This window comes from Balaenoptera ricei, chromosome 3, assembly GCF_028023285.1.
Source record: "Balaenoptera ricei isolate mBalRic1 chromosome 3, mBalRic1.hap2, whole genome shotgun sequence".
Taxonomy (NCBI): Eukaryota; Metazoa; Chordata; class Mammalia; order Artiodactyla; family Balaenopteridae; genus Balaenoptera; species Balaenoptera ricei.
Genome location: NC_082641.1, coordinates 105,361,119 through 105,505,297, shown reverse-complemented (window position 1 = coordinate 105,505,297; position 144,179 = coordinate 105,361,119). Strand labels below are relative to the sequence as shown.

Here is a 144,179-nt window from a genome sequence, read left to right as displayed (position 1 = left end):
GGCTTTGCCCATGTCCTTTTTTGGGGAGGAGATGACACATTGCCTTCTCTTTTCGGGGGATAACATGTGGGGCCAGTGTCTTAGGGATACATCTTGTCTTATTTCAAATTGCAACTTGGAGAATCAGATGTTAGTTTTATACTACTTCCCTCAGAATTAACAGCTTTCATTTAAAAAATATAACAAACTGTGTTAAGAGTAACCAATACAATTCATTCTTTCTTGCCTTGAAGTAATGATCTGCCCCAACTTAAAAAAAATTATGCATAATCATTGCAATATTTCCTGGTGTTTTAAATCCAGACTCTGGCTACCCCAAAACAGAGTGATCAAATGATTTTAACCTCTTGAAATGGAAAAGAACCTCTAAGGAAAAAGTACCAGGAACTTTCTACAGCTTCTGGGCTGTAGACCCTGTGGAAATGACCCAGTGAATTTTTATTCCCGCAGTTCGCCCTGAGCAAGGAGTCAAAGAGAAGACGTCTTCTCACCTCTGCCTACCTCTGCCGTCTGCCTTTGTTGCCAAGTAAGTGGCAACCCATTCCAGTATCTCCTGTGAATACAGGTAAGCTGAGCCAGCATTCCCCATTTGTATTGTTTGACCTCTACACATTTACCGAGGACTTTCTCGTGACCACACTGCCTCCTTTCCTCCTTGAGGGATTTCATTTTATTCTTTCTCACAAAAGCTCAGAGCCACGCTGGCTGCGGCCGCTATGGCCTTCCCAGCAGCACTCTCCGCCGGGCCTCCCAGGGCTTTCCCACCACAGAGGGTCCCCACCCCCATCAAGATGTCACAGCCTACGTGCCATGCCACTCAGGCTAAGTGACTGGAGTCACGACATCCCCTCGGTCCTGGGTCTTTATAAAGAACCTAGTTAGTGTGTTGTCCTCTTTCTCCCCCAGCAGGATTCATCTCTGTAAAGTACATCCTCTGAAGAAGGGAAAAGCCCAACTGTTCCCTCTAAGTTGCCTAAATGACTTGAAGGGCTTGGATTTTTAGTAACTTCCAGAAACAAAAAGGGCTTTTCAACTGGACAGACCATTTCCTCCAGCGAAATCTCCCTGGCTGGCCTTTGTTTACTATTAAGCAGCATAGGGCCGCCGCTCTGTGGCTCATAGTCAAAGAATCACTACAGGAAATTTGCTTCAGGGTTATTATTGGACTTACAAGGTCTACTTCTGGTTTGTTACTTCTTTTTCTTCTGTGTTCCTTAACAACAATAAGGAAGGTTACAGAAAAGTTTATATGATCATCCTCACCCCAATGTGAAATTAACTTCTCCCTCTTTTTGCACCCCCGTGGTTATGATGCACCTGTAATTTTTATTTATTTATTTGTTTGTTTGTTTATTTTTTTGGCTGCATTGGGTCTTCGTTGCTGCACGTGGGCTTTCTCTAGTTGTGGCGAGCTGGGGCTAACTCTTCATTGTGGAGCACGGTCTCTAGGCACATGGTCTTCAGTAGCTGTGGCACGTGGGCTCAGTAGTTGTGGCTCGAGGGCTTAGTTGCTCTGCAGCATGTGGGATCTTCCCGGACCAGGGCTCGAACCCGTGTCCCCTGCATTGGCAGGAGGATTCTCAACCACTGTGCCACCAGGGAAGTCCCTACATTCCATTTTAACCAAGGGCAATAAATTGTGGAGAAGTGACAAGATGAAGGAAAAGGGTTTGGGCTTCTAGGGGTAGTAAATTGTGGGACGCTAAGTATACGGGGGAAACATGGAAGACAAGGGTTATCTAGTAAGTTTAGTTTATACAGACTCATCTGGGTACTGTCTCTACCTCTGGTGATAAAGGTTGTTCTTTCCTTCGGGGTATGAGAGAGGAGGACACCTTCACAAGTCAGGTTAAGCTTTTAGGCAGATGTGGGGGGATGGACAGAGAGCTTTTCCTGTGTCTGCTTTTTCTCAACTGCCTTCAGCTCAAAAGAATCCTTCTGCCAAAGTGGCATATTTTGGGGTGGCATATTGTGATCCCTTTCATGTTTTTGGTAGAATTTGGATGTAGTAGAGATGGCTCATTTCCTAATCCAACATCCATCCTCTCCCTCTTGTGGTGGCACGATTGCCTAGAATAAAGACAGACAGCATCTTCTAGTCTCTTGCAACAAGGTGTGGCCATGTGTGAAAATAGCTTGGGTTCCTGAGGACTTTTAGGTGCAGCTCTGGACTGCCAACCCCTAGGCTCTTCTGAAACAGAGAGATAACCTTCTGTCTTGTTTATGCTGTTGTAATTTTGGCGTTTTATTACTTGCAGCCACACCTAATTGTAACAGGTATGTTGGTTTAACATTTGCATTTCTGAGGGAAAGATTGGGATTAGAAACCTAAATCTAGCTGGGATGATCATAGAAAACCATGCCAGTTAGAGGTGTTCTGAATCTTATAACAGCCTCAGCTGAGGTTATTTTCTTTGGTAATTTATTTCATATTTATCCATTCACCAATATGGATCATGTCCCCTCTTTCCTTCTTAGCCTTTGGATTAGAAATATTAATAACAAATTAGTACATTAAATGTTGACATATCGATGTGTCCTGTTAGGCTGAAAATAGCTGTGCACCTACAACTGGCAACAAAGCAAGAAGTCTGATATACCCATCTTGGTGTTTTTCACTCTTAGGCATAAGGAAAGAGCAAACAATTACTTTTTTTTTTTTTTTTTTTTTTTTTAAGATTTTCCCCTTTTATGTTTATGTCATTGGAAGCAATTTCTGTTTCCTGGTGTCCTTTATAGGATTTGAATTTCTTTACTGCCTAGTCTAATTTAGCTCATATGAATAAGAACTTCTTGACAATGGTATGTTTCCTTATTTTATAAACTAGTTGTTTCCTATATAGACTGGTTGTCTAAACTGTGTTTCACTTACCTTAACCATAAAGGAACAAGGAAATTCTGTTTTTTTTTCAAGGAGGGGTGGCTATGGTGACGTACAGACGGTGCGGAGGGGGCAGTCTGTGAGCTATACCTCTAGATGAACAGGTTTGTGAGCCGTGGCTCCGTGAGAAAATGCTTTCCCTTCAGTATTAAGTGAGTAATATGTTTCCCCCCGCCCCCTGCAGGAATTCCCATTAAGCTCAGACAATCATGAAGTTGGGAACTTTCTCAATCTAATTGGAGTCATGGAACATTAAGATAAAAACTTTTACCTCTGGGGCTTCCCTGGTGACGCAGTGGTTGAGAGTCTGCCTGCCAATGCAGGGGACACGGGTTCGAGCCCTGGTCTGGGAGGATCCCATGTGCCGCGGAGCGGCCGGGCCCGTGAGCCACAATTGCTGAGCCTGCGCGTCTGGAGCCTGTGCTCCACAGCGGGAGAGGCCGCGGCGGTGAGAGGCCCGCGCACTGTGATGAAGAGTGGCCCCCACTTGCCGCAACTGGAGAAAGCCCTCGCACAGAAACGAAGACCCAACACAGCCATAAATAAAAAATAAATAAATAAAAAATAAAAATAAAGGAATTCCTTTAAAAAAAAAAAAAAAAAAAACTTTTACCTCTGCATGCCCCTACCCCAAAAGCAGATTGGGTCATCAGGTTGGCTGTTTGGGGAATTGTTACTGTTAGTCTCTCTTTTGTCTGTCCAGTTCGTAGGCCCCAGCTACAGAAGCTGAGACGGTGGAGGGGCAGGCTGTCCTCCCCTCCAGCAGGAAGGGGGTTGGCACATGTGACAGACTTTCCAGGAGGAGGGAGGCGAGGCCCGTGTGGCTGGTCTGCAGTGAGGCAGGGGGTGTGGACTGGGACCCGTGGTGCACACTTTCAGGGACTAGGAAGAGAGCTGGAATTCTGTCCCATGGGACATTAATTATATATGTAGTTTTAAAAGCAAAACTGGAATCATTCTGTACCCATAATCATTTGTGACTTATTCTTTGAAATTAGCTATACCTGTGTTTTGGGTCCATAGTCTTTCTGATGCACGAGTGTCCTTACCTAGGTAGCCCTAGCCTGTTGCCTGCTCCCTTACTGCCTTTGTAAGAGAGAGAACTAGTCTAGCTTTTCCTACCAACATAAAACAAATTAGGAAAAAGAAAAGCTGCCACTTTCCTGTGTATGCATCCATGAAAGTAGTTCCCCTAGAACTGAGTAAAAACCCACAAATGGGCATTTTCCTGACAGGAAAAGATTCTTTTTTGTTACTGGCCGGTCTCCTGCCTTCTTTGAAGCCCAGACAGAGGATAAAATTGAATTTGTACACAGTATATTTTTTTTAATTTTTATTTTTGGCTACGTTGGGTCTTCGTTGCTGCGCGCTGGCTTTCTCTAGTTGTGGCGAGCGGGGGCTACTCTTCAGTAGTTGTGGCTCACAGGCTCAGTAGTTGTGGCGCATGGGCTTAGTTGCTCTGCGCGTGTGGGATCTTCCCGGACCAGGGCTTGAACCCATGCTCCTGAATTGGAAGGCGGATTCTTTCTTTTTTTTTTTAAATTTATTTATTATTTATATTTGGTTGCATTGGGTCTTTGTTGCTGTGCGTGGGCTTTCTCTAGTTGCGGTGAGTGGGGGTCACTCTTCGTTGCAGTGCACGGGCTTCTCATTGCGGTGGCTTCTCTTGTTGCGGAGCATGGGCTCTAGGCGCGTGGGCTTCAGTAGTTGTGGCACACGGGCTCAGCAGTTGTAGCTCACGGATTCTAGAGTGCAGGCTTAGTAGTTGTGGCACACGGGCTTAGTTGTTCCTCGGCATGTGGAATCTTCCTGGACCAGGGCTCAAACCCGTGTCCCCTGCATTGGCAGGCGGATTCTTAACCACTGCGCCACAAGGGAAGCCCGGCAGGCGGATTCTTAACCACTGCACCACCAGGGAAGTCCTGTACACAGTATTAATACCATTAGTTAAATTATAACACCTTAAAATAACATTATCTACCCATCTACTCTTATTTTCTTCAGAATCTCACATAACTCGATATTTAGTCAGAGTGATACTCTGATTTCTCTGAGAAATTAATATGCCCCTCTGCCCTTCAGCTGGTATATCAGTGGGGCATTTGGGGAGATAGTCTGTTTGCTTTGCATCACTAGGCTCTTTTTTGTCATTGTCACTATTGTCAGTTGATAATCAACAAAAGGGACACAGGGATTATGGCATGTGCCAGCCTGGGACATGAGTTGCTTTCAGAGTTTCAGCTGATACTCAGATACTGAGAATCTCAATATCCAGTCCTGATTAGTCAAACTTCATAGACTCAAGTGAAAAAGACAATGTTTTGAGAGGCAAGTACAGCAAAAATGATTGGTGTATTTTGGGTGGTACTTGATGGCAGGTTTACCCAAGACAAAGCAAACAAACAAAATAAGCCAGGGATGTTTTTTAATAGGTGGGTGATTTCCCAGGGTTTACACAGGTGTCAGAGAAAAGAAATCCTTTTCAGGTTTGTCTGTGCGTTGGAAAGCTTTGCTTGGTTGATAGTGAGAAAAAGACACCTCCACATTCTCACACACACAGTCTGAGGGGGAAAACCACTCACAATCCCCACCCAGCTGGAATTCCCCGCTTGATCCACTTTTTGGTGAAACCTAAGATCTGAGATGGGACAGCTGTTTCCAGCTGTAGTCTCATGAGCCCAGTACATTCTGTGATTGGTGTGGATTTATTTGTTGGGGCAGGCGGGGGGTGGCCACATACACTGCAAATTCAGAACAGGTTGAGATTTAGAGGATTTGGGAGCAGTATTCTTGGCAGGTATTTTCCTGAATTTTCATAAGGAAAAAAACATCAAATTATTACAAAGAGGTTTTGCTTTTAGTGCATTTTCTTTATATAAAACCTAAGTTTCCTGGTTGTCTGTCCCATGTGGAAGGAGTAAGACACTTGAAATATATTTTATTAAAGCAATCTGAGGTCCGAAAGAGGACAAGAAACCTGCCATTTGTAAGATTCAGAATCTCGGGAAGCGGTAATTCCCAAATGGGCGCTCTCGGGTGCAGAATCTGAATGGATGGATGGAAGCCGGAGTGTGGATTTTCTCCACTGAATGGCTTCCAAAGAAGCAGGAGACTCTACTTAGTTGGGATAACTTAGAAGCAATGCCCAATAACAGGAAACTCACCATTAGAAAAATCCAGAGAGTTTTCACTTGAACACCCTAATGGATTTTTGAAGAGTTTAATGGATTTACTCCCAGGAGACTCTAAAGAAATGGGAAGTTTGGGCCCCTGGAACTCCTGTGTGTGAGGCTGAAATGAGGAGCAGCTTTGGTTCCTTACGTCTTTGGTTCTAGGGCACTGGGTGCTGGCTGTGCAATCCCGGCCGCAGAGGGAATTAGATGAGGGTCCCTGTGCTGCTGCAGGAGCCGAGGGTGCCCGCACTGACCTCCAGAGCTGGGGCCAGACAGCAAGTGGCAGGTGGACTCAGTTCAGCCCGAGATGAGATGGAAGGCCCCGGGCAGCCCTTGTGCAGCTTTTGTTGCCAGGGCTTTCAATTCTGTAGTCCCTTCTCTGAAAAGGAAACCTTTTCTAGAAATGTTTACTTTTAGGAAGTAAACTTAGGGTGTCAAGACATGTTTCCAAGCCTTCAAAGAAAAGCCTCATCCAGTGATACAGGACTATTTACCTGGTTTCTCATTCAGAGGTTGGTCTCATTCGGTCCTAGATAATGAAAACATATTTCAGATATTCTAAGATTTGAGGAAACTAATGAAATAGTAGAGTTTACTGATGTTTTTGTGCTCTTAAAAAGGAATAGTGACCAGACAGAGAACAGACTTGTGGTTGCCAAGGGGGAGAGAGGGTGGGATGGAAAAAAAAAAGAGAGTGATAACTTCACTTATCCCATATTATGGGCCCAGGAGTCATTATGGATGTGTAATTTTTTAGATTGCTCTATCTAGGCTTGGGAAATAATCTCCTAATTTGGTCGTTTGTAAACATATTAACTGTGCTTTGCTGGACATCTGTTGAAACTATTATAACTTCTTTTCCTTGAATGCTGTTTTCCCAGTGAAGCATGTGCAGTTGTCTGTTAAAGACAATGTTGTGAACTTTGGACAGTTTCTGAAGGTGCAGAAAATGTGAGTTTAGACAGGAGACAGCCTAGCATAGTGGTCAGCAGCATGGCTTCTGGAACCAGAGCATCAAATCCCTGGCTCTTCTAACTAACTAGCCCTGACCTTTGAGAAGTTACTTAATTTCTCTGTGACTCAGTTTCACTACCTATCAAATGGGGTGGGGGACGTGGTGGCCACTAGGAAGTGCTTTGCAAACCTCCAGCTGCAGAAAGCATAAGTGACCAAGGGCCCCAGCCACTGTGCTCTGACATCCGTCACCGAGGTTCCCTGAGGCCAGGTGCCCACGGCTGCTCCTAGCCTACTGAGCGTGGCAGGGATATGGGGCAGACCCAATCCTGGGCCACGTGGAGCTCCTTTGTTTGCCACTTTGAACTAAGGACTCCTTGACGGCTTTGCCTAACCCACCCTTTGTGATGGTTCCAGCCAACATTCTCTGTGTTTCCTCCCTGGGCTCAGACTTGCATTGTGGTCTGAGGTCTCTCCGGGCCTGGTCTGGCTCCCAGCCTTCCTCCCAAAGTGAAGGGGGCACTGGCTGGCCTCCAAGCTGTGTGCCAAGTTCAGGGCACCTCCCTGCTCTGGTGTTGGCACCCGCAGGGCTGGTAGAAGCCTGGGTGATCCACTCAGAGAGGGGGACCCTCTCAGTGGGGCGCCTGTGCTCTCTTTTCTGCTGAGTGGACGCTGCCTGGCTCTCCGGCCCTCACTGTTTGCTCTCCAGCAACAGCCGTTTCTCATTTCCTTTGCTCTTTTTGTCTAATCATCTTCTGTTTCCCCACTGCTTTATGGCCTTTATACAGAGAGCCAGGCCTGGTCATCAGAAAACCAGAATGCTCTTTCTCTTCTGATAAACCTCCAAAAGTTGTGTTGCTAGTTATTCTTCAGGCTGTTTTTCTCTCTCTCTCTCTCTCTCTCTTTTTTTTTTTTGTATTTTGATCTATATATATTTTTAAAATTGTTTATTGAAATATAGTTGATTTACAGTGTTGTGTTAGTGTCAGGTGTACAGCAGAGTGATTCAGGTATACATATATATATATATTCTTTTTTGACATTCTCTCGCATTATCAGGTATTACTGGATATTGTGCATAGTTCCCTCTGCTGTACAGTAGGTCCTTGTTGGCTATCTATTTTATATATAGTAGTGTGTGTATTTTAATCCCCAAATCCTAATTTATCCCTCCTCCCTTTCCCCTCCCCCCACCCTGGGCTGTTTCTCTTTTTAATTGTTTGGTTTATTTTTGCCTCTTTATCACCACTGCTTGCTTTCTTTGAACTATCAGGGTCTGCGATAGTCTTGTTGCTTGAGAATTCTGGAGGGTTGAAATCTGGATAACTGAGGTGATGTGAGTGAATTATGTAAGAGTAGAAACTGATGGAGCAAATGAACAATTTCATTGTTATCTGGGAGATGCAGAGAATATTTATTTATTTATTTATTTATTTATTTATTTATTTATTTATTTATTTATTTATTTATTTATTTATTTATTTATTTATTTATTTATTTATTTATTTATTTATTTTTGGCTGTGTTGGGTCTTCGTTTCTGTGCGAGGGCTTCCTCCAGTCGCGGCGAGCGGGGGCCACTCTTCACCGCGGTGCGCGGGCCTCTCACCACCGCGGCCTGTCTTGTTGCGGAGCACAGGCTCCAGACGCGCAGGCTCAGTAATTGTGGCTCACGAGCCTAGTTGCTCCGCGGCATGTGGGATCTTCCCAGACCAGGGCTCGAACCCGTGTCCCCTGCATTGGCAGGCAGATTCTCAACCACTGCACCACCAGGGAAGCCCCAGTGCAGAGAATTTTTAAGCTCAAAACAAAATGTCCTGGATGCTTGGAATAGAATCTGGATATTTAAATCTTATGTGTTAGGACCAGATTCATATGAGATTTTTGATACCAGTAATACATGAATTGATTTACATTTCCCTAAAATCCAGAAAATAATAATTTCAAAATACTATGTGGACATCAATTAGTTCTTATGAAAGATAACTTTGTAATGAATTTGCTCCCCCCTTAAAATAGCAGCCTTCTATGTGCATTAAACTTCATAATACTGATGCAAATTACTAGTGGCAACACTATAATCACAAATACTGGTTATACAATTGAACTTAAACTTCAGGTCTCAGTAAAAGCATAGGATCATTGCACTAAATGGATTTTGAAAGGTTATTGGGCCCAACACTTTGCAAAGGCAAGTTGTCCCAACAAGATCAAAATCAAACTTATTTCAAAGTTTCTGGAAGATGTTTGAATAACTTGATGCAAAATGTAAATTCTTATTTAACAAAAAATGCAAACTGAGTTATTTAAAGAGTGGTCGTATTAATCTTGTCCATATAATGGTTGGTTTGTGACATATTTGATGCTTAATGAGATATGATATAACATAAAGTCTACAGTAATTTTAATTTTGAGAGTCTTTTGGAATTAGTTTTTTTTTTCCTAGTGGTTATGAGATTTTTCAAAGCTTTACAGTCTGGGGCTTCTCTGGTGGCGCAGTGGTTAAGAATCCGCCTGCCAATGCAGGACACGGGTTCGATCCCTGGAGCGGTAAGATCCCACATGCCACGGAGCAACTAAGCCCGTGCACCACAACTACTGAGCATGCGCTCTAGAGCCCGTGAGCCACAACTACTGAAGCCCGCGAGCCGAGAGCCCGTGCTCTGCAACGAGAAGCCACTGCACTGAGAAGCCCGTGCACCGCAACGAAGAGTAGCCCCCGCTCGCCGCAACTAGAGAAAAGCCGACGCTCAGCAACGAAGACCCAACGCAGCCAAAAATATAAATAAATAAATAAATTTATTTAAAAAAAGGCTTTACAGTCTGGATTTAGGATAAACTCATGAGGCATGGCATATGGTAGAGGCATAGGCTGGGATTTTGAATCAGAACACCTGGATTCAAGTGTGTTTCCCGGCCATTTAGTCCCTTGGGAAAGTCATCTAGCGTCTCAGAATTTAGATTCCTCATCTGTAAAATTTTAATACTAATATGGGAATGAATTTTTTTGGCCAGATTTTTCTGTGGTTTGAAGGCATATTATATAAAAAAGAGCTTTGTAACAAGTTCCTGTTACTATTTGCGTGAGGAAGACAATGTTCATATAATTTGTCACTCATAAGGAGAAACCTCGGGTTTGGTTTCAATTACATTCCATTATGAGCTGCTCAATTCCAACAGAAGTGATCCTTTTTTGGGGGAGGGTAGGGCACATCAGTCATTCTGCTCTTACAAGTGATCCTTAATCAAGAAAAAAAAATCATAAAGGGGGACTTATGCATATTATATTCCTGGTAGGTGAGGCTCAGCCTCTCTTCCCATGATGCCATCAACAGCAGCAATGCCAAGCACTCGGTGACCCTGTTACTGAATTATTGTGCTCGTTATCTCACTGAATGCTGCCGACAAGCCTGCAGAATTGTGAGTCATTATCTCGATTGCAGGCAATGTGACTAATGCCAAAGAGATAGGGAACTTTGCCAAGCCTCATTATTAGTAAGTCACAGAAGAAAAATTTGAATGTAGAGATGTGAGTTCCAGAATCTATGCTCTTAACACTTGATAACTGCCTTTGAGCTCACAAGTCACTGGGTTTAGGAATATTGTCGTCACGGGTATATCTCTTTTCCAAGAACTCCTGGGAATATCAAGAATATCAATGCCCTTTGGCTGGGCCAGTTCTGATCTAAAAATGCAAAATTCTTCTTGCTGTTGTTCTACTGGATGAATGGCATGAATTTCCGTGGACTTTACTTGACATTGTAGAGGAGGAAAAACTTTTCCTCTACCCTCTTAGGTTTAGTCTATGAGACCTGCGAATTAAATTGATAAACAGCAGCTTCACAGGAGAAAAGCTATACAGATTTTACTGATGTAAATAATTTTACATGTATGAGGAACTTCACAGAAAAAAAGTGAAAACCCCGAAGAAGCAGTTAGACTTGGAGTCTTATGACCTAGCTTAGTAGGAGAAAGGGAGGGAGAGAAAAGGCATTCAGGGGAAAACAAATGAAGTTTTGGAAAGATAAATGGACCCTTAGGAGACTAGATGGAGATATGCTAGTCTTGCAACAATGTCTGTTTGGGTGTGATTAGATTAGAGTTCTTCTCAGGGAGGAGATTTATGACAATTGAGTTCTTTTGGGAGGCTCTGCTTTTTGGTAGATAAGGGATTTCAGGGACTCAAAAGCCTTCAGTGCAAAATAATTTTTATGCCCAAATGGGATGGCATATTGTGATCCCTTTTAGTATGTTTGACTGAGAATGAAGTTCTTAAGTTACCTAATAAAGTGATATTCAGAGTTATTATCATTTGGTGCAATCTATGAAGATAATCTTATTCACTTTGTAGCTGGTAAGCAAATTCCTTGTAGGGGGGACTTCATCTTTGTGGAGGCAATGCATGAAGCACCCTTGGGGACAGAAGGTTGGCCTCCAGGCTGGAGAGGCTGGCTGGCTGGAGGGACCTGCTGCCTGTGGTGTGTGCTTGGGAAGGTCACATGGTGTGAGCAAGGGCCTCGGCAAAGGGCAGACTCTGAGAGATCAGGGGAGAGGAGGAAAACCTGTGCAATAGCACAAGTCTGGACAGTGCATGATGAATGCTTTCCCTGGGACCCCTCAAATTACCACGTTCATATCAGTACATTTATATGCCCAGAAACTTATACTGGATCTTTTGAGGAAACCAATGAAGACAGTGGTATCCAGGTCACCGGCACCAACAATCAGAGAATTGGCAACACAGGTACCAAGAGGAAGTAAAAAATGGGGGCACTAAACCTGTCAAACAGAAAAATACATCCTTTTGAGCAAAAACTAAATATTAAAAAAAAAAAATAAACCACTCATATGATGGTTCATTTTATGTGTCCGCTTGACTGGACTAAGGGATGCCCTGATGCTTGCTAAAATGTTATTTCTGGGTGTGTCTGTGAGGTGGTCTTGGGAAGAGATTAGCATTTGAATCAGTAGACTGAGTGAAGTAGATCACCCTCACCAGTGTGGGTGGGTGGGCAGCCAATCCTTGGGGCACAATATAATAACAAGGCAGAGGAAAGGCAAATTTGCTCTTTGTTTTTGAGCTGTGACATCCATCCTCTCCTGCCCTTGGACATTGGAGCTCTTGGTTCTCAGGCCTTTGGACTTAGACTGAATTATATCACTGGCTTTTCTGGTTCTCCTGCTTGCAGACAGTATATGATGGGATTTCTTTTTTTTTTTTTTAAAGCTAATTTATTTATTTATTTATTTCATTTATGGCTGTGTTGGGTCTTCGTTTCTGTGCGGGGGCTTTCTCTAGTTGCGGCAGGCGGGGCCCACTCTTCATCGCGGTGCGCGGGCCTCTCACTGTCGTGGCCTCTCCTGTTGCGGAGCACAAGCTCCAGACGTGCAGGCTCAGCAATTGTGGCTCACGGGCCTAGTTGCTCCGCGGCATGTGGGATCTTCCCAGACCAGGGCTCGAACCCGTGTCCCCTGCATCGGCAGGCAGATTCTCAATCACTGCGCCACCAGGGAAGCCCCCATGATGGATTTCTTAATCTCCATGAGCACAAAGTAAATCTCTTATATCTGTATATATCCTATTGGTTCTGTTTCTCCGGAAAACTCTGACTGATAAAATGCAGCAGGCCATATAATATACCTTAACAGATTCCGAAAGGAACAGTATCATCCAGACTACGTTATCTGACCATAATTGTCAATAACTTAGAAATCAGTAACAGAAGAATAGCTTAAACATCTCATATGTTGGAAACCAAATATTATTAAAGAAATCTTAGCTTTAAAAAGAACTCATAAATTTAAAAAGAAGCCCAAATTAAGAAATATTTGGAACTGAGTGACATGAGAGGTGAGGCAGTTACAAATAGGAACCCTCATGGGCTGAAGTCAGGTTGACCTAAACTTCTGAGGTGCAGGAAGGCCAGAACTGTCATAGGTGTCTGGACACTAGAATCAGCCTGCTGTTAGAAAATTCTGAGGCCTTGTGTTCAGTATTTTACCACCAGTAATGCTGCAAAATCTCTACCGAGCAAGTGTACATCTACATGCTTGCAATACCCATACTTTTCTTAAAGGATATGTTGTTCTTGAATTGTCACTTGGGTGACCATAAGTCCTGGATCTCCTGGGAGGGTTTCGGTTTACAACTGCTGTCTTAGTGAAGTTAATAATAGCACCACCTTTTACTCATGGTAGGGATGGTACATTATGCCATCACCCTCATGATCAGTCATCACATAAGTTGGCCATGATTGGGAGGTGTTGATATTTTTGTATTAAATAATGTATTTATAAAATTACTATTAAGATTTTTTTTGGTAATTATTTTGTTTTTGTGTAATTGCTCCACTGCTATCATTTTGATTGATTTGCTCCTCTCCTTTAATTCTTTGTTATCAAGCTTTTTTTTCCCATGGGAAAGTTGGAATGATGAGGTGAGCAAGCTATCCCCCAAATGAAGTATTTTCAAAAAAGTTTGAGTCATATTTCTCTGAGGTTCACTCTGTATTGTGAAGCCAACTTCCTTTTTCAGGGCATTCTCATTTCTGAACAAGAAGAGAAGAAAGACATCTCAGGATTCTTAACATTTAAATTTCACCAGAAATTTATTTTCGTTGATGCAGTTGCAGTCTATTTAAATTTCACCACACGTGCAGAACAGAGAGGAATGCAAAGTAGAACAAACTGACCTGATTCATCATTTAGGGTATGAAAGCCTCCTTGTTCGGGGAGCCGGCGATGGAGTGGTTTGAAGGACCTCTGCCTCTGATTTGGGAACACAAATATTTCCTTATCTCCAGAGATGCTCTTAGTTTATGATCTGCTTTAGACAGGCACTACTGAGTTTACATCAGTGAAATTTCTGGTTTGAAATGTGCTCTGGCATCCTTCAATGAACATTTTAATCATGCTCTGTATTGATGATAGTTTAGACCTACTCCTGCCATTAATAAATTGTGAATAGGCATAACAGTGTGTTGTGCAACTGTAAAGACAAGTCCTGGGTCACGTTCTCAGGGCTCAAAGAAATCTGGGGTGGCCTAAACGTATTCAGGGCCTGACCTGAGCTGAATGCAGTGTTAGCTGCTTCTTTCTATTTCTCATACCACATGCACTTGGACTTTGCTTGCAGTGAATGTTCCTTTACATTTGTAAAGGAACTCATTGTTCACAACCAGCACCCATTTGGATTTAACCATTTTACTCTGTTGTAAGTGAGAGGCGCTAGATTCCCAAACCCATCACCAGAGATTTTAATTCAGGAGATCTGAAGGGGGTCTCAGGATCCACCTCCCTGGGATTCTGAGGTTGGCGTTCCTTGAACCACACAGTTTTGGTGGGAGGGCCAATGCCTTTAATCCCATTGTGAGTTAATCCCTGGAGAAGTGCAGAGTTGCTAACTAGAACAGCCCAATAATCAAGGAATTCCTCCTCAGACTGGGCCTGTGGGCACAGAATCTGATTGAGAAAGAGAGGCAGATAATAAGCACTTTTGTTGCGGCAGTCCTGTGCTTTTTCCAGGCCCAGAGTAAGTTAGGAGAACAGTGTACCTGTGACAGCTTGAAGGTAGATAAAACTTATACCTAGGAAAATGAGCTGCTAAAGCTTCAGGTGTTTTGAACTTGGGCAGTGTTAGTGTCCTAGCTGTTTAAATTAGGGTCTTACCAGGGAATTACTGTGTCTAGGTATACTGTCTGGTGCTGAGTTCATTATTGGTGCCAAGTTCCAATAAATAAATAAAACTATCAAACATGACATAAAGTGTTTATGGGATCCTAAATGCTTAATGAAAATCAAATTCATGGAAGGAAAAGCTAAGCTCCATGCTTGTTCATTTCCTCAAACCAGGGTCTAGATAGCACAGGTGTGTATGAATAAAAACATCCACATGATGAGCTGCCCGATTTGAAAGGAAACTGAATGGTCTAAAGCAAGTCCCCTTGGTCAGTCCTAGTTGCTTGGCATCTAGAAAATTATTTAACCTCACTGTCTCAGGTAGTGTTTGTGAAGTTGGAAGCAGAGGATGGGAGTGACTTATTTTGTTCTTTATAAACACCATGGGTTGATTTATTAACATTTATTCAAATGTCAGGAAGTTTTCATATGTAAAAAGCCTGATGGTACTGGAACAAAAGACTATAAAAATATTGATTTAGAAATAGATACGCCTCCTCTTTTTCCAGGAAGACCATGTTCCTATTTCTATACATTCACCTCAGTAGCAGGTGTGGTCATGTGGGAATATTTACTTGGAGCAGAACCAAGCAGAAAGCTGGCGGCCTTTCACACAAATCTATTCAGGCCGTTAAGGTTACTCATCTCAGAAAACGCAGCCCTGTAAGTGTTATCATCTTATTACAGTTTTACGCCATTTTATAGCTTCAGGGGCTTTACAGGTGTCCTTATTTCATATTCATCACCGCTTCCTCAGATGACATTTAGCAAACTTTTTTACAATTGAAGTATAATTGACCTATACCACTGTGTTAGTTCCAGGTGCACAACACAGTGATTCGATATTTCTATATGTTACAAAATGAAATGATCTATGTGATAAGTCTAGTTATTACCTGTCACCACACAAAGTTATTACAATATGACTGTATATCCTATGCTGTTCATTACATCTCTATGACTCATTTATTTTGTAACTGGAAGTTTATACCTCACCTATTTCATTTTTTCTCTGTCTCCCTCCCCTCTGGAAAGCAACCGTTTGTTCTTGTATCCATCTCTGTTTCTGTTTTGTTATGCTTATTCATTTGTTTTGTTTTTTAGATTCCACATATAAGTGAAATCATATGGTATTTGGCTTTCTCTGCCTGACTTATTTCACTTAGCATAATACCCTCTAGGTCCATTCATGTTGTCACAACTGGCAAGATTTCATTCTTTTTTATGACTAATATTTCATTGTGTGTGTGTGTGTGTGTGTATACCACGTCTTCTTTATCCATTCATCTATCTTTGGGCACTCAGGTTGCTTCTATATCTTGGCTATTGTAAATAAATCTGCAATGGGGTGCATATTTCTTTTAGAGTGTTTTTGTTTTCTCTGGAGAAATACCCGGAGTGGAATTGCTGGACTGTATGGTAGTTCTAATTTTAATTTTTTGTGGAACCTCCATATTGTTTTCCATAGTGCTGTACCAATTTACATTACCACTAACAGAACACCACATCCTTACCAACACTTGTCATTTCTTGTCTTTTTGACAATAGCCATTCTGACAGATGTGAAGTGATATCTCATTGTGGTTTTGATTTGCATTCCCCTGATGATTAGTGATGTTGAGCATCTTTTCATGTGCCTGTTGGCCATCTGCATATCTTCTTAGGGAAAATGTCTATTCAGGTCTTCTGCCCATTTTTAAATTGTTTTTATGATGTTGAGTTGTATGAATTCTTTGTATATTTTGGATATTAACCCATTGTCAGATATATTGTTTGCAAATAACTTCTCCCATTCAGTAGGCTGCCTTTTTGTTTTGTTGATAGTTTCCTTCACTGTGCACAAGCTTTTTAGTTTGATGTAATCCCATTTGTTTATTTTTGTTTTTGTTTTCCTTGCCTGAGGAGCCATATCCAAAAAAATATTGCTAGGACTGATATCAATGAGTAAACTGCCTATGTTTTCTTCTAGGAGTTTTATAGTTTCACGTCTTATATTTAAGCTCTTAATCCATTTTGAGTTTATTTTTGTGTATGGTGTGAGAAAGTAGTCCAGTTTGATTCTTCCATGTGGCTGTTCAGTTTTCCCAACACAATTTATTGAAGACACACTCTTTTCCCATTGTATATTCTTGCCTCCTTTGTTGTAGATTCATTGACTGTATAAGTGTGGGTTCATTTCTGGGCTCTCTTTTGTTCCATTGATCTATGTGTCTGTTTTTTGGGCCAGTACCATACTGTTTCGATGACTATAGCTTTGTAGTATACTTTGAAATCAGGGCACACGATACCTCTAGATTTGTTCTTCTTTCTTAAGATTGTTTTGGGTATTTGGTGTCTTTTGTGTTTCCATTTTAGAATTTTTAGAATTATTTGTTCTTATTCTGTAAAAAATGCCATTGGTACTTTGATAGGGATTGTATTGAATCTGTAGATTGCTTTGGGGATTATGGTCATTTTATCAATATTAATTCTTCCAATCCATGGACACAGTCGAACTTTTCATCTGTGTTATCTTCAATTTCTTTCATCAGTGTCTTATAGTTTTCCAAGTATAGGTCTTTTACTACTTTGGTTAGATTTATTCCTAGATATTTTATTCTTTTTGATGCAATTGTAAATGGAATTGTTTTCCTAATATCTCTTTCTGTTAGTTTGTTGTTAGTATATGAAAACACAACAGATTTATGTATATTAATTTTGGATCCTTCCACTTCACTGGATTCGTATATTAGTTCTAATAGTTTTTTTGTGGTGTTTTTAGGATTTTCTATACATAGTGTCATGTCATCTGCAAACAGTGACAGTTTTATGTCTTCCTTTCCCATTTGGATTCCTTTTATTTATTTTTCTTGTCTGATTTCTGTGGCTAGGACTTTCAATATTATGTTGAGTGAAAGTGGCAAGAGTGGGCATTCTTGTCTTGCTCCTGATCTTAGAGGAAATGCTTTCAGCTTTTCACTATTGAATATGATGTTAGCTGTGAGCTTATCCCATATGGCCTTTACTATGTTGAGGTATGTTCCCTCTATAACCACTTTGTGGAGAATTTTTATTATAAATGGATGTTGACTCTGTAATGGCCTGTATGGGAAAATAATCTTAAAAAAAAAAAAAAGAGTGGATATATGTATATGTATAACCTATTCACTTTGCTGTACACATGAAACTAACACAACATTGTAAATCAACTATACTCAAATAAAAATTTTTGAAAAATGGATGTTGAGTTTTTTCAAAAGCTTTTCCTGGACTTTCCTGGTGGCGTAGTGATTAAGAATCTGCCTGCCAATGCAGGGGACATGGGCTTAAGCCCTGGTCCGGGAAGATCCCACATGCCACGGAGCAACAAAGCCCGTGTGCCACAACTACTGAGCCTGTGCTCTAGAGCCCGCAAGCCACAACTATTGAGCCCGTGTGCTGCAACTACTGAAGCCCGCATGCCTAGAGCTTGTGCTCTGCAACAAGAGAAGCCACCGCAATGAGAAACCCACACACCGCAATGAAGAGTAGCCCCTGCTCGCCACTTCTAGAGAAAACCTGAGTGTAGCAACAAAGACCCAACACAGCCAAAAATAAATAAATAAAATGTTAAAAAAAAAAAAAAAAGCTTTTCCTGCATCTATTGGGTTGGTCATATGAATTTTATTCTTCAATTTGTAAATGTGGTGTATCCCATTGATTGATTTGTAGATATTGATCCATCCTTGCATCGTTGGAATGAATCCCACTTGATCATGTTGTATGATTCTTTTAATGTATTGTTGAATTTAGTTTTTAATATTTTGCTTAAGATTTTTGCATTTATGTTCATCAGTGATATTGGCCTGTAATTTTCTTTTTTTGTGGTGTCTTTGTCTGGTTTTGGTATCAGGGTGATGCTGGCCTCGTACAATGAGTTCAGAAGCATTTCTTCTTCTTCATTTGTTTGGGATAGTTTGAGAAGGATAGGTGTTAACTCTTCTTTAAATGTTTGGTAGAATTCAACTGTGAAGCTGTCTGATTCTGGACTTTGTTCCTTGGGAGTTTTAGTACTGATTTAATTTTGTTACTGATAATCAGTCTGTTCATATTTTCTATTTCTTCCTGATTTAGTCATGGGAGGTTGTAGATTTCTAGGAATTTATCCATTTCTTGTAGATTGTCCATTTTAATGGTGTATAATTGTTCATAGTGATGTCTTATAATCTTTTGTATTTCTGTGGTGTTGGTTGTTACTTCTCTTTCATTTCTGATTTTATTACTTGGGCCCTCTCTCCCTCTCTTTTTTAATGAGTCTGGATAAAGGTTTATCAATTTTGTTTATTTTTTCAAAGAATCAACCCTGCATTTCATTAATCTTTTCTATTGTTCTTTAGTCTCTATTTCATTTATTTCTGCTCTGATCTTTATGATTTCTTTTCTTCTACTAACTTTGGGTTTTGTTTATCCTCCTTTTTCTAGTTCTTTTAGGTGTAAGTTTAGATTTTTTATTTGAGATTTTTCTTGTTTCCTGAGGTGGGCTTGTATCACAATAAACCTCCCTCTTAGAATTGCTTTTGCTGCATCCCATATATTTTTGGATTGTGTGTTGCCATTTTCATTTGTTTCCAGATATTTTTTTGATTTCCTCTTTGTTTTCTTCAGTGACACATTGGTTGTTAGGTAGCATATTGTTTAGCTTCCATGTGTTTGTGTTTTTTGCAGTTTTTTCCCTTGTAGTTCATTTCTAGTCTCTTACTGTTGTTGTTGGAAACTATATTTGATATGATTTTCGTATTTTTAAATTTATTGAGACTTGTTTTGTTGCTTAGCATGCAACCTATGCTGGAGAATGTTACATGTGCACTTGAAAAGAATGTATTCTGCTGCTTTTGGATGGAATGTTCTCTATATATCTATTAAGTCTTTTGGTCTAATGTGTCATTTAAGATCAGTGTTTCCTTATTGATTTTCTTTCTGGATGATTTGTCCATTGATGTAGGTGGGGTATTAAAGTCCCCTAAGATTATTGTGTTACTGTCACTTTCTCCCTTTATGTTGGTTAATATTTGCTTTATATATTTAGGTGCTCTTATGTTGTTGCCTATATATGTACAATTATTATATCTTCTTGTTGGATTGATCCTTTTGTCATTATATAATGTCCTTCTTTGTCTCTTGTTACAGTCTTTGTTTTAAAGTCTATTTTGTCTGATATAAGTATTGCTACTCAGCTTTCTTTTTGTTTTCATTTGCATGGAATCCTTTTTTCCATCCCCTCACTTTCAGTCTGTGTGTGTCTTTAGATCTGAAGTGAGCCTCCTGTAGGTAGCATATATATGGGTCTTGTTTTTGTAGTCATTCAGCCACTCTATGTCTTTTGATTGGAGAATTTAGTCCATTTACATTTAAAGTAATTATTGGTAGGTATGTATTTATTGCCATTTCGTTAATTGTTTTCTGGTTGTTTTTGTAGTTGTTTTTCCTTTCTTCTTCTTTTGTTCTCTTCCCTAGTAATTTGATGACTATCTTTAGTGTTATGTTTGGATTCCTTTCTCTCTTTTTTGTGTGTTTCTATTACAGATTTTTGGTTTTGGTTACCATGAGGCTTATGTATAGCAACATATACATATATACGTGATTATTTTAAGTTGATGATCTCTTTTTTGTTGTTTATAGCAGCTTTATTCATAATTACAAAAAAATTGGAAACAACTAAGACATCCTTCAATAAATGAATAGATAAACAAATTGTGGTACATCTATACAATGAAATACTATTCAGCAATAAAATGTAATGAGTTTTCAAGCCATGAAAAGACTTGGGGGAATCTTAAATACATATTGTTAAGTGAAAGAAACCAGTCTGAAAAAGCTACAATACTATATGATTCCAACCATATGACATTCTGGAAAAAGCAAAACCGGAGACAGTAAAAAGATCATTGGTAGCCAAGGGCTGGGGAGGGAGGGAGGGAGGAAAGGACAAATAGATGAAGCACAGGGATTTTTCAGGGCAGTGAAATTATTTTTTATGATATTATAATGGTGAATATGCAACATTATGCATTTTTCAAAGCTAATAGACTGTACAACAAAAAGAATGAACTCTAATGTAAACTATGGACTTTAGTTAAAAATAATGTATCAATACTGGCTTATCAATTGTAAAAAGAAAAAATTAAAGGTGGATTGTGAAGCATTTTTTTTCTTTTTTTAAATTTAATTTATTTTTTATACAGCAGGTTCTTATTATCTATTTTATACATATTAGTGTATATATGTCAATCCCAATCTCCCAATTCTTCCCACCCACCCTCTGACTGTCCCCCCTTGGTGTCCATACATTTGTTCTCTACATCTCTGTCTCTATTTCTGCCTTGCAAACCAGTTCATCTGTACTATTTTTCTAGATTCCACATATATACGATATTTGTTTTTCTGACTTACTTCACTCTGTATGACAGTCTCTAGGTCCATCCATGTCTCTACAAATGACCCAATTTCATTCCTTTTCATGGCTAATATTCCATTGTATATATGTGCCACATCTTCTTTATCCATTCGTCTATTGATGGGTATTTAGGTTGCTTCCATGACTTGGCTATTGTAAATAGTGCTGCAATGAACACTGGGGTGCATGTGTCTTTTTGAATTATGGTTTTCTCTGGGTATATGCCCAGTAGTGGGATTGCTGGATCATATAGTAAGTCTATTTTTAGTTTTTAAAGGAACCTCCATACTGTTCTCTATAGTGGCTGTATCAATTTACATTCCCACCAACAGTGCAAGAGGGTTCCCTTTTCTCCACACCCTCTCCAGCATTTGTTGTTTGTAGATTTTCTGATGATGGCCATTCTGACTGGTGTGAGGTGATACCTCATTGTAGTTTTGATTTGCATTTCTCTGATAATTAGTGATATGATTAGTGATATTCATGTGCGTCTTGGCCATCTGTATGTCTTCTTTGGAGAAATGTCTATTTAGGTCTTCTGCCCATTTTTTGATTGGGTTGTTTGTTTTTCTTAATATTGAGCTGCATGAGCTGTTTATATATTTTGGAGATTAATCCTTTGTCTGTTGATACATTTGCAAATATTTTCTCCCATTCTGAGGGTTGTCTTTTCGTCTTGTTTATAGTTTCTTTTGCTGTGCAACAGCTATTAAGTTTCGTTAGGTCCCATTTGTTTATTTTTGTTTTTATTTCCATTACTCTAGGAGGTGGGTCAAAAAAGATCTTGTTGTGATTTATGTCAAAGAGTGTTCTTCCTGTGTTTTCCTCTAAGAGTTTTATAGTGTCTGGTTTTACATTTAGGTCTTTATCCATTTTGAGTTTATTTTTGTGTATGGTGTTAGGGAGTGTTCTAATTTCATTCTTTTACATTTAGCTCTCCAGTTTTCCCAGCACCACTTATTGAAGAGACTGTCTTTTCTCCATTGTATATCCTTGCCTCCTTTGTCATAGATTAGTTGATCATAGGTGCGTGGGTTTATCTCTGGGCTTTCTATCCTGTTTCATTGTTCTATATTTCTGTTGTTGTGCCAGTACCATATTGTCTTGATTACTGTAGCTTTGTAGTGCATTCTTAAGTCTGGGAGTCTGATTCTTCCAGCTCCGTTTTTGTCCCTCAAGATTGCTTTGGCTATTTGGGGTCTTTTTTGTCTCCATACAAATTTTAAGATTTTTTGTTCTAGTTCTGTAAAAAATGCCATTGGTAATTTGATAGGGATTGCATTGAATCTGTAGATTGCTTTGGGTAGTATAGTCATTTTGACAATATTGATTCTTCCAATCCAAGAACGTGGTATATCTCTCCATCTGTTTGTGTCATCTTTGATTTCTTTCATCAGTGTCTTATAGTTTTCTGAGTACAGGTCTTTTACCTCCTTAGATAGGTTTATTTCTAGGTTTTTATTTTGCAATGGTGAATGGGATTGTTTCCCTAATTTCTCTTTCTGATCTTTTGTTGTTAGTGTATAGGAATGTGAGAGATTTCTGTGCATTAATTTTGTATCCTGCAACTTTATACCAAATTCATTGATTAGCTCTAGTAGTTTTCTGGTGGCATCTTTAGGATTTTCTATGTACAGTATCATGTCATCTGCAAACAGTGACAGTTTTACTTCTTCTTTTCCAATTTGTATTCCTTTTATTTCTTTTTCTTCTCTGATTGCTGTGGCTAGGACTTCCAAAACTATGTTGAATAATAGTGGTGAGAGTGGACATCCTTGTCTTGTTCCTGATCTTAGAGGAAATGGTTTCAGTTTTTCACCATTGAGAATGATGTTTGCTGTGGGTTTGTTGCATGTAGCCTTCATTATGTTGAGGTAGGTTCCCCCTATGCCTACTTTCTGGAGAGTTTTTATCCTAAATGGGTGTTGAATTTTGTCAAAAGCTTTTTCTGTATCTATTGATATGATCATATGGTTTTTATTCTTCAGTTTGTTAATATGGTGTATCACATTGATTGATTCGCATATATTGAAGGATCCTTGCATCCCTGGGATAAATCCCACTTGATCATGGTGTGTGATCCTTTTAATGTATTGTTGGATTCTGTTTGCTAGTATTTTGTTGAGGATTTTTGCATCGATATTCATCAGTGATATTGGTCTGTAATTTTCTTTTTTTGTAGTATCTTTGTCTGGTTTTGGTATCAGGGTGATGGTGGCTTCATAGAATGAGTTTGGGAGTGTTCCTTCCTCTGCAATTTTTTGGAAGAGTTTGAGAAGGATAGGTGTTAGCTCTTCTCTAAATGTTTGATAGAATTCACCTGTGAAGCCATCTGGTCCTGGACTTTTGTTTGTTGGAAGTTTTTTAATCTTTTCTGACCACAGTGCTATGAGATTAGAAATAAATTATAGGGAAAAAAACGTAAAAAACACAAACACATGGAGGCTAAACAATACGTTACTAAATAACCAAGAGATCACTGAAGAAATCTAAGAGGAAATCAAAAAATACCTAGAGGGACTTCCCTGGTGGCTCAGTGGTTAAGAATCTGCCTTCCAATGTAGGGGACATGGGTTCAAGCCCTGGTCTGGGAAATCCCACATGCCGCGGAGCAACTAAGCCTGTGCACTACAGCTACTGAGCCTGTGCTCTAGATCCCGCAAGCCACAACTACTGAAGCCCGCATGCCTAGACCCCGTGCTCCGCAACAAGAGAAGCCACTGCAGTGAGATGTCCACGCACCACAATGAAGAGTAGCCCCTGCTCACTGCAACTAGAGAAAGCCAGTGCGTAGCAATGAAGACCCAATGCAACCATAAATAAATAAATAAATAAATAAATTTATAAAATAAAAAATACCTAGCGACAAATTACAATGAAAACATGATGATCCAAAACCTATGGGATGCAGCAAAAGCTGTTCTAAGTGGGAAGTTTATAGCAGTACAATCCTACCTCAAGAAACAAGAAAAATCTCAAGTAAGCAATCTAAACTTACACCTAAAGGAACTAGAGAAAGAAGAAAAAACAAAACCCAAAGTTAGAAGAAGGAAAGAAATCATAAAGATCAGAGCAGAAATAAATGAAATAGAAACAAAGAAAACAATAGCAAAGATCAATAAAACTAAAAGCTGGTTCTTTGAGAAGATAAACAAAATTAATAAACCTTTAGCCAGACTCATCATGAAAAAGAGGGAGAGGACTCAAGTCAATAAAATTACAAATGAAAAAGAAGTTACAACAGACACCGCAGAAATACAAAGCATCATAAGAGACTACTACAAGCAACTCTATGCCAATAAAATGGACAACCTGGAAGAAATGGACAAATTCTTAGAAAGGTATAACCTTCCAAGACTGAACTAGGAAGAAATAGAAAATATGAACAGACCAATCACAAGTAATGAAATGGAAACTGAGTTGATGATCTCTTAAGTTCAAACACATTCTAACAACATTGCAATTTTATCCATCTCCCATGCTTAATATTTTTGACATCATTCTTTACATCCTTTTGTTCTGCGTATCTCTTAACTACTTATTGTGGATAGAGGTGATTTTACTACTTTTGTCTTTTAACCTTCCTACCAGCTTTATAAGTGGTTGACCTACTACCTTTACTGCATGTTTGCCTTTATCAATGAGATTTTTCTTTTCATAATTTTCATATTTCTAGTTGTGGTCTTTTCTTTTCCACTTAGAGAACTCCCTTTAACATTTTTTGTAAAGCTGATTTAGTGGTGCTGAACTCTTTTAGCTTTTGCTTGTCTATAAAACTCTATCACTCCTTAAAATCTGAGTAGATTGCCAGGTAGAGCATTCTTGGTTTTACGGTTTTTTTTTTTTTTGGTTTTTTTTCTTCTCATCACTTTAAATGTATTGTGCCACTCCCTTCTGGCCTGCAATGTTTCTGCTGAAAAGTCACCTGGTAGTCTTATGGGAGTTCCTTTATATGTAACTAGTTGCTTTTCCCTTGCTGCTTTTAAGATTCTTTATCTTTAATTTTTGCCATTTTAATTGCAATGTATCTTGGTGTGGATATCTTTGAGTTCATCTTATTTGGGACTGTGTGTGCTTCCTGGACCTGGACTTCTGTTTCCTTTCCCAGGTTAGAGAAGTTTTCACCTGTTATTTGTTTAAATAACTTTTCTGCCCCTTTCTCTCTCTTTTTTCCTTCTGGGATCCCTATAATGCAAATGATAGTACACTTGAGGTTGTCCCAGAGGTCTCTTCAACTATCCTCATTTTTTTTTTAAATTAATTAATTTATTTTTGGCTGCATTGGGTCTTTGTTGCTGTGCGCAGGCTTTTCTCTAGTTGCAGTGAGAGGGGGCTATTCTTTGTTGCCGTGTGCGGGCTTCTCATTGTGGTGGCTTCTCTAGTTGCAGAGCATGGGGTCTAGGCACCCAGGCTTCAGTAGTTGTGGCATGTGGGCTCAGTAGTTGTGGCTCGCATGCTCTAGAGCACAGGCTCAGTAGTTGTGGCGCATAGGCTTAGTTGCTCCACTGCATGTGGGATCTTCCCAGACCAGGACTTGAACCCATGTCCCCAGCATTGGCAGGCGGATTCTTAAGCACTGTGCCACCAGGGAAGCTCTATCCTCATTTTTTAAAATTATTTTTTCTTTTTTCTGTTCACCTTGAGTGATTCCACTACTCTGTCTTCCAGTTCACTGATCTGTTCCTCTGAATCATCCAGTCTACTGAATCTGTTTTTCTTTCTGGTGTATTTTTAATTTTAGTTACTGTATTTTTAAGCTCTGTTTAGTTTCAAACTCTTTGTTAAACTTCTCACTGTATTCATTCATTCTTCTGAGTTTGTTGAACATCTTTATGATCATTACCTTGATCTCTTTATTGGGTAGATTACTTTGCTTAGTTCTTTTTCTGGGGCTTTTTTTTTTTTCTTATTTTATTTTTATTTTTGGCTGTGTTGGGTCTTCGTTTCTGTGCGAGGGCTTTCTCTAGTTGCGGCAAGCGGGGGCCACTCTTCATCGCGGTGCGTGGGCCTCTCACTATCGCGGCCTCTCTTGTTGCGGAGCACAGGCTCCAGACGCGCAGGTTCAGTAGTTGTGGCTCACGGGCCTAGTTGCTCCGCGGCATGTGGGATCTTCCCAGACCAGGGCCCAAACCCGTGTCCCCTGCATTGGCAGGCAGACTCTCAACCACTGCGCCACCAGGGAAGCCCTGGGGCTTTTTCTTGTTCCTTTTTTTTGGAACACACTCCTCTGTCACCTCTTTCTTTCTTTCTTTCTTTCTTTCTTTCTTTCTTTCTTTCTTTCTTTCTTTCTTTCTTCCTTCCTTCCTTCCTTCCTTCCTTCTTTCCTTCCTTCCTTCCTTCCTTTCTTCCTTTCTGCCTTGTGTCATTGTTGCTGTGCGTGGGCTTTCTCTACTTGCGGCGAGTGGGGGCTACTCTTTGTTGCGGTGCACGGGTTTCTCATTGCGGTGGCTTCTCTTGTTGCGGAGCATGGGCTTTAAGGAGTGTGGGCTTCAGTAGTTGTGGCTCGTGGGCTCTAGAGCGCAGGCTCAGTAGTTGTGGCACATGGGCTTAGTTGCTCTGCGGCATGTGGGATCTAGTTCCCGGACCAGGGCTCAAACCCATGTCCCCTGCATTGGCAGGCGGATTCTGAACCACCGCGCCACCAGGGAAGCCCCTGTCGCCACATTTTGCCTATTTCTCTGTTTTTATTTCTATGTATTAGGTGGATCAGTTACATTTCCTGATCCTAGAGAAGTGTCCTTATGTAGGAGACATCCTGTGGGGCCCAGCAGCACACTCCCTTCAGGTCACCAGATTAATATGCTCTAGGGTTGCCCCCTGTGTTGGCTGCATGGGCCCATCTGCTACGGTGTGGCTGACTACTGTTAGTGCCCTGGTAGGCAGGGCTGGCCCCTTGTCTGGTTGGCTGCCAGGCCCTGCCTCATACAAAAGCTGCCGGCTTGCTGGTGGGGCAGGGTCATGGCATTGCTGGCTGCACATCTCAGGGAGCCCTGGGGTTGGTGCTGGCCTATTGGTGGGCAGGGCTGGGTCCAGGGGCAAGTGGCTGTGCAGCCTAGGGTTTCCAGGACAGGTGCTGACCAGCGAGTGGGCAGATAAGCCCTGATGCTAATAGGCTGGACAGGACTCCAAAAGGGCACTTTCCAGGACCAGTGTCCTTGTCATAGAACAGGCTTCTCAAAATGGCTGCTGTCAGTATTTATGTCCCTAAGGGGAGTCCCGTTTGCCTCCTGCTGCTCTGGGAGGCTCTCCAAGATGAGCAAGTGGGTCTGATCAGGCTCCTTTCAGATTACTGCCTCTGTGTTGGGTCTCTGAGCATGTGCGATTTTGCATGAGCCCTTTAAGTGTGGACTTTGTTTCCTATAGCCCTCTGGCTCTTCCAAAAGTAAGCCCCTCTGGCCTTCAAAGCCAGAGGTTCTGGGGACTTGTCTTCCTGGTGCAGGACCCTGGGCTGGGGAGCCCAATGCAGGGGCTCAAAACCCTCACTCTTTTGGGAAAACCTCTGCAATTGTGATTGTCCTCCTGTTTGTGGATTGCCTGTCTAGGGATGTGGACCTTGACTATACTGCATCTCCACCCCTCCTACCAATCTGGTTGTGGTTCCTTCTTTATATCTTTGGTTGTGGAAAATCTCTTCTGCTAGTCTTCAGGTTGTTTTCATCAATAGTTGCTCTGTAAATAGTTGTAATTTTGGTGCACCCATGGGAGGAGGTGAGCTCAGGGTCTTCCTACTCTGCCATTTCATCTGAAGCTAGCAAACTTTTAACCTTCATTTAGGCTCCACGCAGAAATGGAAGATCTAGTTCTGATTGGAGCCAGTTATGTTCTTTCCTTCCCTGGCTAAATCCTTCTTCTGGAGTGTACAATTTGATATAGAGAATCTTCTTCTGGAGACTACAACTTGACATAATTGGATTACCACCCAATTTAATACTCTGTCTCTCAAATGTAGAAATGAATCAGTTGCTCAGAAAGGTTTACAGTTGCTTCATATGACTGCCAGTCATACAATTGGCATGATTATATGATTACATGACAGTGAAAGAACTGGCAAAACTCAGAACTTACTGCTGCAGATTTTACATGTTTGCAACCTAAAATCAAAACCATAAAATTAAATTTAAAGAGCATTTAAGAAAATTAAATATATACCTTAAGTAGTACTAACAAGATAGAGCCCATACCTATTTTAGTTACCAAAGGTTAAAAAAATTTATGGGGAGATGTAAGTAGAAATCACCCATTTCTAGTGAATCCCTCTTCCTCCTTGTTATTTAGTTTTCTTTACTCCAGGGTGGCTTCTGGATTTACACAGCATTTTATTCTGTTCAGCAGCCACTCGGATTTGATTGTGCAATCAGTACTCTGCCTTCATTTTTCTTCTGTCAGTAAACTACCTCTCTGGAGCCGTCAAATTGGGTCACGTATACTTACCTGTAAAGCCGACAGCATATCACATCCTCCACGCAACGTTACACAGATAAACCGTGTCAGAGCCCCAGCATCATCACGTGACTGCTGTTCTTATTTCTTCGTTTAGCAAGAAATGGCTTAATTTCCCCGTGGGCGGCTTTAACCCTTGAATGGAAATTGCCACAGCCTTAAAAAGGAGGGAATGTGCAGTGGAAGAGATGCACATTGCTCACTCACCACTGCTCTCCCCTAAAGTGGTCAGCAGAACCATTCAATGCCAAGCAATCTAGGAAATTTCTTCACACCCCCCCTGACAGCTGACTGGCTTGGACTGACTTCCTAACTGGGCATCCACTTAATAAACAGCGTTTTAACAAGTCCAATGCTGATGGGGAGGCAGACCGGAAACTGTGAATATCTTTATTTTTTCAAAGGGCAACTCTAAGAACTAGAGTCCTTGTTCAATCTAAAATAGCCCTTTCAGATTTTAATCTTTAAATAGAGAATAAATATTATCATGAAGTTTTGTTCTGGGTTCCACCTCACAAACTTCCCCTCACCAAGGATGCCCCAGCTGAGTGCCTAACCTGGCAAGAGCCTTCCATAGAGTGTCATTCCTCTGTGGCCATCCACTTGGTGGCAAGACTATTGCTTGGGACCTCTTCCAGCATGGAGGGGAAAGATTTCTCTTTAGGATAGATATGTGTTCTAGATATTGATCTGCCTTCCTTGTCCATAATGTTTCTGCCTTACTCACCATCATGGTGACTTCACTACACACCACATTGCTTCTGATCAAGAAACTCATTTCACAGCACAAGAATTTCAGCAGAGGGCTAGTGCCCACAGAATCCACTGGTTTTTACCACATACTCCATTGCTTAGCAGCTGCTGGCTTAATAAAACAGTGACATGGCCTCGTGAAGGCCTTGTTAGGCTACCAGTTAGGAGAGACACCCTGAAAGCATGGGGTTTTATTTTACAGGATGAAGAAACCAACACATGTGTGCCTGTCCTATAGGCATGGGTCCAAGAGTCGAGGTTGGAGTTAGGAGTAGCTCCTTACACTATTATGGCTAATAATCTACTTATGGGAGTCTTGCTTCCCATCCCTGCCATTTTGAGCTCTGCTGGTTTGGAGGTGTTGATTCCTAACGGACAAATGTTTCAATTGAATTGGAAGCTAAGACTGCCAAATATCTCTTTTGGTTTATTAAAGCCATTGAACCAACATGGAACCACCACCGCTACCACCACCACAACTAACAACAAAGGGGGTTGGGGAGGAAGAAGAGAGAGAGAGAAAGGCTCTGGGAATTCAGACCCTTCAGGAATAAAGATTTGGGTCACCTCGCCAGGTAAAGAATTGTGACCAGCTGAGGGTCTTTCTGAGGGCAAAGAAAAGATGAAGTGGGTAGTGGAAGATGGAAGAAGATTATAAATATATCTTTGTGATTAGTTACAGAAATGAAGACTAGAGCAGCTATGCATATTTTCTTCCTTTCTTCGTGTGTGTATATATATGTATGCATTTGTATGATATGCATTATAAATTTGTTTATAGTAACAATTTTCTTCTTTTCTCTTTTCCTTCCCTTTATTTTTTATTATTTTTTAAAATTTTATTTATTTATTTATTTATTTATGGCTGCATTGGGTCTTCATTGCTGCGTGCGGGCTTTCTCTAGTTGTGGTGAGCAGGGGCTACTCTTCATTGAGGTGCGCGGGCTTCTCATTACGGTGGCTTCTCTTGTTGCGGAGCATGGGCTCTAGGTGCGCGGGCTTCAGTAGTTGTGGCACGTGGGCTCAGTAGTTATGGCTCGTGGACTCTAGAGCGCAGGCTCAGTATTTGTGGTGCTTGGGCTTAGTTGCTCTGTGGAATGTGGGACCTTCCTGGACCAGGGCTCGAACCCGTGTCTCCTGCATTGGCAGGCGGATTCTTAATCACTGTGCCACCAGAGAAGTCCCTCCTTCCCTTTAATATTCTACTCAAGTTTTGTTGGAGGCTAACTTTACAATTTAGTTACTAGAGAATAGAATATTCAGATGGCACTGTGACCAAATTTGAGGAATAATTAAAAATAATTAATTTTATTAATTTATTTTATTATTTTATTTTTAATTAAAACTCTTTGGGGAGCTCTGAATTCATTATTTTTCCCATTCTTGGTCCAATTACACCTAGAAATGGCCCCTAGAATTATAAGACCAGGAGACAGGGCCAGGCACCAGGGAGAGGAGAAGGAGGCGGCTGGCAGTGCTGGAGTCCTGGGGAAGGGGCCACTCCTTCTTCAGGCAAGAGTTAGGACAGGTACAGGTGCAGGATTGCCTCTGCCGCTTCAGCTAGTTGGCTGCCTTCCTCACACCCTCCCTGAGGGCAGGGGACGGGTCACTGGGATCTCCCTGAAGCAGGGTGTGCACCCCATCCCGGTAACCCTGCAGAGCTGCAGGGTAGGTGCTTGCCTTCTCCTCCCGCAGCCCTGGGTGATGAGCTCTGTAGCTTGGCTCAGAAAGGTGGGGCGGGCCCTCCTTCCTTTTCCTCTCCCTGCCTTCCTGTTTCCCAAGGTCCCTGATCCAGCCTTTAGGACTCTGCATCAATGCCAACTCACTTATGCAGGTAGGACTGAGGCCTGAGCCTTCTTCCTTGGAAAAGGAGTCCAAGAGGGCAAGTGCAGCCTTGGTGTGTGGGGCTTGGCAGGGGCACGGGACGCCTCCTTGGTGCTCCCACAGTTAAAGATGGCAGGTGTGGATGGTGAGGGCGTGGCGTGGGGGATGGTCCGTTGGCACCTCCAACACGTCGATGCCCCTCCTCTCCACGCCCCTCCTTTCTGCGGGGCAGCCGCTGGTGCGACCAGGACTCATCAAGGCCCCAGGGCCCGGGCTCATCGAGGGGGCGGTATGGGGATCAGAGAGGTTGGCAGGATGTGCAGGTCCCTGGACACTTCGGAGGACCATGTCACCTCCCCATCCCGGAAGAACTCCTTGAGTTGGGGGCTGTCGAGCGTGGAGATGTGCACCATGAAGCGAGCCAAATCCTCAGCCCCCTTTCGAGGCTTCTTGATCACTGAAGCTTTGAACAGCCAAACACCTGTGCGCGGGGAGGGGCGGGACCCAGGGGAAGCAGGGAACTCGTGGAGGAAGCGGAAGAGGTTGGGTGGGGGTTGTAGGCCGCGTCTCCAAGCAGCTTGTGGAAGTTGCTGAATCGCAGAGATGGATACAACCAATGTTGGGACTTTGCATCTCATCATTTTCAGGTAAGAATGAGACTGTCTTCCTTTGTATGAAGTAGAGTGGCGTCTCGTTAGACACAGAGTTGTGTTTCTTGTTGCGTGAGAGTTCAAACATGTATCGAAAGGCTGTGTATGGATGCTGCGTAGCCCACGGGGTGGCTAGTAGCCAGTATAAAGGGATTCCCTCTTAGCTTGAAGCCCTCCCTTCTAGACTCTGCCTTGTGACGCTAAGGTTGCAACACTTCAAACCGTATGGATGTTTTGCCAGCTGTTCCCTGTTAGATTCTGCTAACAAGGGGCCCTAGCGAGAGACCGTGCGCTGAACGGGAAGAAGGGATTGCTCCTTTCTGTTTACTCCCTCAGAGCTGCTAAACTTCTTCCTGTTACAGTGAGTGTCGCCTTATCCTCACTTCTTCGGCGTGGCACTGGCAATTTCTTTCTGGAGCAGCAGCTGGATGCAGTTTGCAGTTTACCCAGCATTTGCAGAACCAGCCTCATTACGCCCCCTCTGAGACATTAGCGCCACCTGACGTGCCCCTTCTGCAGAGGGCAGAGTTTCAGCTCCACCCAGCCCCTCCCCAGCTTTTAAGCTTGGGTAGTTTCAGCCACTTGGCTCTTGTTCCCTCCAAACCTGAGTTTGCTACTTCCCTGCTATCTTTGTGTTCTGATTCCCTTTACTGTCACTGTTACCGAACCAAACTTGGGTCTGCTTGCCCGCGTGCAGTAAAGCCAATCTACTGACACACCACACGGGGTCGTGGTGAAGGAAAGTGCAGTGTTTATTGCAGGCCAAGCAAGGAGTCCAGGCAGCTAGTGCTTAAGAGGCCCAAACTCCTTGAAGGCTTTCAGGGAAAGGTTTTTAAAGACAGGGTGAGGGAGGGGGTCATGGGGTGTGTGATCAGCTCCTGGCCATTCTTCTGATTGGCTGGTGGTGAGGTTAATTGGGAGTCACTATCATCAACCTTCTGTTCCAACAGGTCTGGGGTCTCCGTGTTTGTGGGCAGCACACAATTAACTTCTTCCACCTGGTGGGGGTTTCAGTATCTGCAAAACAGCTCAGAGGACCTGGCTCAATATTATCTATAGCCCTTGAGGGGAAACTAAAGGTCCTTCACTTTGTTTAATGATTAAAGTATTATTATTTTGTCTTGCTTGACTGTTTTCCCTTATTTCTGCATTTTCTCACTTCTCTGATTAAAGTTACTCTTTGGAACTCGGGGAAGGCCTAGGAGGCTAAGGTTTTTCTACAGACAAGAAGCAGGCAGAGGACGTGGGGGGGGGGCATGTGGGGGGGTGTCTTTTATGGGAAGGCACCATAGAGCCGTGTTCAGTTATAACACCAAGTTAACAGTTTTCTTTTTAATTGGAGTATAGTTGATTTACAATGTTGTGTTAATTTCTGCTGTATAGCAAAGAGATTGTTATATATAATTCTTTTATGTTTTCCATTATGGCTTATCATAGGATATTGAATATAGTTCCCTGTGCTATGCAATAGGACCTTGTTTTTATCCATTTTATATATAATAGTTTGCATCTGCTCATCCCAACCTCCCACTCCATCCCTCCCCCAGCCCCCTCCCCCTTGGCAACCACAAGTCTGTTCTCTATGCCAGAGTCTGTTTCTGTTTCATAGATAGGTTCATTTGTGTCATAATTTAGATTCCACATATAAGTGATATCATACGGTATTTGTCTTTCTCTTTCTGACTTCACTTAGTATGATAATCTCTAATTGCATCCATGTTGCTGCAAATGGCATTATTTCATTCTTTTTTTTAAGGCTGAGTAGTATTCCATTGTATATATGTACCACATCTTCTTTATCCATTCATCTCTCGATGGACATTTAGGTTGTTTCCATGTCTTGGCTATTGTGAATAGTGCTGCTATGAATATCGGGGTGCATGTATATTTTTGGATTATAGTTTTGTCTGGATATATGCCCAGGAGTGGGATTGCTGGATCATATCATAATTCTATTTTTAGCTTTCTGAGGAACCTTCATACTGTTTTCCATAGTGGCTATACCAACTTGCATTCTCATCAACAGTGTAGGAGTGTTCCCTTTTCCACATCCTCTCTATATGCTTACCTTTTTAATGCTATTTTCTATGCCATTTTTTGACAATGCCATTCTAAATAGTGTCATAATTTAAGTGCTCTGCTATTGAATAGTCTCTAATATTTTGCTGTTAAGGCTTCAAAGAGTATTCGTGTATATAAATCCTTGACTAGATCTCTGCTTATTGCTCTGGTATAAATTCCTGGATAGCAGATTACTAATTCAGTGAAATTTGAACCATTTAAAGGAGCTTCACACAGTTGTAAAATTTCTCTCCAGAGGTGGCTGACCCACTCTTGAATCTCTAATGGGTTTTAACTATAAAGCATTGACATAGAACTTGTATAAAAACGGACTGTCAGACATGCAAATATTTTAAGAAATAATGAATATGGTTCCTATTAAGAGAGTATACAATTTGCCTCACATGGCCATGTGCTTTAGAAACTTTGTAACATTTAATTCTCACAATGACACTTTCCCCTGGTACTTTTATCCTCATCAATAAAATGTGGGAAAAGGACAAAATATTTTGCTTACGGTCACATAACTCATAAAATGAGGACCCAGGAATCAAGCATTGGTTTTCTTATTTCACAGTTCATTTTTCTTTCCCCTATATCATTGCAACCCAAGAACTTAAATCAGTTTTTCAGAAGTGAATACTTGGGAGGAAAGACGTATGGGTGAGTTGGAAGTAGTAGAGAGGAGGTGAGAAGCAGTTAAAAAGCATATTGTCTCTGTTAAAAGAATTTACAAACTGACAAAATACAGCATTGGCAGGGCATTTTAACCAATGAGTATTTATTAAAAGCTAGGGGTGCACCAGGCACAATTCTTGTCCAGTAGGCTAACAAATACAAATGATGTAACCAATTTACTTATTAGCTTATCTGATTAAACAAAATACATTTCATAGAAATGATTATAAAATGCATCATAAACAGAATATCTTTTATATTATAGATATTAGGGTACCTAAATAATTATTAATAAAAACCAGCCAACCCATATGGTAAATAGAAGTTAGCAAAACCACTAAATATTTTAGTCAGCAAAAGAGAAAAGCATGCTATCATCATGCTGAGATGGGCTTCAGCATTAATTACAGATATCCTATTTCAAAACACACACAGTCCACCTACAATCTTAAAAATGCAGTGTTTTTCATCCTGCATCAAATCACTATCATACTTTTTGGTTTAAAGATTAGTTTTGGTTTCAAAGTAAGTTAATTTAGTACTTCAGTCTCATGTCTCACAAATTCTTGACCTGGGGTGGGTGAGAATCAGTCCTATTAGTTATTAGAGGAACAAAACATAAAATGAGATAGTTTAATCCACTTTGCCCGATATTCTTGCCAATACTCAACTGAGAAGTTAAGATATACAAGTGACTTAAACCAGAACGTAACAGCAGAAGGGAAAAAACCAAAAACTAAAATGTTATTTGTTTGAAGCAAGTCTGTCCATTAGGGCTTTTTTGTTTCTTTTTGTCTTTTGGGAGAGTCATGGCAAATTCTTTAAAGGATCCTATCGAGTTTGTTGGCACACCATATATCCCTTAGTTTGAAGGTTGGTTAAGAGGGGTGTACAGGAGAGAAAAGGCAGGTGGGCAGGACTGAAAAGGCATGGAGTGGAGGAATATGTCAGTATCGCTGACACAGTCACGATAACCCACTGAACCACAATCGTCCAAGTCCGCCAGGCCCTTCCTGAGACCTCCAGAGATAGATCTGTTTTCTTCAGACAGCAGCCCTTGAAACTTCCTCAGAGAGTCAAGGTCAAATTTTATTGCACAGGAACCAAAATTATTCCCCTTCCCCCCTTTCCTGAGCTGGAGACCTCCAAGGGCAAGCATGGCTGGGGCTGCCCATCTGCTCGCTCCTCTGGCCAGCAGGGAGCACTCCACCAGAATGCCTGGGGAGCACCTACTTCAAGGGAAGTGCGAGGTATTGCATTGGTCCAAGCTTCTGGCTGGTCAGTCACCATTCTCAAGTAGCTTTTGTAAGTTGTTTTGTATCTTGAAATAAGAGAAAAGCTCCTGTTATTACATAGAATGGAGTATATTAAGGGCATATTTGCTATGGTCTATATAATGCTTGAGCTTAATCTATTTATTCTATCTTGAATAAAAAGCTACACATGGGTTAAATTTAGATCAGGCAAATAAATGCATGACTGTGGCATAGAATTCTGTTTGACAAACCACTTTAAAATGAAAAAAGATGATAGGCTAAAAATGAAAGAGTGGCACAAAGATGAAAATGTCCGTAGAGACTAAGAGAAACAGAACAAAAGCCCTGGCAACACCAGGTGTGACCCAAATGCATTCAGAGACAATGGGAAACCGGGCTTGACAAAGCCCATGTGATGGTCTGAATCAGACAAACACCACAAATAATGTTTAACACTCCTATTAGATATAACATTTCCCACGGACCCTGCCTATCTGTGGATCTTAAGACCACAGTATAGTGTTGGGCATTGAAAATGTGCTTGGTAAATGTTTGTTGGGTAAATGAACTTTAAAGAATTCAGAGCAAGGAATTTTCAAGAATCAATACTGTGAGGGAGTAGGGAACCCTGTGGAACAAAAGAAAGAGAACATAGTCTTCTTTTGGAAGAACATTCTGTGATGTCCTAGAGGCATACACAGGATAAGTGGAGAGGAAGAGATCTAATCAGTATGTGCCAGGAACATCGTGTGTGCTCACCTTGACCACACACCACCACACACAGAGGCAGGTTTTATACACGAAGCTAAGGGCCAGAGATGTTACGTAACAAGACCAGTCACACAGTAAGTGGCAGAGTAGGGAAGAGAACAGACATCTGACTCCAAAGTTCATGCTCTTTCTTCTGCACTGCTCCACCATTAATGCCATTCCCAGTACTAAGAAAATAAGTATTTACTTCTTTACCTGTAAAAGGCGTTGCCTTCATCCCCCAAATTCCTACTTCATATCTTCCCTACCTTCCCACAGGACCAAAGATGAATGGAAAAGCAGGAGTGGGAAGGTAGAGAAAGAAATGAAATAAAAGACTGATATCCAAAATATTTAAAACACCTACAAAGACAAAAACCCCAAAAGTAAAACAAAGGAGATAAATGGGCAATTTACAGAAGGAATATCACAGAAGGAAATCCATATGGCCAATATATATATGAAACGATGCTCAACCGCAGTAGTAATTAGGAAAATGCAAATACAAACCATAATGAGATTGGACTTAGATTAGGAGGTAGGAGGGGGTCAGAATGGCCTAATGATGCCCATCTTAGAGAAACTGAGGAGACGTTTGAAGCTAGACTAGTTAGTTGACAAAGTCCTGCGTAATCTATCAGTGGCAAGTGAAAAGGATGACTGAAAGGGCAGTGATGCCATGAACAGAAATGGGGAAGTTACAAGTGGGCAGATCAGGAGGCTGAGACATGACCAGTCCCTGCAGGAGAGTAGAAGGAAGTTGCTGGTACTTAGTAGAAAGAGCTGAGACCTGGCTCAGACTTTCCCGCAGCACACAGCTGCTGTCCCCCGCCCATGCGCTGCTGTGTTACTACCAGCTTCCCTTGGGGGGGGGGGGGTGGATGCTTGGGGGTGCAGACCTAGCAACAGCACATGGGTGTGGCCTGGTGACTATTTTTATACTAAGATGCCTATGAGCAATGTGTGCAACTTATGACTTTTTACAACTTCAACACATGCATTTTGACCCTAAATCCCCTCTTCCCTGCTTCTGCTTTGGGACACAGGTTTCTGCTGGTACTATAGGCCTCCTAGCCAAGTAGCTGGGCTCTGCACAAGACATGGCCAGCTGTCTGCCTGTTGTGGACGAGCTCTCCTGTTTTCCTGTCCCTCATTACAGAAAGTGGTGTCCCAGCCGGGCCCGGCAGGGGAGTGGGAAGAAATGCACAGGAGGGCAGCAGGGTTCCGTGTGCGTCCAGTCCAAAGAACACCATTGTGTGCCAGAGTGAACGAGAGAGAAAATTACCACCCCATTCCCTAGGTCAGCATGGAAGCCAAACATTTCTAAGCATTTCATCAAAAAAATTTTATCTTCAATTCTTAGCAACTGACATTTTAGAAAGGAAAACAGTTCTGGTTGCTGTCCCATACCTTCTCTAGCTTGATTGTGGATTTAAAAGAGAAAATTTCCAAGCTTGCCCACCAATACAATGATTCAGTGGGAATTATCTGTCATGCCTCGGTTTAGAACAGAAGTATGCAGACTCCTTTGCTCTCCATACTTCAGTGGTTAAATGCTAGATACCAGTTAGTATTGCAAGACAAGCATAATTTGACTCATTTGTATTTCATGTTTCTTCCCAAGTGAGCATAACTGCACTATTGTGGAAAGCCACCAAATACTTGGCATTTGTGGCAGCAATTCGAATTGAACAACTCACTCTAAACCTTTCCTTTAAGGATAAGGGTCAAAATAAAGCATGAGACAGGGACAGACATGCTGAAAGGAGAAATAAGAAATGTTAACTAGGTTTGGGCTTCCCTGGTGGCGCAGTGGCTGAGAATCTGCCTGCCAATGCAGGGGACACGGGTTCGAGCCCTGGTCTGGGAAGATCCCACATGCCGCGGAGCAACTAAGCCCGTGAGCCACAACTACTGAGCCTGCGCCTCTAGAGCCTGTGCTCCGCAACAAGAGAGGCCACGATAGTGAGAGGACCGCGCACCGTGATGAAGAGTGGCCCCCACTTGCTGCAACTAGAGAAAGCCCTTGCACAGAAACGAAGACCCAACACAGCCATAAATAAATAAATAAATAAATTAATTAATTAAAAAAAAAAAAAAAAGAAAAGAAATGTTAGCTAGGTTTAACTCTGGGGATATTTCTGGGTGCCTACCTTCTCCTGTTCACCTCCCTATTCAGTGGCCTTATCCCCCAGGCCTAAGGTTGGATTCTGAGGAGCAGTAAAAGCAGAGGGCTTCGAAGCACAACTTTGGAGTCAGACCTGGTTCAAATTCCAGTTCTGCCAACTTTCTGGGTGTGTCTCCTGGAGCAAGTTCACTTGAAACTTGGCTTCTTTCGTCAGGTGGGAACAATGGCATGTATCATAGAGAGACTGAATGCAATTATTTTCCGTATGGCGACAACCAGCCTGGGTGGAGCTGGGGGCTGCCCTCTCTGCTTGGGGGCACTCCCTACCGTGCCCCTCCCCGAGCCCTGCGTCACCCGAGACTTACCATTGGGCCCTATGGCACAGAGAATGATCTCTAACCAAGTGGGAAAACCACAAGGTCAACCAACAAGGAAGATGAGGTTGGAACGTATTTCTCAGTGGAAAATCCCCTGGCTGCGTATGGTCATTTAGGTGGCCTGTTGCACAGCCATGCGTGTGTAAGCCCTGCCCTGTGGCAGTGGACAGGCACTACTGCGACGCCCCCAACCCAGGAAAGAGACCTGTCACCTTTTCTAGTCTCATTATGTTGGCTGTAAGCTCTCGGCACAGGACCTCCACATTTAACTGTACGTGCGACCCTGGGCTGGATGGTGCTGTCTGTCTGTAAGAACACAGAGAAGAATTACTGTGGGCAGGGATGGCAAAGAAAGAAGTGGAATGAACACATTTTAAATTTATCTGACCAGAAAACTAGGTTATAATAGAAGACAGTGTGCATTTACCTTGTTCACATCAGAAAGGCCCTGCAGTAATCCTCAACTTCAGACTAGATGTTTAGGGGACTAAGTCTTCAAAGCTTAGCTGGAAATCTGTTAAGCTATTTTTGTTTAAGTGGCTACATTGCGCCTCAGCTTCCAAACACATATCAGACAATTATTCTCAAGCATGCAGTTTCTTAGACTACTTTTACTAACTCCCGATACCCTCTCTCTGCCCACAACTGCACGCATTTGCAAGGCTTACTGCTCTTCTCAGTCATGTATGTACTGTTTTATAGGAGAAGCAACCATTTACACTAGAACTTTCATAACGTTTAGGAATGTCTTTAATCAAATTTCTGTTGATGTGTGACTTTTGCAGTTCCTTCTTTAAGACCTGCCATACAAACATAATTGCCCTTGTCTAGTAATATAACCGATGTATTCACTATTTACCACTTGACTGTTAAAGGCATGGGCTCTTACTCTGAGGTCCACTGGGGTCCTATACCAGCTAAAACTGTAGGAAATTTAGAGATGTGTGTACATTTTCCCAGAGGGCTGCTCTAAAATCATTGATTAGATTTTCATGTTAAGGTTAAGAACCATGGTCTGCATCTCCTTTCCATTTCTTGGTTGTAATTTAATTTTAGATGTGAAGTTTTTAGATGGCATTGACTGGTCTAATTTATTTTATGTAGGATCCATTTTTGAGACATAGGTACTTGGTAACTTATCGATGATTATCTAAATATTAAGAAAGCAATCAGATGTTTTTCATTGAGTAGTACTGAAACAGTTTTTTCTTTGTCCTTGATCCATAGTATCAAAATCCTAGATCCCAAAAAGGAAACTGAATCTGAATCTTCTGATTTCTAAATGAGGTATCTGAGACCCAGAGTACTGATTTATCCACACGAAATTCTGACAATCCAGACCTTCCCATCATGGGTATTCCCTGACCTCACATAATATGTGATCTTTGTGATTTTCCCTTTAAATGGTTGTTTTTCAAATTGTATCTCCTCCTGGATTGATTATTTAAATAGTAGAATAAGTATTCCACTTGCCTTCCATTAGTGGAATTTCCCCCTCATCATCATCGTTAATTAAATGATAACAGGACATGAGGTACATTTTCCTAATAAAATCAACCCCTTATATGATAGTGAACTAATAGTTTGCAATAATGTAGAGCTACCTCCTAGCTCTAAGTGTATTATTAACATTTTGAACAACACGTGAGAGAGTAAGGGCAGGGTATGAATTTATCCCAAACCATTCATTAGACTTCTTATTACTGGTTCAAATGTATATTTATGGTTCAGAAATAATCTGTGTACCAGCATTGCATAAGCCATAGAACAAGACTTTTAGGTGACTGTTAAGACTGTAAAGAAAGGTCCTAGAATTGTATAGTATAATAGTTATCAAAGTGTAGACCCCAGGCCAGCACCAGAAATTTGGAGAACGGGCCCTGCAATCCGTTTTACCAAGCCATCCAGATGATTCTGATACACACTGAAAATATCCTGACTCACTTCTCCGCTGTTCCTTATAAACAACCACTGGTGACTAGGTTTTTTTAGTCATATAGACCTGAAACCTGATTCTGTTAAAACTATTTCTCTGAGTCTCAGTTTCTTCATCTGTAAAATGGGAATAATAGCTATCTTATAAGGTTATGGTGAAGATATGAGAGGAAACTGTATCTGTGTGTGAGAGATCTACTGTAATAGATCTCTAGCACACAGTACTTACTCTGTAAAGAAATATCTCTACTTTTAAAACTTCAGGTAAAAGTATGCTTTAAACATGGAATACTTTATTTTACTTTTTAGAGAATGTGTCAAAATCCTCATGTAAATGGATTTAAAGGAAAGACCACTATGTCAATAGATTTAATTAGGTTAGGCATGTTAAAAATTCTGTGGTAGAAAATCTTCACAGACACATTCAACTAATTACTAGTCACATGGATCTTTATAGTGGTCAAGAGTTTTGTAAATAAGTGAGTTCATACAAAGAGTTATACATGATGAAATGTGCCGAGTTACTTGAATTGCTTCTTTTCTATGAATGTCTTGACTCATTGCCATTGTACGAAGATAAACTTGACTATTTTAATAAATGGGCCAAGGTCACAACTGAGTCTTAGGATAAGAGAACAAGATAATGTAAAATTAGGCTTGTTTCTTGCCTTATCACTGGCGACACTATAGCAACTCAAGAACATGAAGAGTCAGGTCATTTATTTCTAGGACCCTCCTACTCATTACTTTCCATATCTACACTTAACAAAATGTCTCATACAGAATGTATCCTCAATTAATGCTTGCTAAGAAGGAGGCCAAGCTCAGGTCAAACATTATACTAATGTGAACAGCAAGCAGAAGACAGCACTGGAGGGAACTGTCTTACTCAGTCTGATGGGTGTCCACGATGGAGGTTAGTGACCCCAGCCGCTCCTCCAGAGAATTAATTCTGTATCTCATGTAGAAGGTCGAGATGATTAGTGCACAGACACTGGAAAGGGATAAAAGAGAAATTCCCAATAGGTTAGTGGCCAGGACCTGACTGATGTTCATAAAACAGTAACCTCAGAGGCAACACTGTACATTTGAGGCAAGGTATTTTCCAAAATAACTTGGCTACAGAGACTTCAGAAGTCTTTTTTTAACAGACTGATGCTTGCACCAAACTTTAGAACTAGAAGGATATTGAAAATTCTCTATTTCCTCAATTTACAAGTAATGGCATTTCAGTAGTCTCACTCAAGGCCAGCCAACGTAGATTCCCGAGCTGGTGCTTCTCCTCCCACCAGGTACTGTTGAAGGCCCTGGCCAGCGAGTGTCCAGTCTGTGACTCACATTCTCTGCTTTATCTGGAAACCAAACTGCAGATCCTCCTTGGTTCTGAGGAACAGCCTAGAACTGGGTCAGGTTATTTTCAGAAGACCAACTGGCTAGAAGCTACAGGCTAGTTACAGGCTAGAAGCTGAGAGGGAACTTAAAAGAGTCAATGCCTAAGTTTTCAATAAAGGGGATGACATTTTCAAGTTGTTTGGGCCTCTATCCAGAGGACACGGGATAGATGGAAAAATAAACAACATGAACAAAGATGCTTCATAATTCAGGAAGCAATTTCCTAACTAAGAGTATCTACTCAGAACTTAGTCTTCTGCTGGATTTGGCATATTTTGCTTTTCCTTCCTTCCTTCTCACTATTTATTTAAATAAGAAGGGGATGAATATGAAAAGGTGACCTGAGTTTAAGAAAAAAGGTGTTGAAGTAGGAGACAAAAATGCCCCCCTAAAAGATTTGGGTCATATTAGAGGCAACTGAGATTCACAATGGCTCTTGGTAACGTGATGACATTATTCCTGTAGTGAAATGAATCATTAAGTCATTCATAATAAATACCCTTACTTACACAATTGCATAGAATATAAGAATATGGTGGAGAGTCGGACATTTCTGAGACTTTACTCTGGGTATGACTCCAATGGTTTCTGACTGACCTGTTGGGTGGAAAACAAAAAGCTTCTGTTTTAAAATGATAATACATCTCCTTCGCGCAGCAGTATCGCTATAGGGAAGAAGTACTTGAGAGACAGAATTATTTCCAGGTAATAAAAATCAGAGGAAATACTAACCAAAGCCTTTGCTTCTCATTTTAACCAGTAGTTACAATTCCTTCCCACATGTTGCATTCAATACATATCTATTGAGAGCCTTTTCTGTGCCAAGCATTGTGATGGAGTGACTGGTGAACAATACAGACCCCGTCCTTGATCTCCTACCAGTACAACTGGTAAGCAGTTATTATAATAATCAGTAAGTAATAATAAAATAACGTGAGTTTTACTGGTAATTTTTGAATCGCAATCTCAAAGTATTCAGAATGATGAAAGGTCTTCCACGAAGGCTGTTCACCTTTGTATGCCCCACAGTAAAGCATGGAACTGGGTACGGTTTGTTGAGTGAATAAATGAATTAACATGCCAAGACGTACAGCAGGAAGGGAGGGGGAGGGAATAGCAAAGGCAGTCATAAAGTGAAACATGAGGGCCCTTTAAAAGTTACAGGCAGATGCCCACCCCTGCCCCCCAAATAATCCATTCCTTACCATGCCCAGGGAGACTCTTGGCTTTTCCTTCAGGCACTCTGTTCACAAGGGCATCTGCCCGAGTTGGTTTTGCTTCTCCCTTGGAGACATTCAGAACTGTCTGGGATTCTGTCACATGGAAATCTACCAAGATGAAACGGGGCTGGGTAAGCTTTCTCCCCAGTGCATTTAAACACACAGGATCAACCACAAAGCAAATCAATCCCTTAATATGTATAATGGCCAAAGAATATAAATGGATCTTCTTACAAGCTGGTTGAGTGGTTTGGGGATGAAATCCAATGTTGAAGCAAATAAGAAATAAAATGATATAAGGGTAGTCTGTCCTTATCCCACTGACTCATGGGGACAATTCAGCTATAATAATTAATAATATTACTAAAGAAGAGGTAAGAAAATATTGCATGTTTCTGTCTTTCAACCACTCCAATATTATGTCTATTTAAGAGACTTTTTTTTTTTCTTTTTTGTCACACCATGTGGCTTGTGGGATCTTAGTTCCCCAACCAGGGATTGAACCTGGGCCCTCGGCAGTGAGAGCATGGAGCCCTAACCATTGGACCGCCAGGGAATTCCCAAAGAGACATTTGTTAAATGCGTATTACCACATAGGCAATTCCTTTTCCTTGAACTTTCAAACTACCCTTTGTTTAGAGTCCCTTCCTAATTGTTAGCTCAGAAAGTGTGTTGTTTTTTGGTTGGATTTGGTTTTGGTTTTTGGTTAAGCTAAGGATGTTTTGTGGAGAATTAAATTTCAGTAAAGATACAAAAATCTCCCAGACCTCGAGAGTTCTCAGATTCAGGAGTCTGGGATCCAGAACTGCTGTATCCTTCCATGTCTTGCCTTCTTTGCCGTACCACTCCATCCAGATCTGAGAATTCATCGTTGAAATCCTGAAGGGAAATAATGAAATGAAGAGAGAGGCCCATTTTCCTTTATTCAACAGACAGGACTTTGTAACCTCTAGGCCTTTCACTTAGGCCTGACCTACAAAAAATGGAAAAGAAGGAATGATTACCCCATACTACTGGGTTTCCTCAACAGATCACAGAGTATCTGGTTACTGATTTTTCTGGGCAGTTAGAATTCTGTTAACAAACAGTGGCCAACTCGTTTGAAACAACAAATGTCTAGGGAAAAAACTGGGATGCTGATGTTTGAAAAGCTTCTAGGGTAAAGCTAGAGAAGTCTCATTAGCATTTTGTAATGAGAAAAAGTGACCAAAACAGACATATACAAGACAAAAAAGTAGCTAGAAAGTTCTAGATGCATGTTCTAAATGCAGAGAAAGGTTTTTCTCAAATTATAGTTTTAAAAAGGTATTGGAAATAGAAAAGGGAAAATGGCTTTAGCAAATTAGACACCGAAAGGAAAGTTTTAGCTTTTTTCTTCCCTCGAACAAATCAAAACAGGGTCAGTAACATTACTTCTAAATGACAAAAGGGTGAGAGAGGAGTGAGGAGTCGGGGGGAAAAAGCAGGCTGTTTTTACTGTGTATCCCACGTGTTCCCCAAAGTGCTTAGGAAATGAAGAGACAAGACGCGTAACTAAAATGTCTCGGTGAAGGTACAATTCGGCGAGCTTTTCACAATTTATTTAGCTGCCAAGTGAAGGAGAGGAGACATATCTTGTAAGCAAATTACCAGCCTTTCACCTTCAACTAGCTGCCTCTTGATCATTTCAATAGTCATTTCAATTTCATGCAAGAATTTATAGGGGAAGGAAAATTTTAAAATTCAAGTCTCCTCAATTTAATAATTATTAATTGAACACCCACTACGGGTCAGGCAGTATGCAAGGCTCCACACACATATGACTGCACCTGATCTTCACAGCCACGTCAGGAGCCTGGCATTTTACTGGATGAGGAAGCTGAGTCAGAGCAGTTAAAGAGCTTGCCCCATGCCATAGCTCAGCTGGGTGGAACCCAGATTTGAAACCATGGTTGAGGGATTCCAAATCATTAAGTGTTTCATTCTATTTTGTACTGTTTCTCACTATTTTTTAAGGTAGATTTTTTTTTAAAAAATTGGGATAAAATTCACCAGTTTAAGTATACAATGTAGTGGTTTTGAGAATAATTACATTGTCGTACAACCATCACCACTGTCTTATTTCACAATACGTCCATCTCCCCCCAGAAGGAAACCCTTTACCCGTTAGCAGTCACTCCCAATCCCGTCCCTTGGCAACCACTAATGCATTTTCTGCCCATATGGATTTGTCTATTCTGGACATTTCATATACATGGAATCATACAACATGTGGCCTTTTGTGTCTGCCTTCTTCTACTTAGCATAATGTGTTCTAGGTTCGTCCATGTTGTATTATGTATCAGTAGTTCTTCATTTTTATGGTCAAATAATATTTCACTGTATGGATATATGACATTTGATTTATCCATTTATCAGCTGATGGCTATCAGGATTGCTTCCACATTTTGGCTATGATGTATAATGCAGCTATGAACATTCTGGTTTAAGTCTTTGAACACGTTTTCAATCCCTGTACTTTTTAACAGCTCTCAAAACAAAAAAAAGATTTGTAGGGCTTCCCTGGTGGCACAGTGGTTAGGAATCCACCTGCCAATGCGACAAGAGAAGCCACCGCAATGAGGAGCCCACGCACCGCAACGAAGAGTAGCCCCCACTCGCCGCAACTAGACAAGGCCTGTGCGCAGCGACGAAGACCCAACGCAGCCAAAAATAAATAAATAAAGTTTAAAAAAAAAAATGTAGATGTTGAAACTCTGGGCTCATACCGCTTCACCAAAGGTATTAAAATTAACGATTATCAATTTGGGAACAACCATTTGAACAACACGGCTAGGACTCTCTTGGGCTTGCATGATACCATCACAGGTACAAATCTTGTACAAATCGGGGGAGCTACTTCCCGTTCGAGATTTACTCTGTAGTCAGAAAGTCTAAGGGAATCAAAGAATCTCTACCTCTTGGGCATTACAGCTTTCTTCTTTTACAGTTATTTCTGGGTATCCCTCATCTTCTCTACTAAGCTGTAAAGACTTTGAAGGCAAGAACTAGTTTTGATTTTTCCTGGTGTCCTTATGGGTACACTAGCATGGTGCCTTGAACATAGAAGGCATTCAACGACTTGTGGGATGAATCATGCTCTACCTAAATAGACTGGTGAATCCCTCTAAAACAACACTGACAAACAAACAGAGCGAGATTTGCTGAATACCTCCATGGACCAGTAACTGGCTAAAACAGTGCACTATCATGTTTCTTTTCTTTTGCAGGATGACTCTTCAATTACCTGAAAAAGTTGATGACCTCCTATGGTCCCCTCTTCTTCAGGACAGAAATGCCCTGTTTCTTCAACTTTGCCTCCAATACTGTGGCCCTAAGTTCCTCCCGCACCCTGGTCATGGTGTAAGGAGAAGTGTGATTGTGGGACCTACTCACTTTCTTTTGCATTTAGATAGTTATGCAGGCAACTCACCAGAGGCAGAGATGAAGGGCGGTCTGCCTGGAAACTGTTTTCAAGAGAAGATGGATTGGGACTGTTGCCAACACTTGTAGTCTGAAATTATCGAAACAAAATTACTTTTACAAAATGAAAAAACCAGATCAACTACAAAACCATAAGAAATACAGAAGAGAGACAGCAATTGAGGCTCAGAGATGTTGTACTCACTTCTAAGTGTCCACACACAGATTTTAGTAGTTTGTAAGTTGAATCTCTGGAGAGTAAGGAGACAAATATGTACTGAAAAACAAAATAATTATTATTTAATTATTAACAGATACCGCTCGACTAGAAGTGAGTGTTCAGAGTTAAAATATTTATCTGTATATTTTTTCATTTTCAAACACCATAGACTATATTCTATACCGAGTCTATATTCTTATTCCGCTCAACCACACATTTGGTTTTTATTCCATTCCCGGAATAAAGTGAATATATTCTCCCACAATAGCAACAAAACTCTCAAACCCAACTTAAATAATACAGAAATGTAGAGCAAAATGAAAGCTCCGGTGCTCTGACATAGGTGCCCCAAACAAGCATGGATGGAAAAGACCTGGATAGTAAAGAAAGGCCAGTTGTATTCGCCAGGTCCTCTTTTAAGCCTCTCTCCCTCCCTTCCCCGTCCCCCTTTTAGAAGGTATTTAACAATTCCCAAGGGTCTGCTTTCTCTGCTCTGACCTAGATTTCCATTGAAAATGTCCCAGCCACTCTAAAAGGCTCATTCTTTTTCAAGCCACTTCCAGATTCTTTCTTGTACAAATATGGAGATTTTTCTGGTGAATGCTTATAAGTAAGATATGGGAAAGAAGTCAAGTCAGAGCTAGACAAGTAATTTGGAGACAAATAACACAAGAAAAAATGATTTTACCATAAACCACACGTTGAGAAATAAAAAAGTTCACACTTTTTCCATCTATTTGAGCCATAGCATCTTTTCACACCCCCTTTCCAAAGTTTGTGATTACCCTCTCTTACATTCCCATGAGAGAACCTGATATACTTTCCAAGCAAATACTGTATTCCAAAGTAGTTAACATTACGGGTTCTGGCATTAGACAGACCGGGTTGCAAATTCTGGCTCTGTTACCTACCAAGTGGGTGACACTGGGCAAACTCTTAGTTTCAGTTTTCTTAACAGCCCCCAACCCTTACAGTATGGTAGTGTGGAATAAACGTGTAAATATAAGGAAAGCATTTTGTGTACGCCTGGCAAGAAGTACCTGATGCTTGTTAGCCATTCGTATTAAAAAAAAAAAAAAAAAAAAATCTAGAAACAGATATTAACATATTTCCTAGCTCATCAGAATAGCCTCTTTTAATCTTTCCTTCTTTCTCCTTCCCCCTTTAAGTTATTCAGTATGATTAGAAATGAAATGTAGCTTTTATGCTTTCATAAAAATAGTAGGTAAAATATTAAAAAAGAATTTCAAGTGAAACATGAATAACCAAACCATTCTACTCTCTCTCTCCTGCCAAGGTGAAACACCCATCGCTCTCCATGCAAATATTTCAGGTTGCCCATGTCTGGGATAGCCCAAGTCAATGACAGCTCCAGAACTTCTGTATTGAAGAGGGGTAGTTAAGGCAACCTGGAGGCAAAGAGGGCCTAGGAACTGGTCCTCAAGCTGAACTTGAATAGCAAGCCCGTTTTATGTCTTTAGGTTGGCTCTGGGGAGGCATCAATGGAGGTTATGGGGAGGCTGGCCAACCCCACCCCAGGGACTCCTCATATCGCCCTGCCACACCCTGTGAATAAGGTGGTGGAGATGGTGGCGTTTTAAATAATAATAAAGAAATGAAATATACCCCTGTAGCCTGACCTGACCTAATAGATGTTAGGGAAAAGGAAGTTGGGAAAGAATTTTACTTTTTTGACTTTGGTCAAGTAAGTATAATGAAGTCAGCAGGAAATTCAAAATTGGCAACTATTACATTAGAATAAATCACCTTGTCAGGGGAAACAACACTACACAAATGTCTAAAGGCTGTGATTTCAAAAATTAGTCTTACAGAGTAACTCCTGATTCATGGTATTATGGTTCAGGGTCTTGGTCCTCCGCAAGAAGCCCCTAAGGCAATGAAACCCAGAGTAGGACAAAGCAAGGTGCCCGCACCTGCTGCGTACTCACCCTGTCTGTGACAGTCGCTATAATCAGGGCATTTGGCACCAGAAGGGCAGTTTTGGTTTTCTTTATCAGGGTTACCGAGAAAGCCGGAATAGAGATCTGAAACAGAATCACTGAGTTAACATGGGTTCAGGCTTCACAGAGCAGCACTCCACATCTTCATGTTAACGGAAAAAGAAAAAATGATAAAACCAGCAGCAAGCTCTCCAGCCTCCGTGAAGAAAAGTGAATCTTAGAAGAGTGTCACCGAGATCTCAGCGTGGTATTTACAAAGCTGGAGGGTAAATCTGGACCATCAAGTCTACAGAAGGGTTTGGTGGGAAACCTGGGACAAGCGAATAGAATGCAAAATATACAGCCATTTTAAAGGTAATCCCAAGGCTCTAAAGAAGTTACCTGCTTGTGGTCATCTACTTTGAGCTCATCTCCACACACCCTGCTCTTTTCTGTCCTTAGGGAAAAAGGCTGAAAAGCACTGGTATAGTAGACCCATTTTTGAACAGGAAGTCTGGGGCCTGACTTCTCAGTTCTATTACTATCCACATGACTTATTCAACCTTGTAAGCTATCCTTTCTTGGCCTTGGTTTCCTGACTTATAAAATAGAGACAGTCTTACCTATTTCCCAGGATTTTCTGTGGATTAAATGAGATAATAGATGGAAAATGCCTAGCACTCAATAAAAATGTCATTCATTTCTTTTTTTTTTTGTCATTCATTTCTTCATCTGTCTCATAAAAAAGAGGATGGGTGAAATACAAGCACTCTTAAGTTCTTTTCTGGCTCAAACAATAAAGAATAACAACAATGACAATTACAGCAGCTACCATTATCAATACCTATTTACCAGATGACAATTTCATTTAAGTATGACAGTCCTATAATGTAGACATTCTAAGAGATAAGGATGTTTGTTTAGAGAGGTATATGACTTTCTCAAGGTCATAAATAAGTTACAAAGATAGAATTTGAACCAATCTGATCCAAAATAGGGGTTCTTTTTCATACAAGGTACTGCAAGAATGTACCAGATGCTGCGAAGAATAGTAGATGTTCCTGATATTTTTATGTTACAGCCCTTCAACCAGGTTTGATCTCAAAGGAAAATGGATCACATCACTTTGATCCCTGAAAAGAGAGTCACCCCCACTCCTGGTAAAAAGAAAAGGGCCTGAATCCCTCCACAGGTGCACACACTCAACATGAACATACATTTTGTAAAAATGCTTCACATATTCTGAAAGAGATCAACAAGGTTAGTGGGGAAGAGGAGGGGCTTATGTTAGTACTGCCAGCTTGAAGGACCAAAACTAAGCTTTCAATTTTCTTATATTTTAACTTAGAAAGTTTGCGTTCATATTTAGGTTTATGAGATGGAGTTGTTCTACTGCCCCTCCAAGTTCCTGATGGGAAGACTATGAAGAATGAGGGGCTAATCTAAATTAGACACTAAAGAAAAAAAACTATTTTGCCAAAAACTCTACCCACAAAACTTTTGAAGTTGGGGAGATAATTCAGAAGTGATAAATTGGGATTACTTTGGGAAAAAGAATTTAAGATCTTCCAAGATAGATGATGATATAAAAATGAGTCTAATTTCGTTTCTCAGCAGCAACACAAACACACAGTGATAAGGGGCTATAAATTTGGATTTTTGCAGAATGTAAGGCATGGAACACCCTTAAGAAGGAGTTTCACTCAATTGCTTCATGAGTATAAGTGACTAGATAACATCTGAGAAATAAAGCATGAATCACTTCTCTGTTTGAGCCTGGATGCAATGTGCATATACATGCCTTTAATTTTACTAGCATCTAAAAATACACACAGGCTGAGGAAAAGGTTCTGATTAAGGTTACACTTTAGGGTGCTTAGAAAATTCCCCTTCCTAGAGCAGATTGCTTGCTTGCTTTTAGTTCACATTGGATCATGTTGGACCAAGGTCCGTTGGCAGTGAGCAAATTCTGCCACAGAGCTGAAGCCCACATCTCCTTGACACCATCCTCAGTGGGTAAGGAATGTGCAAGTCACTATCATGGTTCTTATCTTCCCACCCCCTCTTGTCTCTTAGATTAGATACAGCACATGCAAAAGCAATCCCACATGTCCTTGTCTTTAAAAAACCAGGTCACTCCTTTTAGCTTTTTTTGGTCAGTTCTTTCTTAGGTAGAGATAGGATTTTGAAACCATTGCTAGAATCATATTGGCTTGAAATCACTTACTGGCTTTGTGAATTCCCCATCCTTTAACAAAGGCTAATTTTTTTAAAAAATTATTTATTTTTTGGCTGTGTTGGGTCTTCGTTGCTGCGTATGGGCTTTCTCTAGTCGCGGAGAGTGGGGGCTACTCTTACTTGCGGTGTACGGGTTTCTCATTGTCGTGGCTTCTCTTGTTGCGGAGCATGGGCTGTAGGCATGTGGGCTTCAGTAGTTGCAGCACACGGGCTCAGTAGATGTGGCTCGCGGGCCCTAGAGCGCAGGCTCAGTAGTTGTGGTGCACGGGCTTAGTTGCTCCACAGCATGTGGGATCTTCCTGGTCCAAGGCTCGAACCGTGTCCCCTGCATTGGCAGGCGGGTTCTTAACCACTGCGCCACCAGGGAAGCCTGAGGCTAATTCTTTGTTCACTACTGTTTTCAACCCCTGCTGCTTTGGTCAGAGGTGTTGGCTCTCTCTATTCCTGAGAATTATCTTTATCCCACGGAACTGGAGATCAGTACTACCTAGTTCCCTTCCCCACTCCATGAACAAGTGCTTATAATCCAGAAATCTAGAAATATGGTGCAATACTATTCAATATTGCTTTGCATTATACTGATTCAAATAATACTGTGAATCTAAACTATGTTTATCTAAACTCTATACAATAAAAATTACATGTTTGATGTTAGTCTGCTGACTCAAAACCAAAATAAAGAACTTCCATTATATTTGTTAAGTGGTCTTTATTTATAAGACTGCCAGTGGCTTTAGGGAGAATATTTAAATAAAACATATCTACCAGTCAAAACAAAAGGAGTTTTTAATCAGCAACTTCAAGAGTATAAAAGCTGCCTATTCATAATCATGAATCAGAATGATTAAAAACTCACTGAGGTCACGCAAACCCCAGGTGTTTCTCTGACACCTTGTTCTGGTGGCCTGACTGAACTGTGTGATGTGACATCACAGCTCAAAGGGAAAGAATGTCAGTAGGATGGAATTAGTTTTTTCCTTCTCAGGCCAAAGTCCCAAGGGCCTCGTTTTAGAAGGTGATGCCCTGGGAAAACTGCCAACTTCTTCAGGCTATTCTCCTTAATGGCTCAGGTATCATGGGCCTCTGCTCCCCTAAATCTGTGTTTAGTGAGAAGGAAAAGATGTCAGTGTTCACCGGGGATTGTGGGTATGTGACTCCCCCAGACTAGGCCTAAAATGCTCCAAATCCTGCTCATTTTGTGCTGGTGACAAAGTGAGCTCTAATAAGTATCTTATTTATAGGTCTGTTTGCCTAGATATCTCTGATGGTAACTGTGTGAATATGGTATAAAATTCAAATTTCTTTAAAGAATTGTTTTGGGTTGAATGTATGTCCTTGAAACAAATTATGACACATTCTCCATATGAAGAACTTTGAGAGTGTACTGGTGACATCTTGGTAAAAAGGATTTAAGGTAGGATTGTGGGAGATATATATATATATATAAGGAAATGAATGAGAGAGTGCTATTTAGGGAAAAAAGGAAGTTCGTGTTATCTAGAGGCATTTAGAACCTGTAGTATTTGGAACTACAGTAAAGGAAACTTGGTATAAAGGAATAATAATGACACAAATATTTATAGACATTGCTACATTTAAAACAATTAATAGTCACAATATATAAGAAAATGCAGGATTAGCTTTCTTTTTGAAAAATTATACCAACCTTAGTGTCTTTTCCAAAGACCTTGGAATGAAAACAAATCCAGTTTTCTGATACAAAGAGCTTCCCTTGGTATAAGATTTCTTTCTGTAGAGCACAGGTAAAACCTGGGAAAATATATACAGGTATAATATATATACATATATACATCTAAATATATACATCTAAATATATACATCATTTAGAATTTCCATTTAAAATGAAAACTGTGTATATATGCTGGTGACTCAGAGATGGGCAGAGATAATACACTCACATGCTCAAAAGATCTCTCACCTCTTTTTCAGTCATCTTTAGTGGAATAAAGCTATGGAGATGAGAGTTTGTTTTTTAATTCCAAGTCTTACAGACTTCAGTGTAAACATCAAAATGGAAAGGCAAGTCTATCATTGCAGATGAGGGTTCAAGAATGGTGTTTCAAAAATCTCCTGTCTTTGGGAAGGTGTGTCATCCTTGTGCTAATGTTGGCACTGCTGCCCTTTCTTCCCTGGGATGGTCACTAATGACTCTTTTTGAAATAGATGGTCTCATCGTGGGGAGAGCACATGACCCACACCTTCCTGTTTGGAGATGGTGGGAGGAAGGCAGCATGCTGCCTTAGCATTTGTGTTCTGAGGGAAGCTGGAATGGAACCCTGGGCCCCAGATGCACTCAGCAGAGTGGAGCAGGTGCTGAACGTCGTGCTGGGCCAGGTGTTTAGGTGTGACCACTGAGCCCTGCACAGCACAGGGGCTGACATGTCTGTCCACCTAGGTCTGTGTTGTCTTCTTCTAGTGGCCTCTCTTGCTCTGGTCTTGTAATCTTAAAACTCAGCACGATCCAATCACAACACATTTCAGCAGTGAGTATGCAAGGCGAGGATATTCTGGAATCCCCTTGGATGGTTCCATATCACGTGGAGGAGGTCACTTTCCCATTCTACTCCCTTATCTTTCAAGGTGCTGGGTGAAAGCTGAGTGAGGTCAGTGTTATTGTTACACCATGACTTTCAGAAACCTATTCCCCTTGGTGATTCAGTCCCCAGACTCTTTCTCCCCCCAAACCAATTAGCATCTTTTCAAAGTCAACCAGGTCAGAACTTACTTTGCCTCAGGGGTTCCTCAGTGGGGACATCCAGAAACAGCTTGTGGAAGTGCATGTTTGCCTTGTCCTACAAGGATGACAAAACACAGGCATCACCGCTCGTGCTCTTCTTCTCAAACATCACGAATTTTAACTTCAATCTAAATTATGTAACAAATCTCCCCACCCTTAATAGAGAATCTTAGGAGTTCATTCTCCCTGATCTTAGAGTCCCCAACACAATCCTTCAGAGAAAAACAGTGGAAGGCAGGGCGCAAAGGTTTCATTTTCCAACAAGATTGGTGACTTGCTGACTGGACATAAAGATATCTATAATCGTGAAGTAGCTGGTGGTCAGCCTTCTGCAGAAGTGGCTGGACAAGGATGTTCCGAATAAGAAATGAGATAAATTCTAACAAATCTCACCAGGTAGTGGATCCCAGGGCACTAAAGATCCCAGTGAGTACTCTCAGAAGAGGGTAGTGGCTAAAAGCCCTGTATCAGATTACCCTGAGTTTAAGTTTTAGCTGCACCTCTTCTATGGCACGTGATCCTGGCCTAGTTACTTAACCTCTCTGGGCCAGTTTTCTCTTCTGTGCCAGTACCTGCCTCAGAGGGATGCCGTAAGGCTTAAATGGGGTAATACATCTCCAGGACCGGCTACCTGGTTTGTCACTGTGACTGTTACTGTTGTGAAGGCGTTTCCTTAACCAGTGTCAGGGGGAGGTGACAAGTAGGATTTCACACAAAAGACTTAACTCTCCAGGGCGGTAGAAGGCCCAAGAGTCTGAAATGCTGCAAATCACTTCATTTTCATCTGTTTCCAGTTGTGACAACAATGTATAGATAACAATTTACAGTTTGTAAAATGCTTTCACAAAACACCACTCCCAGCCCCACAGTAACCTGGGAACTGATGTCAGTTCAGGACCCTGTGCCTCAGGGATTCTGAGTGACTTAACTGGCTCCACACAGCTACTAAGAGGTAGAGCTGGGTCCGCCAACCACAGGACCACTTTTCTTCAAAAGCATCCTAGCAGGCAGAGTCTTATGAGCGGAACAGAGAGATACCACAGGTTGGCCCTTGATGATGCATTATCCAAACTAGGAGTAGTCTCAATGGCAGAAATGGCCCTACTATCGCCATAAAGAAGAGCTTCGGACAGGTCATGCGTATGACGGATGGTCCCCTCAAGTCAACTCGTTTATAGATGAACACCTCACATAAAGTAGGTTAGCTCATGCTGCTTCCTTGGAGTACATCTTGCATCCAGAAAGTTTCCTTGATTAAAGCTAGGTGTTCTATCAGTGCTCTGCCGAGATCTTCTTTTTAATGGCTACAGTGAGCATTGGTTGCATGCTTGATTTAAAAATATCCTGGGCCATGGAGTCTTCAAAAATGTGAAATTAATAAAAATAAAATTTAAAAAAAGGTAGGGACTGATCTAAATTAAAGGTGACATGACAAATAAATGCAATGCATGGCTCAACTGAATTCTAGAGAGGGGGGAGCAAAAGATCTTTATAAAGGACATTCACTACTGGGACAATTGTGGAAATCGAAAATGGATTTTATATTAGTAATATTTTTGTGTATTTACTATTTAGTTAAATTTCTTGGGTGAGCCAACAGTTTCTTGTTCTAGTTCTCAGTAGACACATATTCAAGTATTTTAGGAGTGAAATGTCAAAAAAAACCCAAACTGTTGGCCCCAGTAAGTATGTCATACTCTATGACACAGAACTGGGCTTTGTTACCCATCTGGGTGTATTTTGGAGCAGACCCCAAATTGCTTCCAAAGAAGAATCATGACCCTGTTCCCAGGTTTTCCTCCTCCTTGTGCAGCTGGGAAGCCTTCTATTCACACAGGTGCCTTATCACACTCTTTAATTGTAGTGCAAGGATGTCACACCTCTCCTGGTCTCTGCTAATTATTAGACAAGCACATGGCTCTGGGTTGGCCCCTGCTCTCTGGGCACTTGTCAGAGTGAGGGGTCACAGAGCAGTACTCACTGCCCCTCTGCATGTGCTGCATGGTCAGCTGTGAAATATAATGTTGATGAAAGCTCTCCTGAGGGAACTGCAGCCGGTCCTTTCTTCCTGATTCTCTAAAATCTGTGCCTACCTTAGTCCTGACCCTTGCGTTCCCTCTTCCCATTGGCTTCAATGCTTCTGGTTGCCCTCTGAGACAATACACATTTCATTCCCAAATTACCTGGCTGGAAGATGAGAACTTTTTCCTTTCAGTCTTAGAGTCATTCTTGCTTTCTGTTTTACAGTCGTTCTTCTCACTTGCTAAAGAGGCACCATCAAAACTGGATTTTGACCTGAGGAAAGAAAATCCAAGAAGTCCGTAAGATGAAGTTTTTACGCTACCATTAATTGTATACTATACAATGTAATACATCTTGATTATTATACCAGCTCACAAGAAAGCCAGACATTGATTTTTCTCTTCTAGACATCGATAATCCCTCAGGACTCTAAGGACATGGTGTGGGAGACGGGGTGATTCCAGCAGGCTGGGATCCCAAACTGAAGAAACCGTACCTTATGGAAGGGAGAAGTATCGATTGAGCTGTGAAAGTAATTATATCATCTCAAAAGTATTTTAAGCAGTATAAAGAGGAGTATTGGAGGCTGATTATTGAAACTGCAGCTATAGTTCAATCCAGAATTCTATGAATACTTAACAAGTGTTAATTGAGTGAGGCGTAATGTTAAATGCCTCGGGGCACACAAGACAGCCCTTATCCTTAAGGAGCCTGTGCGCATATCAAGCATCTTTTTAAAAAGGCAGTACATGATGTAGCATCAAAACAATACATATCATAGGCGTTAGGAGGCGGTATAGAGACAGTTAAGTCCAACAGGAGGTAAGAGAAGAGACCAGCAGGTCTATGAGGGTTTAATACACTGGGCCTAACAGGATTAGCAGGAATTGGGTATGAGGAAAAGAGAGACAGAACATCCCAGAGTGGGAAAATAGAAGTGAAATCAGGATAAAAAAAGAACATGTTTGGAAGTCCTTCCTTTGTTCGCATAAGGGCAGAGGTCAGAGCTCCCGGATTTCTTTCCAAGGTGATTCTAGTCCTGGCTCTTCATTTGAGTAGAATTTGCATCTTCAACCGTACGGCGAAACCCAGCCATTTCAAAGCGGAATGGATGCATGATTTTTAGAGGTATACACATGAAAAAAATTTGTGATACAATTATGTAGATTTTTTTCTGTTTATTGGGGGAAAAAAATGGCACATGAAATTCATGATTCCACGATAGGATTCTTTAGAATGAGGCTCAGTTAAAATAATGTTTGGTTCAAAGTGAATTTAAGAAGACTCTTAAGCAATCTGGGTGGCCTATGGGTGTGACAGAGGGACAGAAATGAAGTTAGAGAGACTTTGGACTCTGGCTTTCTCAGCTGTGAAGAGACTGACTATGTGATGTCCCAGGCCTCTGCTACCCGCAACAGTTCTGAGTCCACAGTGCTCAAACCAGAGGCAAAATATCTCTCATCAATTCAAGGCACAGAGATTTGGATTCAGTTACTGGCCATTGAACCAATTCACAGATATAAATTTCTTTAGAATTCTAGGAATTATTTTTTTAAAAAAACTATGAGTAGACATTTGTACTCTACTTGAAAATAAAATTGTTTTTACAAATGTCAAATCACCTATTATTTATACTAGCCGCTAATCCTTGATGATTTCAAGAGGCACAAGCAGAAGGGCTTGTCTGCACAGCATTGGCTCTGAGGGAGGGGTGGGAGGCATGCTTATTTACATGCCTTATTTCTTTGTGTCTTTTTGACTGTGTTAGTCTCACTTCATACAGATGACTATGAGCAGGACCTGAAACCTAGTGCAAAAAATTTTTATTCAAAAATTCAGAATTGCCAGACAGTGAGAGCAGAGCCTTCAACCAAGTGCAGGACTCTGCAGCCACACAGATAACACACTGGTGAAGTTGAACAAGCATGCCCTCATGATGTGTGTTATTCTCATCTGAAGCCTGGGGAAGGTGGAGTTACATGTGCAGTGCATTCAGAGCGCCTGCAGTAGCCAGTCAATAGTGGTGAAAGATACAAGAAACAACAGGCTTGGTGCCTTTGTTTGGTAAGTGAGGCAGGATGCTCTGACAGGAAACGGCTATAGAAAGAACGGTTAAAAGTGAGATGCATCAAAACAGTCATGCAGAAAAGATGGAGACAGAATTGGGAGTGATAGTCAGAATACAAAAATCTGGGGGCAGAGAGAAGACTTATGCTTGGTCCTGAGTGAGGTATAGATTTGCAGAGAAGCCATGGGCTGGGTAGCCAGGAAGGAAAGGAAAAGCAGGAGTTATTTAATCATCCTTTAGCAGAGGAAAAAAGACGTAGAAGGTAGCAGTTCTGACAGTTCTAATACGGGGAGGAGAGCTATTACTCCTCCACTTGGTGTGGATAAATGGCCACAGTTACCTGTAATTGATCACTGGCTTAACCATTCTCTTTTAAGGGCAGAAAAGCAACTCGAAGTTCCTACTTCTTCCTTCCATGTGAAAGAAAGCACATAACTGGTGCCCCTGAGAGTGATGGGGACCAGAGCTCCACATCTCAAACCGCCTGTCCCCTCACAGCCCCACGACCAAACTGAGCCCGGCTTCCAGCACCGGCCCCAGGAAATGGGCAGCCCAGGGAGATGTGCACACCCCCCCCGGAGATCCCAGGCAGGGTTTCCCTCCGCTCTTTCCCGTGGCTGCCAGGAAAGTGAGACAGCAGGTGTGCACACCCACAGGCCGAGCAGACAATCCAGCCAGGGCGGCCTCATCAGCAGCCCTGACAGCCTTTCCAGGTGCTTCTAACTCCCTGCCAGAGAGGGGCCCACCCCGGCTTTATCATGTAGCAAAATCAGTGCTTTCAGAACGGGGCAGACATTCTGCAGAAGGCTGGAGTGGGAAGGAGAAGAGAGGTGGTGGGAAGAGCTGAGAAAGGAAGGCAGGTGCCAGTGCCTGGATATCAAGGAAAAACAGCCCACTTCTTTCTCAGGGGTGTCATCTGCTTGTAGGAGAGCTTGACTCTTAACCACCACCATAAAACTGGAAACACCAGGGGCTTCCCTGGTGGCACAGTGGTTGAGAATCTGCCTGCCAATGCAGAGGATACGGGTTTGAGCCCTGGTCTGGGAAGATCCCACGTGCCGCGGAGCAACTGGGCCCGTGAGCCACAATTACTGAGCCTGCGCGTCTGGAGCCTGTGCTCCGCAACAAGAGAGGCCGCGATAGTGAGAGGCCCGCGCACCGCGATGAGGAGTGGCCCCCACTTGCCACAGCTAGAGAAAGCCCTCGCACAGAAACGAAGACCCAACACAGCCATAAAAAGAAATAAATAAATAAACCCAAAAGTTTAAAAAAAACAAAACAAAACTGGAAACACCAGCTCCTCCCAGCAACCCCTCCTCCCCGAAAGGCCGAAAGAACAGAGAGTCAAGGTGAGGACTCACCGCAGGGAAATGATTCTCTTCTGGTCTGCGGACTCGGCCTCGCTGCACGGAGCAGGGGACAGGGCTGCTGGCGCCCTGCAGACCTTCTTTTTCTCCTCCACACCATTCTCAGCCTCTGAGCTGGAGAAGAGAAAACACTTCACCTTAGATATCCAGAGTGGGGAGGAGGGAAAAACGATGACGTGACCTCGCTTTCTGGAGAGTGGAATGATCTTCAATGCCCGGGACTGGCTGAAGTCAACAAGGACAGCGGTGCCCTTTCCATCCCTCCATCCCACCCCCTCAGCTGGTGCCCCAGGGGGTGGAGCTCCGGGTCCTGCCTGCTTCAGATACACGTGCAGGTTTATGTGCAGGTAAATGTCCGACTTTGCAGGGACTCGCCGGCTCCCGGGTATGCGGCCCGTGGGCCCTGCGTGCTGCCTGGCTCTGCCCAGCCCAGCATGGAGGTGGAAGATCACCCAGAGGCTGGGAGGGCCCCTGACCTGTGCACGAGCTCACGTGCGGCCTCCTGCCAGCTGTGAGCCTTTCTGCTGGGTGCTCCCACCCCGTTTGTTTGCACTTACGTCACTTATCATCTTTCGTTGTAGTTATATAGGTCCTGGTTTGGGTGCTTGCTAATTTCACCAAGCGCTTCTCTCAGCAATTACACTCTCTAATCCGCACCACCACCCAGGCTAGGTAGGAATTATTACTCCCATTTCACAGACTAGGAATCTGAGGCTCTCACATAGTGAATTTCTTGCCCGAGTTTGCAGAACTAGTACCTGTCTGAGTTGGGATTCAAACTCAGGTCTGTCCATCCGGGAGGCCTTTGTGTACATGCCCATTCTCATATTTTCTTTCTTCGCCTCCATCCACCCCCCAGCCATGCATCTATCCTCCGAGCCCTCTTACTAGCTCTTCAGTGTGGGAGCCACAGGCTGGGGAGAAGAATCTCATTGATTTTTATACTGACCATGAGGTCTAGGATAGTGCTGGTATATAATCGCACTCAGTAGGCTTTTGGAAAACTAGGTCTGACCTTGGTGAAAAAGGGAGTAGAGGGGACAGTAAGTCAGAGGGTCAGCACGCTGAACCGTTAACAGATGGAGGACGGCCAGTGCGGTGGACACAGGTGAGCTCCCTCAGTCTCGGGATCAGGGGAAACCATTTCAACATGGGAGGAGAGGAAGGAATGTGGCCAGGGAGAACACAAGGTGGTAGCATGGATCAGACCTTCTTTGGTGTCAGCCTACACAGCAGAGGACTCACAAAACATACTTCTAGACCATGAGAACTCCACGGTGGCTGAGTGTAAAGGAAGACAGCATTGCTGTGACAGTTTAGCTAATTTTAATCCTAACTTACCACCCATTTGTTATCTTCACCTGCAAAAAACCTCGCAGGCAGGAAATGTTATTGGTTACTTGAACCTTTGTGGTTGCTTGCTTACCACTTTTCACAGCGCATGGAAATCCCAGCCCACACTGGGAGTCCTATTGTCGTGTCAAAATCAAAACCAGGTATGTCTGACAAGGTATCCAAGTAATAATCCCTACGAGTGGTTGATACTCTCATTCTGCGTTTCTCTTTTTCTAGGTAGGTTAACATCTGAGGACATAGGCCCAACCTTCTATTTCTTCAATTCTTTTCAAAGTACATAAAGCACTTACGTACATTAAAAGGACTCAGTCCATAACTGAATTGCATTATGTGATAAAAGGTACATGGAAAGCCTTGAAATATTAAAATGAAAACATTGCTTTGGTTTAAAATAGAAGATTTATTTTAATATCAAGTTTAATTTATGGACTCCAAGAATTTTAGAACTGTTAAGGGCCCTTTGAGCACATCCCTGCCTTTTCCCTCTATCCCCCAAGACACACACATTACTCCTATTCTTCAAAAGCATAAGAAATCCACTCAAGTGAACTTACTTATAAAACAGAAACAGACTCACAGACATAGAAAATAAACTTATGGTTACCAAAGGGGATAGCAGTGGGGGCAGAGGGGTGGGTGGTGGAGATAGATTGGGAGTTTGGGATTAACAGATTCACACTACTGTATATAAAATAAACAACACGCACCTACTGTACAGCACAGGAAACTATGTTTGGTATCTTGTAATAACCCATAATGGAAAAGAATCTGAAAAAGTACACATATATGTGTGTGTATTTATATAAATATATCTCTGAATCACTTTGCTGTACACCTGAATCTAACGCAACATTGTAAATTAACTATACTTCAAGAAAAAAAATGTTAAAAAAAAAAGTAAATCAGAAAATCTCTTCAAAAAGTTTCCACAGGAGCCTTCATAGAAATGGGATACGGTGAGGACTGAGCTAATAATGGGAGTGTGCTTAGCTTTAATATGGATTGATTAGCTTTAACAGTGTTAAGTGGCACAACCTTGTAAAAGTGATATTACAATTTGCATTTATTTCTAATGGGCCTCTGGCTAGACTTTGGGGTTGGCTGGGATCAGAGCCAGTTTGTTCTTAAGTTGAATTCATTCTGATGCTTGACAATCCTCCACCCCACCTTGTCCATTGGAGCCCTACTTCTAAAGGTCAGTGTACCGTCTACTTGGCACCCAACTACCTAACACCATCCACAAAAATAAACTCAAAATGGATTAAAGACCTAAATGGAAGACCAGACACTATAAAACTCTTAGCGCAAAACATAGGAAAAACAGTCTTTGACATAAACCACAGCAAGATCTTTTTTGACCCCCCTCCTAGAGTAATGAAAATAAAAACAAAATAAACAAATGGGACCTAATTAAACTTAAAAGCTTTTGTACAGCAAAAGAAACCATAAACAAGATGAAAAGACAACCCTCAGAATGGGAGAAAATAATTGCAAAGGAAGCAACAGACAAAGGATTAATCTCCAAAATATACAAACAGCTCATGGAGCTCAGTATCAAAAAAACAAACAACCCAATCCAAAAATGGGCAGAAGACCTAAATAGATATCTCTCCAAGGAGGACATACAGATGGCCAAGGGGCACATGAAAGGATTCTCAACATCACTAATTATTAGATGAATGCATATCAAAACTACAATGAGGGGCTTCCCTGGTGGCGCAGTGGTTGAGAATCTGCCTGCCAATGCAGGGGACACGGGTTCGCGCCCTGGTCTGGGAAGATCCCACATGCCGCGGAGCAACTAGGCCCGTGAGCCACAGTTACTGAGCCTGCGCCTCTGGAGCCCGTGCTCCGCAACAAGAGAGGCCGCGATAATGAGAGGCCCGCGCACCATGATGAAGAGTGGCCCCCGCTCGCCGCAACGGGAGAAAGCCCTCGCACAGAAACGAAGACCCAACACAGCCATAAATAAATAAACAAACAAACAAACAAACAAAACCTACAATGAGTTATCACCTCACACCAGTCAGAATGGCCATCATCAAAAATCTACAAACAACAAATGCTGGAGAGGGTGTGGAGAAAAGGGAACCCTCTTGCACTGTTGGTGGGAATGTAAACTGATACAGCCACTGTGGAGACCAGTATGGAGGTTCCTTAAAAAACTAAAAATAGAACTACCATATGACACAGCAATGCCACTACTGGGCATATACCCTGAGAAAACCATAACTCAGATGGACACATGTACCCCAATGTTCACTGCAGCACTATTTACAATAGCCAAGACATGGAAAGAGGGCTTCCCTGGTGGCGCAGTGGTTGAGAGTCTGCCTGCCGATGCAGGGGACACGGGTTCGAGCCCTGGTCTGGGAAGATCCCACATGCCGCGGAGCGACTGGGCCCGTGAGCCACAATTGCTGAGCCTGTGCTCCGCAACAGGAGAGGCCGTGATAGTGAGAGGCCCGCGCACCGCGATGAAGAGTGGCCCCCGCTTGCCACAACTGGAGAAGGCCCTCTCACAGAAACGAAGACCCAACACAGCCATAAATAAATAAATAAATAAATAATTTAAAAAAAAAAAAAAAAGAAACACTTAAAAAAAAAAAAAAAAGACATGGAAAGAACCTAAATGTCCACAGACAGATGAATGGATAAAGAAGATGTGGCACATATATACAATGGAATATTACTCAGCCATAAAAAGGAACGAAATTGGGTCATTTGTAGAGATGTGGATGGACCTAGAGTCTGTCATACAGAGTGAAGTAAGCCAGAAAGAGAAAAACAAATATCGTATATTAACGTGTATATGTGGAATCTAGAAAAATGGTACAGATGAACCTATTTGCAGGGCAGGAATAGAGATGCAGACGTAGAGAATGGACATGTGGACACAGGGTGGGAAGGTGAGGGTGGGCCGAATTGGGAGATTAGGATTGACATATATATACACTACCATGCATAAAATAGATAGCTAGTGGGTACATGCTATAAAGCACAGGAAGCTCAGCTCGGTGCTCTGTGATGACCTAGATGGGTGGGATGGGGGGTGGCGGGAGGGAGGGGATATAGATATGCATGTAGTTGATTCACTTCATTGTACAGCAGAAACTAACACAATATTGTAAAGCAATTATACTCTAATTAAAAAAAAAAAGAAAAAAGAAGCTCTAAAGGAGAAAACAGGCATGCTTTTACGTAAGTTACTGTCCTTGGTAGATTAAGAAGGTTAAAGGAAAATGGATATAACTCTTCTTGAATAAATTTGGCTTATTAGATTTTGATATTAAAAAAAAGAGAGTAGGCTCTAAGGGAAGATTGTCAATATTCTGAGTGGCAAGAAAAGCCACAGTCATTTTGTCTTTGCACTTTAGACGTCGAAATCTTCCTGTGGAACATAGCCACATCTAGATAAATATGAGCTTTTTCTTCTATTAAAATTATTTTCAATGTCTATCAAAATAATTTCTTCTACAGAATGTTTCTGACCCATAGTGGTCTATAAAGCATGTATTTGAAATAATATTTGGAAAGGTAAATAGGTTTTTCAAAACGAAAAAAAAAAGTTTCCACAAACCAGTCAAGTAAATTGAATACAATAAACCAAAAAAAAAAAAAGAAAAAGAAAAAAAAGAAAAAGAAATCCACTCAAATGAACTTATTTACAAAACAGAAGCAGACTCACAGACAGAAAATAAACTTATGGTTACCAAAGGGGATAGCAGTGGGGGCAGAGGGGTGGGTGGTGGAGATAAATTAGGAGTTTGGGATTAACAGATTCACACTACTATATATAAAATACATAAACAACACGGACCTACCGTATAGCACAGGGAACTATATTCAATATCTTATAATAACCTATAATGGAAAAGAATCTGAAAAAGTACATATATATATATATATATCTGAATCACTTTGCTGTACACCTGAAACTAATACAACATTGTCAATTAACTATACTTCAAGGGAAGAAAATGGTTAAAAAAAAGCAAATCAGAAAAATCTCTTCAACAAGTTACCACAAACTAGTCGAGTAAATTGAAATACAATAAACCACAAAAAAAAAAAGGCAAAAAGAAATCCACTCGAGTCCCTCTTTAAGTAGGGAGACGAAGTGTGTGTGGAACTTCAATAATCCCCCTCAGCATTCGTTCACATATTTATGGAATTCTGTGCTACGCAGGGTCAGATTCAGACTTAGAGGCGGCATGGTAGCTGTCTCGCACAGCAGCACCCTTGGAGACTCAGAAAGAGCCATGCCCGGCCAGGAGCACTCATAAAAAGGTGCTGTCTCTCTGGATGTAGCCCTACTGACACAGGACTTGGCAGAGAAATGGTGCCCCTTGCTCTGGGCAGAAAGAGCCCAGCACCAAGGAGCAGAGGAAGCAAAGTGGCTGGATTTCGGCCCCTCCTTGCCCCGCCAGGTACTGGTGTGCAGTGCTGGGCACTCAGCCTTCACCAAGTGGGTGGTCCTGATGCAGGGCCCCTAACTTAGCACTGACAAGATTACAGAGCCTGCCTCTAGGTCAACCCACCCACACGATGTCTTTCAATGACAGAGCATTCAGGTATGTGCAGATTAAAATGACTTCTTTCTACAGAGTCTCCACCCTTCTCTTCCCTAGACTGGCTCCTGGTCTCCAGCACTGGTTCTGCCCTGGAAGGCCCTCCCCAGAGGGCACAAGTTCCACAGAGCCTCCCATCCCATCACCTCAGCTCCGCTGCTGCTGCCTCTATAACTCACTAGGCCCCTCATCAATTAATGACCCAACTGCGAGAAGCAGGGAACTTCTGTTTTTTTCCACAGCACTCAGCTCAGCGTTTTGCTCAGTGTGGTCATTTATCAGTGTTGACTGATGTGGGATTAATTCTGCAGCATCCAAAACAGAAGTGAAATTCATCAATGGGCCAATTCAACTTTAGGTTTTTGTTTACTCAAAGATGCTACGGAACTCAAGCAAGTTAATTCCCAACACAGGCGAGATGATTCCTGGAGCACCCCTACCACGGAGGTCTTGTTGGCAGCAAACTGATACTGCTAGGATCCGAAGAGCAGAGGCTCGCCTGTGTTTGCGTGAGGAGGGCATAGGAGAAGAAACAGACCACTTTTGCAAGGCCTCTCAGTAACTTTAAAGTTACTGGCAGTGAAGCTGAACTCTCATTGACAAGGGAGATGAAATAACAGATCTCACTAAGTCATGAAAATAAATCAGCTTGGGGGCTTCCCTGGTGGCGCAGTGGTTAAGAATCCGCCTGCCAATGCAGGGGACAAGGGTTCGAGCCTTGGTCTGGGAAGATTCCACATGCCACGGAGCAACTAAGCCCATGAGCCACAACTACTGAGCCCGCGCATCACAACTACTGAGCCCGTGAGCCACAACTACTGAGTCCACACGCCTAGAGCCTGTGCTCCGCAACAAGAGAAGCCACCGCAATGAGAAGTCCGTGCACTGCAACGAAGAGTAGCCCCCGCTCGCTGCAGCTAGAGACAGCCCGCGCACAGCAACAAAGACCCAACGCAGCCAAAAATAAATAAATAAAATAAATAAATTTATTTAAAAAAAATGAGTGACAGTTTTAAGGAAGCATAGAAGCAGCAGAAGATGCTGGGAACACAGGATCCACCCTCACTTGGCTTTGGCAGGTTATTTCTTCTCCTATCTCCAACCCAATGTAAGCATCAGTTATGGGCCCTGAAAGCTTCTAAGTAGGAATTTCAGAGCAGTGAGATAGACACACTTATACCAACCAAGCCTGACTTCACCAACTAGGCAACAGCATTTTTATTACCGGCTAGGAAGTGCTGGTTTCAACAAGACACTGCCACGCACTGTTGCACCACAATCTATAAATAAAAAACAGGTTGGACGATCCCTATCAACAGTCCAATATTCCTCACTTCCTAGACCTCATTAGTCTGATGATGACTTGATTCAGATTTCACAATTTTTCAGAATTAGAATTCTTACATGGGGTCAACTATCATTCCTCCTGAAAAGTGTCTCTCTGAGTTAGAGTAAACTCAACACTCCTCTGTTCTGTCATATCCATCTCCCAGGCCCTTTGCCTCTCCTGCTGAAGATGTGTTGTACTCGGGCATCATCACATGTAAGTGATAATTAGGTTCTATCTCAGGTGAGTGAGTAAGCTGTATTTCAGGTAAATGCAAACAAGTGCCTCACTGTGGTTCAGTCCAGGAAGCTGTGCTCCTTCCTAGTTACAGTCATAAACCTGTGCTTGTCTCCCTTCAAGTTAAATTAGTCTAAGCTTAGGCATAAAAAAGGTCACTAAACTCCTTTATGGTAGTACCAGTGAGATAGTTTTACACCCACTATCATTTAAAAAACTCCCTGATGATCATTACTCAAAACCACAGTCTTGACCAACAAAGGTTAAGAAGTGACTTGTAGATAGGATATGTTTCACCAGAGGATCCCCAGAAGATAAAATCCTGGAAATGAGATGGAAACCCTGTACTGAAAACTAGGCTGCACCTGGACTCGCCAAGATCTGTAGCCTGAAAGACGCTTGTTTTTGGTGTGCTGCCCACTTGGTGGCTCCCTGGCTGGCAGGCAAGGGTGGCGATACTTGGGAAGCTGAGAGATGGGCCATAGGGACAGAGGAGGACTCTGGGGGCTGCTGGGCAGCGGCCATAGTAGAAACAGAGACAACACAGTCAGCAAAAGCAGGAAGCAGAATGGGGTGCAGAAGGTGCAGGAGTTGGTGATAGAGACCAGGACCTCTCCGAGACCCCTAAGCCTCTCCAACCGCAAAGTAAACTCAGTCTCCCAACTAGATTTCTCTAAATCAGGAAGAACAGTCTTTCATTTACAATTCTGATATAAGTACATCTTTGGAAACTTTACATTGTGTTTATTGATCTACATATTTATTTCTGAATAGGTACTAGAAGCACAACAATACAATTCAAAAGTTACAAACGGAAAAACAAATCTCCCTTCTACCCACCCCTGTTTTATGCTGGCCCTGTTTCTTTCCAGAGGCACCTACTGTTCCCAGCTCCTGTGTGTACCTCCAGGGAGTCTGAATGCATATGAGTGTGTGTATTTTTTAAGCACAAGTGAGAGCATGTTATTCTAGACACCCCCCCCGCCCCCTTTTTTGAAACTAACTTGGTGCTCTTTCCCTATTAGTACCCATAGAGCTTCCTCATTCTTTTTAATGACTGAATAGAGTTCCACTGTAATGGCTTACATAATTTAACCAGTTCCTTATTGATGGGCATTTAGGTGATTTCAGTCTTATCACAAATACAGACAACACTGCAAAGAATGTCCTTATGTTTATTATGTGTGATATATCCCTAGGATAACTTCCTGGAAATGGAACTGCTGTGTTAAAATGTACACAAATTAAAGAAAAATTTATAGTTATTGCAAAATTGCCTTTAGTAAAAGGTTTTGTGACCCACACCCATAATATGTAGCAGTGTTTACACATTCTTACTAAAGTGTTACACTTAAAAAGCAATTCAGGGACTCCCCTGGTGGTCCAGTGGTAAAGAATCCACCTTCCAATGCAGGGGACGTGGATTCGATCCCTGGTCGGGGAACTAAGATCCAACATCCTGTGGGGCAACTAAGCCCGCGCGCCACAACTACTGAGCTCGCACACCTCAACTAGAGAGCCCATGCGCTCTGGAGCCTGTGCGCCACAACTAGAGAGAGAAAACCCGCACGCCACAACTAGAGAGAAACCCGAGCAGACCGCGAGCCGTAATGAAAAAGATCCTGTGTGCTGCGACTAAGACACGATGCAGCAAAAAATAAGTAAATAAATAAAAGTAAGGAAAAAATAAATGAAATAAATATTTTTTAAAAACCCAAAAAACAATTCAGAGTGCTTAGCAGAGTACCTAGCACATAGAATAACAATTTTACCAATGATTAGTGTTAAACTTTTTTTTTTAAGTGTTAAACTTTTTGATCTCTACAAATCTGAGAGGTAAAAAAAAAAGTCCCATTATAGTTTTGACTTACATTTCTCTCCTGATGAGTAAGGTTGAGTGTATTTTCATATATTTAAGAGTGTTTTTTATTTCCTGTTTTGTAAATTAGCTGTTTGTATGTACATTTTGCCAATTTTTCTAATGGGTTGCTGATCGAAACATTTAGGGAAAACAATTCTTATAACTGCATCACCAATTCTTGGCAATATCCTAGAACTGACTTTTTAAATAAATAAACATTTAGAAAAGTTAAATGGATATTAGGGCCCAGCATAACGTTAAAATAAAATGTTAATGACAAATTAAGTTTCTCTTTTTTCTTGATAGGCTTACTGGCAGATTTTTTAAAAAAGGAATGCTGAAAACACAGTATTCTTTGGTTTTGTCAAAACCTGTGATGAAAACCCAACAGGCTTCCCAGTCCAGGATGGAGAACAGGAGCACAGATGTTTGCCTCTCCTTTCCAAGGCCTGTTAAGATGAGGATTTATAAAAGAAGTAGTAATCCTGCTTACAATTACGGTGGGAAACCATCAACAGAAGAGTGATTTCCCCAAATTTCTGAAAAATGGAAAGTAGAAAGTAAAGTAAATATTAACTCATGCAGCAAAGCAGAGGAAGCTGTATTTCAGAATTTGGGTATAAGTGGAAGATAAGAGAATACTGATCTGTTTGTCAGAGTCCAATAAGGTGCTACAGGAGGAGGATGTAAGAAGTTGCCAAAAACATTAGACTAAATTAAAGGTGTGTGTGTGAGAAATTTCTGCCCACCTCTCACCTTGCCCACACCCCCATCCTCAAGACACAAATGGCAGACAGTCAGCTACTTAGCTTGTGAGGAAAACATATCAGAAGGGTTGTCAATTAAAAAACTGTAACTTAGCTGCAGAAAATCAAGGTACCTAAGAAGGGGGCTGGAACCCCAGAGTAAATCCCTTCTCTTCCTTCCATTTTGAATAAAGTGGTTCCAAGCTTAGTACCAACTCCCTATTCATATTCTTCCAAAACTACTCTAATCCTTTCCTTATTTTTTCCCTCTAGTCCCTCATTCTTAAATATGAAATGACAGCAAAGGATTGCCAGACCCTTGAAGAAAATCTGAAGTCTTAAGGAAAAGACCAAGATAAACTAACATGAAAGTAAAACCCTTAGAAAACTGACTTCAGAAAACAGAAGAAAACAAACAAGCAAACAAGAAAAACAAAACCCCAAAACCTTCTAATTAATATCTTCAGAGAGAAGATAGAACTAAAACAGATCACAATATTATGGAAAAGGAAACCTTCCTTGACGCCTCAGTTCTCTCAGAGTCCAAATCCCTAATAGCCTACAAGGCACTTCATGACCTGCCCTGCCTGCCCCTCCTCATCTCTGACCCCCTTTTCTCACTCCACGCTCCCACAAGAAAATCTGTGCTCTGGCTATTCCCTCTGCCTGGAATGCTGTTGCCCCCATAAAGCCATGTGGCTCTCTCCCTCTTTTCCTTCAAGTCTTTACTCAAATATTACCTTCTCAACGAGACCTATTTATTTAATCAAAGGGTTGGAAAATAGCATCAAGATACAGAAATTCAAAACAGAGAAAAAGTAAGAGGGAAACACAAGACATGTTTAAGCCAGGCACTTTTATATCAAATGAGTAGGAATTCTAAACAGGAAAAAAAGGAGAAGTTATAATGAAAGAAAAAATAGGAGTGGTAAAAAGGTGAAAGAAGGGCAGAGGTTACTCATTTCTTATTCTCAAAAGTTGGGAGTCAAATTAATTTAACAAGAGATTTAGGTCAACGTGTTATTTAAAGAGGCAAATGTATGAAAATAGGAAGGAGGAAGAGTGATATGCCTATTTAAAATAGGGAGAAGGAAGAGAGGGAAGCAGGGTGTTAGTATAAGTGAGTTGACTCTTGTGTTCCATTAAAACAGGAAGTTGAGACAGAAAGTTTAGAATTAGTAAGCAAGAAAGAGCAGGATGCACACATTTTTACAGATAATGAAGTACCACTAACACTAAAATCAGGCATAGTTAAAAGCTATTGTGGGGGGGGGCAGATGAAAAACCTAGCATTTTGGTTTTTTCTGGAGTAAGGCAGCAGAAAGAAGCAAATTAAATTGTTGTGAAGTTTGATTCCTAATGAGAAAGGGCTGCTTTTAGACTTCATTTGGTTGGCAGTAGGGATTAATTGAAGATTTTTAGACAGAAGGAATGAAATGATGGGGATGAGATATTATTCAGTGTCCCCCTCTTCCTGTATCTACATCACGAGAGGCCTGATGAGATACGTGCTCCTGGAAGGCTACACTCGCATCAGTGTATAAGAATGGGGATGGGCTGGGGTGGAGACTAGAGACAGAAAATGCAGAGGCAGATGTGGGGAGGAGTTTGAAGGCAAGAAGCAGACACTGCACTGGAGAGATAATCCAGAGATAACACCAGAATGGGTGGGAGAGCGAGCATTGGAGAGGAACATCCAAGATAACCCAAAGGTTATCTGGGGAATGGAGATTAGCACCAACGTGAATAGTTACAGGGAACACAAGAGAAAATGTAGTTTGGTGGGAGGGACTTTGCAAATCTAGTTTGAGATATAATAGACACATAATGTTAGCAGGTAAAAAACTGTATTTGAAAACCAAAAGAGCCCGAAGAACAACAACAAAAAGATACTGTCCTTGCAGAGGAAGGGTTCTGCCAGTTGGAAACGATTTCTGTTGAGTCCCAAGCACATTGCCATAGCAGAGAGCGGTACCTAAATCTCAGCTGCAATACCAGGGCTGGAGGAATGGCTTAGCACAGCCACCATTGGCCCCAACATGCCCCTTTAACCTGGTCCCATGAACATTCATGTGATTCATTTCTACCTTCTTTATATCTACTCCCAATTCTGTTTTCCTAAATCATTGCTTTTCTTTCAAAGCCTAAGGCAACTCACATAACTCCGAAGAGTATTCAAATATCAGGATTCTGATTCTGAAGGGACAGAAACCCAACTCAAACTGGTTTATGTTTTTTTTTCTCTCTTTTTTTTTTTTTTTTTTTAAATAAAAACCACCCACGAGGGCTTCTGTCACTGCTTTAAGATGAAGTCAACAGTAGAGAACAGCTGCAGCTGCAGACGTGTCCCCCCAGCATCGGGAACATTCAGCAGTGGTCTCCAGGGTCTCCCTCTCCAAGTCTTCTGGGACAATCAATGCCCCATTCATCCTCTTAAGACACTGCCTCCATTATGTCATGCCCCTGCTCCAGAACCAACAATGGCTTTCTATTGAGCATCACAGTGAGGTATCTGGTTATGAGTCAAGATCCTCCAGAGTTTTGCAGTCTCCCTCTACTTTCTAAAAAGAGTTCTCCATTCCAGCCGTGTTGGTCTTCTCACCATAGCCTCGCTTACATCGTGTTTCATCCTCCCTCTGTGCGTGGCTCTTGGCTCCTCTAGCCTGGACTATCCTCTCTGTGCCTTCTTAACTACCCACAACTATCCATCGTTCCATGCCCAGGACATGTCCAGTTATACACCCTCTTGATACCAGCCCCCATCTCTTTACTTCCAATGTCTGGATATAAGAAATTATGCAATTAATACTTGTTGACTGGACAACTTTGAGTATATATGGGGTTCGGAACAATAATCAGCATTTGAGAAAGGGCTTGGGCTAAAATTTTATCTCAAGACCTATGTAGTAAACTCCTTCCCAAGTGTGATTTACAAGTCCTATTGGAAGAGGGCCATGCTGAAGGTAGAAGAGGGGGGAAAGGTCGTCTTTCCACTTTCCCTTTCACTGAATCAGCATTGTGTGCATACTTATCTTTCAAACTGACCATTAATTAGGTGAGTAATAATTTGAAACTATATGGAAACTTGAATAGACTGTCTTCATTGCTGGAAGAAACAACAGTCGTAAGCAAAATCATAATCAAACTAAATAACTTCTCAGTAGTGGTATTTTGAGGCCAAGCACAATTGGAAAACAACAAAGGAAAATGACAAGAAAATGCATCAAGGAGACAGCAATTGACTTTTCCAATTTCCAGGAAGGGTAGACTGATGCTACTGATAGTTCCGTGTTGTTATTTACACCCTCAGCATGTAAATAGGATTTTGTATAATGTATTGCTCAGTACGAACAAAGTTTCTAAAAGTATATATCTCCTTCAAGCTAGTAATTTTCTCAGGGGCAAGGCCTTCAAATATTTTTTGTATTTCTATCTCTACACCTTTTTTGAAGGTGTTCTTCCACCAGCAACTGCTGAATGTCAGAATAAGCCGCCTTTCATATACCTAAGATACGTTAGAGGAGATCTATTTAATTAAGGCTTTTGGCCAAAAGGAAGTGTTTGGGAGAGACCTAGATTTTAAAAGTGTAATGAGGGACTTCTCTGGTGGTCCAGTGGGTAAGACTCTGCACTCCCGATGTAGGGGGCCTGGGTTCAATCCCTGATTGGGGAACTAGATCCCACATGCATGCCGCAACTAAGACCTGGTGCAGCCTAAATAAATATATAAATATTTTAAAAATAATAAAAGTAAAAATAAAGTGTAATGAGAAACTTACCAAAACAGAAAGATAAGTATGCAAAAGTCTGGGGCATGAAATCTAGGAAAAAAGTTTTTTAAGAGGAAGTACAATATTAACAGATCGTCAGCTATTATGGTAAATATTCAAAATATCATAAACATCAAATAAGACTGAAAGGTACCTCAGGTACTGTAGATTAAGCACACACATAAAAAACAAAACCCACTGTCAAAACAACCCCATTAAAACCCAGAATAAAAAAAATGTTAGGGGCTTCCCTGGTGGCGCAGTGGTTGAGAATACGCCTGCTGATGCAGGGGACACGGGTTCGAGCCCTGGTCCAGGAAGATCCCACATGCCGCGGGGCAACTAAGCCTGTGCGCCACAACTACTGAGCCTGCGCTCTAGAGCCCGCGAGCCACAACTACTGAGTCCGTGGGCCACAACTACTGAAGCCCATGCACCTAGAGCCCGTGCTCCGCAACAAGAGAAGCCACTGCAATGAGAAGCCCACGCGTTGCAACTAGAGAAAGCCTGTGTGCAGCAACGAAGACCCAACGCAGCCAAAAATAAATAAATAAAATAAATAATTAAAAAAAAAATGTTAGGACCTCTAATTTTGGGTTTTTCAGAAGTAAGTGGAATCCATCACAGAAATGATCAATTTGGAACCCCATTTTAAAGGAACAGAGGATCAAGAATAGCACAAAATTGGGAGGATGAGGATTTCAGGCAAAAGTCATAAAAACTTTACAGTATGCAAAGAAGGAGAAAAAAAAGAAAAGTAACTTGTATATCAGGAATGCCAATAAGAAAGTATTTGTAGTATAAGAACCTGGGAGGTGAGAAGGACTACAAGGACCTGAGTGTCTGAGGTGCTGTCCTTACAGCTGGAGGGATGAGGGTGCAGCTGAGCAGAGAAGCTCTGAGTTTGTAAGAGATTAACAGAGCCCTGCCATGGTCTCCTGAAATGAGGCTCAGCTTTATGAAAATGCTACTCCTGAGAAAATTGTTGTGTATTTTCTTGTTTTCTTTATAAATTTATTTATCTATTTATTTACATTTTAAAATTTTTGGCTGCATTGGGTTGTCTTTGCTGCACGCAGGCTTTCTCTAGTTGTGGCGAGCAGGGGCTACTCTTTGTTGCGGTGTGCGGGCTTCTCACTGCGGTGGCTTCTCTTGTTGCAGAGCACAGGCTATAGGCGCGTGGACTTCAGCAGTGTGGCACGAAGGCTTCGGTAGTTGTGGCTCGCGGGCTCTAGAGCACAGGCTCAGTAGTTGTGGCGCATGGGCTTAGTTGCTCCGCGGCATGTGGGATCTTCCCAGACCAGGGCTCGAACCCATATCCCCTGCATTGGCAGGTGGATTCTTAACCACTCCGCCACCAGAGAAGTCCGTTGTGTATTTACTGATAGGGGGGTACTGGAAGAGAGTCATGTCATGGGGACCCAACTTAGAGGTACTCTTCCAGGAAAAAGAAGGAATGAGGACCCTTTTCCTTTTCCTTTTCCAGCAAAAGGAAAAGGGAGGAGGGAGAGACACCCCAAAGGGAGACAGTCCTAGTAAACTTCATGGACAGAACAGTCCTTTAGCTTCATAGAAATTCCTCTTGAGTTAGACTTCCTTTCTCTTGTTACCATACCTACGATAATAACTTTTACTTGGAGAGAGAGACAGAATGTATCATGCCAGAAATACGTGTACTTAGCCAGAAGGGAACATTTTACCTATTAATAGCACAGTAATGTTTAAGGTTAAAGAAAACAATAAAAATACCCAAGGCCATCAGAAGCCGACTTGGGAAGAAAGAAATGTTTGCTTCTGTTTTGAGGAGCCCTGGTCCCCGTGGAGACGAGTTGCGCTACTTTGGCCCTTAGCTGTTGCAGGAGGCCTTTGGACTTGAAGCACTGTAGATAATGAGCTGTCTCCCACCACCCTGGCTGCCATCTGTGATGACTTAAGTGCTTTCTTTCCTCTATACCCTTCATTTCCTGGAACTCTGTCTTCGTGTTCCATGTGGGGGGAAAAAAAAGATCAAATGCCAGACAGCCGAAAGACCGAGGTACGTAGGCACTGCAACAGAGTTAAAAGTTTCCACAAGAGTCCAGAATAGCACCAGGGAGCCATCCAGAAACCCGTGTCTCCTTTGTTTTCCCCACACAAACTTGGCAGTACCACTTCCTGACTCTCCTGTACTCTGATCTCACGGCTCAGAATTGCATGTGTATGAGGACAGCTCAGGACGTGCTGTGTAGGAATTTCCCAGAGGTCAGCTTCACACCTTATGCCACATCATCCCCAGTGATCAAAATGCACATGGAATCTCATGGATGTTATTAGCACACGTGAAAATTCTCTTCGCTTGAACGCTAAGAGTAATATTATTGAAACTCAGGATTTCCTTTCTAATGAAAAATTAATGGGACTCAATTTCTAAAGAAGAGAGACACTATCACTTTTTTAAAATGGGATAACTTTACGTTAGAGAAAACAATTTTCTGTAAAAGGCTTTGGTTTAACCAAAACACTTCCAAACTAGATACACTTAAGGAAAGAACAGTTCATGCTACCCTATGGCAGAAAATAAGAGTACATTTTTAGTTATTTCAATATGGAATTAATTCCATAATTATATAATATATCATATATGATATCAATAATATATCATATATCAGAATATTATATCATAAAAATCATACATGATATAATATCATTATATATAATTGATATTATGATATATCAAAATATGGAATAATTGTAGAACTAAGAACTCTATTGAAAAGAAATGTTTATCCTAGTATTTTAATGACAGCTAACTTTCACAGGATAGAAGAATTATAATTATTGTAATTTATACATGATAATTGGTACCTCTTTCAAGGAAATAAGCAGTAAGTCTAATAAATCTTACATCTGATATCCTTATTTCCTGTCCTTTATTTCTCCCACTACAAATATGCATTTTCTCTACCTGTGCTAAAATATCTATCTATCTATCTATCTATCTATCTATCTATCTATCTTTGGAAAACATCTATTCTTGGCCCCTTCCCTCTTCCTTGCCACTCCTTCCTACTGGATTTTCTAGATGACTTTACACTTGCATTGCTGTTCTCAAAGAGCATTCACACCCATACCACGATACCATACTAGCCCTCATGCCAACCTTATGAGGCAGGTATGTAAGACAGGTGTTATCCATACTTCATAAATAAGGAAACTAAGATGAGAGCTTTGAGCGACCAAAGAATAATAAGCTAACTGCTCTCATACTTTGACTATCTGTCTCCTACCAAACCTAGTCAGACACCAAGACCTGTGGATTTCTACCTCCTTAACATTTTTCCAGTTACGCCCTCTCCTGCTCTTTCGCAGTTCTGTTGCGTTAGTTACCGTCCTCAATGTCTCCTGCCTGGACCCCTAAACCTCCCCACCTCATTTGAATGATATGCAACACTTCCTCTGTCCATCTCACACCTCCTTCCATCTATATGGAAGATCACTTTGCCCTGTGATCTTTGAAAAGCCCAAATATGATATGATATTCACATCATCTCCCCAACCCCACCCCATTTAAAACCCTTTTGGTTCTCCATTACCTACAGGATAAAGCTGAAGTTGGTGCTCTCTGCAATCTGGAACCTCCTCACTGGCATTTAACCTCTTGCCATGTTTTGCCCAGCCCTGTGCTTGGGCTGCCCGAGCCCTCTCTTGTGGCCTTGGCAAGCACTGGTCATCTTCCAGGATTTAGCTCTGGCTGGGGCCTTCTCCTATAGGAAGCCTTCTCCAACCATCTTTGTGCCCTGAGGACTGACCCTCCTTTATCTAATGTTTCTCCCCAGTACCCTCAAAGGTATGACTGCCATGGAAACTGTATGCTTTAATATGGGGTTTGTTTAAGAATTATGAATGGGCTACTATTTGCTCATCTTTACTCTCCTTAGAGCATAAGCCCCAGAGGGCAGGGTCCAGATCTTATCTCTGTATGGGGTGTCGGGGGGAGGAGGAGGTGCTCTACTCACTTCCCTTAAGTATTTCATGTTCCTTCTACCAGAACCAGAGGCCAGGCATTCCGATTTCTAGCCCAGAGTCCTTTTTGACTACACCAGACCTTATAAATAGCAACAGGAAGGGATGTACTTCACTGTGAATTCCTGGACTCAGGAAGACTGGCATGGGAAAGGCCAGAGAAGTTTTCTGCTGGGGGTTGGGTCATGTTTTGGCAAACTTAAACTAGTCAGGGGCAGTTTCAGTGAGGCAAATGGCCTGCCCTTCCAATCCTGCCAGACAAAGATCTGACAAACTGATCCTGCAAATGTTGGGGGCAAAGAAGAAACACTTCCACTGAGGAAGCATCACCATTTCACTCACTAAACAGGGTGAAAGGTAATGGAGTCTGCCTTAGGAAGGCCAAATGAGCTGTCATTATCACTGGGAGGGGCCATTGCACCTTAGCTGGCTTTACTATAAGAGTTTAAAGGGCAACGCTTGGTTATTGCAGATTCCAAGAAACAGGAAGAAAACAGGATTGCTTTTCTTCATTTTATGCCTCTGAACTGGATAAGCCTCCGGGAGAAGAATCAATTCCATGACCTGTGGCTTTCTAAGAGTAGCCCAATGCACGGTTTCTGGGAGTGGCGTCTTCATCAGGGATATTTATCATATTTCAGTGTCTTAGTAAGAGCCTGGCTTTCTCTCCTCCACACCAGGTCCTCGCTCTCACAGCATGTGTTACAGAGCTGCACTGCACAGAGCTGCTCTCTGTCACATCAAACTTGAGTTTAGAAAACACATTTTTTTTTCATTAAAAAAACTGGGGTTAAAGGAGCTTAGAAAAATGTATGCATTTTCTATTTGACCAATGAAGCTAGGTGGCTTTGACAAGAGGAATAGTGGCAATGTTTGACGATCAGGCATATATTTCATCAGAAAAACTCAGACTGTCTACGCCTTGTGATTAATACTTAATTCACATCATAGCTGAGTAATCAAAGGTACCCACTTACTTTCATAAATGATTGCAAAAATTTCCAACCACCTACTATGAAAATGTTATGACATAGAGTAGGCAGAAGAATGATTATCTACTCATGGCCCATCCTGTTTTACATGTATCTCTGCACACTCCTCCCACCCCATATTTACTTTAAAACAAATCCCATTACCTTCACATCTGTAATTACTGCAATATATAGCTCTAAAAGATGAGGACTTTTTTAAAAAAGATAAGCACAATACCAGTAACAAACTCAAAAAGGATTAGCAATTATAATTAACTAAAAAACATGTGAAATCTAGCTGTTCTTTGCGGAAGGTTTTAGCATTACAAATTATTATTGAAGAATAGCGGGGCAATTCTAAGAGATGCCAACTTGGTATACTGATTTTGAGCTGTAGGCACTTGGAGAACAGCAAATGCAGGGAGAGGCTTTCTCTGAATGTCCCATATCTGCCTAAAGACAGATCCTCCTGAAGGAACTCAGTTGTCATAAATCCCCTCCCCAAGTTTCATCAACCAGGGAGGGCTGACTCTTATCACAGAGACTAGGACCTCAAACCATACCTAGACACAAACTGTCAAAACTATCATACTCCCCTTTATTCTATGTGCCCTTCATCTTTCCTAAAAATCATTTACTCTCCCCTGAGAGGCCTATATCTTCTCTCCTCTTTCTTTATTAAGATGGTATTTAATCCTAAATTTTATAGCCACCTGGAGTTACGCATTTTCCCCCGAGGAATCTCCCATGTATACATGAGATACACATGTTAATAAACTTGTTTGCTTTTCTCTTGTTAATCTGTCTTGTATTAATTACAGGGGTCTCAGCTAAGAACTCAGAAGGGTAGAGGGGAAATCATTTTTCCTGTTGTTCAGTATTTAGGACTGCAGTGGACTAAATCATCTCCGAAACAGAGCTGAATATTTGAGCATCCAATATGGGATTTGGGAGAGTTCACACTCCCTGTGAGTCCACATGGCTGTCGCCAGCTTGGCAATAGAAGGTACCCACCTTGGTATCTCCACTTGCTGGGGGTGCCTTTTCTCTTGGGAGCCTAGTTGCCCTGGCTACTCTGGGGAGAGGCAGAAACAGACATGACACACCCTAATCTCGATACCTGGGCCAGATGAGGTTTTCTTGGGGGTGAACGAAAACAGATTTGTAATTACGTGGGTCAACATGAAGCTAGTTGTAATTATGAGCAGAGCATATCCAACTGGATGAGCTACCGTAACTCTAGGTGGGATGATGGAGGCACACCTGTATCCTGCCTGCGACTCATGCAGCAATGCTCCTCTGCAACCTCCCCTGGCTCACATCCAAAGGACAGTCTTGAGAGAAACCTGAGCGGAGCAGACACAGGTGGTGATGTGATAGGGAAACTGCCCATTTCCTCTGGCCCATCAATACTAGGTGTCAGCAAAGCCTCAGGCTGTGCCCGCACCCGAGACTGTCTGGGCTTTCCCACAGACATGCTCGTTTGCCTTTGAGAATTTTCAGCGTTAGGTCACATCTCCTGAACAAAGAAGAGTGTCAATTCTGTACCCATCTAAAAAGCAAGCAGTATGTGGGTTTGAAACAAAATCTGGAGTTCTAGGTGCAAAGATCAGTGCTCTCAAAAGTATTAGATTCTCAGAATTTGTCAATCATAAATATACACCACAAATGGTACCTGCTTCCCTATCTTTACAAGAGGTTCTTGCCAATTCTTAGAACAAAAACCTATAGCATTTTGTTCAGGAAAAACAGCTCTTATGGAACAATGATTCCTACCCTCTCCTTGAATGGCTTCAGGTACCAAACAAGCAGGTTACCTTAGAAAAGACACTGAGGAAACATCTTTTCAAAGCTGGAAAGACAGTTTGTCTTTAAAGCAGCTATCTGCGTAGTATGGTTTGCTCAATAGTGCGAGATCACGGGGAGGGTCCCCCCTTTTGTAGTGTCCCTGAATCCCCTTACAACCACCCCGCGTGCCCCATATAAGCCAGGATTGAGGAGGCGGAAGATGTTGGAAGGCATCTCTAGCTTTTACTTTTATGCATGTAACCACACCGATACATGCAGTAACTAATGGCATCTTTCCATCACAGCCGAGGGAAAGCCGGTTTTACGGAAGGGAGACAGCAAGGTTACTGTGCGGGAAAGTCAGCACTGTGTCAATACCACCACTAGGACAGCAGTAGGTGACTGGGTAAAGGATGTCTTTGGAGACTGAAGGGAAGAGAAATGTGAAAGAGGATGTGGGAGGACTCTGTGCCCTCAAGGTTTTGCCTGGACCCTGTTTTCTTTTAACTGACAGCACCCTGGCTCAGGACACAAATACACAGGCTGAAACAACACGTACCAAAACCAGGACTGAGAATACAAATCAGGCTGAAGAACTTTTCTCACCTCTAGGACGTGTCATTTTAGGTGTACAGTTTGAGCCATACAGTTTCTGGTAAGATCAGTCTGTGAACTCCACAAATGAGTGGTTCTCAAAGTGGGACCTAAGGACCTTCTATTTCAGAACCACCTGGGGTTGGGGGAGGTGCCTTGTAAAAATGCACATTATTAGCCCAACTTCAGACCACTTTAAGTCTTATACCCATTACAATCTTGGAACCACTGAACTGGGTGTCAACCACGCCAAGATTATTGAGCCAAGTGGAAAGCAAGTCAATTAACTTTTGTTTCTTTCACCCAGCAGTTGTATGATGAGGACTGGGAGAGTGTGGTAAGTTTATCAGCACAAACCAGTACTTCTGGAAAAATACTCCCCCTTAATGACGAATATGCAATGCTACTTCAGGAATGAGGTTTCTATATTAGTTAAATGCACTATCCAAAATCAAAATACAAACCATGTTAAGTTTTATTTGGGAGACACAATTACTGGTGGGTTTTCTCCTTTTTTTTTTTTTTTTTTTATTGGGAGTAAAATTGCTTTACAATGTTGTTAGTTTCTGCTGCACAATGAAGTGAATCAGCTATATGCATACCTATATCCCCTCCCTCTTCGACCTCCCTCCCCTCCTTCCACCCCCCCCCCCCCCACAATCTAGGTCATCACAGAGCACCGAGCTGAGCTCCCTGTGCTATACAGCAGGTTCCCACTAGCTATCTATTGGAGCTCAATATCAAAAAAACAAACGACTCAATTAAAAAATGTGCAGAAGACCTAAATAGATATTTCACCAAAGAAGGCATACAGATGGCCAAGAGTCACACGAAAAGATGCTCAACATCGCTAATTATTAGAGAAATGCAAATCAAAACTACAATGAGGTATTGGGCTTCCCTGGTGGCGCAGTGGTTGAGAATCTGCCTGCCAGTGCAGGGGACACGGGTTCGAGCCCTGGTCTGGGAAGATCCCACATGCCACGGAACGACTGGGCCCGTGAGCCACAATTGCTGAGCCTGCGCGTCTGGAGGCTGTGCTCCACAACAAGAGAGGCCGCGATAGTGAGAGGCCCGCGCGCCGCGATGAAGAGTGGCCCCCACTTGCCGCAACTAGAGAAAGCCCTCGCACAGAAACGAAGACCCAACACAGCCATAAATAAATAAATAAATAATTAATTAAAAAACCAAAAACAAAAACATTCACTTCTTTAAAAAAAAAAAACTACAATGAGGTATCACCTCACACCAGTCAGAATGGCCATCATCAAAAATCTACAAACAACAAATGCTGGAGAGGGTGTGGAGAAAAGGGAACCCTCTTGCACTGTTGGTGGGAACGTAAATTGATACAGCCACTATGGAGAACAGTATGGAGGTTCCTTAAAAAACTAAAAATAGAACTACCATACGACCCAGCAATCCCACTACTGGGCATATACCCTGATAAACCAAAATTCAAAAGGACACATGTACCCCAATGTTCACTGCAGCTCTATTTACAATAGCCAGGACATGGAAGCAACCTAAATGTCCATCGACAGATGAATGGATAAAGAAGATGTGGTACATGTTTTTTTGCTTTGATCTATGGTTTTCAAGGTTACTACAGTGAGCTTCTTATAATCATAGATGTTAATTTGTTTAAAAGTTCTTTTAAAAAGAGAAAAAGGAAAAGGGATGACATCAGATTCTGAGACACTAATTACACACAATATCTTAAACTAGAGTAGATTTCAAGTAAATGTTTAGTGGGGATTTTTAAGCAGGGAGCATACAAGAAAACCTAGAAGACATAACACATACATTTGAATACACCTTGGAAATGCATCTTAAATAGGTTTTTGAATGAGCTTGTTTCAAAATTATGACTGATGTAAATATTCAGGTAAAGAAAGCTGTTGAACATGAGATCAGGAGTTAATGGGTTACTACTCTAAATTTAAATCCTATAGCTTGACAATACATCATGACAAGCTATGAGTCTACTATCATTCAGATTTAGGTTGGATATTCTTACAGGCTTATTCTTTCAGAGGAACTTTAGAATCATTCTGTAATGTTTTCTTAAGAGAGTCATTGAGATTTTGTTTGGTTGCACTGAACTTATAAATTTAAGGAATGAAGCTACCTTTATAATGTGAAGTTTTCCTTTTAAAGAAGGTAAACCTCTCCATTTAAGTTGTCTCCTTTAGTAGTTGTATTGTTTTACTTTAAGTTCTATTAAATCTATTTCGGGGAATTTTAATTTTTTGTTGCTTTTCAGTGTCTTTTCCTACAGTTTATTTTTTAAATTAGTATTAGTAAGAAAGGTAATTGATTTTTAAAAATTAATTAATTAATTAATTTATTCTTGGCTGTGTTGGGTCTTCGTTGCTGCACGCAGGCTTTCTCTAGTTGTGGCGAGTGGAGGCTACTCTTCGTTGCGGTGCACGAGCTTCTCATTGCAGTGGCTTCTCTTGTTGCGGAGCATGGGCTCTAGGCGCACGGGCTTCAGTAGTTGTGGCTTGTGGGCTCTAGAGCGCAGGCTCAGTAGTTGTGGTGCACGGGCTTAGTTGCTCCGCGGCACGTGGGATCTTCCCAGACCAGGGCTCGAACCCGTGTCCCCTGCATTGGCCGGCAGATTCTTAACCACTGCACCACTAGGGAAGTCCTGGTAACTGATTTTTAAAAGTTTTCTTATTCGAGTATAGTTGACTTAAAATGTTGGATTAGTTTCTGTTGTTAATTTTTAAAATATTTCAGATAATCAGTCAACTTATTGAATACTCTTGTCTCTAACTGTGATAGTTCACTTAAGTTTAAAAAATAAAATTAATTTTCACCTACACTCAGCATACAGAAAGTCCAACCTCCTGTGGGTTACACTGACCTAGCTGCATTTAATGTTCCTTATTGCCTTCATCCTCTAACATACTGATCATGTTCCCTTTCTTGAGAATGCTGACACCTAGATTCTTCAGTGTCCAGGAGGATGGCATCCAACAACTTGGCATTAAGTCCAGGGACCTTTATTTTCACTTCACATAAATCACCGCCAATGCCTGGCTTTCATCATTGCTCAGATTGCTCCATCCAGAAATCCTCTGTCAGTGTGACATCTTTAATCTCCCACTGTCAGCCTGTAATCTCTCCTTCCGGTTCCCACCATGTGCTTTTTGGCCTCAGACACAGACCACAGTCCTTGATATTTCCATGTTCTCCTAGTTGAATCAATCCCTTCTGGACTTATTTCCTGGACTTATATATATATATGTATGTGATTGATCACCTTCAGTTTCCAGTCATGCCTGTTCTTCTGCATAGCCATTCAGCATAAACACCCCAAGACCAGCTCAAAATTAGCCCTTTTTATTTATTTATTTATTTATTTATTTATTTATTTATTTATTTATTTATTTATTCATGGCTGTGTTGGGTCTTCGTTTCTGTGCGAGGGCTTTCTCTAGTTGCGGCAAGCGGGGGCCCCTCTTCATCGCGGTGCGCGGGCCTCTCATTATCACTGCCTCTCTTGCTGTGGAGCACAGGCTGCAGACGCGCAGGCTCAGTAATTGTGGCTCACGGGCCCAGCCGCTCCGTGGCATGTGGGATCTTCCCAGACCAGGGCTCGAACCCGTGTCCCCTGCATTGGCAGGCAGATTCTCAACCGCTGCGCCACCAGGGAAGCCCCAAAATTAGCCTTTTAAACTTCTAATCCCTGGATTCTGAGTGATGTCAAAGGGGGAAAAATTAGCCCTATGGTGGATTGGTCCTTTGCTGTCAGCGGGGCCCTCAGCAGTCTTTGGACATTGTCCTCTCCTATTCCCTCAACTTGCATGCCAAACACTCTCCATGCTCTCAAGCCCCTAACCAAACACTACTCATCCCTTTGGATGAAAGGGGTCACATCACTATCTTGCTGAGACAATTGAAAGATGAACTATTCAGACAAGCACGTCTTCACCTGACCTACAATCACCTACACTTGCATCTACTGCATCATACACTCCTTCAGTTTCAGAAGACAAGGTCTCTCTCTTATTGATGTTCAAGCCCACTTTCTGATACCTCTGGGCTTGTTCTATCAGTTATTCCATCTTTGTGCCACATCTTCAGCTTTTCCTTCTTTGCTGGTTCTTTCTCTTAGTTTATGTACAGGCTCACAAAGCTCTCTGATCAAAAAACCAAAACCTTCCTTAGACTTCACTTCCTAGAGTTACCTTCCTGTGTTTCCTTCACTTCTCAGCCAAGGCTCTCGGAGCCATAGTCTACCCATGATGTGTCTGATTCTGCATTTCCCATTAACCCAGTCCACTAGAGTCTGGCCTCCATTCCCACTGCTCCACTAATATTTCTCTGGCAAAGTTCACCAATGATCTCTATATTGCTAAACGGCAAGGGCATTTCAGGAGTTCTCTTAATGCTGCTATTGGTAGTCCATATTGTTGACTATCTCTTGAGATTTTTCTTTCCTTGTTTTTTTATGTTTCTATACCATTTTGTTTGTTTGATTTTGCTTTTGTTTTATTTTCTGCTGTGCTATTTATTCTCCATCAACCTTGTAGCATCTTCTTTGACCTTCATCTCAACATAGCATCGTTCCTAGGTTCTCTCTTTGGTCCTCTACTTTTCTCTCCACTGGAAAATTCGATCCAGTCTCATGATTTTAACTATCACCTATATGCTGACATTTCCCAAATCTGTCTCCCAACTCTGACCTTCTGGGGTCTTTTCTTTTCTTTTCTTTTCTTTTTTAATATTTATTTATTTGGTTGCACTGGGTCTTAGTTGCAGCACACAGGATCTTCGTTGCGGCATGCAGGATCTTTTTTTTTTTTTAGTTGCGGCATGCGGTATCTAGTTCCCTGACCAGGGATCGAACCCGGGCCCCCTGCGTCAAGAGTGTGGAGTCTTAACCACTGGGCCGCCAGGGAAGTCCTTGGGGTGTTTTCTGACACCAACAACCAATTCTCTGATTCTCCAGATACCAACTGGGTATCCAACAATTCAATTCAATTCTGGCACTAACTACCCAAAGTTAGAGCCAACCTCATAGGTTAAGGGCTTAGTTCCACAAGACTGCCCCCACTTCAGATGCCAGCTGTAAGTCCCAGGCCAAGTGGCTATAAATCAGGGGTTCCCATGACTCCCCCCCATCCCCCATCAGGTTCGATAATTTGTTGAATGGCTCACAGAACTCAGGGAAATGCTTAACTTACATTTACTTCTTTATTATAAAAGACAAGTCAAGAACAGGCAGATGGAAGAGTTGCATAGGGCAGGGTATGTGGGCATGCAGAGCTTCCATGTCCTCTCTGGGAGCACTGCCCTCCTAGCACCTTGGTGTGCTCACCAATCTGGAAGCTTATCAAATCTTACTGTTCGAGAGTTTTTATAGTACTTAATTTCTTGGTGCCCTCCCCTCCCAGGAGGTTACGGATGGGGCCAAAAGCTCCCAAGCTCTAATCACTTGGCCTTTTTGGTGACCAGCCCCATCCTGAGGCTATCTAAGGGTTCTACCCTGAACCATCTCATTAGTATAAACTCAGGTGTGATCAAAAGGGGTCATTATGAATAACAAGAGACACTCCTTCTTAGCACTCAGGAAATTCCAATTCTAGGAACTCTGTGCCAGGAATTGGGGACAAAGACCAAATATATTTCTTATTACAGCACACACCTCCATCCCAATCTCAATTTTTATAAAAGGGAAACCATCATTTTAGACCCTAAATCTCCTTTTCCTCCTATGTTCCATGGTTTAATTAATGGCATCACAATCCATGCAGCTTTCCTGGAGAGAGAAACTAAGGGTCATTCTACCTTCCTCTCTCCGTCAATCCAATCCATCACCTGGTTCTTCCAATTTTATCCCTTTGACATTTCTCAAACCTATTCTCCCATTTTTCCTACTGAAACAATCTCATTTGGATTATTTCACAGACAGCTAATCCCTGCTTCCTATTTTGTTCTCCATCAAATCTATCTTAAACCTTGCTACTGGACTCATTTCTGAAAAAACTCAAACCTGACTTTATCACATCCCTTCAGTGACTCCCTATGTCTTATAGCTAAGACCAAGCTCCTTCTCATGGCATAAAAGGTCGTCCTCTGTAACCTTCCTCCAATGCATTGCACCTGCTCAGGTACTGCTACTCAATATATAACTTATGTTCTAGTAATATTAGTTCTCCATAATCACCAGGCTGTTTCACATCACTGTGTCTTCATTTAGGCTATTCTTTCTGGATAAAATGACCTTTTTTTTTTTTTGGCTAACTCCTATTCCTCCTTCAAAATTTAGGTATCATCATTTCTTCTAAGAAGCCTTTTACTCAATCCCCACCCTGGGCTGGATGCTTCTCCACTATTCTCTTAAAATGCCTGTACATATTCTTATTTATCACAATAGACTGAAATTCATATTTAATGTCATGGTAAGATATTGCTCAAGTTATAGTGAAATATGCTGTAATGTTCTTGAGGGCAAGATCCACGTCTAATACATCCTAATATCCCTGTAACATACTATAGTGCTTAACAATAGTAGGTCCTCAAAAAATGTGTTAAATTCCAACCTTTGATATAAATAAAAGTACTTTAAAGAATATAAAGTGCTTTATAAATGCTATAATAATTATTAAGTTGAAGTGGTAAGCTAGTATCCCCGACTTCAAATCTGAGGAAAAGGGCTTTTTAACTTTATTTTTTTAAATTAATTTTTATTGGAGTATAGTTGCTTTACAATGTTGTGTTAGTTTCTGCTGTACAGCAAAGTGAATCAGTTATATGTATGCCTTTTAACTTTAAATTGTATTCTGTATTCAAATGGAATATATGTTTATTTTCATACCTGAAGTATACCAGAGAAACCTGCAATTCCATTGATAATGAATTTGCTCCCCATTTGTGTTATAGGTTTAAAATTGTTACTTGCTTAGACCTTTCTACTATGAGTTGTCCAGAAGGCATTGTGGCCCTGTCACCTGCAGCCAAGGGGCAAAGCAGAGTTGTCCAAATGCAATGTGAATGCTGATATGTATCTACAAATACATAAGAGGAGAGTTGAGGTATGTTCCAGCGGCAGTCCCGCCTTAACCAGGTATAAGTTTACCAAGGAGAAGAAATAAAAGCAAAAATAATAATAATAAAAGAGGCCAAACCAAGTCAGAAAGCAAGGATTCTATTCATATTCAAAACACTTTCCTCAGTTTGTTCAGCCTGAAAGAATTCTTTACACAAAGGCTATAGAAGAGCACAGAGAAATAGGGCAGTTTCTTCAAAGACTCATACTCTTCAGGTTGGAAGGGATCTAACAAATCAGGTCATTCAGCCCTCTCTCTTTACAGAGGAGGAAACTGAAGACCAGAGAGAACGACTTCCCTAAAGTTTCAAAGAATCAGTAGTAGAGTCAAAGCCGGAAGTGAAGCAAAGAGAGCCAAGCAAGGAGAATTCTGAATGGGGGATCCAGGTCCTCCTGTGTTCTGCTCTCCTGTCCCAACCAGTCAACAGTCTAGCCACAGACCCCTAAGGATTCATCAAAAACACGAATTTGGACTTTCAAGTAGCCTATCCTTGTTCATCCCTTGCCTGGAATAATTTTTCCCTCCAGTTGAGGCCAAATTCTTTCTTACCCATCAACCTCACTTCAGATGTCACCACTTAGCTCAGCTCACCTCAAAAAAAACAAACTGCTTAGAAGGCAGGAGAAGAAGTGAGCCGGAACTCTCCTTACCGTGGTGCCCCAAATTCAGTGACTAATCTGCGTCTGACACATGACCCTCAGTATCTCCCAGGGAGCTGTCTGGAGGTCATGCCCTACACCATTTCTATTAGCATTTGATAATTATTGTGGAATTTTTTATCACACAGTATTAGTTGTGTGTGTGTGTGTGTGTGTGTGTGTGTCCCGCTCTCCTCTCCCTAGACCGGGAGCTCCTAAAGGGCGTTGCTCACACCTCAGTCAACCATGTGTTCTTAGTATAGAGTAAGCGGTTAAGAAACGCTTGCTGAATTACACTGGATTAGAGAAGAGTGGAGGTACGTCACAGAGAAGTTACCAAACAATACAGGATTAAAATCAGAAATGAGATATGCTATGCTAAGGAATGCATTCCAACCAAAAAGTCAAGAAAAGGGAACAGGAAAATATGCTTGTCTTTAAGTAGGCTCCAGGACTGATCAGGTAGTAGACCAATCAGCTCACAGATATTAAGTAGCAGGTAACACTTAGAATAGGGGAAAAAAAAAAAGGAAAGCTTCATTAGCTTCATAGCTAATTGATTGCTATCATATGGGAAAGTCAGGAGTAGTGCCTTGCATATACCAGTGGAAAAGTCCATCCGGTATAAAACTAGGATATGGGGAGGGGACCTGAGAGAAATGTAATTTGTATACAAACTCCCATAGTGTGTAATGAAATAGAAGAGAGAACAGGATGATTGTGATAGCTGAACCTTCACTTACTTCACTGCTTAAACTCACGGAAATTCTTTTCAAAAATTGTTTTCTGGGACTTCCCTGGTGGTGCAGTGGTTAAGAATCCTCCTGTCAATGCAGGAGACATGGGCTCGAGCCCTGATCCGGGAAGATCCCACATGCCGCGAAGCAACTAAGCCCGTGCGCAAAAACTACTGAGCCAACGTGCCACAACTACTGAAGCCTGTGCGCCTAGAGCCCGTGCTCTGCAACAAGAGAAGCCACCGCAGTGAGAAGCCCGTGCACCGCAACGAAGTGTAGCCCCCGCTCGCTGCAACTGGAGAAAGCCCATGCGCAGCAACGAAGACCCAACACAGCCAAAAATAAATAAATAAATTTATTAAAAAAATTGTTTCCATAATATTACATAGGGCATACGCCTCAAAAAAAGTCATCACATGTTACATTTGTATCCTCAAAGTATTTTTTAATGCCATGACATGCCCAACACCTACTTGGGTATCTTATAAACACTGAAAAGTGATTTTAGCACAGCATAATAACTAGCACATTTTACTGTTTTCATAATCAGGTTACAAAGTAATAAACCTAAATTGGAAGTGTAGAAATTGGTTTGTAAGTATCATCAGAAACTCAGTCTTATTATTTTATAGCCACATCTTGCTTTTGGATCAAAAATGATCCTATCCATAGAATGGTTTAAAGGTGTTTAAACTATTCTTATTCATCAAATTTGGCTTCAGGCTGTTTTCAAACATTGAATTCATTCTCAAACAAAGAGGATTTGCCAACCTTATGACTACTCAAAGAATGAGCTCCTCATCGGCCAACCCAGCTGACCACAGGGTCCATCAGGTTACCCCACAGACACACTTTACTTCCTAAGGGCTGGCCAAGGCTCCCACAGAGGCATTGTGTCAGTGAAGATGTACGACATCCTGTTGGGAAGGACAAAGAGTGATGGGGCTCCAGAGAGAGTTGGCTGCCATGGCCTCTGCCAAGCTTTGTCCTTGGGGCTTGCTGCAGAAACCTGAGCTATGGACGATGCCACACCCCCGGGAAGGGTTGTGTGGGTGCTGAGGGACAATCGTGGTTCTCTAGGGCCCTGCAGAAATTGGGTCTTGGGGTGGTCAGCATCTGGCAGTCGTGGATAATGCCTGCCTTCCCAGTTAATGTGGCCATGGGATCCCAAGTGTCTTGTTGCTTTGTGGCAGGATTTTTGTGTGACTTTGTGTTTTTTTAAATGGAGACGATTCCTGGGCTGCAGTAAACTTTCTGAAGCCTCAGCACTGTGTTCGTATTAACCATGAGGAGGGTGTCCACCTAGAAATACTTGTCCCTGCTTGTTCCTTCTGCCTGTCATCTTTCAACATTCTTGTCAAGTTGCCCAGCTTGGAGTTGTCTGTCGTGCGCTAGCGTCCCATGGTTATAGTTAGAAGAGCAGGAATCTCCTGCTGATGTTTAATAGCTTGAGGAGAAGGTCTTTTTTCCTGCTAACCAGGTAAGCAGTCTGAGGAGAGCATGGGCATCGTTTCTGTGTTTGTGGGTATCCTGGTCGGGGTAAGATTGGGACTTAGATAAGACTCCTCTTGGGACATTCTTAATGTTTATTAGCTTCTAACTAGTGTTGTAAGCCCAATGGCAGAATCTGGAGATCTCAGTTCTTCTGTTCATGGCTTTTTATTCACTGTGACTAATAAGCTTCCTAATGAATCTTGGCCAGACTTAAAAAAAAAAGAATGAGCTCCAGGCTCTGAAAGTACCCCGCAAGAAGAATTTCAAGAAGATTTTGTGCAACTGCAGCATTTTTGGAAAAGTTCTTGGGTCCCTTAGGTGACTACTTTAAAAAACAACAACAACAACATTCACATGTTTTTAAAAACAAAATCGGTCACATTACTTTACAGAAACACTCTGTACTTGTGCAAAGAAGAACCCAGCCATGGTTTTTAAAAATTAGAATCCATGAACAGCCGCATAGCACAGGGAGATCAGCTCGGTGCTTTGTGACCACCTAGAGGGGTGGGATGGGGAGGGTGGGAGGGAGGGAGATGCAAGAGGGAAGAGAAATGGGAACATATTGTATATGTATAACTGATTCACTTTGTTATAAAGCAGAAGCTAACACACTATTGTAAGGCAATTATACTTCAATAAAGATGTTTAAAAAAAAAAAAAAATTAGAATCCATGAATGACTGCTGTGCAAATCACCATGTAACGCTGCAATTGAAACAAAGTTCCCTATGGTCAGGTCTGAGCACAGATGAAGACAAAAGCATCCAGAAAGGCACCTGTGTCTGACAGTACACAGAGAAAGCACCAGCGTCCAACTGGTAGCTAAAGGTGCTCTCTCCACTCCGTCCTCTATAGATCATTAGAAATCCTTTCAATGTTAGAACTGTAGAAAGAAATGAAATGAGTCTCGGTTTTATAGATGAGAAAGCAGACCTATAAAAGTTAAGAGACCTATGCAGGGATGCATAGACACCTAATGGGAGCCACTTTGCCTTCTGCATCTTTACTCTTCCCAAGTGACGTTGTACCCCAAGTGAGGTTGTACAGTTAATCACTTTAGGAGCCTGGTTCAGAGTAGACTGCCTGCATTTGAATTCTGGCTCCAACACTTCAACAGCTGTTATAAACTTGGGCAAGTCACTGTGTCTGTTATGCACAAAACATGACGATAATTGTACCTACCTCATTCCATGTATATATTTAAAAGCACACTGAACAATGGTTGAGCATGTAACAATGATATTACCTCATCTCATCTAAATATATCAACTGCTATATTTGATATGTTTTCCAAAGCTACCTGGTTTGATATATTTTCTGGAGCTACCTAGTTTCTTCTTTGAAAGAAGATCAAATCTCTAAACAAAATATTCCTTTCCTCTACTCTGTTTTTCTTATGGGCAAAGGCCTCATCTTCACCTTGGTGACTGCCATGGCACTCAGCATGGTGCCCAATACACAGAACTACTTAGTAAATGTCAGCTGACACATGAGCCAATCTCTCTGGTCCTTATCAACTGTTAAATATTGCCTTTCTCCCAGCTCATAAGCCATTTATTATTCTCTCATCTCAGGTTCATGTCATGAAAGGTGTGACATTTTGTGATTTCAGAATTTGAGTTTAGAAAACATGTGATTCTTTGTAAAAATTTCAGAAAAGATTCTGATCAAATCAAGAACAAGCATAAGAAATCTACCAACTTCACATCAAAACTAGTCTAACTTTAGAAGAGAGGAAGGGAAAGAGGGAGGGAAAAGATATTCTTGACAGTTTGTATGGGCTCTCAGAGGACCACATTATTTGTTATACAAAGCATCCAGCACAACATTTACGTTGTTAGGATCAAATGAGGAACTATTTTCTAATGAATTATAGAAATAGTACAGTGATAATAAAAGTTGTCATGATGAATAGTTTTTCTTCACCATTGACATATGGCAACTCAACTCACAATACAGCTTTTACAGCACTACACACTAGGGGTTTCAAAATAATCTGTAGGATCACAAGGTAACTGTTTTCAGATAATAATCCTTAACAATAAAAGACACAAAAATTAGAGTATTTCTGAGGTTCTTCCCAGTTTTTAACTCATTGCACAGGATGGAAGACATAATTTGAAAAGTCTAGAAGATAACAACTATGGAGATATAATCATAAGCCTGACATATATGGACTTAAAGAAAACACCAACATTTATATACGGCAGCATCTCCACTGGGGAAGAAGAGGCACGTCAGCCACCCAGCTCAGTGCCTGAGATTTGAGTGATAGGACACAGAAGAGCACAGGGAGAGACGAGGAGGAGCATCTGCCAGGAGAGAAGGGGGAGATCACATAGGTTAATGGTGAAGTAGCATTTTTTTCTTCATCTTTTCAATATGACTCAATCTTCCCCCCTCTCTTTCTAACTTTCTTCTATTCTCTCCCCATCTCCTTACTCCTTGTCTCCAATGTCACATTTCCGTTTCTCCATTTTGGTCTCTGCTCTTCTTAAACAGGTCTCATCACTACTGTGACTTCTATCTAGTTGTTCACAGGGTGGCCCAGATTTACTGCTGCCTCATCTGACTGGGGGCCTGTCTAGGATCATCCGGTTGGACAGGGGCACAGAAGAGATTAGAAGATGAACCGGTAACTTGAGGATGGGTCAGTCAGACAGCAGCCCTTCTGTCTAACACTCTGAGTCCACCTGGCTAAGGTCACTTAAGAAACCTCTGTTCTGATGGATTTATTTATCCATCAATATTAAAACTGTGTAGGTCAACTTATTGGTAGATAATTCTTCTGCAAAGAAGTCTGGGAAAACAGTGGTTTATGGGATTAATGTCTGCCATTTATTGAGCTCTCCTACAGTGTGCAGTCCAGATACTGTAGGATCACACTGAATATTCCTGACAACCTCACAAGGTGCTTCATTGTGCCAAGCCCAACACACTTAGAGGCATATTGGAAGGTGGAGGTTCTAAGGAAAAATAAAACAACAAAAAACTTGATTCTGGCCTTAAATGACAAGAGCATAAGAACAAAACCCAAACCCTTGGCAAGTGTTTACCCCTGAGACAAGGAACTGTCAGGTGGGAGATGGGAAGAAGACCTTCCCTTTTCATTTTGTACCTATCTATGTTGTTTTAATTTTCTAGCCTTTAAAATATGTCAGCACAGATGGGGGGAAGATTACGGTCTCATTTAAAATTTTCTTCTTTGTATTATTCTGTCTTTAAAAAAAAAAACAGTAACAAATGTTTCATGCAAAATTTTAAGAGCTTGTAAAAACAGTACCCAAGTATGACAGTCTGAGTTATCTTTAACACTGCAGTTTGAGGGAGTTTTCAAAACCCTAAGTATGAATTTCACTCAGTCAACAATTCAACAGATATTTATGTTCTAAAGTGTAAGGTACTGACCTATCTTTAAGGTGTTTACAATCTTATTTCCCTGCTATGTGAAAGCACTTTCTCTTAAATCTACAGCACGGGCCCTCATGCATTGCTGGTGAGCATGTAAAATGGTATAGCTGCTTTGGAAAACAGTTTGCCAGTTCCTCAAAAAGTTAAACATAGAATTACCATATGATCCAGCAATCCCATTTCTAGGTATATGCTCAAGAGAAATGAAAACATCTGCCCATACAAAGACTTGCACACAAATATTCATAGCAACATTATTCATCATAATCAACAAGTGGAGACAACCTAAATGTTCATGAACAAGTGAACAGACAGACAAAATGTGGTCTATCCGCGAAAAGACAACCCTCAGAATGGGAGAAAATATTTGCAAATGAAGCAACTGACAAAGGATTAATCTCCAAAATTTACAAGCAGCTCATGCAGCTCAATATCAAAAAAACAAACAACGCAATTCAAAAATGGGCCGAAGACCTAAACAGACATTTCTCCAAAGAAGATATACAGATTGCCAACAAACACATGAAAGAATGTTCAACATCATTAATCATTAGAGAAATGCAAATCAAAACTACAATGAGATATCATCTCACACTTGTCAGAAAGGCCATCATCAAAAAATCTACAAACAATAAATGCTGGAGAGGGTGTGGAGAAAAGGTAACCCTCTTGTACTGTTGGTGGGAATGTAAATTGATACAGCCACTATGGAGAACAGTATGGAGGTTCCTTAAAAAACTAAAAATAGAACTACCATACGACCCAGCAATCCTACTACTGGGCATATACCCTGAGAAAACCATAATTCAAAAAGAGTCATGTACCAAAATGTTCATTGCAGCTCTATTTACAATAGCCAGGACATGGAAGCAACCTAAGTGTCCATCAACAGATGAATGGATAAAGAAGATGTGGCACATATATACAATTTAATATTACTCAGCCATAAAATGAAACGAAATTCAGTTATTTGTAGTGAGGTGGATGGACCTAGACTCTGTCATACACAGTGAAGTAAGTCAGAAAGAGAAAAACAAATACAGTATGCTAACACATATATATGGAATCTAAAAAAAAAAAAAAAAAAGGTCATGAAGAACCTACGGGCAAGATGGGAATAAAGACACAGACCTACTAGAGAATGGACTTGAGGATATGGGGAGGGGGAAGGGTAAGCTGTGACAAAGTGAGAGAGTGGCATGGACATATATACACTACCAAACATAAAATAGATAGCTAGTGGGAAGCAGCTGCATAGCACAGGGAGATCAGCTCGGTGCTTTGTGACCACCTAGAGAGGTGGGAAGGAGGGAGATGCAAGAGGAAAGAGATATGGGGATATATGTATATGTATAACTGATTCACTTTGTTATAAAGCAGAAACTAACACACCATTGTAAAGCAATTATACTCCAATAAAGATGTTTAAAAAAAATAAATAAATAAAAAATAAACCTATGGGAATCAAAAAAACAAAAAAAAGTGGTCTATCCATATAGTGGAATACTATTCAGCAATGAAAAGGAATGAACCAGTGGTATATGCTGCTTCATGGATGAACCTCAAAAACATGATGGTAAGTGAAAGAAGACAGATACAAGAGACTGCATATTATATATGATTCCATTTATATGACATGCCCAGAAAAGAGAAATTTACAGATAGAAAATAGATTAGTGACTACCTGGGGCTGGGGTGGGGGGTGAATTTTGACTATTTTGTTTAACTACATTTTATGTCATACTAATGGGAATTAGTATAAATGGGCCCAAGGGATCTTAATGGAGAGAGGATGTGAAAATGTTCTAAAACTGGGTATGGTGATGGTGCACCACTCAGTAATGTTACTCAAAGTCATTGAATTGTACACCTGAAATGGGTAAATTCTATGTTATGTAAAATATGTCTCAATAAACCTGTTAAAAATAATCTGCCTCTTGGGACATCATGTCCCATCATGAATGTGGGCAACTCTGACACACGTGGAATGACCAACGAGAATGTATCAACTAGTTTACCTTAGGGAATGGAGTTTAATTAAGTTGGTTCTGCTTCTCTCCTAAGGGTAAATGATCAAGTTTAAGAGCATGGTTAAAAACACGCTCTTTTCTTTAAGAAGGAAGAACAGTCATTCAGGTGGCTGTGGAAGAGTCTGTCTCCAGGACCTGTGCTTTATGCCACTTGGAAATGTGTGAAATGCCTAAAGCTGGGCATTTAAAGAATTAGAAAGATGTGGAAGGGGAGGTCTACTGAAGTTTAGCAAATGGAAACAACTCAGCAGTTTAAAGTTGAGGAGCCATGAAAGAAAAGCTCAGCGCCAGGATGCAGGATGTAGAAATCAATGGATCAGAGATAAAAGCACCGGACAACAGATGTGAGAACACCAAATCAGTAAGCAACATTTCAATAAGCTGGTAGGTCACTAAAGAGTTATGGCATGAGATCCTTTTAGCATAAACTAAAAACCAAGATGCCATGTTGGATTCATGGAAATGTTCAGTGGCTGTCAAAGTGCCCTGTAGGTGTAGTTGATGGAACAGAGGCTCACTTCCTAGGACACTGGTGCCTGCGACTATTAAGAGTTAGGCCTTTTGAATTTTGATGATTTTGTTTAATTACATTTTCTTTTTTGTTGTTTTTTAAATTAATTTTTATTGGAGTATGCTTGCTTTACAATGTTGCGTAGGCCTCCACTGCACAACAAAATGAATCAGCCATACACATACAGATATCCCCTCCCTTCTGGACTTCCCTCCCATTTAGGTTACCACAGTACCAGACCTTCAACAGTGAGGACCACCACAGCTATGGCTTATGGAGCGCTGACCATGTCAGGCACTAGGTGAAGTGAATTTCTGACATTTCGCATTTAAACTTCAAGGCAAGCCTAATCGAAACATCTGGCTTAATTAAATTTATTTATTTTTTGGCTGTGCTGCACAGCTTGCAGGATGTTAGTTCCGCGACCAGGGACTGAACCTGCGCCCTCGGCAGTGAAAGCGTGGAGTCCCAACCACTGGATGGCCAGGGAGTTCCCACAGATGACTTTATTATTCTTTGCAGATAATGAAACTGGGAAGTGCTAAGCAACTCACCAGGGTCAAACTTCTAGGAGACAGGAAAGTCAGACTTCAGATCCTAGTTTCCTAGAGCCTGCATTCTTAATCTCTTTCTGTACTGCCTTGACAAATCAGCAATTTCCAATGATATTAACATTGAGCCATGGAGCTGATTTGGTTCATTAAATTTCTTTTTAAAACATTTAAAACCAGAACACTATTTATTTTTCTCCATCTTTTCAAACTCCTCAACTGATTGTTTTACCTTAATATAATTTTAATGTTTTCTAATGCTGTAATTTTTTCTTCTTATCCCAAAGTTTATATTAAAAAGTATGCTGGGTAATCTGTCAGAGTTGGTGAGCTGGAAATTAGAATTACAGAAGAAAAAAAATATACAAACACACATATGGAAAGATATATAATGTATAGATAATTTACAGAGATTTTCTTGCTAATTAGTCACTTTCAATGTTTGGACTTCAGCAAGCACTAAGAAGTCAAGCTATACTCAATAATTATTCATCTTTGCTCCTCTTGCTTCCAATGCAAGATCAGTCCCCAACTGCAACTCTTATTCTGTTTGTCAACTAATGTACACTGGACTACTATGTGAATTAATATATGTTAATAACTTAGAGCAGTATTTCGTACACACTAAACGTTACATAAACATTAACTGTTAATATATAGTAATAGTAGTAGCAGCGAACTTCTCTGGGCTGACCACATACATACAAGGTGAGCAATGGTAAGAGAGAGGAGAGTATGGCCAGTGATTAGGAGAGGCTTTAAATGAAGGAAAGCTCAAGTTGATTTACAGAAGTATCTTAAGAGAGAGAAGAGAGGGCACTGCTTGAGCAAAGTAATAGAGAGCTGAGGAGGAGGGAAGAATGAGGGAACCTGATTCAGTACTACGTTTGGCACACATGTTCCTTATTCTCCTGCGTTATCGCCTCTGACTTCCAGGGCTGCTAGTGTGTCTGGCTACAGAGGCTGTGCAAGCTGACCAGGACTAGGAAACGGGGTTGAAATGGTCTATGTGTGTCCAGATCATTAAGGGTCTTAAATTCTTGGCAGAGGAGGCTTTTTTTTAAGAGTAGGTCATGGAGGGCCGTCATAGATTCTAGCGTATAGGAGGAGGGATAAAGATTCAAGGTCAAGCTCTAGAGTTAGGAGGCCTGGACTTGAATTTGAGCTGTTCTCTTATTAACTGTGTCTCTGCCTGGCTAGTTACTTAACTTCTCAGAATTTCAGTGTTCTTACTTGTAAAATGGAGATAATGATAGTATCGACCGGATTCTGTATGACAATGAATGCGTTAAGTGTTGAGCACACAGCCTGTCACATAGCAAGCATTCTCCATAATTGGCAGCTATTATTAATTAAGAGGCTAAGGTCCTAGGTGATGAGGCCCATGTGGGTGAAGTTACAGATGCAGAGAATGGTGAGGAGCAAGCCATTCTAACACTCTTGAAGAAAATGTCCCTTGGGACACCCAGACTTCAACAACTTTGAGCTTAGTGATGATTAACCTAAGATGAAATTCAAAACAGACAAGTTAAAAAAACAAACAAACAAACAAACAAAAAAAACAGACAAGTTAGACTGGGTTTCCAAGCATAAAAATTTTGCTACTCAACATGATTTCAAATATGGAATTATCACACCAATATATCACTGTGAAAATGTATCTACCTGTGTCTTTAAATTACTTTTATTCTGTTACCAAAGCAGGAGTTTAAGAGCTCAGAAAAAAAGAGGGTCTAAAATCTTAGATTGAATCAGAAGTGACTTTAGTAGGCCTGGGAATTTCAGAAGTGACTTTAGTAGGCCTGGGAATTACCACTTTGTGGGGGAAAAACCAAAGACTCAATAAACCAAAGACTGCCAAATGGGTACACATCCTAACTGCGGAGAAGATTCAGTTATAGGCCAAACTTTTTATAATATCTTGTTTGTGTGTTTAATGTGGCACTGGCCACCATCGTCCCTTGAAGTACTGTAATATACACACATGGCTCCCGTCAACACTGCTCTTGGAGTTACAGAAAGACGGATACCAAATCCCATTCATTCTTGTATTGCCCACCATTATTGAACAAAGAGTAGGTATTCCCATTTGTAGAACTGAAATGACTTTGTGAAACTGAATGTTCCAAATGAAGGGCTGGCTGTTCGGGGCCTTGAGCTTCAATGTGGTTGTGTGTATCTTCTACATAATTATTTTCTCAACATCTAAAGAGTTTTAATTTAACAAAATTAGTCTAATGCTATAGCAGATGTCTTCAATCAATCAGAATGATCTCCTTGACTGAGTATCTTGAGGACTGGGAGGGAATGGGAAGATTTAAAACTTAACAGCTGTTGGGTGGACTTGAATCATTCTGCTTTGTGTAGCTGGAAATAAACAGTGCCTTTGGATGAGCTCTGATCCAGGAGTTTAGAGTCCTGGGTTCCAGACCTACCAGCGCCACTTACCACTCCTGTCACCTCAAACATCTATGAAATGGTGACCTGACTAGCCACAGCACCTCTTCTTCAGGGAGGTAAAGTTTATAAAAGAATGGTTAAGGAAATACATGTCATTTGCTGGTTCATCTTTTTCTTGGGCTTGAATTATTAGCATAAAGTAAGGATTTTATTTCTGGGTGAGGAAAACAAGAACATTTTGTGAGAGTTATACCTAGAGCAATTTTTCCTCAATCATCTTTTTTTCAGTCAGTAGAGAGGAAAGAACATCAGCTGAAGTTGACAATGCTGAGGTAGCCGAGGAAAGCAGACACTTGAAGAGAATATGACCAAAGCCTTTGAAACCACAATTCAAAGCAGCTAATAAAAGCTATTCTTTTTCTAAAAGGTTGGCCCAAACTTCAATAAATGGGTGGAATACGCTTTTACAAACACAAGTCTTTATGTGGAACCAGGCTGTGTTCTTAAAAAATGAGTAAATGCTGAAATAATGAATGATGAGGATTGAATTTTTTAAATCTTTTTCTTTCTTTTGGATTGAATCTTTACTATTAAAAAAATCTGTCATCTTTTTTATACTAGTAGCAATAAAGCATTTTAGATACCCAACAGCTTGGTACCATAAAAATTAAAATTGGGCTTATTTAGATATTTACCTGTCTCACTTAATGTTACAGTGATATAGAAAATGACCAAACACTTAAAGATTCTTTTCTTTTTTAAAAGAAAAGTTTGGGAATAACAATCACATAAATAACCACACTTCTGGATTTTAAAAAGTACGTAAGATAAATAAATACATCTCGTTACAGGAAGCTAATCCTTGTGATCAAATATTTGAGTTTTCAGTTTCTTAAACCAGAAGAGTTTATAGGTCAAACAATGTGCAAATCCTATTACGCACATGAATCTTTTACGAGGATAGTCACAACCCCATATCTGATGCTTTATTTTATGTTCATAGTGCTCCCTCACCCCACGCCCACACCCTCCCTCAAAAAAAAAAAAAAGCGTATAACAAGTTTGTGTTAAGTACCCAACAAAGGCAGGCAGTCTTTGAGGGGGAGAGATAAAGCGTATTTCATATTTTCCACTACTTTTCCTCTCTCGTGAGGGGAAACAGTGAAGGGGATGGGGGAAAAAAAACACCCTCACGCTCCGAATCGAATGACAAAATAACGCATCTTTGTGAAGCTAGTGACCAGATGACATCTACGGGACAGCTGCATCTTCACCCAAGTCATTAAGATGTAAGACAATTAGAATAAATGTTGAGCGCTGCTTCTTGATGTGGCTTGGAGCTCTGAAGAGGCGCCCCAGACCTCCCTTGGGATTTATAAAACGCCGGTCGTGCTCTCGGCTCAAATAATTCCCATCCCCACCGGACTGCAAGCTGCTGTGCGTTTCTGAAACGCGGCCGTGCCTTTTCTCTACTACAGAATCGGGGGCAAGAAAGAGACCGGGCGCCACAGAAAGTGTTCAAGCCACAAGTCTGTCCACGTTAAAGTTCCAGAAAACCGTTTCCACTCCCAACTCTTCCCTGGAGGAGAAGTTTGGGCAGTGCGCGTTCTACCGCCCCAGCTGGGATCCAGCGAAGGATACTTACTGGGCTGAGCCAATTTTGCTCTCTCTCTTCCCGAGCACTTTGGCAGGCTTTGTGTCGTCCACATCTTGCTGTAGTTCAGTCATCAGGGCCGCGTCTGGAAGTGCACCTTCAGACAGTCTCCTCCTCCCGTTTCCCTGACTCCCACCGTCCGGGGCGCAGGCCCAGCGAACCCGCCGCGCCCTCCCCTGCGCCCTGGGCCGCTCGGCGCATCCGGGCCGGCCGCGCCGGGGGCCGCCAACCTGGACACGTTCGAGCCGGCGCGATTGGTCCGAGCTGGCGGGGCAGAGCCGGGAGGGAGGGAAGGGGAGGGTCGAAGCGAAGTGACAACCTCTTTCCCCAACCCAGGAGGCGGAGGAAGAGAAAAAGGAAACCTGTTGAACTAGTCTTGCGGGCAGAGGAAGCTAATTGGCTAAGCAGGTGAAACATATGCCTAACCCGGCGCCGTATAAGTAGCCTCCTGGTAAACTGGGCTTTTTTTCTACCCCGACTGTAAATACGGGGTTTGAAAAATGGGCAGCCAGCTGTAGATGCAGGAAACGACAGGACTGAGCGAGGCTCTCTCTCGCACAGATGCGCTTTGTGGGCTGGTTTGTGCCCCAGCCTAAATTATTCAAGCAGGGTGTAGTCTCTTTGAGGACCGCCTGTCAGAGCTTAAACAATAGGTCGGTTCAGTGACTGAGGTAATATGAGGTAGTTGCCTGGTCGACCCTTCCTAGTTGGTAGAGGCGGAGGGGGGCGTGGAGAAGCGGCCATCAAAACCTCACCAGCAACTTGCTTACTATGCGCCCAACCAATAAAATGAAGCCTCTTCTTCCCGCCTTGCTGGTTCTGTCAAGTTTTGTGTTTGAAGCATCCACGTACACATTTAAGGAACTTTGAGACCTGCCATGTTCTAGCCATTATTCTAAACATCCATTTAGTAGAGTGAGGAAGAAGAAACTTTCCTCTGCCCTTCTAGGTTCTTCTGGCTGGTCTAAGAGTTAAATTGACGTGAGATAGATTAATAGGAGAAAATCAAATTTAATTACCTGCGTCCAGGGGGCTCCCTAAGAAAATGAGGCCCAAGGACAAGTTAGGCAATCGAGGCTTATATGCCATCTGAGAGAAGAGAATGGGGCAGGGGTTTGGGACTTCATAGCGTCGACTGAAAAAAAAAAAACCTGCACAACCTAAAAGTTGAGAATTATGTTTTATTTGGCGGACTTGCTGAGTACTTAAGCCCAGAAGACAGCCTCTTGGATAGCTCTGAGGGATTGCCCTGAAGAGGTAAGAGAGGAGCCAGGATATATACGAGTTTTGGCAACAAAAACCAGGGAGTCAAAAGATTACTGTTAATTAAAGAAAAACCAGACATCTCAAGTTAATGAATTTAGCACTCTTCTGTGTATGGGGAGATGCAAGAGTCTGGGCTTATTGAAATCATTCCTTTGATATGCACCTTAACTGTCTGGGGCCAGTGTCCAGCTTTTTTCCGTCCTGAATCCCCTCAGGGTGCACAGTTGTGGATGGCTCCATTGTTTGAGGGAACGAAGGCAATTCACAGGAAGATGAAAATGAGCAAAGGGGCGGCAAAAAATGTTTGCTGGGTCATACAGAAACAATGGGACACAGAGGGGAATTTCAACAAGCAGACTTCACTAGGTTCCTCCCTGTCTACACACCTAGTTCATATTACACTGTAGTAATCTACGGTGACAGCTCCCTTCCTGGAACAGGTCTTCTATCTAAATTGTTTTAGGCAGTTAGGGGAAAGTTCAAAGATTCTTCCCCAATCTTTTGGGCCTTGCTTGTTTTTAGCTTGAAATAATCTGCATGCCAAAGGGATGCATTTTGGGGTGGCAAACTTTGCTCCCCTGCAATAGCAAATAACGTATGTGTTGGTAGATTTGTAATTTGCTACAGAGTAGTTGAGAATAAGAATAACTAATATAAAATCTTATTGTTGGAGGCCTAACTTTACGGCTGGAAAAACATTACTAACATTATGCTCTGGGGCTGCCTTCGGATTTTCTTATAAAATTAATTTTAGATTTAAGAATAATTACAAAGAATATGCAACCATAGTGTTTATGTTGTGGAGGAAGAATGTCGCCTGCCAACAAGCCATCAGCCACTGGAGCCAGCCACAACAGCACACCCTGAGGGGATTCAGGATGGAGAAAAGCAGGACACTGGCCCTAGATAGTTAAGGTGCATATTAAAGGAATGATTTCAATGAGCCCAGACTCGTGCATCTTCCCATACATAGAAAAGCGCTAAATTCATTAATTTGAGGTGTCTGGTTTTCTTTAATTAACAGTAATCTTTTGGTGTTCCAACTACCCGTGTTTTTTGTTTTGTTTTTTTGTTTTGCAAAAACTCTTATATATCCTGGCTCCTCCCTTACCTCTTTGGAACTGTCCCTCAGAGTGATCTAGAAGCTGTCTCCCGGCCCACCGAATACAATATAATTCTCAACTTTTAGACTGTGCATTTTTTTTCAGTCGACAATGTATGTGTGTATGTGTGTGTGTGTAAAAGAAAACACCTACTCTTCTAAATAACCTCAAACATTTTGGAGGTTCAAGTCCTTTCCAAAGTTTTCTAATTCCTTCTACATTTACTAGCTTATATATTAGTCTGAGAGAAGAAAAGCATCTTTTTGTAAACTGCTTGCTCCAAAATGGACTCTCATGACACTTGAAAAATAAGTAAAAGAAAAAAGTTTACAGAAATTCCATTTGAGTTGGCTTGGTCAGTTCACACACTCTCTCTCTCTCTCTCTCTCTCTCTCTCTCTTCCTCTTTTTTCCTACCTGAGCACCACTGACCCCCTGGCTTCAGGAGCCCGGCGGGGCAGGGTGGGGAAGGCTCTAGGTGCCCTGGAGGCTTGGAAGCCATCTCTTTGGTGTCCATAGCTGTCACTTCTTAGGGACATTACTGAGGCCTTCAGCTTCCAGGTCCCTACTCTAGCTCACCATCATACTTGGGGTGGGAGTGGGCTTAGAATGTTCCAAACTCTGGGTAGTGACTCTCACCTTAAAACTCAGGTGCCCTTCAAGCTACCCCCACTGCAGAACTTGGACCAGAACTGACTTTTTTGCCCCATAAGTAATTTTTTTATTTCTGTAAAATATACGTAATATTTATCGTTTTAACCATTGGTAAGTGTACAATTTAGTGACATTAAATACGTTCACAATGTATGTAACCATCACCACTATCTATACCCGAAACTTAAAAAATCACCCCAACATAAACTGTGTCTATTCAACAATGACTCCTCCTTCCCACCTTCTCCCAGGCCTTGGTAGCCTCTATTCTATTTTCTGTCTCTATGAATTTGTCTATTCTAGGGCCCTCATGTGAATGGCATCAGACAATATTTTTCCTTCTGCATCTGGCTTATTTCACTAAGCATAATGTTTTCAAGATCCATCCAAGTTGTAGCATTTATTAGTACTTCATTCTTTTTTTTTTTTTTTTGGCTGAATAATATTTGTATGTATATTCCACACTTGTTTATTCATTCATCTCTTGATGAACACTTGGGTTGTTTCTACCTTTTGGCTATTGTGAATAATTCTGCTATGAATACTGATGTACAAATATTTGTTTGAGTCCCTGCTTTCAGTTCTTCTGGGTATATACCTAGGAGTGGAATTCTGGGTCTTTTGGTAGTGCTATGTTTAACCTTTTCAGAAACCATGGTCAGTCCTCTTTTGATGCATGAGTAAGGGCAAGTGTTCATAGCTTCCCCGCATGGGCTTACAGCTCAGTTAGGGAGCGCTCAGTTGCCCTGAAACTTGTTCTTTGGTGTATGTGATGAGGACTTCCAGTAGTGTGGTTTTAAGTGAGAAAGGGAGAAAACAGTGGGGGTGGGGTGGGGAGGGATTGGAGGAGCAGTTTGGGAAAATAGTCAATAGCCCTTTCCTAGGGTGGGGAGGAATTAGAAAGGAGCTAGTACACAACGTTATTTTACTTAGTGGCATTTGCTTGAGTTTAAAAGACATTGTCAAACAGCTTCCTAATTTGTTTATTCTTTGGGCTATTCTACAGTAAAATGGAATGCAGTATTTAAAAGGCAGCAGCAGTAAAATGATAGGGAAACTTCATTGTCGTGTGATAAAATAGAGACATAAGATTATATCTAAAATACATTTTGGGGGACTCTTTGATTTGGCACCAATAAAAGATCCTACCCTCTATTTTTCTTCCTCCAAGCCTCTGGGAACATAATTTCTTGTTTCTGACATCAAAGAAAAGTTCTAGCCAATACTTTTTCCAGTTCTAGTAGAAAATGCCTAACCCATAACCTTTCAGGAGGTAGGGGCTTCTATTCAACAGCTTAGAATATTGTGAACAGAGATTGTTGCCTGCCATCCCTGTTCTGTGAGGATCAAGCCATTAGCCACTGCAGGTACCCATTTATGGTGTGCCCTATGGGGAATTCAGGATGGAGAAAACCAGGAAGCTTTCTGTGCTTTGGATACTGGCCCTAGATACTAGATAGTTAAGATGTGTATCTAAGGAATAATTTCAGTGAACCCCGAATCTTGTATCTCCCCATACATAGAAAAACACTAAAGTCATTAACTTGAGATATCTGTTCTTTGTGATTAGCAGTAATCTTTTGATGTTCGACTACATGTTGTTTTGGGGTTTTTTTCCCAGCAAAAAACTTGTATATATCCTGGCTCCTCTGTTATCTCTTTGGAGAAGTTCCTCATTGTTATCTGAGAGACTGTCTCCTGGACCATAGTCCTCAGTAAGATCCTCGAATAAAACTCAACTTGAAACTTTTAGGTTGTGTAGTTTTTCTTCGGTCAACAATATTGATCAGATTGCGGTCTCTTTTTAACATTGATCAGAAACACTGTGCATCTGTCCATAGTTTTGGGGCAGAGTTCAAATATGAGTTTGGAGATTTGAGTGGCTATTTGGTTGCAATGTATGGTCAAGAAGTTACCTAATTTATAACACAGGGCGGGGTATGTGTTTATTAGCCAATATAAGTACATGTAAAGTGTCACTACATGCCTGTAAATTTATGCATATTGTCTGATGACATATGTTTTAGAAAATGTTGATGCTCTTACCAAGATGAAACCTGGAAGTGCTGTAATAAGTTAACAATGTGTTATATTTAATATACATCATAAGTCAAAGAATCCAGGAACACTCTTCAGACCATTCCTGTTTTCAATTTAAGGTTACTATGCAGAGGAGAAAATGGGGAAAAAGTGAGAGAGTTCAGAAGAGAGCTATACATGGAACTTCCCTGGTGACGCAGTGGTTAAGAATCCGCCTGCCAATGCAGGGGACATGGGTTCGAGCCCTGGTCCGGGAAGATCCCGCATGCCGCGGAGCAACTAAGCCCGTGCGCCACAACTACTGAAGCCCACGCGCCTAGAGCCCAAGCTCCGCAACAAGAGAAGCCACTGCAATGAGAAGCCCGCACACGGCGATGAAGCTTAGTCCCTGCTCGCTGCAACTAGAGAAAGCCCGCACGCAGCAACGAATACCCAATGACGAAGACCCAATACAGCCAATAATAAGTAAATAAATTTATTTAAAAAAATAAAAAATTTAAAAAAAAAGAAGAGAGCTGAACAGTGACACTGAAGAACTTAATTATAAGACATTTTTTAAAAGTTGTAGAAATGAAAGTTGAGAAGCATTATATATGCAGGGGACCTTTACTGAGTGATTTCTGTCAAATATGAGGGAAAATTTCCAAATGAATACAGCCATTAAACATTGGAATGGGAAACTCTAGTAGGCTATGGAATCTCCTACTATAGAGGCCTTTGAAAATAAAATCTTAAAAAATCAAATAGAATGGTTTTAAACCAGTATTTCCCAAGCCAAGTTATACTGCAGATGGGGAAATTTGAAATACTCTATTTCTCTCTCTAGGGGTGAAGCAAGAACTAAGTTTAGCACCTGTGTTGAGAGGAAGAGGCAAGATCGTAAGGGCTTACTGCTCTAGGGGCAGATGGTAGTTGGGAAAAACTAGTATAAATCTGATTCTGTGAGAAAGCAGAAGCAATAAAAAACTCTTCCAGATCAATACTCTGTTTTTAAATTAAAATAAATGACACCATATAAACAATAAATTAAAATCTACACCGAAGTTTTAAAATATGTGTCTATTTTCTGTGTGGTAAATGTTACAGATCACAACAATGTGAAGTGGGGAGGCCTCTGAGACCAGCCAGGATAGTGGTTTTCACACCGGGTTCTGGGGTGACCGGTGAGGGGATGGGCCAGCATCTGAGCTTAGGTCTTCTGACTGCAGTCCCTGCCTCTAACCACTACTCCAATATACAGCCTGTCCTGCTTCAGTCAGAACTCTTCCACTTGTATCTCTCTCATTTATTTCTGTTCTGTATTAGTTTCAGTTTGAGGGAAGGGGTTGTCTGCCACACATCCAAAAGAATTAAAATATCAAATCCCTGCCACCATTTTTCTGAGCCTGAGCTTCAGAGAGTTTAGTGACTTGGCCAAAATTACAGTGGTCCCATGAGGATGAAGACCCAGCTTTTCTGACTCCCAGTGGGTGCTTATAAACGGTAGTAGGAAAGTGAACAGTGCAAACAAAGCTTATTAATGGCAGAGACATGTGCCTTAGAGGAGAGTGTGTGTGAGGGGAGCAAAGCCCAAGGATCCTTAGACATATGTAGTATTTGTGGAGAAAGAAATGTTTGAATCTAGAACTACCTTTGGTGGCTGCATTTTGCAGTTATCTATTGCTGCGAAACTAACCACCTCAAACCTTGGTGGCTTAAAACAATGATGTATTATTTTCTCTTATGGTATGGTGGATTGATGGGGCTCAGCTGGATAGTTCTCATTTGGGGGCTCTCATGCAGATGCAGTCAGATGGCCCCCAAGGTTGGAGTCATTTGAATGTTCTTCTGAGCTGGATGTGCACCCTCATATCTGATGCTTCAGCTGAGATGGCTGGAACAGCTGGGGATTTTAGTCTCTCTGCATGGCCTCCCACATGGCTAGCTTGGGCTTCCTTACAGCATGGCAGTCCCAGTATAGTTGGACTTTTTAACTTGGTGATTGGCTTCCTCCAGAGCATGTGTTCCATGATATCAATGTGGAGTCTGCAAGGCTTCCTATGAGATAGCCTAGGACATCAGGCGTCTTCACCTCTGCTGTATTCTGTTGGTCACAGGTGAACCACAGGGCCAGCTCAGGTTCAAGGCAAAAGAACTACCCAAGGTGTGAATACCAGGAATGCAGCTCACCATGGGCCATTTTTGGAGACCAGCTACCACAGTGCAGATAAGAGATTAGGTCCTCTGACTCCAGACACTTCGTCACTGGGCATGTGAGTAAGTGGGCATTTCTAATAGCACTGTTCTAAACACGTGAGATATAGAAATGGACAAAACAAGCAAAAACCCATACTGCAGTGGCTCTTACATTCTACTTTTTTATCAAAAGTAAAAAAGTAACACATAAATAACACAGTTTCAACAGATAAGAGATATAAAGAAGATAAAATAGAACATCAGGGAGAGTGAGGGAGGTCTGTTTTACATAAGATGATCAGGGAAGCCTCTTTGACAGGTGACATCTCAGCTGAGACTTGAAGGAGGGGAAGGAGGAAGTCATGTGAAGTCTGGGAGCAAAGCTTGCCAGCCAGAGTGAAGAGCATGGGGAAAGACCTCCAGGCAGGGCTGAGCTTGGCATATTCTAGGGAACAGCAAGAAGGCCACTGTTCTACACCGTGCCTGGCATATAAGGAGGGAAGAGAAGGTTGCGGGAAATGGTCTCAGAGAGACACTATCTCCTCTGCCCATTTGTTTATTATCTGTCCTCTCCTACAAGAATGGAACCTTCTCAAAAATAAAGGACTTGTCTGTTGTGTTAGCCACTGTATCCACAGTGCCTGGTTCATGTTAGATGCTCAATAAATATGTGTTGAATGAATGAATGAATCGTTGGGTGATTGTTTGCAATCAGTGGTTCTCAACCATACTCATCTGGAACTCTAGCTGACCTGAGATGTTGATTTGAATAATATTGGTCTGTTTTTTTTTTTTTTTTCAATTATCAGGGGAAAAAAAAAGAGTGCATGGAAAAGAAATATAACTGAAATCTCTCCTGAGCCCTCCCTCCCAGTTTAGAAAGGAAAACCTTTGGCCTGTGCTACTTCTCACTTGTCTGCTAGTTGAGTGCAAGTGCTTCAAACAGGTCAGAGAGGTCCCATGACTCCCAGATGGTCTAGCTCCGGAGCAAGTCCAAGAATTACTGTTTACAACCCACAGGCAACACTTTAAAGTTATGGAATCGCTCATATTTTCTTAGAGAAACATCCATACAGCTACTTCCTTCCCCTGTTTTGGGAACTAATGGCCATGCTGTCAGTATGAGGACTGGCCTTTCTCTTTCCTTGCACCCTGGTTTGGCACATTCTGTTTTCCTCCCTGTGAAATGTTTTGACAAGGCAGTCCAGGCAGGGCAATCAGCACATTGTTTTGAAGCAGGTAATATTTAATTATTGTTCAAGTAGTTTCTGCAAGTTACATTTTTCTTTATGTCACCAATATTGCCCACTTTTAATTGCTTTTCACTCTTTTTTTACATACTTTCATATTTTCTGACAATTCCTATTAGCATTTTGTTATCTTCCAATCTGTTCTCTATGTAGCACCATTCATTTAAAAAATGTATCCAACAAATAACCTGGCAAAGAAGGAACGTGGGAGAAGGAACCAACAAATACCTCAGGCAAATAAGAAAGTTTTTCTATTTCTCTCAAATAGCTACATATTCACTTTGCTTTTACTTTGTGGCTGAACCTCATAAATAGACCCTACATTTGAGGCAAATTGCGCTGTCTGTCCCCCCTCCCTCCCTCCCTTCCTTCCTTTCCTCCAATCAACACTTTTTTGATGCCTTTTATGTGCCAGGCTATATTCTGGGTGGTGGAGATATAAAAATAAATAAGCACCTGCTTGCTATAAGTGAGTTTGCAGTCCAATGGGAGAGTTCAATATACAGATATTTACAAAACATACGTACAAAGAACCTTAGTCAAAAACTGCCACCTTCATATGTCACAACCAGACACTTGGACCAAGTAACATCATGCTGTAAAATGGCGGGAGGGGCGGGAGACGGCCCTTTGATTCTTCAGGTTCTACTGTTTTGGGTCACACACGAGCCACCCCCTCCCCCCAGACATCTGCACAACTTATTGAAAAGGCCCTAGGCTGGAAGTCAGGAGGACTGGGCTCCAGTCCAAGCACTTTGCTTGGTGCCAGAATATGAATCTATTCATGAAACACGGCATTGAAGTAACAGAACGCTGGCCTCGAGGGAAGGACCCTAAACCTCATGGTTATAGCTACATCACTTTCTGCCTTACATAGTCTAACTGTAAGAACTAGAGGGAAAACAAAACAAAACGTCTTTTACACAGAAATCTTGCATTTACCAATTGCAAAATGACAATTTTAAATAAATTTCATGAGGAGAGAGTAATTATGGAAATCTATTCCTTTGGGAACCTAAGGCCTTGACCTCCTTCCTGTAGGGCTTTGTGCTTCTTTGCATTCGTTTCTACTTTTAAAAGCATACCAGATGAAAACTGAATGTTTCCCTGTGTGTTAGGATCACAGGCTAATTAAAATCAGAATTTAATTTTTATTTTTAGTAGTAGTCAGCAAAATGAAAAGCTCATCCTTTCTCCATATCAAAAAATATGTAAGTTCTTTAATAAGACACATAATAGAGGGAGATTCAGACATTGGAAATGCTTGGTCCTTATAGAATCCCAATCCCCCAGATTTCAAAAAAATACTGTATAAATTTGTAGTAGACACTGCAAAGAAACAGGAGATGAGAGCTGGTGGGAATGGTCTTGGTTCCTAGCTTCTCAGTTGTCTACCACCCCATCCCCTGCACCAGGTGGTCCTACAGTATTTGCTTTTCTGCTATTGGTGTCCAAGGGTTTTCCTGTGGTATCCCGTCAGTAAACAAATCCCCTTGTTTGAGCTAGCTGAGTGAGTTTATCTGGCAATTAAAGAGCCCTGGGATGAGTGGGGGAGGAGTCCGGATTCAGACTGATCTTGGAGTCCTAATATGCATCATGCTACCTTGGATGAATGACTTAACCTCCTCTAAGCCTCAATTTCCTCATCTGTGGGAAAAGAATGGGAACAGCAGTAGTATCTATCTTATAGGACCACTGGGGAGTTTAAAGAGCAAATATATATAAAGGAATTAGTACACTATGCAGGTACATAGTAAGCACTCAAGTCATATAAACTACTAATTATCATTATTACATTATTACTGACCAGGATAATATTTTAACAAATTGAGGGTATTGCCCTCCCTTAGTTCATCAGCCCTCAGTATGGAAAGACAGCGTGTGGAGTATTATTGCACGCTAGACAGGTTTACAAAAGCTGGAGATGTAACTTCTCTTCCTCTGAGTCCTCTGCCCTCTTCAGGTTGATTTCCTTATGTCAGAAGCTGAGGCTACGTCCTTGTATCAGTGGCATTGATACAGTTTAACTTGCCGGAACTCAGCTACAGTCTCTCACGTGTCCTTGGGGTTTTTTTTCACTCTCAGATGTCTTTGCCACTGTAAAAGCTTTAGCTTAACCATTAAAGGAGACATTGGAATTGAGAGTTAATCAGTATGAACTCTTATGGACTGGAGGCTTGTGATAGCTAAGGTGACTGACTGTATGTCCTGGTTTGCTTGGGTCAGTCCTGATTTAGTCCTGCAGTTCTGGCGTAATTATGATAGTGCCCCTTTCACTCTCAAAAGGTGTCCCTGTTTGGATAATTTATTGATAGCCAATACATAGTACTGGCCAAAGTGAAGTATCATGTTAGTTCAGTTGTTGGGCTAGGCATCTAAATGAACCGGACTCTTGGATCTGATTGTCTTGCTGCTCAGGAGGGCACCCTCTGTCACTCACTGTCCTCCCCAATTTATTAAATGACCTGAAAGTTACGGAATGCTGGGGTGAAAATCAATGTATGCAAGAATGTCAAATTACCACAGTTACTTGAAAAACAACTCGAAGCTTATGCTCCATTGGTGTCAAATCAGGGGCATGCGCAGAGTTGACAGCTTCATGACCCAACCAAGAGTTTAGGTCTAAGTGACTCCCTGTTATTACTCATCTTGGCTTTGCTAACCACAAGGCAGAATTTTTGCTTAGACCTAACTGGGTCAACACTTATGTTGATACTGAGGTTGTAAACAATCTGATTTAATTCTCCAGATGCTTCCTTTAATCATTTTGCTCTAGAAGAAAGAAATGGGTCATATGACTCTTCTACAGTAAGAATTTGAAGGCTGCTGCTTCTCTTAAGCTGCAGGCTATGGTTTTCAGTTTACCACCTAGTGAGCTAATTCCTTAGATCCTTGGGTACCTCATGGTTAGTAAACTGCCAATGTAAACTTTGTAAAGAAAAACTCTAGCACATACCAGAAAACAAAAAAAAATCAGGTTTAGGATTCCTTTACTTTTTCATTTATCATTTTCTAGTTTTGTTACCTGCTTTATTTAAAATGTGGATAGTGGTTACCTTGCAGGTATGGACTAAGAAGGGGGTAGACGACTTTCAAGGGCGCTAGAAATGTTCTATATGTTGATCTGGGTAGTGGTTATGTGGGCGTATGCATATGTAAAAGTTCTTGAGTGTATTCATTTTAATGTATTTAAGTTAAACCTCAATTAAAAGAAGTAAAAAGAAAAGCCTCAAATCTTTTTAGCCAGAGCTGGTTAAAAAAAAATGTATTCTGGTTAATAAAATAACAGAAAGAAGAAACGAAACACCTACTTACCTAAAGTTTTTATCTCTTTTTTTTTTCTCTTGGATATCAATATGATCTTTGTCTCTTTACTTTTTTCTATGGATATATATCTTATTATCTCTGTCTTTGATAATTAAACTGCAAATTATGACAAAAGAGTTTTTGGATAAGACTTTTTCTTCCTACTTCCATTCACATGTTTATTTCAGTATGTGACATTACAAAGTTTTAAACTCCTTTAACTCTGCACTTTTTGCATAACCCATGAAATAGCTACCAAAAGCTTCCTGACCAATACCAGTCACAGCTTATGAATAGTAGCGTAGCTTCACCTCTTGATTTCCAGTTTATCATGTGACTGTTTAATAAGTTCGTTGAGTTATATAATCAAAAGGATCAAGAGAAGCAAATGACATTTACTATAAAATAAATGCTCTGCAAATTAGAACAGATATTTTAGAAAATACTTGATACCCTCAAATATCCTCTTTTGTTTTGCTATCTACCCCCAAATGGTACTCTACTAATGTGTAGCCAGCACACAATGATCTAAGATTTAGGTCAGTTTAAGAACTGAGATTATATTCAGTTAAAGAAAAAGTAAGGGGGAAGGAGAGGCTACAATTAATCGAGTGCCTCCTATGCGCCATACGCTGTGCCTAGCATAGACTAGTTAATTTTTACAACAACCCCATGAGGATTTTCTTATTGCATCAATGAAGAAACTAAGGCTCAGAAAAAGTAAACAACTCTACAAAGATCGCACAGCTAATAATTCAGTTGTGTTGATTTCTGAAGCTTGCTCTTTTTGTGCTATCTCTGGTGATGCCACAAGAGGCGAATTCTGAAGTGATTAAAAGATTCAAAGGGCCTTTGAGATAATCTCATCAGTCCCACTTGTTTGGAGGTAAGAAACTGGGTCTAAGAGTCTGTCATACAGAGTGAAGTAAGTCAGAAAGAGAAAAACAAATACAGTATGCTAACACATATATATGGAATGTAAGGAAAAAAAAAAAAAAGGTCATGAAGAACCTAGTGGCAAGACGGGAATAAAGACACAGACCTACTAGAGAATGGACTTGAGGATATGGGGAGGGGGAGGGGTAAGATGTGACAGGGTGAGAGAGTGGCATGGACATATATACACTACCAAATGTAAAATAGATAGCTAGTGGGAAGCAGCCGCATAGCACAGGGAGATCAGCTTGGTGCTTTGTGACCACCTAGAGGGGCGGGATAGGGAGGGTGGGAGGGAGGGAGACGCAAGAGGGAAGAGAGGTGGGAACATATGTATATGTATAACTGATTCACTTTGTTATAAAGCAGAAACTAACACACCATTGTAAAGCAATTATACTCCAATAAAGATGTTTAAAAAAAAAAAAAAAGAAACTGGATCTAGGGAGGTTATATTGTGTCCATCTAGGTAACACACAGCTCAATTGCCATTTCCTCCTGGAAGCTCCCTTTACTTCTCTCCTCACCTCCCCACCTCATCCTGCCCCACTAACCTACCATAGTCAGAATTAAAATCCTTTGTATATATTTTGTGGTATGCAAGGGTGAATGGCTTCTGGAGCCTGAATTTAAATCCCTGATCTACTATTTATGAGCTGTGTGACCTTGAGTAAGTTACTCAACCTCTCTGAGTTTCAGTTTCCTCATTGTGAAAAAGAAGAGAATAATAGTGCCTATCTCATAGAGTGGGTGTGATAATTAAATGAATTAAAACATGGATGGCCCTTCCCCCCATCAACCCATGTTGGACATGTGCAGTGAGCAAGCAATTTTATTATAAGACATTGAAATTTTGTTGTTATTCATTGCCACAGTACAACCTAGCTCACATGCTTCAGGATACCTCTGGTCAGTCTCTGTATACAAGACCTTTCTTCAAGACCATGCATACATTCACTAACAGTGGGAAAAAACAGGTAGATTGATATTTATGATACGCTTCATCTGCTTGATTTACAAGTGGAACAATTTATTGACATGTGATTAAAAGATTCATTGCATCAGATCATACTTTCCCTTTCTCTTTCCCTTTAGAAGACTACTAGTGATAGACATTATAGAAATTTAAGGGCCCTGGAGATACAGAATCAGTCTCTATCAGAAAAACAAACTAACAAACAAAAAAGCCATGGATAGCCCTTTCGAATGGGGTGTGGCATGTAATAAGTGTCTCATGAATGTTAGCGATTACTTTTTGTTATTATGCTGCATAATACTTCTATCTTGATTTATGGATACATGTGTACAGGCTCGTCTTTCCAGTGGGATTGAGATGGTGTCTGGCACATCTTGGTAATTCTCCCCTCAGTGCCAAGATCAGTGTTTAACAATTCTAGACATGGAACAAAGGCCCGTTGGATTGATTTCATTTACCTAGCTAATGACTTTGCAAATTTTCCACGTTTTCCAAATTTCACCAGTTAACGACTCCGTCAAGTGCAGAATCCAAGCCTCCCAAACATTATTCTGCTACACTTGGCAATCCTGATTATTGATTTCCCAGCTGGCATTTATCCCCGGGATTCCTCATTGCTTTTGGAAATCTAAAAGTACAGGGGTAGTTGCATATGCCCATGATTCAGTTCAGGAATTAGTTATTTCTTTGTTGTTCCTTTAGGGGATTAACATCAAGCATGGACTGCCTTTCTAGCCTTGCTATTATGTGGTTGATGCAAACTGGGCCAATGTAACAAGCAAGTAAATCCTAACGTGCTTTCTACCGGCAGCTTCCCATTTCCATCGCACTGTCTCTTCAACTCCCCCTTCGAGCTGCCAGGAGGAAAAGTAAGGCCTTTATCTCTTTTTGCTTCCCTTCACATTCCGCTCTCTATCAAATATTCCCACCACAGAGAAGTCCAAGGCTTCCTTTCCTTGAGTTGTATCGAGACTGTGGAATCCTGAAATTTCCCGATTTCAGGGAAAGTCGCTATTGTTTTTTGATTTCCAGTCAGAAAATTTTACCTCGGCATTTCAGTAGCACGAGACTACTGTTTTCCAAAGTATGATACGTGGAACGTCGTGACAAGCTTTCTAAAAATGTGGACAGCCACAATCGGACATTAGCATTCCATCCTCTTCTGGCAGAGTAGTGGATGTTTTTTTTTAAATGACAAATTCAGCGCTATTGTTTTAAGATTCAAATATTGTTCAGCGGCTCTGAGTTTTGGAAAAATAATGCTGTTATTCCACTGTGAATTTTGTAAGTTGTTCCCTTCCAGATAGCCACTTCCTTATTAGCAGAACCTGGGGGGATGAATATATTTAGAAAGCCTCCCTGACCTTTGCAAAGGTTTGGAGACTTTTGAGTCATTCAGTGTGAATCTTTTAGTGTGTCAAACTCGATATCAGGAAATATGAAGCTGCTTTTAAATAAGATAAAACTCATCATGTAAATGTTTTGATGTATGAAATTACAAGAGAAATGTAACTTTATTGAATATTAATTTTACATTAAGATGAGTTTACTTCTAGAAGAGAGAATAGGCAAAACATTCTCTGACGTAAATTGTACCAAGGTTTTCTTAGGTCAGTCCCCCAAGGCAATAGAAATAAAAACAAAAATAAACAAATGGGACTTACAAGTTTTTGCACTTACAAGACTTACAAGACTTACAAGTTTTTGCACTTACAAGACTTACAAGACTTACAAGTTTTTGCACCGCAAAACTTACAAGTTTGTAATCAGAATTACAAGTTTTTGCACCGCAAAGGAAACCATAAAAAAAAAAATGAAAAGACAACTTACAGAATGGGAGAAAATATTTGCAAATGATGCAACTGACAAGAGCTTATTCTCCAAAATATACAGCAGCTCATACAACTTAACAACAACAAAAACAACCCCATCAAAAAATGGGCAGAAGACCTTAATAGACATTTCTCCAAAGAAGGCATACAGATGGTCAGTAGGCACATGAAGAGATGCTCAACATCACTAATTATTAGAGAAATGCAAATCAAGACTACAATGAGATACCACCTCACACCCATCAGAATGGCCATCATCAAAAAGTCTACAAACAATAAATGCTGGAGAGGGTGTGGAGAAAAGGGAACCCTCTTGCACTGCTGATGGGAATGTAAATTGGTGCAGCCACTGTGGAAAAGAGTATGGAGGTTCCTCAGAAAACTAAAAATAGAATTACCATATGCTCCAGCAATCCCACTCCTGGTCATATATCCAGACAAAACTGTAATTCAAAAAGATACATGCACCCCCTATGTTCATAGCAGCACTATTTACAATAGCCAAAACATGGAAACAACCTAAATGTCCATTGAAAGATGAATGGATAAAGTAGATTTGGTACATGTATACAACGGAATACTACTCAGCCATAAAAAAGAATGAAATAATGCCATTTGCCGCAACATGGATGCAACTAGAGATGATCATACTAACTGAAGTAAGTCAGAAAGAGAAAGACAAACACCATATGATATTACTTATATATAGCATTTAAAATATGGCACAAAGGAACCTATCTACAAAACAGAAACAGAATCACAGACATAGAGATCAGACTTCTGGTTGCCAGGGGGGATGGGGGGGAGGGAGAGGGATGGACTGGGAGTCTGGGGTTGGTAGATGAAAACTATCACATTTAGAATGGATAAACAACAAGGTCCTACTATATAGCACAGGGAACTATATCCAGTCTCCTGGGATAAACCATAATGGAAAAGAATATAAAAAAAAGAATGTATGCATGTGTATAGCTGAGTCACTTTGCTGTACAGCAGAGATTGGCACAATATTGTAAATCAACTATACTTCAATTAAAAAAAAAAAAGATTACTTTAGTCCGTATTGCATGTTTTTTCCTGCTGTCTCCCCCTCTAGTGTCTAAACTGTGTGAAGACTGGTTCACTGTCTCTTGTTGAGCCCTCTAGGTATTCCTAGTACCTATGATTAGGGCTCAGTAACTATTTCTTGAACAATAAATGATGACAATTAGAAAAACACTACATATTACAGGGAACATCCGATGTAGAAATGGATTGTGTTCTAAATGGCATTTTGCATTTCATTATTTGGGATGCAGAATATATTTTCTCATATTAAACAGTAATTTGAAAGAACTTAGATCCCTGGATTCACTCCTAAAGTTGAGCTTATCCCATATTGTAAATTCTATTGTTTTAGCTATGCTAGGAGCAAACTTTTTTGGGGTTAGCTCAGGAATCAAATCATCATTTTAAAACTTGTTTATATCGTGATGGAACTTCTTATCCTACAGTGAACTCTGCACCGAATTCAAGAATAGGTTTCCCTCTATCTAGTTTCCTTCCTGGGTGAATATTAGTCAAAGGTGTCTGGAGAGATGAGGAAATGGCTGTTAAGGGGTAAACATTGTCTTCTCCAGGGCTTTGGGGGGAGACGCTACCCTAACTCCTGGCTCTACAGAGGTACTCTCTTTCCATTAAATTCCCCACTCAATTATGAGGACTTCTAATTTCTATACGTGACCTTCTCCTTTTAGCCACACATCCTGTATAATTACTTCAGCCCCCTGAGGAAAATAGTAAAAAAACCTCTGGAACTAATTTTGAAGCCACTACAGATCTACAGGCCTTTATCCAAAACCCATGAAGACAGGTGTACTTTGTAATTCAGAGAGATTTTTGAATTTTAGGAAGGCAATATGACACATAAGCTGCATGTTATATAATATCCCCAGCTTGTAATTCAACGCAATAATATTTCTTCAGCTAAATGTGTGAATATTCCCACTAAGTGAGATAAATAGATATTGCTTATAGCCTTACATCGCTTCAATTCAGATTCTGCAAGCAAAGTCATAAATGTTTTTTTGGTTTTCAGAGCTCTTTCTAACTCAGAACTGCTGGTAGGGGAATGTGGAGCTGTAATACCAGAGAAATTATGTCTCAAAAAAGAGGTTGTCCCCATCCCAGAATCCTGGACTGGGTTCTCAAGAAGCAGGGCTCCTACTCCAGGAAGATTAGGAGAATTACCTCCTTTGAGAAGGCTGGCATAGCCCTTGGGATGGCATTTACCAATGCCTCCTAGCTCAGCCAACCCTCAGACTCATTAGCCATAGTTCGTTGCTAGTAGGCCCATTGCTTATGAAGCCAGGCTTTCTGAGTTGGCCGAAAGAACTGTCACACTTAGAGAGGAGACTTCTTTCCACTTGCGGAAGGGCGACAGGAAGGCAGAGGGATGGCCCTGGCCCCCAGTGGGGATGGTGGCAGAAGCCCCCCAGATACATGTAAAGGGGGGGAGGATGCTACTGAAGGTGCTGGAGGGGAGGGCCAATACTGGGGCAGGGCGGGGCCTGAAACCTGACTCCCCTGGGAGCCCCACCTAGCTCTGGTTGCCCCTATGGCTGGTTCAGCAGTCACAAAATAGTGACCCTCAGCTAAATATGACCAACCAGTGTGTTTTGTCAGAATTCTGAAAGCCTAACAGTGAACTGGGGACTTTCCAATTTGCTGTTGGCCCAATGGTCCTTATTATCTTACTTCCACGATTTACACATTTGTGCCATCTGCTGGGATTAGAGTGTCTGACCTCGGCAAATGACAGTGGGGTCATATGGGTTACCTCAGTATTTCGTTTTCTGAGCTTAACCAGCAGCAGAGATACCTGGACTATTTCGAGTAGGTATGGTCTACCCAAGACATGCCCTTAGAAAAGTGTATAGTAAAGTATCATCGTTCTATTTGATAGTAAACTTTCCTGTGTAAGTACCAGTAAAGAAGATCTGAATCTGGAAGTTTCCATAAAACATTCCCTCTCATTCTAGAAACTGAATAGCAGGCTCTGTCCTGCTGCTTTTGACTTTCAGTCCCTGACTTTGTTTTTCTTTTTTTCTTCTCTTTTAAACTTCTGGCATTCTAGCATTGATTAATACATGGTTTGCTAATAGATTTTTTGGGGATTAGTCTTAGCAACAAAAAAAAGGCTTTAAAAAAAAAAAAAAGAAATGAAATGAACTGAGCTTTTGTTAATGTCAGTGTATTTTCCATGAAGGCATGTTTGTGAGTTCTCTGTTGCCTGGAGCCTTGCTGGGAGGTTCAGTGAGTCTAACCTGGAATTTCCCCAGAGCTTCTCTCCTCTGCATCCTGTCAAGCTAGGCAAACTCTAAGGGGCCTTTTAGCTACAACAGGTCATTTTTCCAAAACATCATGTGATCCAACTCTAAGATCATAGTTGTTAAATTCAGATCAAGATAAAGTAATCATATCTTGAAATGTGCTGATTAGGTAAGTAATTAGAAATGAACTTCAATAATTAAAATTAATAGGCAAGAATAGATTGTACTTAACCAATCTATTTGTTAAGTTTATGACGAAATTTAATTCTGAGACTAAATGTTAACCAATAAAAAAAAAATCCTTCTCTTCAATATATACCACCTGTGTTTCTTTCCTAATTACAAAATACTGTTATTCCATTTTTCCAAAGGAAAACCATTTTCTAACCATGAAAGATATATAACTCTATTATGAAAACTGTACCCAAGAGCAAAAGGATGATTCTAAATAGCTCACTTTAGGAAAATGGACTTGAGGCTCCTTCATTAATGTACGTTGGAGACCCACAGTTATAACTCTAATGGCTTTATCCCAACAGTATCCCAAATATTCTTTATGCTAGCCTTAAGCTGTTTCATAGCTAAGGGTTATGAATCTGGCTGGCTCATTCTTGGTAAGAATAAAAACATATTTGGGGCTCTTCATAGAAGAAGAAACTCAGAATCAGTTTCATAGAAACTGATTCATAGAAATTCATAGAATCAGTTTCTTGAGATTAGGAAAAACTTCACAGGTCTTGTCTAGATGTACATTTGAGTCCCCTCTATACTTCTGACCCAATCACCCCACCAGACTCTAAGTGGGATGAGAGCAGGAACCATGGCTATTTCATTCACCTGTGGGCAGCTTATGTTGAGCTTTCAGAGTAATTATTTGATAAAAGGAATGCAGAAATGTTGAATGAAACTATCAAAGACTTGAAAACCTCTGGGAACAAGGAACTCATTACTGTCCAAAGCAGCCCAGTTCATGCCTGGGCAATTCTGGTTGCTCAGAGTTCTCTTTTGCAATAACTGGACTGTCATCTCTTCCCACACATTTGTTCCATTTTAGCCCTTCAGGCTGCACAAACTTGCTCTACCACGTGCCAAACCTTTAAATATCTGAATTAACCCTCATGCCCCACTCTCTCCACCTGGCCTCTGAGCTTTGCTTCTGCAGGCTAATATCCCTAGTTCTTTCACAAGCCGCATAAATCTGAGTGTCCCCATGCGTTCTCAGATATTCCCCTCTGTGCATGCTCTAGATTATCACCTTTAAGTAGGCAGGATGGCCAGAGAAGGCCTGACCTGCATAGGATGGTTACCTTCTGCATTCTAGAGTCTATTGATGATTTTTGATATCAAATTAACTTTTTAATTTTTTGGAGGAATCAATTTTTTCAGCTTTTCAGAGAGAACTTCTAATTCAGTCTTAGCAAACCCTACCTAAAAGGCAAGCAAATTAAATGGCAGATAATTATTATCTTGGAGGCAGGTTTAGCCTGCTAATGGTTCATCTGTTGTGTCTTGTTTCCAAGGTGACTTATTTGGATTCAAGATAATTTGGCTCTTTGTGAAGATTAGACGTAGAGAGTTAGATGGAGCATCTCTCCCTTGGTGATCTCTGCCAGGAATGTTTCCTCCATGGCAGCCAAACCAATCATCGGGACTGCCAAGTCTGATTCTGGGAAACTAAGGTCTCCCCATGTGGTTGCCTGATAGTTAAGGCAGAACTCTGAAGATTTTGAAAGGCTGCTGCTAAAAAAGAATTTACTATATATTTTCTCATAGGGCTGAAGGTACAATTTAGCAAAAAGAATTTATTGATTTTCATGAACTTTAGTATTGACTGAAGATAATTTTTAAATCAAACTATTAATGTGGAAGATGCAGGTACATGTATAGGCAAATATGTAGGCATTTTTACTAGAAATAATCGATTAGTGAGATAATATGTTTACATTTGGGTAGAGAAAATTGTAAAAGAAAACAAAAATTTTTGAAGTTATTTCAATCCTCTGAAATTATAGTCAGTTTATAATTTTTGGGGAGGTAGGGATGATGGAAAGTGGGAGAAGAAAGAGGAGGAAGCTGATGGGCAAAGGCAGGGAAGGGGAAAGGAGCGGGGGGTGTAAAAGGGAAAGGGGACAGAGAAGGCAGAATGTTTAAGAATTTCCACGTGGCCACAGAATCGTTACCTGTTTCCTTGTGTGCACTTCGCGTCTTGCACTATGATATATTTAGTAACTCACTGGTCAAAGTTAAATAATTCTTATGTAATAGAAATTTATTGTTCTGGGGAAAAAAATCCCTTCCACTTCCTGTTTTGAATGTATTCTAGTTGATTTATGGTGGTTATTGGTTCCAAAAATAGCTGGGACAGCCAACAGATCCTTTCATGTTTTCATGAGATAGAAGGTAATTCTTACTCAGTATTTCCAGGAAAGAAAAGGACTAAGTTAGAGTCCTCCTGCTGAGGGTTTATTTCTCAAGGTTACATCTTTGGCCATCACATCTGGGCTAGTGAGAACAGCTGGGTTGACAGGACACGGAAGCAACCTAAATGTTCATCAACAGAGTAATGGATAAAGAAGATGTGGCACATGTATACAGTGGAATATTACTCAGCCATAAAAAGGAATGAAATTGTATCATTTGCAGAGATGTGGATGGACCTGGAGAGTGAAGTAAGTCAGAAAGAGAAAAACAACTATCGTATATTAACGCATATATGTGGAATCTAGAAAAATAGTATAGATGATCTTATTTGCAAAGCAGAAATAGAGACACAGACATAGAGAACAAATGTATGGACACCAAGGGTGAAAAGGGGTGGTGGGATGAATTGGGAGATTGGGATTGACATATATACACTACTATGTATAAGATAGATAACTAATGAGAACCTACTATATAGCACAGGGAACTCTACTCGGTGCTCTGTGGTGACAGAAATGGAAGGAAATCCAAAAAAGAGGGGATATATATATATGTATGGCTGATTCACTTTGCTGTACAGTAGAAACTGACACAGCACTGTAAAGCCACTACACTCCAAAAAAAAAAAAAAAAAACAACAGCTGGGCTGATAAATATTTCAAGGGTGTGTCATGAACTCTGTTCTTGGTGATAACAATTTCAACATCTGTTCATCTGGGAGGATTCTTCCTTGAATACCAGGGCCAAAAGGTAAGAGTCAAAGAATTTGTAATTCATCTATCCTTCTTTCTACTGCTCCTCCAGAAGATATGCTGATGCCAGGAAAGGAACAAGGGTTTACTTGGAGGGCTGGAGAGTGGAAGGCCATAATGGTGGTAATAGACAGGACTTAAGCTAGAAACTCTTGGGACCACTTCAAAGTGAGGAGGCCTAATTGGCCCTAAGACTATTGAATCAGTCCTCTTGTCAGGTTTGTGGGTGTCAGCAGACTTCTGACTTGAGAACCAAAACTTACAGTGTCCCCCTGGCTCTGAAACCCTGCTGAGTCTATTCCAGAATCTCTTAGTCCTTTTCCTCTTTCCCTCGAGGATCTGTTCTCATTGGATGGTGACTTTGATATCTTCATTTTCCACCCCTGTGCACAGAAGAGGTAACACAGCAGGCCTGAGACTGGTCTTCTAAGAAAGACCTGTTGGCAAGGTTGGCTCTTAGCTGGCATTTTGGAATTTGGATTCTGGGGTGTTCCCACTGTTCCCCAACTGATAAAAGTGGCTCCATGAGCCTAGACTATGCAAATAATATGATTTATGCCCATCATCTGCTTTTTTTCTGGGAGTTTAAATTTGGAGTATGTACTGCTACTAGGAAGAGGGTGCCTACATGACCAGTTGCCAATAAAAACCTTGGGTCCTGAGTCTCTAATGGGCTTCTCTGGGCACATCATACACATGTTGCTACATTTTGGTTGCTGGGGGGAGAAGTGCATTCCCTGTGACCCTCCATGGGAGGGAGAGAGCACGAGGAAGCCTGTACATGGATTCCTGACTCCACCTGAATCTTTTTCCCTTTTGGTCCAACTTACTATGTCACTGTAATAAATCTTAGCCATGTGTACAACCATACACTGAGTTCCATGAGTCTTTCTGTGAATCTCCGAGTGTGGGGTGGTCTTGGAGACCTCTGACGCAACTCCCTTTCCTACAGTACTCCTACATCCTTATCCTAACCTTACACAGTTCCAGTGAAAGGGTAAAAGGGAAGAATTTTTTAAAAGTTAAATGTCAAATAAAGAAAATATTGATCTAGAAGATCTGGTTCAATAAAAACATGCCAATCCTTTTGAAAGTCAGGAAGCCATACTTATCAGTCATGGAAAACTTATTTACATACTTTGTACTTACAGAATATGAACTTTCAAAAAAAGAAATGATTTCTTATGATCTCTCACTAGCATTTTACAAAATAACAGCTTAATTGACATATAATTCATATACCATAAAGTTCACTCTTTTGAAGTCTATATAATTCAGTGGTTTTAGTATCACAAAACAGAGTTGTACAACTGTCACCACTAATTCCAGAACATTTTCATCAGTACAAAATGAAACCCTGTACCCATTAGGAGTCAATCCCCATTTTCCCTTTTCCCTAGCCCTTGGGAACCACTAACCTACTTTCTATCTCCATACATTTGCCTCTTCTGGACATTTTGTATAAATGGAATAATGTGGTCTTTTGTGACTAGCTTCTTTCATCCATGTCATGGCATGTAACAGTACTTCATTCCTTTTTATGACCAAATAATATTCCATTCTGTGGATATACCACATTTTATTCATCAATAGATGGACATTTGGGTTATTTCCCCTTTTTAGCTATTATGAATATCCATGTACAAGTTTTGTCCTGGACACATGTTTTCAGTTATCTTGGGTATATACTTAGGAGTGGAATTGCTGGATCATATGGTAACTTTATGTTTAACTTTTAGAGGAACTGCCAAACTGTTTTCCAAAGTGGTTGTACCATTTTACACTCCCGATAATGTGTGAGGGTTCCAATTCCTCAAACATGCTCACCAACACTTGTTATTTTCTTTTTTGAGTATAGTCGTTCTACTAGATGTGAAGTGGTATCACATTGTGGTTTTAATTTGTATTTTCCTAGTGACTAATAATGTTGATCACCATATTGCATCTTCTTGGCTATTTATATATCTTCTTTGGAAAAAAAGCTAGTCAAATCTTTTGCCCATTTAAAAATGAGTTGTGTTTTTATTATTGAGTTGTAAGAAATTCTTTATATATTCCAATACTAGACTTTTACCAGATACATGGTTTGCAAATATTTTCTTTCATTCTGTGGATTGTTTTTCACTTTCTTGATGGTGTCTTTGGTATTTACTTTTGATGAGGTCCAATTTATTATTTCTTTTGTAACTTAGGCTTTTGGTGTCATATCTAACTCCCCACTTTTGGTAGGGATTTTTATCACCCCACTTATTTTAGGATGTCTACATCCATTAGCCCAATTCCTTTACTCCCTGACGGAAGGAGATTAAAGGTGGGAGGGGTTGCAGTACAGTGAGGTAGAAAGAGCATGGGATTTAGAGTCTTAAGATTGAGTCCAACTCATCTGTCATGGGATTTAAGTACTTGATTTTCCAAACTTCAGTTTTCTATCTGGAAAATGGGGTAATTACTATTTCATAAGGCTATTGTGAAATTTGAATTAGCTAATTTGCAAAAAGAGCTTAGCACTGTACCTGGCACACAGGAGGCATCTAATAAATGTTAGGTTGTTATCATTTTTATTAAGAGAAGGTGGAACGGAGCCTGGACCTAATCAAGAATTACCCAACAGAAGTAAAGCTATCACTCTGTTCCTAACTGTGCATTTTGGAAAGGCTGCTAAAATTATATAGAACTGCAGATTTGCTTGTGGTTATATAGTTTTCTGGCACTATGGAAAAGCCTGATAGGCACACAGTAGGAGAATTTTATTTCTTTTGAATTCAGTAATAAACAAAGCTATTGCTCTTTGGGATCCAAGGAAGAGCCCTAGACCAAAAAACAGTGGTGTCAGCATAATTGAACGTTTCATCACGATGTGTGTTTCTTATTATTTATCATTAATTAAGGGCCGTTTACATAACTACATGGAAACTAACAAAATTCCTTCCCTGTCACTTAGGTAGGTAGAGGACTTTAAGAAAGGTCACTTGATATTTTCATTAAATATTTATCATACTTTACAGCATTACCTTAGAACTTTCATATTAATAGCCCAATCATTTGGTATTGACATGAACCGAGTGGTTTAGGGCCACAATCAAACATACTCTGTTTTGTTATGATAAACACAGATAACGGTCAACCTAAAATTTTGTTACTTTATTCATCATCAAAAGTTCAACTCTTGGTCAGTAATTGGCATAATTATATTTCCTAATGGGGACAATTTAGCAAATAGTAAAAACTCTTTTGAAAAAACCCATAATAAGCCAATGCCATGAAACATTTAAGTTATGCTACACAGTTTGCTATTTTACTTGTTCCTATCTTAACTTGCAATCCAAAAAAAAAAACATTTAGGGATCACTCTGTCCTTACTAAGGACAGAAGACTAACCAATAACCTTAGTGGGATACAAAGATGAATAACATAGTCTTTTTTACTAAAAATTTGGCAATTCAGTAGGTGATCTAGAAGCAAGATGCTGTCATTAGTGGGAGAACGACAGTAGGATACAATGAAAAATTTTCAATCATTACCAAAGTTGATAAAGCAATTTGTGGGATGACAGCCCAAGTTAGAAATCAGCCAAAGGTGTATTAAATAACATTTACGTAGTGCTTATATATGCTAGGCAGTTTTCTAAGCACTTCTCAAGTCCAGTTACTCATTTAATCCTTACAACAGCTCTGTGAGGTAGGAGCTATCACCCTCCCCCACCTTTAATAGGAGGGGTAAATGAAGCACAGACATGCCGAGCCACTCAGATGAGATGGGCCCCCAGGCAATCTGGCTGAGGCCCTGGTGTTCTTAACTACCCTTCTATGCTACTTCTCAACTCAAAGAGGAATTATTATTATTAGTAGAGTAGTTTTTGGATTTCCAGAATCTCTACTTCTTCAACCCCCGCCAAATATAGGATATAATAATGCATATAAATAAAAGATCTGATAACTTTTTTCTCTCTTTTAAAGATGCTACCATCTTTATGTTTTATTCTAAAATTAAATTCTACATTAAATATATGTCACATACTCTAGTATGTATGGATTATATAATGTGGTCAGCATGTATAATGACAATATGAACGTTCCCCCCAAATTATGTCTATGTAGGGGATAAGTTTCATTCCCATATTTTTCAGAAATCAATCATTTTGGAAATACCTTTTCATACCATCACAATAGTTTCTTGCATAGATTTGTTAAGCTGTTATTAAATACTTTCCCATTTCCTGGTGTGAAATATTGATGATAACATTTAGCAAATTAGTCTTGGTTGAAAAAGGAAGCGTTATGTTAACAACAGCAACTGGGGCAGACTCAGTTTTGTGCGGCCTAAAGCCGTACAATATGGCAGAATTCTTTCAGAAGAAAAAATACATAATTAGGTGCAAAGAGTGAGTATTGAACTAGAAGAGCTTCGTTCAAATGATAGGCCCTAAAGTTTCAGCTTCATTAGCTTCATGGTAAACCACCGCTTCAGATAGTAAGTAAAATAAAATTTTTAAAAAATACCATAAAAATAAAATAATACCTGAAAAGAATTCTTCACTTTTTTCCCCCAGAAGGAGATTGTAATTTTAAAATTATATATATATCACCTCATTTGATTTTTTTTTTTCTCCTTTTAATGTCTCAGTTGTCTGGAAAAATCCTGACCTCTCCATTTTGTAAGATGAGGAAAAAGAGAGGGTCAGTGATTTGTTCCTGGTCACGGAAGCCTGTCAGGGCTGGGCCTGGGCTCTTTCCACTATTCTTTCAGCAGATGAATTTGGAGAGATAATATTTTTCATCAGATATGAAGAAGCCTCCTCTCTTAGTGTCTTTATGGTTATTTTACTGGAGAAGAAGCTAAGGTTGGACAAATTTACAACAAAGCCAAAGCCCAAATTCTCGAATTCCTGAGTATAGAACATTGTTTCACCTTGTAATCAGGTAGCAGTGTTGGGAAAATGTTTCATTTTGATGTGAGACAGAACTTGACCATTTGAACCTGTCTTTTTTTTCTAGAGATAATTACTTTTTTTTTTTTTTTCCCAGAAGAACTGTAATTTTGAGGAAACTGATTTGAGGAAACTACTGGTGGGTTTTTTCCCCCTACCTTATTTTCATATTTCTTTGAGATCATCATAACATAGACTTCAGTCATACAGGAGAAATGAAATCACTCGACTGCTGCTTGGCTCTTCAAGTTTGGATCTTCAAGTCCTCAAGTTTCTCCATGTTTCAAATATATAAAAACAGTATTTTTTTTAGCTTCATCTGCTTTTACCCCCCTGTGTTTAGCTCTCACTAAGTCCTTTGTAAGTTATAAAAGAATGTATGGGGATAATAAAACAAATAGGAAAAAAAAAACCCTTAAGGTTTGACACAGGGTTGAGTGGATTATGACTTCCGACTGTGTTTCTATAGCAACACTTTGCCTACCTTGTAACTATAATAACAGCAATTCTTTAGTGTCCTACTTGCCAGCCACGGTATATTACGCATACCTAATCCTCAAAACAGTCCTAAGAGGTACGTGTTATTTGCCCCATTTTACAAATGAGAAAACTGAGGTTTGGAAAGATTAGATAACTAGACTAAGGTGACGCAGTAAGCGCTGGAATTGTGATTCAAATACAGGTCTGAGTAACTCCAAGGCTACTGCCTTTTCATCATATATCACCTTTCAGATTAGAAATATGTGGTAGTTTTGGTGTCACCCACAGCTCTTGTGGTGGTCAGCCTCCAACATGGCCCATGTGATCCCCTCCTCTTGATTTTCTCCCCCTTGTATGATCCCCATCCCCACTGAATACACAGGGCTGACCTGTGTAACCGATAGGATATTGCAAAAATGCAAAATACTTGTTGGTTAAGTATTGCTTGAGGGAAATGTTATCCGAGGCAGAGAGAAAACAGGCACAGAGGCATGAAGATATGAAAATGTGAGGCATGTGTAAGGGATTATTTATTAAATTATAAACCAATGTTTTATGAAATTATTTCTTTTACATCTAATTTAATTCAATTTTATAGTAATTAGGTTTATTTTTAAACTTTAATTCAGTGTAGAATTAAGCTAAAATTAAACTTATATTTAAATTTATGGAAACAGGAGTTTCAGCCTATACTGTTCCTTGTAGCCTTTCAGTTGTGTAATTTTTCCCTCTCTTTTCCCAATGGCAAGGATGAAACACTTGGGACCACAGTGAGGCAAATACCAGTTGCGATCTAATAATGAATCACTGTGGAAGAGTGAAAAGGTCCTGGACTCGGAGTCAGAAGATCTGAGAGGTCACCCGACTTTGCCATTAGCTGCTCTCCCTGCACTGAGCAGATTACCGACTTATACGCCCTGACTGGTCTGCTGACCCTCAGCCTTCCTGGGGTGAGGTCAGCAGCGCCCCAGCAAGGGTCAGCCATGCTTGCCAACTCAGGGGAGCTCTTTATTTATCCATCACCCAGCACCATTTATTCATCCATCTAACACTTATCATTGTTTAGTTTGTTCCTGGAACTGTGCTGAGTGATTGGTTAGGAATAAAAGGCAGAGAGTAAGGAAGAAAGACAGATATAAAAACAAGCAAGGTTCAGTGTGTGATAAATGCTGTAATGGAAATAAACAAAAGGTACAATGAGCCCAGAGAAAGGGAGATAGGGTCAGGATAGACTTTCTGAAGGCAGTGATACCTGGTCCAGCTTTGAAGGACAGCTCAGAATTGACTCTGCCCATGTGTTGTAGGCAGAAAAGAAGGTTCAAAGGTCCAGAGCTAGCACTTGTGGCTGGAGTGTGATCTCCCTGGGGCATGAAGAGGGCAAGAGATGTGACGGGAAGCCGACCAGATCACAGGGTGTTCTCCTCACAGTCCAAAGGACAATGCTCCGAGATAAATGAACACACTTGTATGACCTGACCATTCCTGCTGTCAGGTTTCTTTTCTTTTTCGCAGGAGCATGCTTGGAGTGAGGCTTGTTCATGGCACACTGTTCTGCCCCTATGGGTTTATTGGAGGGAATAAACTACAAGTTTCTTTTTCTCCAGGATCATCCTGGCAGCTGTGAGTCTTTCACATTTGGCAAAGTTTATTTTGTCCCACTAAACATTTGAAATGTGCAGTTTATTTCCAGATCTAAGTATTGCAACATGGGGATTAAGAGGAAACATGCTGTGGGAGATTATTGTTTGGAGAGTTAGGTTAATAATTTAAACTTCAAGGTACATGTGCCTTGTCTACCCTCTATGTTTGCCTGAGTGTGTGTCTGTTACCAACAGAGACTGGAGCCCCTGGAAGCAGGAGCTGGGTCTTTAGCCATTTCTTTACTCCACAAGAGTCTCTCCTCATTGTAGAGTTTCTTCTTTGTGCCAGGTGCTGGGGATACAGAGGCAAGGATGTATTCCTAGCCTCTAAGAGCTCTAGGTGATAAGTGAATATTACCATTATTCCTCTGTGGATCTCCCCCACTGCCTTATAATAATCACAGCTAGTGTCAGAACATTTGCTGTGTGCCAAGCGCTTTCTCTATTATCTCACTTAATACTCTCCACAATCCTACAGTTATCCCCATTTTGCCATTGAGGAAAGTGAGGCACAGAGAGATTGCACAGTTTAGAAAGTGATGAAACCAGATGTACACCAGGCAGTCCTTCCTAGACAGATAATCCCTACACAGAGATTATAGAAAGTATTCCATAACTTTCTGTTAAAAGAAATTACCCACCATAGTTGTTCTTTTATCACCACTCAAAAGTACATAGAGAAAAAAAAAAAAAAAGTACATAGAGCAAATACAATTGTCTTTTTACAGATAAATTTAACTGAAACTCACAGGATCATATAACGACTCAGTGTAGAAATCAGAATCCCAGAAAAGTCTTCAGTCTTTCAAACAGAGAATTATGCCTACTTCTGAAACATAGTATCCCCTCTGGGGTTGTAAAAATCACCTTGGGTGTGATGAAGAAACTGAATGAAATGACCCTTGAAGATGGATTTGATTTTCAGAAATAGCCCAAATAATTTGAGCCAAGCCAGGTGAAGAAATTGGTTAATGAGGTTGGATAATGCTATTTCAGTCATGTAACTGGCTGCGCATTCACTATCTGAACTAATGTCGTTGGTTCGATTATGCCGTACGGCAACAACAGAAAACTTCTCTTCCTTTTCTGTTACTTGCTTTCCTCACCTAAGCAACATAGAGAGTAGCCATAATCCATCTACCACAGTGAAAAGCCACCAAAGTTTATAAGGTCACATCTGTAAAAAGTTCCCACAAGTAAGCCACTGTGCAAATAGGGGAGACTATTATTATTATTATTATTACTGCTGGCTGATACAGAAACACTTATTCATCACTTGTGGACTTCTTGGCAGATCTTTCCATTTGCCCTCATCTAGGCCCATACAGATACACATGGAAGCCAACTCCTAGAACTTCCACTTCAATTACCCTTGGCTGGTTTTGTTTTGTTAAACATGGAGGTGAGAGAGGGAGAGAGCAAGAGCAAGAGAGAGAGAGAGAGAGAGAGAGGGAGATGAAGGCACATAAATGAACCTGATTTTTTAAAATCTGTTACAATAAAAAGCTTTTAATGAAAATGGGACTTTAAGCTGAACTCATCCATAATAGATTTCCACGAGGTTTTAAAACCAAAAGGCTCAGGTCTGCTGGAGAACACAGACATAGAAGCAGTTAGAATCAGCAGCAGATCAATGTTTTGTGGGCCTAACGCTTATACAAATTTAGGGTCTTCTTTAAGAAAAATTATGAATAAAAAATTAGGCATGAAAGGTAGTATTTATTTAGAAAGAGAAAAGATATCAAGTTATTAGTTTGGAAATAGCTGACAAATTCCATCAATACCTCCAAATCCAGAAAACTAATGTAACACTCATAAATCAACTGCCTTACATACTCTCTGCTATTTTCTTATTTTTAACTGATACTTGTTGATCTCTTCATATCGCAAGAATTTTTTAATATTTTCAATAAGAGATAATTTAGTCTTTTCTCTAGAAAAAGCTTAAATTTTATTGATAGGTTAGACATTTTCTTTCAGATTCAAACCTATTCTTGATAATGTCATGCTAAGATGTACTATGTGACATACAGAGACAATGGCTGCTTTTAGTATTACCTTGGGTTTGTGCCCCATAAACAAGGGATTCTGATAAACTGTGCAATAAGCATAAAGTTTGGTATACTTATATCAGCTGCGTCATCAAGTATCAAGTCCTAATAGGAGAGAATTTCTGCTGTGACTTGGCATTAGTGAGAACAGAATCCATACAATTTACACGTGTAGTGATGGGAAGAATTTGCCAGAGATCACCTTCTGGCTCTGTACATTTCCATCTTTGTTTCTCTTCCATTCCTTTCATACTTCTGATGCATGGCACTTGTCAGACATGTTTAGACGATGGTACCATCTCCGGCCCTGCATTTCTGTGTCACCAAGCAAGGTGAATTTGCTTATTGGAGTATTCCTGGAAGCCAGGACAACCAGCAAGAACTTATATGCACATAGAAATGATGGCAAATCACATAAATACATTCCACTAATCTCAAGTTAAATGTATCTCCAAACAACTTCCCCTTAGCTCACAGTGCCAAAAATGCCCCTGGCTACCTGACTGGAGAGGAATGTGACAGAGGGAAAATTGGAATGGAAAGAGAGAGCAATTATAATTGTAGTTAAAATATTATCTGAAAAGTTGACAGAAATATACGACTACATGAACATCTTGCTAGGGACATTCCCAGGGCCTTGGAAGGGGCCCAAATAAATGAGGGTAGAAGCTTAAGCTTCTTTGGTTTTACAATAAACACTCCCTTGATGGCAACACATTCTGGAAAGTGGTTAACATGGAATATGGTACCGACAAATAAGAAAAGGCTGCTAGTTCTGAGGGTGGAAGTAAGGGGGCAAAGGGGAGTCTCCTTTGATGTTATACTAGACCTGTCAGGAGGTGCATCTGGAAAGATGAATAGGAATTTTCAGACATCCTGCACATACAAAAGCCTGATGACATGATCAAACATGTGTATTGAGAGAATACTGAGTGCTTTGTATTAGTAGACTGTGGGAAAGTGCCTGGCACAGTTTGGGAAAGAGACTGTAGGTCCCTTCTCTCCTGGCAGTGTTAGCACTGGAGAGTGCTATGCTCTCCTTCTTGGAAAATTCTAACTCTCCTATCAAAGAGGCCTATTCATCTGTATGTCACCTCCTATTCTAACCTCCACAGCCCCGCCTCACAACACCCTGGTAGCCCCAAGGCTTGGCAGAGTTCACCGGTCCTGCCACCCTGACCTCACCCACTAAGAACAGATTTAGTCCATTCACTGAAATACCTGCCTTGTGCTCAGGACACTATTATCTTTCCTCTTAACACAGTCTTACTTTCTTTGATTGCTACCCCCTCATCCCTGCTCCCGGAGAAGGAAGCCCATTTCCTAGAACTCAGCCTCCCTTCAGCTTCTAAATATCACTCTTAACCCTACAATTCCTATGAACACAAGCTGAGGCCATGGGCTTACCTAGTAAAAATGGGTCAAGATATGATGTCTACTATGTTCCTGTTCTTCAGGTACCAAATAGTGCTTCTATCCTTTCCCTAAAAGCAGAAGTGGGATTGGCTAAGAAAAAAAGCAACGCTCTTGGGAGGGTAGAGTGGAAGGGAAGAAGGGCCAGCATCTCCTCTTCTACTCACTGGTGACAACTGGATGAGTAGAGGAGTAGAAGCAGAATCTTTGGAGCCACTAAGAGGAGGCATAGTGAATGTGATTCAAGGCTGTCTTGGACCTGCCAAGGTCACTGTCCACTGCAGCCTGGAGTGGTCCCCAAACCATAGCACGGCTAGTATGAGTAGGCCTGGGCTGGTCCCTCCCTGGTTTCACATTCCAGCTTGGTACTGCCCCATATTTGCCCTCTTTGGTTGTCATCTTGGACCTTGTTTGTGCCTCCCAAAGCCCATGGCACCCCATTCAACACATTAGCTCCACTGGCCAACTTCCATCTTTCCCTAAAACTGAAATAGACTGATACTCTAAAAAGAAATATTTTGGAGAAACAAATTTATTAAAAGCAATAGCTCTAATGGTAATTTGCATAGTAAATCTCCAAAAACTAATTTTAAAAAATACCTGATTTTTATTTGCCGAATGACTAATTTATGGAACTATTAATTCTCCAGAGCCTTTTTCAGTCTGTTTATAAAGCTTAAAGCAATTCATGTTTTTCAAGGCTGTCCAGTGTTCTGTATTTTGGGAAGTGATGACTTGTGAACTTTGAATGTTGAGGTACTGTGCGCTTTATGAGTGCCAGAGATTTTCAAATGAGGATCATCTCAGTGGAGGCCAGGAAAGTACTCAATAGTTTCTACAACCTCTTAAAAAACCTCAATAAGAAGGAAACTTTTTTAATATGCGAAAGGCTGATAAAACCTGAAATGTTAAAAGCATTCCCTTTTAAATTAGGAACAAAATGAGAATGCCTGGAATTACTATTTATAGTCAACATTATAATGGAGTTCCTTGCTTGTATAATAAAATAAAAAAGATTTAAAAGGACAAAGTTCCGAAAGGTAAAAAACGTTTTAAATTTCAAATAATATTATTGTCTACAAAAAACTCAGTCTACAGATTATTAAAATTAATAAGAAAATTTAGTAAGAATGTGGAATATAAGATCAATTTAGAAATTTAATTACATTTCTGTACAACATCAACAAAATAAAATTTAAAATATATTTCCAAAAGCAACAAAGTTGTAAAGTACCTAGGAATAAATCTAACAAATGATGTGTAAGATCTTTGTGTAGAATAATCTAAACTTTATCAAAGGATATTAAAGAAGACCTAAATAAATGGAGGCCACACCATGTGCATGAATAGGTATATTTCACACCATAAAATGTCAAATTTCCTCAAATTGAGCAATAGATTTGATGCAATTTCAACTTTTAAAAAAAGTTTTTATGTGACAAGCCAAATTCTAAAATTCTAAAATTTAAATGGTAGAGCAAAGGGTCAAAAGTAGACAATCACTTCTGAAGTGGGTAAGAAGTCTTGTCTCATCAGATAACAAAACTTTTATTATAAGGTGATAGTAATGAAGACAGTGATACATGACAGAGCTGGCATTGCAGATTAATGGGGAAAGGAAAGACTATTCAATAAATAATGTGGGAGAATTCATTATCCATATAAAAGATTAGATGAGGCCCTAATTTACACCAGAAACAAAAATAAATTCCGAATACAGAAGGGACCCTAGTTTTAAAAGAAAACATACTTTTAGAAGAAAATACATAAGAAAATTCTTATAACCTCAGAGTGGGGAAGGAATTCTTAAGTCACAGAAAGCGCAAATCATTAAGAAAACAAGATATCACCTCACACCAGTCAGAATGGCTATTATCAAAAAGACAACAAAGAACTAGTATTGGTGAGGGTGTGGAGAAAAGGGAACCCTCATGCACTGTTAGTGGGAATGTAAATTGGTGCAGCCACTGTGGAGAACAGTATGGAGTTACTTAAAAAACTTAAAAAAACTACCATATGATTCAGTATTTCCACTCTTGGGTATTTATACAAAGAAAACAAAAACACTAATTTGAAAAGATGTATGCACCACAATGTTCATAGCAGCATTATTTACAATAGTCACGATATGGAAGCAACCTAAATGTCCATCAACAGATAAATGGATAAAGAAGGTGTTTTATATATATATATATGTATACACACAACATTAACATAAGATTTACAGAAAAACACAAATGAAGCTTTTGGCCAACCCTATATATATATATACACACACACATACACACACACACACACACACAATGGAATATTATTCATATACCATAAAAATATTGAAATTTTGTCATTTTTGACAACATGGATGGACCTGGAGGATATTATGCTTAGTGAAGTAAGTCGAATAAATCAGAGAAAGACAAACACTGTATGATTTCACCCATATGTAGAATCTAAAAAATAAAACAAATGAACAAATATAACAAAACAGATACAGATGCACAGATACAGAGTACAAACTAGTGATTACCAGAGGGGAGAGTGGTAGGGGCAGGGGAAAAATAGGTGAAGGAGATTAAAAAGTACAAATTACTAGGTGTAAAATAAGTTACAAGGATATAATGTATAGCACAGGGAATATAGTCAATATTTTATAGTAACTTTGTATGGAGTACAATGTATAAAAATATCAAATTACTATGTTGTACACCTGAAAATAACATAATGTTGTAAGTCAACTATACTTCAATGAAAAATAAAAGTAAACAAACTGATAAACTGAAAGTAAGAACTCAGACATAATGGAGAGCATGAACAGACAAGTCATATGCTGAAATAAAACATTTGCAGCACACATAGCTAACAAAAGATCAGTATCTGGAGTATTTCAAAAACTATCTACAAATAAGGAAAAGATAGTACCCTCTCTCCCCCCCTCTGCTTCCCCAGCGGTTCATAAATCCATGAGCAGGAATTTAACAGAAGAGGAAACGAAAATGACTAATAAACATGTTGAAAAGATGCTCCTTTTGTCTTAATAAGGGACATGCACATTGAAACCATTTACACTGAGATGCCATTTCATACATTCCAGTTTAGAAAGAATTAAAAAGTCAAACAATGGCAATGTTGTTGAGGAAGCGGAATAATGCTGGTAATAGCATAAATGACACAGAACTTTGGAACAGAATTTGACATAATGAATAAAGTTAATCATGTCCATATTATAGCCCCGCAGTTCCTCTCCTAGGTATATATACCTTACAGACACTCTTGTACAAGCACACTGGAGACATGGGCAAGATGGAGCATTGCTTGAATGAGCAACAAACTGGAAATAACCTACAGAGAGGCCAGAATACCCTTCTAAAGGGGACGCCACATCATGATACTCCCCTACTCTAAACCCTCCAGTGATTTCCCACCAAGATTAGAACAGAATTCTAAACCCCTTCATCCTCTACTTGTCTCTCTGATTTCATCAGGTGCCACCCCGCTGGGGTTCCTCAGGACTCAGCTCATTCCCCTCTTCAGGGCAACTTGCTCCTTCCCAATCATTTCATGCTTGGCTCTTTTTTCATCCTCGAAGTCAGCCTAAATATCACGTCCTTGGAGAGTCCCTGACTTGCCACTCAATCTAAATTAGTTTTTCCCACCTTATTCTCCATCTCTGCCCTGTAATTTTTTCCTATAAAAATATACATTAATATTTTGAATTACGTATGCATATGTGCATTCATTCATAATTTTTTTTGCCTGTCTTTGACATTAAACTAATAACTTCCATAAGCACAGGGACTACATCTATCTCACTTATGATTATATTTGCTGTGCCTTCCACATAGCCTGGCATATAATAGTTATTCAACAAATCTTTGTTGAATTGAATGGTTGAATAAAAAGACTGCATAAATTGTATCTGTGCCTGTCTGAGTGGTTTGCTGATCTGAGGGTACATATGATTTGCTGTAGTTCATGGGAAGGATAATGGGATGCCACAACAGCCACATAAATTCTTAATGTTAAGGTAAAGGGAAGTGTTTATCTTTTTTTTGTTTGTTTTTTTTAAATTGAAGTATAGCTGATTTACAATGTTGTGTTAGTTTCAGGTGTACAGCAAAGTGAATCAGTTATATGTGTATATATACATATGTATATATATAAATTCTTTTTCAGATTCTTTTCCCTTATAGGTTATAACAAGACATTGAGTGTAGTTCCCTGTGCTATATAGTAGGCCCTTGTTGGTTTCTGTCTTTTTTCTTTTTCCTTTCTTTTTTTTTTCACGGGTTCTAGGCACGCGGGCTTCCGTAGTTCTGGCTCGCGGGCTCTGGAGCACAGGCTCAGCAGTTGTGGCGCACGGGCTTCGTTGCTCCGCGGCATGTGGGATCTTCCCAGACCAGGGCTCGAACCTGTGTCCCCTGCATTGGCAGGCAGATTCTTAACCACTGCGCCCCCAGGGAAGTCCTATGCATTTTAATTTGATTTTATTTTTCCCGGTTAGAGCTTGAGTTCCAAGAAGAGTTTGCGTTACGGTCAATGTAAGAGGAGGATTAGGCAGACGAAGCAATTAAAGCAGCACTCAAAGTTCAGCAAAATATGGAAATAATGCAAAGTTTTATATTTTCAATCACTGGAATTGTGCTCTTGCTCAAATGACCATAATGCAAGTTATGTAGATTTATTTTAATGATAGATGGAAAAATTAAGCCAACTTAAATAGATGTTTTAAGCAACATTTTGCATAAATTCAGACTCTTGATCTCTAAAACTTCTTTTTAAATATTATTGAATTTGTTTTCCTCACTTGACAGTCTGATATGCGAATGCTATTAAATGAAGTGTGATTTCGTTATTTTGTATTTAATTTTTATAGGCTATAATTTTGAGCACTTTTTTGTGTAAATGATTTAAAATGATTAAAAAATAAATCAAATGGGGCTTCCCTGGTGGCGCAGTGGTTGAGAATCTGCCTGCTAATGCAGGGGACACGGGTTCGAGCCCTGGTCTGGGAAGATCCCACATGCCACGGAGCAACTGGGCCCGTGAGCCACAACTACTGAGCCTGCGCGTCTGGAGCCTGTGCCCCGCAACGGGAGGGGCCGCGATAGTGAAAGGCCCGCGCACCGCGATGAAGAGCGGCCTCCGCACCGCGATGAAGAGTGGCCCCCACTTGCCGCAACTAGAGAAAGCCCTCACACGAAAACTAAGAGACCCAACACAGCCATAAATAAATAAATAAATAAATAAATAAAGTATTAAAAAAAAAAAAAAAAAAAAAAAAAAAAGGCTCACAGGTTAAAATTTAAAAAAAAAAAAAAAAAAAAAAAAAAAAAAAAATAAATCAAATGATTGACTTTCTGGATATAATATGGAAAAGTGAAGTTCAGGTGTGGAGGCTATTCCTCTGCCTTGACTTGATTAATTTACATGGAAGTTACATTAAAGTTTACATCAGATGGAAAGTAAATTTTAAGTGGTAAGCATGCTGTAAGGTACATAGAAGTAGAAATATAATGTTGTAAACATGAAACTGATGTAATGATATAGACCAATGTCACCTCCATTAAAAAAAGTTTACACCAAAGTTGGATGAGGTATAATCTATAAAAATTTGAATCATTATGTTGTATATCTGAAACTAATATAATGTTGTAAATCAACTAAACCTCAATTTTAAAAAAAGTTGGATAAGGAACTTTTTCTTGTAACTGATTCCACGTGTACTTGATTTCTACATTTTATAAGTTGCTAGAGAATTATTATGAGATAAAATGAAAAAGAGTAGATAAATGAATTTTCATTAAAAATATATAATTATCAGAGTGGTGTTCATGTAGATATTAATACTTACAGCTAAAGAAGATACGTTCTGAACCTAGTCAAAGCTGCTTTAAATCACTGTACAGTAAGTAGTTGGATCAGAGCATAGCCAGCACTATTTTAATATTTAATTTAGAAAGGTCCAAAGAAGAAAATTATTTTAATATTTTAATAATTACTATTTTGATAATAATACAGTAATTTTGACACCAAAGTAAGGTTTTTGGTTTAACCATTTGGCTTCACTTCCTATGACCCTGACAGTGGGTCAGGAATTGAGTAACTGCATAGCTGACCAGTTTTCTAGTATGTACTAAAAAGTACTGAAGAAGGCACTAACAATTATTGTCCCTTAATGGTGGTAAGAGTTCTATTTGCTCAGCAGATCACGTCCTTTGCTATGTACCCCCTTAAAATCCACCAGCCCAGGGGCCTGGGCTGTGCCTTCTCTTTCTCCCTGGCAGAATCCTCCCTCCGGGGAAGAGGAAGGGGCTCTCCAAGCAACACCTGTTGGGTGGCTGAGGCCATCAGGGGGGCAGACGGGATGTACCCACCTGAGAAACACTGAGCCGGGGCTGTCAGGGATGCTGTTCTGGGCCTCCGCACCCACCTTGCTTGGGCTGCCTGGAATCTCAGACCGGAACGCTGTGTCATTGGATGATGACAGCCTTTTCTTCACCATTGTGGACTTGTCAATCGCCAAGTCAAGAAATAAACTCAAGCGCTCATTTTTCAACCTCCCCAGTAATGTGAAAATCTCTGCGTTTCTGCCTCTCTCAGTTCCTGCATTGCAGGAAGCTACTTCTTCACATGACTCCTAATCTAGCTGAGGCAATTTTTTTTTTTTTGAAGTCAGTTAATGAGTAACATGTAAGTATGACAAGAGTAGTTTTCATCCTACCCATTTGCTCTGAAGGAGAAATAAACGTGTTTGGCAAACTCAGCTTTCAGTTTACTAATAGGAACACCATATAACTCTGGATTTAGGCAGAAAAGTCTATGGAAAAGGAAAAACTTAAGACAATGAGATGCACAGCCAGGCAAGCTCTAAACATTAAAAGCAGGGGTGCTTTCTTTAACCCCCTGAGCCTGATCAACAGGGCAAGGAATGTGGATGTGCTTTATGCCTTTACCATACAGGAAATAATCAGCCCACGTTTGGTAAGACACATAGGAGCCTTAAGGCTGTGCTGCTTGGTCTTTGGGACCAGAAGAGTTCTCGAGTTCTTATGGAAGTGATATGTACAAAGTTCGGGGAGCCTCAACATTCAGGTTGTGTATTTTGCTGGTTATAGGAGGCTGAGCCCTCTACCAAACTGGTGATGACAACAAAGACAAACAAATAAAAAAAACACTAGGAGGCAAGGGCTCAGGCTCCATCCATTGCTTCTGGCTGTCTAACCACAGGTGATCCCAACCCTGCTGAGGGTGGTATCAGCCATGCGTCTCTCAGGAGATTAGAATGAAATCATATAGCAGAATATTCTATGTATTATCATTATTGTTATTTATAACCCTACTAAAAGCAGGAAGGAAAATAAATTTCCTATGTGATGATCTTCAACTTCTTCAATCACTTAATGTTTATTCACAAGAAAAACATCAGTTTTTCACCAGTGTTACTAGTGGCAGGGAAGGATTTGGTCCAATGTAGCTATGTTTTCTCTTCTCTTCCCTTTGTGATTAGTCAGTGACATTGGAGAACAACGGGCTTAAGTGAAGTACACAGATTCTGATAGTGGAAGAGAGCAAAGTTTCCTGGGAAATCAAACCTTTAGCCTTGCTCTTGTTAGCACTTTGCTCTAACCAGCTGATAACCAGCCAGGGGCAGGTTTGTGTTGTTCCGTGTGTAGTACTGACTCTAAGCACACTTTTGAAATTAGATAAAGTGTATGTTTCAGTGGGATTTTACTGATGCCTAATAAGGTGACCGGTTTATCCCAGTTTGTCCAGGATATTCTTAATTTTAGCACTGAATGCCCCACATTCTAGGAACCTCTTAGGGTTGGGCCAGTCAAGGCAGGTGGTCACCCTGGTTCCAAGTGTTGTCTTGCTGCAGTTGTGATGGTGCATTGCACCCAGCCTCCCTCCTTATCCTTTTCTGATAGTGCAGTATACGTATTTTTCTTTTTCCCCTTATATTTCCCCTTATGTTCCCCTTTTGTGTTGTAATTTTATGTTGGAAAGATATTAGATAAGCTAAATTATACTAAAGTGTATTAATCAAACCCATTACAACCTAGAGATGATCATACCAAGCGAAGTAAGTCAGACAGAGGAAGACAAATATCATATGATATCACTTATATGTGGAATCTAAAAAAAATGATACAAATGAATTTATTTACAAAACAAAGAGACAGACATAGAAAACAAGCTTATGGTTACCAATGGGAAAAGGTAGGGGAAGGATAAATTTAGAATTTGAGATTAACAGATATACATTACTATATATAAAATAGGTAAGCAACCAGGACCTACTGTATAGCACAGGGAACTATATTCAATATCTTGTAATAACCTATAATGGAAGAGTATATCTATCTATCTATCTATGTCATGTATCATCCATCTATCTACAAAACTGAATCACTTTGCTGTACGCTCAAAACTAACACAACGGGCTTCCCTGGTGGCACAGTGGTTAGGAGTCCGCCTGCCAATGCAGGGGACACGGGTTCAAGCCCTGGTCCGGGAAGATCCCACATGCCACGGAGCAACTGGGCCTGTGTGCCACAGCTACTGACCCTGTGCTCTAGAGCTCGCGAGCCACAACTACTGAGCCTGCATGCCACAACTATTGAAACCCACATGCCTAGAGCCCGTGCTCTGCAACAAGAGAAGCCACCACAATGAGGGGCCTGTGCACCACAACGAAGAGTAGCCCCCGATCGCTGCAACTAGAGAAAGCCCGTGCACAGCAACAAAGACCCAACACAGCCATAAATAAATAAATAAATGAATAAAATATTTAAAAAACCCCAAAAAACTAACACAACATTGTAAATCAGCTATACTTCAATCAAAAAAAAAATCAAACCCATCACCATACCTCATATAATAGCAACAACCTATAAGGTAGTTTCTGCTCCTTATAAACAAAAAAGTCTAATCAGTACAGATATTATAACTAATGAAACATGTTACTGTTTCCCAGGCAGGTTTGGATTTTAACTGGGGGCAATGCTTAACTCAGGAAAAAATGTCTCTGAAGGAGGAAATCCCAGGGTCAGCATCCAGTCTTTGGACATATTTTTCAATAAAGGAGCTTTCTTTTCAATAATATTTTATCAGTAAGGCTCCATGCTAACTGCAGTGAGTGATACAAAAATATTTTAAGAAATGGGTCCTGGACTTCCCTGGTGGCGCAGTGGTTCAGAATCTGCCTGCCAATGCAGGGGACACGGGTTCGAGCCTTGGTCCGAGAAGATCCCACATGCCGCGGAGCAGCTAAGCCTGTGCGCCACAACAACTGAGCCTGTGCTCTAGAGCCCGCGAGCCACAACTACTGAAGCCCACGCACCACAGCTACTGAAGGCCGCGTGCCTAGAGCCCGTGCTCTGCAACAAGAGAAGCCACTGCAGTGAGAAGCCCGCGCACCGCAACCAAGAGTAGCCCCCGCTCGCCACAACTAGAGAAAGCCCGCGCACAGCAACAAAGACCCAGCGCGGCCAAAAATAAACAAATAAATAAATTAATTAAAAAAAAAAAAAAAGAAATAGGTCCTTTCTCCAATAATGGAGCTAGGAAGAGAAAATATATGGAATTGAAAAGTTAATTAACAATAAAAGAGGGAAGAAGGCAGTAAATCAGGCTAATATTTCTTGAATCTTTGTACTACCTAATATCTTTTGAGTCTATGTGGCATCTCTGCTAGATAATTTCATAATCACATCTCATTTAATCCTTGCCAAAACCACAGTTTTACAGATGATGAAAATATATCTTAAAAAGTTTAAGCAGTTTGGCCATAATTAAGTGGTCATAAGAATGTGGTCTTGACAGAATTGATTGATTCATTCAAGAAAAGTTTATTAGGCGTTTATATTTAAAAGGAGGCAAGGTCATTTGAGACTGGGATGATTTAGAAAAGCCTAGTGGAAAAGGTGGAGTTTGAGTTGAGCTCTGAAGAATGAGGAGAAGCTGGAAAGGCGGAAAGGGAAGGGAGCAGGGCTTGTGAGCAAATGAACAGGCGTGGACCAAGCGTGGACCAGGCGTGTACGTGAGAGTGGAGAGTTTGTGCTGGAGCGGTAAGGGAAGAGCTTTGAACATTTAGATGGAGGCTGAATTATGAAGGGCCCTGAATGCCAGTGGGCAGTTTAAGCTTTATCTTGTAGGTACTGGGAATAAAATGAGGAAAGACTAAGTTGATGGCCATGTGCATGATGCTTTAGAAGCAGAAGGGGATGAGTGGACTCACTACTGCAATCACCTGGTGATACAGTTGTTTCATTTAGGCAGCAACTACCGGTCTATGGGAGGTAGCTTCGAAGTATTG

The 144,179-nt window shown here is 40.9% G+C and overlaps 1 protein-coding gene and 1 pseudogene across 3 annotated transcripts; both read right to left on the bottom strand.

Annotated features, from left to right (window-relative positions):
• Positions 1-30,808: 30,808 nt before the first annotated feature.
• LOC132362061 (sorting nexin-15-like) lies at positions 30,809-32,234 on the bottom strand (annotated as a pseudogene).
• A 3,457-nt stretch (positions 32,235-35,691) lies between these two features.
• GRAMD2B (GRAM domain containing 2B) lies at positions 35,692-140,461 on the bottom strand. 3 transcript variants are annotated; one of them, XM_059916975.1, is made up of 14 exons: positions 140,236-140,461; positions 59,609-59,728; positions 56,341-56,452; positions 54,146-54,212; positions 53,066-53,169; positions 49,171-49,266; positions 47,207-47,278; positions 47,012-47,092; positions 44,328-44,439; positions 43,546-43,668; positions 42,850-42,937; positions 41,838-41,942; positions 39,226-39,319; positions 35,692-35,823 (listed from the first exon to the last, which is right to left on the bottom strand). In XM_059916975.1, exons 1-14 carry the CDS (start codon positions 140,361-140,363, stop codon positions 35,782-35,784), a joined length of 1,344 nt encoding a protein of 447 aa, XP_059772958.1. In that variant the 5' UTR covers positions 140,364-140,461; the 3' UTR covers positions 35,692-35,781. The 3 variants fall into 3 exon arrangements, with proteins under 3 accessions (XP_059772958.1, XP_059772960.1, XP_059772959.1); XM_059916977.1 differs by having other exon boundaries at positions 140,292-140,410; XM_059916976.1 differs by lacking the exon at positions 140,236-140,461 and adding an exon at positions 101,321-101,568.
• Positions 140,462-144,179: the final 3,718 nt, after the last annotated feature.

Bases quoted from the DNA above. Each gene is read 5' to 3' on its own strand.
- GRAMD2B (XM_059916975.1), bottom strand. From the start codon at position 140,363: ATGGTGAAGAAAAGGCTGTCATCATCCAATGACACAGCGTTCCGGTCT. The intron at 59,729-140,235 runs GTGGGTACATCC...TCTCTTCTCCAG, and splicing joins CCCGGCTCAGTGTTTCTCAG to CTCAGAGGCTGAGAATGGTG. The intron at 47,093-47,206 runs GTGAGTACAACA...CGATAATTTCAG, and splicing joins CTGTGTGTGGACACTTAGAA to ACTACAAGTGTTGGCAACAG.